This window comes from Hermetia illucens, chromosome 1 (assembly GCF_905115235.1).
Source record: "Hermetia illucens chromosome 1, iHerIll2.2.curated.20191125, whole genome shotgun sequence".
Classification (NCBI taxonomy): Eukaryota; Metazoa; Arthropoda; class Insecta; order Diptera; family Stratiomyidae; genus Hermetia; species Hermetia illucens.
This window is the reverse complement of record NC_051849.1, coordinates 214077816-214205630: the sequence shown is the minus strand read 5'-3', so window position 1 is coordinate 214205630 and position 127815 is coordinate 214077816. Positions and strand designations below refer to the sequence as shown.

At 43.8% G+C, this 127815-nt stretch overlaps 3 protein-coding genes and 1 long non-coding RNA gene across 5 annotated transcripts; all 4 read right to left on the bottom strand.

The window, feature by feature from the left end:
- Positions 1 to 610: 610 nt before the first annotated feature.
- On the bottom strand, positions 611 to 1123 carry LOC119646967. The gene is made up of 2 exons (XM_038047668.1): positions 870 to 1123; positions 611 to 813 (listed from the first exon to the last, which is right to left on the bottom strand). The coding sequence occupies exons 1-2, from the start codon at positions 1066 to 1068 to the stop codon at positions 644 to 646; spliced, it is 369 nt and encodes a 122-aa protein (XP_037903596.1). The 5' UTR covers positions 1069 to 1123; the 3' UTR covers positions 611 to 643.
- A 304-nt stretch (positions 1124 to 1427) lies between these two features.
- On the bottom strand, positions 1428 to 2100 carry LOC119659808 (proteasome maturation protein). The gene is made up of 3 exons (XM_038068084.1): positions 1997 to 2100; positions 1664 to 1929; positions 1428 to 1597 (listed from the first exon to the last, which is right to left on the bottom strand). The coding sequence occupies exons 1-3, from the start codon at positions 1997 to 1999 to the stop codon at positions 1465 to 1467; spliced, it is 402 nt and encodes a 133-aa protein (XP_037924012.1). The 5' UTR covers positions 2000 to 2100; the 3' UTR covers positions 1428 to 1464.
- A 21557-nt stretch (positions 2101 to 23657) lies between these two features.
- LOC119646222 (homeotic protein caudal) lies at positions 23658 to 91231 on the bottom strand. Of its 2 annotated transcripts, XM_038046609.1 has the most exons (3): positions 89720 to 91231; positions 52285 to 52347; positions 23658 to 24781 (listed from the first exon to the last, which is right to left on the bottom strand). In XM_038046609.1, the coding sequence occupies exons 1-3, from the start codon at positions 90183 to 90185 to the stop codon at positions 24309 to 24311; spliced, it is 1002 nt and encodes a 333-aa protein (XP_037902537.1). In that variant the 5' UTR covers positions 90186 to 91231; the 3' UTR covers positions 23658 to 24308. The 2 variants fall into 2 exon arrangements, with proteins under 2 accessions (XP_037902537.1, XP_037902538.1); XM_038046610.1 differs by lacking the exon at positions 52285 to 52347 and having other exon boundaries at positions 89720 to 91228.
- A 6702-nt stretch (positions 91232 to 97933) lies between these two features.
- Positions 97934 to 105259, bottom strand: LOC119646786. The gene is made up of 4 exons (XR_005248775.1): positions 104847 to 105259; positions 104649 to 104776; positions 104354 to 104498; positions 97934 to 98020 (listed from the first exon to the last, which is right to left on the bottom strand). It is a non-coding gene; the product is annotated as an uncharacterized LOC119646786 (long non-coding RNA).
- Between the last annotated feature and the right edge of the window lie 22556 nt (positions 105260 to 127815).

Below are 127815 nucleotides of genomic sequence, written 5' to 3'. Positions count from 1 at the left end.
CTACAATTAACTACACCTTCTGTGATGGAAAAGCCACCCCTGGTAATTATCCTTAAATCTAACTCCAGATGGCGAAACCAAATTTACGATCCTTGTAGGGAAGGCAACTCTACCTGCTCGCATTTGTTTCATGCTATTCTCCTATCAGGTCGCCGGTAGGTTGGAATCGTTTGCCTATAATCTAAACACATACAGCCCTTGATAGGAGCTACCCATATTAGTAGCCTACATACTACCCAACCAATTCTAATGTTTCCATTGTTAGGAAGTTTTCTTGGGTATTGTTCGGTAACTTCCACTTCCGCATACGCCTTTTCTAGGAAACAGTTAAAATCTTAGATTTCCAGAATCGCCACTAGACCAGAGCCTCCTCCCCTAATAGATTTGACCACCTTACGGAACGTACCCTTGCCGGTTGTTCTTTGATTCAATTCAGTGAGGACGGTTTAATGTGCAGATTCCCTTCTTTGTTTCCTCGCCTTTTCCTTTGTTATTCCGAAGAGTACACCCACCCTTGCCCTGAAACTTACAATGCATCATACAATAAATCACAAGGCTACAGAATGGGGGCACAAAACCCAATCTTGCACAAGACATCCATCCATCTATCCTCTCCAAAAGTAATCATTTACATATGTGCAAATTAATAACAACAAACATAAAAGCTGCTTCCACTTACTTGACACGTTGTAGGCTCATTTGCTTTCAGGTACTTCTGCACTTCTTCACAAACGCATTCAACATGCGGCATTTTAAAGGCTAATTGAAGACACTCCTGTATCACTGTTGCAAAGCACGGGACAGTGGAAATGCCTGAAGAAGATAGCGTTATCAATATTTACACTTATTCAAAAAAATGTAACTCTTACCATGCGCAGTGCAAAAATTACTTATGATATCCTCTTCATAGTTAGTAACGGCACCAGAGCATTTCGTCATATTTATGCCTTCGAAAATATCTAAATTTATACTGTCAGATATGCAAACAGTCTTAAATAGAAACTGCTTCAATCGTTGATCATTTTGCTGTTGTGGAATGAAATTTATATAGACATTTAGGAATTGCATTTGCTCCACGTTGGTCCAAACTTCAAACCCCAATGAGAATGAATTTTTGTTCGTGTGCGACTTAATTGTTGTACCAGCATCTAAAGGTTTAAATTTTTTTCTCTAATTCTCGGCTTTGTTACGTTCCACTTTTTGAATGATCTGAAACGTGCTAGAATTGTAATGTTGCTCAGGGAAACTGAGTGTCTATGAACGAATCACACAATACTGCCCAAGAGGAACAAGACCTTGACTACACATATTTTAACATTTTCTGCGGTCTCCAGCCCGGCCTCACGTTATCTGAATGTGGGAACCCGTGGCAAAGCTTTTCCGATTTGACTAGCCAGGCGTCCCTTTATATAAATAAAACAACTGCATACAAACTATCACCCAAATTTATTAAATTTATGAATTCTAATAAATTCCCAAACTGCGTTCAACGACTGCGTGCGGTTGCCTCATCACCTCATGCATATCCTCAGTGGCCAGGAAATCAGAGAACTCCACCAGTTCATCTCTACCAAGGAGAACATCTCTCTGGAAATTACTTTAGAAAGAAAAAAATAAAACTAAATAAACTGAACCTTTCCAACAGGAACATGTGGGCCCTTACCTGGACGGCAAAAATGGCAAACGACCCACTTTGTTCGCCGCCCGCAATTCCATTGCAAGTTTCAGCGGTGCATGCAATCCTTCACGATTTCTTAACATTTGAAAGTGCAGGTTTTGTTGATGCTTCTCATAGTTGCCTTCGGATTGCTTCAATGGGTGGACCGCCGCAATTTGAACTGCACAACTTGCATCTGATGGACCGGCGGCAGAGCCCTTCTGGATTGAGAAATTCTCCTTAGTTGCCGGTCTTACTTTGATTGAGGTATCCTATAAATAAATTGTGGAAAAAGGTTAAAGTCACTACAATTGCCGAGCACTATTTCCAACTATTTACCATCTTCTTTTAACTGCAAGCGAAAAACCCAACAATAACCAACGAAACTGTCAACTTTCCTACAATGACTTGTCACAAACTGTTTATAACCTGAATGAAGTTTGTAACAGAGAAGGCGAGAGCATTGCCAGATTAGAAAATAATTCAAAAAATCGTTACTATAATATTATAGCAAAAATGTAACGTTTTTGTTGGAAGTATACAGTCGATTAAATGCGAGCAATATTTGAATACCACGGATATTTTATACTAAAATGTGTGCTAAAGAAACATTAATATATATAGGTAAAATTCGCCATGAACATATATTCTTACAACGAAATATATTTCGAAACAACAGTTCTACATCAGCAATTTAAACAAAAAGAGTAATGAAGACAATATGGAGTATGTGTTCAAAAACTTGGTAGAAATTAAGTAACATCATAAAAGAAGTGAATGATTCACCAACAAAATGTCGGGACGTAGTAGATCTACTTAAAAATGATATTCGCAAAAACTTTATACTAACACACCTAAAAAATTGAAACTTACATTGGCACAAAGCAGTACGACTAATAAAAGTCTATTTAAAACTGGGTACAAATATATGAATGGGATACAATATTTTCGCAGATCATTAAAAAAATTGAATACATAAAAAATAAATTAAGCTCAGGGTATATGGTTTCCAAATAAAATGATGGATGTAAGCAAAAAACAGGGAGTGTATATTCATGTTTCTTACCGATTTGTTTGTGGGAAATATCGAACACTAATATCGCTTCTATTTTCTTTTGTTTCCGAGATATCACAATCTCGGCAGATGCCGGATTTTACCTAATACTAGCACTAAGTGTCAAGCATTTAAGCTCGGACGCTGGCGCTGGTGGTGGTGGCCGGTGATAGGTTAATGGGAGAATCCCTCGAGTACTCCCCGCAACATCAAACACGTATGCAGAATGGTGTACTTCTGCATGGTTTGAACCAGACTGTGAAAGTCCCAGGACATCAAGGGAAGCCGTGAGGGATTTAGGTACAATACCTGTAGCTGACAATATTATGGGAACTCAAGACGCCAAATTTCTTTGATTTCCCGAGCCAATGGCTCATAGTTCACCTTCTTCTTCACGTATTTCCGTTCAATGTTGCATTATGGGGGATAGCAACATCAATAATATACGCGGAGCGACCCGTCTTGTCAACTAACAGTACGTCAGGCTGGTTGTGTGGAGTAGAGCGATCAGTCAGAACTTGCCGGCCCCAATACATAGTGTAAGCAGAACTATCAAGTACTGTTTGCGGCTCATATCGGTAAACCGGACATGTTCCCGTGATCAGCCCAAGCTTGTATGCAAGGTTTTGATGGATAACCTTACATACAGCATTATGTCTGGTGATGTATTGCACCGGTGCAATAACAGTACAGCCAGAAATGAGATGGTCCAACGTCTCTAACGCCGAACCACACATTCTGCACTGGTCGTTCTCCACCCGGTCTTTCATGATGAGCTTTTTATAAGCTCGGGTGGCGACCACGCCGTCCTGAATGGCACACATGAACCCCTCCGTCTCAGCAAAGAAATCCCCAGCACACAGACATCTGTTCGACAAATGCAAATCGACAAATGGCTGCCAAAGACAATTCACGTGTTTACTGTGCATTGCCTTCGACTTTCATTCATCGATCCGCTCTAGGTCACCCCACTCAGAGGATTGAAAGATCGATCCTTTAAGTTAAGTGGAATCAGTCCACAGTCTGCCTTACAAACAGCTGCATGCAAGGGACTCTACTCTACTCTACTCTTTGCTGTAAAAATAAGCACGCAGCGAGTCGACTTGGCGATGATGTTGTGCCGCCGCATCAACCATGCCTCTACCTCCGATGTCACGAGGCAGGTTCATCCGCTCCACGGCAGACTTTGGATGATGCATTCGGAATTTGGACATAGTTGTCCGTATCCGCCGCTGGACGTTTTCCAGATCGGTCTTCATCCACAACAATATTCCGAATGCATAAGCCAGCGAAGGGATAGCGAATACATTCAACGCGCTTATTTTATTCTTCCCCGAGAGATGCGATTTCAGCACCAGCTTTACACGTCGCAGGAATTCGGACAGCAGAGCATCCTTCAGATCACCAACTCGAGCATGGGTTCCTTGCAGAATTCCTAGGTACTTGTAGAAGTCTATCTCGGTCATAGCTTCGATGTGGAGGTCACCAATGCTATGTCCGGCATGCGGCTCGTGATGACCTTTGCGGATAGCTTGGATTCGACACTTGTCTAATCCAAACTCCATCCGAATATCACGGCTGAACATGTCTACTATTCGCAACAGACTTCTAAGATGGTTGTCAATACCAGCATACAACTTGATGTCATCTAAGTACATCAAGTGTGTCAGTTCGCACTTAGCACGTAGGCCATATTTTATTGCAACATCATGCCCTCTAGCATCATTCAGTAGCCATGAAAGGGGGTTCAGTGACATACAAAACCAAAGGGGACTCAACGAATCTCCCTGGAAAATGCCCCTCCGTATACGGAGGGGCGCCAAAAACTTTATTAGTTTCGGATCAATGCGATACAGATGTAAGATATCGATTAGCCAGATATGCGGGACGCTGTCGAAAGCCTTGGCATAATCGATATAGCAACTAAAGAGGTTTCTTCAGCCTTTTATTGCTTGTCCTACAACTACCGACTCGATAATGAGTTGCTTTTTGTAACCTCTTGAACCGAATCAGCAGCCCTTCTGCTCCTTCAACGGAATGCTGTTTGTCTCAACGTGCGCATTGACCTTTCCGCTAATAATGGACGTTATGAATTTGTAAAGGATTAATATAATAATAATAATCGTTGCCGCAACAATCCATATTGGATCAGGACCTTGAAGTGTGTTAGAGCACTTCATTCAAAACCGTAACGGTACACTACAGTAGACTGTAGGAGACAATGTGGTCAGCATTGCGCTCGCCCGAAATTATTACCCTGATTTGAATCAGGTACTCATTCACAGCTGAGTCAACTGGTATACGACACAGTAGATCTACTATAGGCAGTACCCTTACAAAAATGACCCCACTTGCAAATGTGCTTGCAGAAGCTTATCTGTACACATCAGAGACGCTAAACAAGGAAAAGGCATAATCTTCGTCAAATCGTATTGGTAAGAGAGAGATCGGTGAGGTTTTGCTATTGTGGTACTACGGCGTGCTCACCCATATAGCAAAAAGTTGTTTCACGTATTCACTTATACATAAGCAAAAACTTGCCAATCTCACCAATAAATTGGCAAGTCCGGGCGGTATGTAAAACACAGCTGATCGTGTTTTCGGTACATCTCGCTCATGCTCAAGGGCAAAACAATTTGAAATCGTGTGTACTCGCACTGATTTCCCCCCTTGAGGGGCAAGGGGGAGTGAGGTAGCTGGCTAGTATCTAACTGTGGTATACGACGTCAAATCACGATACAAATCCCACTGCCAGTGAGATTTGAACCGCGACCTTCCGTACGACAGCCTTGTGCTCTAACCACTCAGCTATCCAGACACTTGTAAAGGGTTGGTAAGCAAGTAATCGGTCTTGTGTCTGCGTTCACACTAACGAAAAAGAAACAACAAACTTTTATTATTTCAAATAATTAATCAATGGAAACACCGCATAATTTCATTCAGACATTCTCTGATATTTCGGGAATCACTTGTTCCCTTGATCAGTGCTAACAAGTTCGCGCATCAGTGGGTTTATTAGCTATATTTATACTAGTCTAAATCTATAATACTATTCTAATTATGGCTAAATTAGTTTTTAAAGACTTATATCTAAATCCTGAAAAAGAAGAATTTCTTCTAATTTAGCCATAATTAGAATAGTATTATAGATTTAGACTAGTATAAATATAGCTTTCTGGCATTCATGAACTTTACCCTCCAATGTCCCAAGTCCATGCCCGGGTTCTGTTCACCGAGAATGCGGATGATGTCTTCTGCTGTCTTTTGAGGGCCCAGTAACCAACATCCGATATATTCTATCCTGCGCAGCTGTGTTCGCAATAATGAACTTGGGCCGACCAGTAGTGCCCCAAAAAAGGTGATTTGTCGGATTTTTTAAGAAAAATGTTATATGAAAGTATAAAAATATAAAAAATGGAATTTTTTAAATTTATTGTCTACCTTTGAGCCTCATGAGTAGAATCCATTAAAGATAGGTTTCTTTTATCGCAGAAATCGTTAACTTAGCTATCACAGAATACAGTGCAAAAATTAATGTTCCTTTAGACCTTATGAGCGTAGAACCGATCAATTATTGGGTGTAGGCTTAGGCCTGAACGTCCAGAAAATGGTTGCTCTATGTCCTTGCATAATCTTACATAATTTGTAATTAAGAATGAAAAATGTCTTCATACACGAAAGGAGACTTTTCAAGCAATTTTTTTTCAAACGCGTTTTTCCCAAAATAGATTTTAACATTTGCAGGAATTCTAACTCAAAGAGTAATGAACCGATCATTATGAAATTTGGAGGCATGATTCCTTATAAAATTATGGTGAATGTGGGGTCATATTTTTAAGGATGCTTTGTTGCATAATTTTTGCGATTTTGAGTGAAGGTCCGCCAATTTGATATTCATAGCAACTATCAGGCGTCCTGGCTTACTCCATTGCAGCAGGATCTGCCACTTATGATTTCTCTACAATAGATATTCCCCCTTTAGTGAAATTTTGTCATAATAAAAAGTATTTTTTTTTCCATTACTCAACAGCGTCGGGTATCATCAGGATAGCCTAATATCTGATCTTGGTAAATTCAAATGGGATGAACTGCTTTAACAATATATAATGAAGCCAAATAGTAGAATAAGGTATATTTTCCATTGAGTGCTCCATTCAAGCAAAGTTTGCAAGTATGCACCCTAAGATGCATCTAAATAGGATGAGTTTTCGACGGCAAAAACTCTGTTCAAGCTCCTTGCTCCTGCTATAAGCATTCCCTCGCGGGGCTGGATCAGTTCTTAGCTGCGGCTCATTATTGTTCTCTCCCTTTCTTGTTTTCTTCGCAGTTCTTCATGCCTTAGCTGTTGATGAATCATTTTCAGCTCAATTACAACTTGATTCCAAGCCTTTGTTGACTCCAACATAAACTCCACTATATGTTCAGGTGTTAAGCGCCTGTCTGCGATCGCCTCCAGCCTAGTTCGGTGCGCTGTAAACATTGGTCACTCAAATACAATCTGCTCCGCATTCTCAGTCACGTTACCACATCTTGGGCAGCATGATGATGATAACCTCCACGTCCTCTTAAAAACTGTGTTAGTTCGTAGCTTAATTCCCCGTGGTTCCTTTCAATCCATCTTCGAATGTGTAGAATGATACGGTAGGTCCAGCGGCCAGTTTGTGCCTCGTTTCATCCCTTTTGCCATTCTGCGATGGATTCCCGCCATGCTAGTTGCCAACCCAATGGTTTATCTGGCTTCAGAATAAGTGTCAGCTTTTGCAACTTCCATTGCTCGGGGAATTCTCCTGCTTTAAGGCATGCCGTAAGAACTTGGGCAAACATAACTGGTGCTGTCTTGGCTGCAACTTTCATGGTGATATTCGGGATTCCATCTGGTCCTGGGGACTTATTTTCAGCGAATTCCTCTTCTACCACTATAGGAATTTCGTTGGTTTTACATGGACTTTAGGCAGATTTGTGTAGTTGACATCCTCTGGGAAGAGAGTGTCCACTGTGTTTTGTAGTAACTTAGGACAGGTAATCTTTTTATGTCAAGTTTAAGGGCAGATCCCCATACACGCAAAACGGGGGTGTACATTTTTTGTTCACCAAATATAGTCATGTGGGGTATCAAGTGAAAGGTCTCGATTAGTACTTTTCGAAGCCGGTTCTAGTTTTGACATTAGCTGGAAAGGTGGGGAGTCCGGGGGGTCGAAAATGATCTTTCTTAGAAACTACCCAACCGAAAAATCTGAAAAAAAAGGAGGCTGCCACTATATGGTGGGGACTTCGAAATATGTTCCATACCGATATCTGTTCCAATAAAGTTGATTATACAGGGTGCGGCAGCATAACTTCCTTTCTTAAAATGCGCGCCACTCAGTTAGTTGATGTCATAGCGGAGCGCTAGTGGTCTCGTTCAAGAGGGGATATTGTAAAGTTTTGTCCCGATACGGTTCAGTCGCCATCATGCGTTGGAACAGTGAGGAGCGTGTCTTTGCCGTTGAGGTTTACTTTTCAAGCGGATGTTCGGTTATTGCAACACAGCGTGCATTTCGGAATCGCTTTAATTTAGCCCCGTTGGCTCCCGTCCCAGACCGCAAATCAATTGTTGCATGGGTCACTACATTCAGACAAACTGCCAAACCCAAACCCAAAGTCACAGTGTGATGTGCAATTTCCTCAGCCGGAATTATTGGTCCCTGGTTTTTTGAGGAAAATGAGGTTACAGTGACAGTGAATTCGGACCGATATGTAAACATGCTACAGAATTTTTTTCCCACGGCTAGAAAATTTGGATTTGGGGGACACTTGGTTCCAACAAAACGGTGCAACAGCACACACTTCAAGAGCATCGATGGCTGTTTTGAGGGAACACTTTCCAGAGCGCCTTATCTCAATTAGAGGCGATTTGGAATGGCCGGCACGCTCTCCCGATCTGTCCCCTTGTGATTTTTTTCTATGGGGTTTTTTTAAATCCCGTGTTTATGTGAACCGTCCAAGAATCCTACAAGATTTGAAGACCAACATCCAAGAAGAAATTGCCAACATAACACCTGCTATGCTAACAAGAGTCATGACAAACGCCAGAAATCGGTTTACGCAATGTATGGAGAATGGGGGACGTCACCTAACAGATTTGTTCTTCAAAACAATGTAAATAAAAACTTTACACATGTACCTACATTATAAAAAATAAATAAATATTTTCCGATGCATACAATAGTTTTTATTGAGTTTTGAAAAAAGGAAGTTATGCTGCCGCACCCTGTATAATGAAGCCAAGCAAAGTTTACACGAATGCACCATAAGATGCATCTAAATAGGATGAGTTTTCGACGGCAAAAACTCTGGATTTGTAAGGATCTGTTCAAGCTCCTTGTAGAAAGGAAATTTCATTCCATCACGGATTTCCCTATAAAGAACGTGCTCAAATAACATCCGAACCAATGAAGGTTGAGAACTAAGCAAAAAGGACATTCTTTCTTCCGCGAAAAATTTGTGCCACCACCAATCCTACTTTCATGTGCCGCTGTCAGTCAAAGGGAGGCGAATTTCCATTTTCGCGTTTGTTCCCATAACAGCCCGTTTTTTGCTGCCTTCCGAAATCTTTCAAATTTAAAGAGTCGTTTCACTTTTCACATGGACATGTTAAAATTCTTACAATGGCTTCAACTGGTTCTCTGAATTAACTTGTAGACGTTTCGGTATCACTTTGTGTACCCAAGCTAAACTCAGTTGCTAGAATCTTGGTTTTCGGGACAGGAACGAAGGGAAGACATGTCTAAATTCGAAATATCACCTCTAGTTCCATCCGAAACGGTTAAGGAGTTAATAACACAATTGACCAATTAGGCGGTTCGCTTGAGGAACATAAGGCGGATCACAGGTAGACACTCATAGATATATGCACGTATAATGTGATGTGCCACAATTGTTCGGCAATTAAGACCTCGGATTCTATTTCTATTGTACAAAAGATACAGCAGGCCGGGTTCCAGCTCCGAGTTCCAAACATGGATCCAGAAACTCGACGGGGCTAAAAAACAGCGGGCCTAGTTGATTGAAATGCTCTGGTCGGACGATAACAAACCATTCGAAGATTTTATGATGGCCGTAATAAATATCTACCATCTTCGGCCAGTTATGTACATCTTGCGGCAATAAAACAATAAATTGTAAAAAAAACTGGAAGATACGATGTGAAGCCAAGATCTTAGGCTATTTTGACAGAAATATATACGATGGGAATGTGCTCAGGTATGGAGAATTAAAATAATTATAAATTCGGTTCTTGTTTAGAACCAACCAATTAATGGCACCGGCATTAGATGGGATTATGTGAAAGATGAAGTATTTTTTTAATGGCCGCATGGTGAGGGACTCTGGGAGACGGCTTCCATCATTAATAACTACAAACATCAAAAGAATGGACGAATTTGATCAGTCCTACTAGAAGATCAAATTCCGATACCCAGCATACTTCCCATGGTTCAGTGATGATCCAATTAGATGAAGGACGGTGCATTTTTTACAATTTGGGAATTCAGCTGTTCTAATTATATCTGACCAATAATAAATAGGGATTAGTAATTTTTTCTTATGTACAGTTCAACGGTTATTCAGAAAAACTAGGGAGGAAAACAATTGGCTCAAGAAATAGCAAAAGCTGATTTTCATCCTTGTTAAGGAAAGGTCGCACCGCGTCCTTAAAGAAATATTGTGTCCATTTTGCTGGTTATAGTTTACCTATTAATCCTGTGTGGGGTTGTCAAATCTCCCATCAGGCGCGTCCCTTGCTCGGCGAATGTGTCATGGGCATGCACATGCACGCATCCGGAGATGTGCGTGTATGGGCATGCTTATGCGCAGGCCGGGTAGGTGGGAAGTAAACGCCCACCCGTGGATAAAAATTGGCTATGGGAAGGATACCCAGAAATAAAACCAAACATGGAGGAGCAGAAGAAGAATGAAGTTACGGTGCAGGGCTTCGGAAACCCATTGCCGGCGGTTTTTGGGAGTGAGCAAGCGGGCTCCCGGCCGTCGATATCCAACGACCGCAGTGCCTCAGTAGTGGGAACCTTGGCTACTCTGGCATCTAATGTTACAAGCATACGGGAGGAACTTGAACTGGCTCCAGTGATGGATCCGTCCAGAAGGAGCTCGATTTTTCGCAGATCCCCTCCCACACGGGCACAAGCCCCCGCGATCGCTACCCCCAGTGGGAAGCGTATAGCGGGAGTCTTCGATGAGGAAGAATCACTGACGCCGATTCACCCGAACGATGTTTTGGGCAATGATCAGTCTGGAGCTGCCTTTACTGCCCTTGGTAAAAAGATCATGGAGCTGTGTGAGTTTATAAAGGAGCGCAGGAACATTCACCAAAATATAAGGGCCATGATAAAAGGCATCCGTTTGACGTACGGCAAGGCCCAGGATGAACGAGTGGGGCAGTCGCCGATTGGAAAAGTGAACCAGGCAACTGAAGTAACGCCGGTTCAAAACACAAAAGGGGAGAAACCGGGGAAGAGGCTGCGCGAGAAGCTGAATGACTCAACAGGCCAGCAAACCCCGAAAAGAAAAAAGGACTCAACTCCCAAAAAGGCGGAGTTCATGAAAAGTACGTCTGAAGCTACCAGGGAAAATACTGCAGTGGCTATCTCGAGAAAAGGGATCGAACCTTCAAAGGCGGATGCGGAAGCTTGGAGGAAGGTAGAACCGCGGAAAAGAAATTATCGGAGGAAGATTAGACCGGAGGTGATTTTCATTTCCAAACGAGGCGAAGGGTCATACGCCGACATTCTCAGGAAAGTGAAGGCAGACCCCGAACTCACCAATTTGGGAGACAACGTCAGCCGTATTAGATGGTCGCAGAAGGGAGATCTTATGTTGGAACTTAAGAAATCCAAGGATGTGACCGCGGACAAATTCTTAAGCCAAATCGGGAAGACTTTAGGGCAGGAAGCCGACATAAGAGCTAGCAGGCCGGAGATCACTATAATCTGCAAAGATATAGATGAAATCACGACGAAGGAGGAGGTTCGCGAAACGTTGGAGAAACAGTTCGATCTTGCCGGACTACAAGAGTCAGCGGTGAAAACGCTAAGGAAAGCCTATGGGGGAACACAAACCGCCATCATCAGCCTACCAGTGGAGAACGCACTCAAACTGTTAGCAGCAGGGAGAGTGAGAATAGGCTGGGTTATGTGTCGCCTTAGGGAACAGGTGGCGTTAAAACGGTTCTTTAGATGCCTTGGCTTTGGTCACATTGCGAAGTCATGCACTAACCCAAATGACAGGTCAAAGCAATGCAGGAGATGCGGAGTGGAAGGCCACATCAGCAAGGACTGCGGAGCTGACCCAAATTGTCTACTGTGCAAAGGAATGCAGGGTGTGGACCATCGGTACATTGCGGGCAGCAGCAGGTGCCCGGAATACAGAAGAGCCCTTGGCACAAATCGCAGATGAGGTTGATACAAATCAACCTCAACCACTGCGAGGCGGCGCAGGATCTACTCGCGCAAACCATCCGCGAGAAAAACATCGATGTGGCCATACTAAGTGAACCATACCGAAACCGCGGTGGTAGCGTTTGGGTCAAAGACCAAACGGGCCAAGCAGTGCTATGGACTTGTGGAGAACAAGCCTTCCAGGAAATAATGGAGCACCCGGAGGAGGCCTTCATCAGAGCGAAGGTGAAGGGCATCCACATCTACAGCGGTTATGTTCCACCCAGCGCTACACTCGTCGAGTATGAGCGGATGCTTGTTGCTCTTGTTTTGGATGCAAGAGGACGTTGGCCGATCATAATAGGAGGCGATTTCAATGCGTGGGCTCTTGAATGGGGCAGCCGGATAAATAATGTCAGGGGACGTGTTCTCCTCGAAGCATTCGCGGAGCTGGACGTGGTACTGGCGAATGTTGGGTCTTCGTACACTTTCCGGGGAAGGGGCCTGGGGTCTATAGTGGACCTGACATACGTGAGTGCCACTTTAGCCAGTAGAATCGCTTGGCATGTCAGTGAGGACTATACTCACAGCGACCACCAGGCAATCTGCATAGAGATCAAGGGCGGATCGAGCTCGAAAAAGAGTTTTCGCAGAATGCCGGGTGGTATGCTTGGCTGGACAGTGAAAGCTTTCGAGGGGGACACGTTTTCCGCGATGCTCAAATCCGACATATCCCTGAATGGTACGGCTGGAGAGAAAGCCACCCAGATCACTCGATGGGTGACGGAAGCATGCGATGCTACTATGCCCAGAAGGCGATTGCTCCCCAGTAGGCAACCCAACTATTGGTGGAACAACGAAATCGCAAGTTTGCGAGCCGCATGTTTTCGGGCAAGGAGACTTTGTCAGAGGCTCAGGGGAAAACCCGGTGGTGACGGTCGAGAGGAGGCACACAAGCAATTGCGTAGCCGCCTAAAGGAAGCCATTCGGAGGAGCAAAAAGAATTGCTTCAAACAGCTGTGCGGTCATGCCGACATAAACCCTTGGGGCGAGGCTTACAGAGTGGTGATGAAAGGGCTGCAGAAATCACCCCAGGTGACCTGTCCGCGCCTCCTGAAACAGATTGTTACCACTCTGTTCCCTCACCACGAAAATAAGGGAAGGCAAATTTTTGTCCAGCTAAATAACGGCATAATACCGTCTGTAACTGTGGAGGAGCTCCGGGAAATATGTGGTAGGTTCGGTGACAACAAGGCCCCAGGTTTGGATGGCATCCCCAACCGAGCTTTGAAACTGGCAGTGAAGACTAGGCCCGACCTTTTCGCCAACACCTTCAAGGCGTGCCTAAAAGAAGGAATATTCCCTGCCCAGTGGAAAAAGCAAAAGTTGGTGTTGCTTCCGAAGCCTGGCAAGCCACCTGGAAACCCAGCGTCGTATCGTCCTATCTGTCTGTTGGATACAATGGGGAAGATGATGGAGAGAGTCATCTACAACAGACTCCTGCCCATCTTCGAAGCCAGCAATGGTTTGTCGGAACGCCAGTTTGGTTTCCAACGCGCCCACTCTATGGTGGACGCAATTGGCATGGTGGTAAACCTGGGAAAAGGTGCACTGATTTCTGGCGGCTGCTGTGTCGTGGTGGCGTTGGATGTCAAAAACGCATTCAACTCGGCCAACTGGAATAGAATTAAACGGGCGTTGGCTGACATAGGTGTCCCCGGATACTTAGCGAATTTGGTGGAAAACTACCTTTCAGAGAGGACTCTCTGGTACGGGACGGATGAGGGCCCCAAAGAATACATTGTCACAGCCGGGGTACCACAGGGATCGGTACTTGGTCCCCTGTTGTGGGATATCATGTATAATGGGGTGCTTGCTCTTCCCGTCCCAGAGGGGACTACGATTGTCGGCTTTGCTGATGACCTAGCTGTGGTTGTTGCAGCAAAACACCCAGAAGATGTGGAGGTTTACGCAACAGAAACAGTGAGAGCGGTAAAGTCCTGGCTAGAAAAGGCCGGACTGACCTTGGCGGACGCGAAAACGGAAGCGGTCTTAATAACGAAACGCAGGAAAAATAACACTGTAAAAGTGTGGAGGTCGGTGGACATACGGTCGTATCAAAGCCGGCTATCAAATACCTGGGGGTAATAATTGACACCAAATTGAGTTTTAGGGAACACCTAGAGTATGCATGCCAAAAGGCAGCTAGTGCCACCACGGTACTTGCATTGGTGGGCCGAAACATTGCCGGAGGTTGGTGCTAGCCGGAGTGGTGCGCTCCATCCTGCTCTACTCGTCGCCTGTGTAGGCAGAGGCGCTTGCAAGCTCTCAGAGACGGAAGCAGGTGAATTCGGTTTACCGGCGGATGGTTTTGAGGGTTTGCAGTGCTTTTAGAACCACATCAGATGAGGCAGTATTGGTGGTGGCTGGCATGATCCCGGTTGACATTCTGGCCAAAGAAGTGAGTGTCGTGTACAATGTCCTGCACAAGACATATGGAGGGGCATGCACAGCGTAGAAATGCGGCAAGGTCAGAGTCGCTTGATCTCTGGCAACGCAGATGGGACAAGTCTGCGAAAGGTCGGTGGACGCACAGGCTCATTCCCAACGTTAGGGTGTGGCTTGAGCGAAAACATGGGGAGACCAACTACCACATTACCCAGTTCCCCACGGGACACGGTGGTTGCTACAAGCAGTATCTGCACCGCTTTGGGTTGGATGATTTTCCGAACTGTCCCAGATGCGATGGCATACCGGAGGATCCAGAGCATGTGATGTTTCACTACCCACGATTTGCGATAGAGAGAAGGAGCTTAAACCAGGTGCTGGGCAGGAGTGGGACCCCGGAGAGCTTAGTTACTGAGATGCTGGTGTCCGAGGAGAAGTGGCTTGCGGTTGGTTCCGCAATCATCCAAATGCAGGAGGAGTTGCTGAAGGAACAAAGAAGGAGGAAAGCTGCAAATAGGAGAAGGATGAGTGCCTAAGAGCAAACCTACCCCGCGAAGTAATACCTCAATGGTGGTCCCGCGGGGCTGGGGCTGGAGAGACCGGGAGTGGTTTTTAGTGGGTGTGAATCCCACACGCGCCCGCTGTAGTTCCGCCGTTCGGGCGGCGGAGCTGCGGCGGACGTGTCTTTCTTTTCCACCTCCGTGTACCCACAAAAAAAAGTTTACCTATTAATCATAGTATCTCAAGCAAGCCTCAGGAACTTTAGTACATTCTCTACTTCCAGATCTGTCAACTTTGCATCTGGTATTAAGTGTTCTCCCAGATGCCTCGTCCTACTTTGCGCAAGTTCCAGGACGTGTATAGAGGTTTCATCATCCTCCACACAAAACCTGCAGGCAGTGTCCGTAGATATCCCTAGCTTCCCTAGGTGATAGTTTAATCGACAGTGACCAGTGAGAATTCTCACTTTGATTCGGAGGTTCTTTTTGGTGAGGTAGGTAGGTAGGTAGCCACCGATACAGTGGCCGCTCCGAGGAGCCCAATTAGCGCTTTGGTGCGCCGTTTTGATGCCACAAACTCCTAAGACCGTGACTGTTGTTATGGGAGCAGGGAGGCGGAGTCCAGCCGACTCGGATCTTCAGAGCCAGCCCGTAGCATTCACGAAGGAAAGCAGCTCTCCGACCCTGCAGCTAGAAATCTCTCTGAAGTCCCCAAAGAATGGTTTACCCAGTGTCCGCAGCCTGACTCTAGCCAGAGCTGGGCAATCGCAGAGAAAGTGTATGAGGGTTTCCCTTCCTTCTCCGCAGCTTCGGCAATGCAAGTTGTAGGGTATGCCGAGCCTAGCGGCATGGTCCCCTATGGGCAAACTCGGCCCCCGACAGCCGCCAGCAGAACACCGACTGTATTCCCCGAGGGACTCCCAAGAGCAGAGCCTTGCCTGGGCAATCCGTCAGCCCGCTCATTCCCCTCTATGTTCCTATGCCCGGGAACCCAGAGGAGAGTGACCTTGAGCGTGCCGCCCAGACGGTTCAGCGTGTTTCTGCACTGCCCCGCCAGCCGGGAAGATGTCGTCGTTTAGTACAAGGCCTTGATGGCCGCTTGGCTGTCGGTCAGAATGGCTATGTTACGCTTGGGGCTCGAATCACACTCCAGCCATCGACAATCTTCCAATATCACCAGTACTTCCGCCTGGAATACACTGATGAAACCTGGGAGACCATACGACTTGGATACACCGTGTGTATTCGAGAAAACCCCTGCGCCGACTCCATAGGCCATCTTTGATCCGTCCGTAAAGAATACTCTGTCATAGTCTTGCAACACGCCGCCGGTCTTCCACATTGCCCTGGTTGGAAGGTTCACAGCAAAGTTTCTCGTGAAGTTCAGTTTGCGTGTGACATAGTCCGTGGGGTATGCCCAGATTTTCCGAGGTATTTCATCTAGGATGTTGCTGTGGCCGTAGGACTTCGCTGTCCAGCATTCGGACTCACGTAGTCTGACGGCACTGCACATTGAGAGCATCTGCTGGGGAGGACTGCAGAGCCCCAGTAGCACCTGCACACGCGGTTCTTTGAATCCTGTTAAGCTTCGTTCTATTGTATTTTTTCTTCAAAGCCTGCCACCATACAATAGAGTCGTACGTTAGGATCGGACGCACTACAGCGGTGTACATCCAGAGAACCATCCTCGGCCGGAGACCCCATTTCTTTGCAAAGGTTCTCTTGCAGGCACAGAAGGCTATACAGGCCTTCTTAACCCTCAGTCCTATGTTCAACCTCCAATTTAGCTTAGGATCCAGGATTACACCCAGATACTTTACATTACATTACATTCATTTAGCCGTGGTAGATGGAATTCAGGTATCCTTGTCTTGGTGGTGAATAGGATCAGTTGCGTTTTGGTTGGGTTTATGCAGCCCACAGACATACCTTTCACAATGCTCCTTCCATGATGTCACTCATAATGGACAGAAACATCCCTGATACTAATATTACCAAGCAGTCGGCATACGCCACCACCTTCATCCCACTGCTGTCCAATGTACGTAAAATTTTGTCCATTACTATTAACCAGAGCACCGGTGAGAAGGCGCCACCCTGAGCGCACACACAGCTCTGGTCAAGTGGTTGCCTCCCAGATCCGACTGGATTATCCTGGTACTCAGCATGGATCTAATCCAATGCGTGAGATACCCCTCCAATCCAATACCGGTCAAGGCTTCCTTAATGGCATTGGTACTGATGTTGTTAAAAGCTCCCTCTATATCCAAGAAGGTAGCAAGGGTATACTGCTTGTACTGCAGCGACCGCTCAACTGTGCCAATTACCTCGTGGAGGGCGGTTTCTGTGGATTTTCCTTTGAGGTAGGCATGCTGGGACTTAGAGAAAGGTGTTCTCTCCATAATTGTCCTTGAGTGAATGAGGATGGACAATTCCGTAGCATACACAATGACGAAATCTATGAGCGATACCATGACCGTCCGGTTGTGAATAAAATCCGGCTCAATAGGTTACGGTGGGCGGGTCACTTAATCCGTATGGATGAGGATGATCCCACCCGGAAAGTCTATAAGGGCAATATCTATGGTAAAAAAAGAAGACGAGGCAGACCCTGCCTAAGATGGAGCGATGGCGTAGGCCATGACGCCAGACAGCTTTTAGGGATATCGAATTGGTGGACCTCGGCGCAAAACCGGGATGTCTGTAGTTCCTTATTAAGGCGCGGATATCGGTTGTTGTGCCGTTGATGATGATGAGTGAATGTCCAGGACGCGTTCTAGAGTCTTCAGCACGAAAGAGGTCAGGCTGATTAGTCGAAAGTCCTTCGCGGACGCATGACCGTACCTGCCCGCTTTCGATATGAAAACCACTCATGCGCGCCTCCAGGACTGCGGTACGTATCAATCCAGCATGGCCTGGAACCCAAAGTATCCGGACCTTGTTGGACGAGCCGAGCGTATTCAGTCTTGTAAGGCATTCACATACCAGTTTAGAGTTTACCTGGTTGGACCTAAGTGCCTTGATCGGCGCTTGGCTATCGGTGAGAATAGCAATGTTCTGCCCCCTGCAGTTCCTTTGGAGATTATAGGAGGCACATCTGTCTATGGCATATATTTTCGACAGGAATATGCTAGTGTACCTACCCATTGGCTCCAAGAACATTTTCCCTCAGCAAAGGGGTGAAAAACAGGCTAATGGAACTGGAGGAGCTCCTGGACAGAATTTCATATTATAGGCGGACATGGAGTGAAGGCGAAGCAGAACAAGAGACAACAACACGTCGCGCCATCAAAAAACCCTCTGCCTAAAATTAAGGCGGACACGAAGGACGGAGTACCAAAAGACGAAGGAGGATTACTCCGCCAGCTCTGCTTATTAAGCCGACGGAAGGCAAGACTTTTGCGGAAGTTCTCAGTGAAATCCGTTACTAGATTAAACCCGAAGATAACAGAGCAGAAGTGTCTTCTATTCGTAAAACAATGCTTGGTGGATTCCTAGTCAAATTAGGCTCGAAGACAATAAATAAAGTTACGTTCTGTGAAACAGTCAACGGGCTGGGAGAAAAAGCTTTGGTTTCCAGCCTGGAACCCATGTGTTCTCTGGAAATCCTAAACCTTGACTGCCACACAGAAAAGAACGAGGTAGAAGAGGCCATCAAACGCGGATGACCGGAGGTAACCTATGCCCGGATTGGTATCACCTCTGTGCGAACTCTCGAGGCCAAAAACTCGCTGTGGTGGAAGTTGCGGAGCAATACGCGAGGAAGCTTCTAAACAGCGGGAAAATAAGGATTAGTTGGGTAGTGTGGAGTGTGTGTGGCCGCCCCAACCAAATGTTACAGATATTTGGATTATGGGCACACATCTGCAACCTGGCAGACCTGGCAGAAAGGCAACGTGTCGTAAATGCGGTGAGGCAGACCATAAAGCGAACACTTGCAATGAAAAGGAAAGCTTCGTCCTATGCAGGGACCGTGGCGCAACTGATGAGAACGCTGCGCACACTGTGGGCTCGGGGCGGTGTCCAGTCTTCAGAGCAGAATTGGAAAAAGCTAGGACGCGACCGGAGTGCAATGGCTCACGAGTTGCTAGCGCAGTTCGCTGCGGAGGCCAAAGCTGGTTTAATACTCATCAGTGAGCAGTACCAAAACAAGGACCTAGTTTCATGGCACCTTGACATATCAGGTACCGCTGCCATCTGGGTTCGGGACGACATCCTCCTTAGGGTTGCAGTTTGTCCTGCTCTACGGCGCAGACGTCTGGGCTGACGCTCTTGGCAAGGAGGAATATCATAAACTTCTCGTGCAAGTGCAGAGTTTTGCGGGTGGCGTCTGCGTACCCCACTGTCTCTGAACCGGCGTGATGGTGATCGGGGGATTGATCCCCGTTGCCCTTCTTGCTGAGGAGCGTCAAGCCATATACAAGCGCAAGGGAGGTGGTTGTTTGTGAAGAACGGCAACGCACTCTAGACGAATGGCAACTCTCTTGGCAAAATGAAACTAGAGGCAGATGGGCGGCGCGGCTCATTGCAACTTAGGTGCGTGGTTGAACCGGAAGCATGGTGAGACTGACTATTTCCTTATCTAATTTTTAAGTGGACATGGAGGTTTTCATTGTTAGCTGCACAAGATTGGAAAGGCGCGTTCTCCGGATTGTGTGTTTTGCAATGGAGTTGTGACGACGCCTATCACACTTTTTTTTCTTGTGGAAGGTGGGATGGGGTTCATCAGCAGCTCTATTTAAACACAGGGGATCTCTCTCCAGACAACATTGTCGAAGAGATGCTGAGGAGTGCTGGCAGGTGGAACCGTGTTGCCCATTACGTTCAGATTCTTCTCGTTGGTAAGAAGATAGAGCTCTTCCGGTGGAGGACCCGGATGGTAGAGGGTTCCTTGAACTGCCAGTTCCCTTCCTCCTCTCCCCTCCCGTTGGTGAAAGGAATTCCCTGATTTGATGGCTCCGCAAGGCGGGAGAGTTCGGGGACTAGCCCGAAGTAATGTCACAAATGGTTCCAGGCTAGCTTTCTGACGATGGGGAGGTGTTTAGTTGGTAGTCCGACAACGTACCGAACCGGAAATCCAGTACTGTGTGCGTAAATCCACGGTCTTGATCCTCCTGCCCTGATCCAATATTGATTGTTGCGCAAACGATTATTATTATTAACCTAATTTCTTTTACGTCGAAAGAGTATACTTCGAGAAAATCAGAATTGAAAATATCATCCAGCCAGGTGATGTTGCATTGTAAAATCAGGGCATATAGGTTGATGGTTTTACTACTTATGTTCACGAGAACATCGTCAGAACAAATATGGTTGTATTTCTCCTATAGGAGGATGCGCCACAAGTTTAACGAAGAAAGCAAAGAAACGCGCCTTCAAATTGCCTCTTAACATCTTGTTCGCCATTGAGTGACACGTGGACATAAGTAACTTTTCTTGTAGCGATTCGCAACAGAAGGCAAAGAAACGAATATGCTCCATGAGAAACGCCAAAGCCGAGAGTTAAAGAGAAACTCCATCCGAAGAAGACTATGATTTACGTTTGGTGGGGCTTATAGGGTATAGTGCATTGGAAGATGATTGAAAAATCAGTAAGGTTAACAAGGAGCTCTACATTGCCCAGCCAGAGCACAGATGGGCGGGTCCTGGTCGGGGGTGACTTCAATGCCAGGGCACTTGAATGGGGTATGTTTCATTCAGACGACGAATGAATTCTCGAAAAGGCGGTGAGAACAGGACTCATAGTTTTAAACATCGGATTCACCCCAACGCTCAGGCTGCGAAGGAAGCTTCCCCGACGTAACTTTCATGTCAAAATCACTGCAGCGGACGGACGGACTAGCGGACTAGTGGCGAGTTCATGAAGACTTCTCGACAAGCGACCATCAATACATTGCCTTCAGAGTGGCTGACACAACCTCTCGGTGTGCGTTACCCCAGTGCTCTTTCTGTGCATGGAACGTCATGAAGGTGAACACCGGGAGATTTATCAAAACTCTTGAAGCAGATGGCGCTGCGCTGGAGAGTAATCCTGCGGGTGGTGGCGCTGCAGCTGACACTGTCGCAATTTCAATTATGATAACGACGGCTTCTATGCCAAGGAGAACATCGAGATTTGGCAAGCTTTCTATGTATTGGCGAACGCCGGAAATTGCAGAATTCCGGAATGAGTGTCACAAATTCCGCCGATACAACGTCTAAACGACCGGGAAGAGACATGTAGCACAATGGCAAGGCACAGGTCAGCTAAATGGAGACTCCGAAACGCAATAAACAAGAGCCAAGCTCCCTACTGGCAGGATTTGCTCAACGAGGTGAATGGGGACCCGTGGGGAATCGGTTAAAAACTGGTAATTCGAAAAATCGACGCACTATGGAAAAACTTGTTCACTTAAGGCCAAGCAGATGAACTGCATTATACGGGCACTATTCTCTGGGCATCCGGTACGGGAGGATGACAGCAACGCGAAGGGCACCGAGGACTATCCACTCTTCTCTATAAAAAAATTGGAAGAGACAGTCCTCTTTATGAAAAGCAAAAAGGCGTCAGGACCCGATAGTATCCCGGTAGGTATATGATCCAATAATAGCCAAGCTTACTGATCGGCGCATTCAATGCTTGCCCAAAAAAAGTAATTTCCATTCTCGTTGGAAGGTGGCGAGGATTGCGTTGATCAGTAAAGAGAAAGGCATCCCTAAATTGTTTGCCGTGCTCATATCGGCCACTTTGCATGCCTGACACTGCCGAAAAAGTGCTCAAAAAGCTTATTAGAAGTTGCGCCTTGTTGGTTGAGCAGATGATGTCTCGGCGCTTGTTACTGGACGCATTGTCGAATAGGCGCAAAGCAGACTTGTCATATTGATGTGACGAGTAAGCGGATGGATAACTACTCATGGTTTCACCCTTGCGCTGGAAAAAAACAACAGTCATCCTGAATTCCCATCTTGCGTCCCATATCAGTAGGCGATAATCAAGTCAAAACCAATGGTTAAGTACTTTGGACTGACTCCTGATTCAAAGCTGAGTTTTTCGAGCAAATCAAAGCAACAATGGACAAGGCTGCAGCTGGGGTTTCGGTCTTAAATCAGCAAAGTTAAAATGTCAAACATTGATGAGTTCAACGTAGTCTGTTCTGGTCTACGGCAAGGGAGTATATCATATGCGCCTTGCGCAAGTACAGAAACGAGGAACTTTGCGGGTGGTGCCTGCGCACTGTCTCGGAACCGACCGTGATGGTGATCGTGGGAGTGATCTCGCTGCCCTTCTTGTTAAGAAAGGTAAAGTCGTATGCAAGTGCAAAGAAGAAGAGCCAAGGAAGGTGGTTGCTCGTGAAGACAGGCAACGTACACTAGATGAGTAGTTATCTTGATAAAATAAGACTAGAGGCATATGGACTACGCGGCACATTGGCAACTTAGGTGCCTGGCTGAATTGGAAGCATGGTGACTTTGACTAGTTCCTTACCAAGCTCCTAAGTGGGCGTCGAAGTTTTCGGGCTTACCTGCACGCGATTGGAAAAGAGCGAACTCCTGATTGTGTTTTCCAATTGAGTTATGGACGACGCCTATCACACCAAAAAGGAAAGGAAAAAAATTCTTGTGAAAGGTGAAAGGAAATCGCCCTCTCCGGATAGCTTAGTGGTTAGAGCACAAGGCTGTCGTACGGAAAGTCACGGTTCAAATCTCGCTGGCGGCAGTGGGATTTGTATTGTGATTTGACGTCGGATACCAATCGACTCAGTTGTGAATGAGTACCTGAGTCAAATCAGGGTAATAATCTCGGGCGAGCGTAATGCTGACCACATTGCCTCCTATAGTGTTCTGTAGTGTACCGTTACGGTCTTGAATGAAGTGCTCTAACACACTTCAAGGCCCTGATCCAATATGGACGATTATTATTATTATTATTATTAATCGCTCTCTGAGGAGACATTGAGGAGATGCTGAGGAGCGCTTACAGATAGAGCCATGTTGCGCATTACTTTCAGGTTCTTCTCGTTGCAAAGAAGATAGATTTCGACGGGTTCCTGAAAGTTCCCTTCCTCCTCTCCCCTCCCATTGATGAAAGAAATTCCCTGATTTGAAGGCTTCGCAAGGCAGATTTTGCGCTAGGAGATTTCCATTTTTTTGCTCCTTGTTGAACCAAATTTTCACAGCGAAGAGGACCTCAAAAACTGGCGCAACGTCAACAGAATGATCCATGGTTTGACGTTGCTGGAAGGATAAAAGTTGGATCCCGCCGATAAAGTATAGTTATTGGGTAAAGCTTAGGTTTGAGCGGTCTTGAGATTGAGGGTCGCATGTTAACAGTGTAGAATAGGCAAAGGTGGAGGATTGGCTGCAAAAGGCGACTCGGGTATAGCGCCAGTGTTAAAAACAACTTTCGTCAGGATGCTAGATGGGGGGAAGGACCAAGTGAGGATATTGCAGTGATTGAAGTACACTTTTATCTGATGAGGACTTTCTCGTAAATGGTGCCCAGTTGCTCTCTTGTCGATTTGGAACGAAGCAAGGATTCTCGGATTCTGGAAAAAAATGTGTTTATTTTCTAAAGAAAACATATAAACCATGTTTTAGTTATTTAAGTTTTATTCACGGAATCTTCAAAAAAATACAATTTTTGTGTAAATTCACAGCAGCTTTGCAATAAATAAGAAATAATCAACCCTAAACATGAAATAACAGACGATTTGATACTTTGTGACAATTTTATTATCTAAAAGGAGGTGAATATTCTCGTTAAGTGAATAAAATTATGAAAATACCGATATTTATTTTAACGAAAGTATTTACAGATACACTTATCAATCCTACGCATTACATATAATTCCATTACCTTTGCTTTTGCTCTTATGTAAGGATTTAACCTGTAAGACTTGATAACTTGCTAAGTATGTTACAAAAATTCGTAAGCGAAACTAATCAATTTAAAGATAGAATAACACTATTATAGTTAATAAGTACTCGTTCGTGCTACATCTAGAATCTTCTGCATTGCACAAAATATTGATAATATTTTTTAAATTCTTTCTTGGGACGGTTGCATTTTAATTATACACGCGGCATTAAGTTAGTCGTTCATCCGAATGCGCGAATTCGGTCACGAATTCGCGATCAATTTGGAAATCGTACAATGTGAAAAGGATTCGAAACTAATTTTTAGCTTCCTCATCCTGAAAGTGATTGCTATAATTAACATTTAAATTACTATTATGCGGTCACATTGTGAGAGCACCGATTGATGCTGTACTTTGTTGATGGCTCTGATGTAGATTATGTGACGGTGGTGGGGGTGGTGGTACACTCAAATGACTGTGATGCAGAACGGACGGATGCAATCCCATATGTGACATACCCATGGCCATAGAACTCATTTGGTGCAGGGAGTGGGGTAGGTGCAGACCTGGTTCCAGTTTTGGTTTGGAATCCATTATGCTGCCTATTCCGGATGAGGAGTGCTGAGGAATTCCTACGGTGAGTGGGTCATCTCGTTTTTTATTCTGTTTGCGCTCTTTAGCTCGTCTATTTTGAAACCATATTTTGACCTGACGCTCGGAAAGTTGCAGGGCCTGGGCCAATTCGGTTTTACGACGGATCGTTATGTAGCGGGATGTGTGGTATTCCTTTTCTAGTTCCAAGCGCTGGAAGTCTGTGTAAACTACTCGATATTTGTCTTTTGTTCTCGTTTTACCTGAAAGGAAAGGAAAATATTGGTTAGACTTTTGTAATTTTTTCATAGTTTTATAAGTAGAATTCATTACATACAAAACCGGAAGCCGCAAAAATTAATTCAATACTTTTATGGCCTAGGAAAGGACAAGAGAAGGCACCAGTCAACAACTGTGAAGGACAAGAAAATCAGCTTAGACGAGTTGAAATAAGGAGTTCCACCTGTGCCCGAATATGTTTTCCTAGTTCATTAGATACTTCAGCACCATCAAGAAATTAGTTTGAAATTATGTGAGGATATATTATGATATGAATTCAATTATACAAAAAATGGCCGAAAGATACTTTTGAAGTAATTCCAGAAAGGCTGAACTATGTAGTGTGATCACCAAGATTATTGAGTAATAAAACCATACGGAAATGCAACCCATCCAAATAATTAAATAGCCTAAAACGTTCCTTGTCTCCAAACAATCGTGAAAGTGAAACCTTTATATCAGAAGATCCACAGATTGCTCTGGAAAGTTAAAGCAATGTGGAGCAGAACTCCACTCACTCATCATCAGACCGGAGCTCATAATGTTCCACGTCAGCGAAGTAGGCCCCGTCGCAGTACGGAAATGTTATCAATAAGCGAAACTATTGTGGCGCGGCAGGATTCGCGGCATTCAAAATTTATTTCAAATGTTGCGAATGCGAGAGGACAGATGACGCCACCGGCGCTCTCCACTCAGTTTAGACCTCGCCACAGGAATGGAGAGCAGAGTGTCATGAGTGGACGGCAGAATGTCATATAAAAAAAAAAATAGTCATTGACTTCTACCTTCTACTGATGAACTACCTCAAAAAGCAATCGACATCCCCACTCCGCTTACTATTTGAATTTTAAAAAGTTTTTATGAAATGTGTTGATTTATGAATAGAATTTGGTTTACTTTTTTCAATACTAGGCGTAACGACTGTGCCCAATTCCAGCCCCAACAATCTGCTTAGCTGTCGGTCATCCAAACCAGGCTCTAAATTGTGTGGCACAAAATAGTTACTCCTTAACTCCTCCTCTTCATGAACACCTTCAAATACGGATTGATTCGTGGTGGTTTCTCTATTCGAATTGTATCCCAATTAATTTTCTCAAAGAATGGATGTACAGGGTGCGGCAGCATAACTTCCTTTTTTAAAATGCGCACCACTCAGTTAGTTGATGGCATAGCGGAGCGCTAGTGGTCTCGTTCAAGAGGGGATACTGTAAAGTTTTGTCCCGACACGGTTCAGTCGCCATCATGCGTTGGAATAGTGAGGAGCGTGCCTTTCCCGTTGAGGTTTACTTTTCAAGCGGATGTTCGGTTATTGCAACACAGCGTGCATTTCGGAATCGCTTTAATTTAGCCCCGTTGGCTCCCGTCCCAGACCGCAAATCAATTGTTACATGGGTCACTACATTCAGACAAACAGGGTGGTGTGCAATTTCCTCAGCTAGAATTATTGATCCCTGGTTTTTTGAAGAAAATGAGGTTACAGTGACAGTGAATTGGGATCGGTATGTAAACATGCTACAGAATTTTTTTTTCCCACGGCTAGAAAATTTGGATTTGGGGGACACTTGGTTCCAACAAGACGGTGCAACAGCACACACTTCAAGAGCATCAATGACTGTTTTGAGGGAACACTTTCCAGAGCGCCTTATCTCAATTAGAGGCGATTTGGAATGGCCGGCACGCTCTTCCGATCTGTCTCCTTGTGATTTTTTTCTATGGGGTTTTTGGAATCCCGTGTTTATGTGAACCGTCCAAGAACCCTACAAGATTTGAAGACCAACATCCAAGAAGAAATTGCCAACATAACACCTGCTATGCTAACAGGAGTCATGACAAACGCCAGAAATCGGTTTACGCAATGTATGGAGAATGGGGGAGGTCACCTAACAGATTTGATCTCGAAAACAATGTAAATAAAAACTTTAGACATGTACCTACATTATAAAAAATAAATAAATATTTTCCGATGTATAAAGATCTGGTGGATTTGGTATGCGGAAAACGCATATCCTTTGCAAGGGATAATGTACACTGGTAAAACAGATGGAAAAAATTAGGGTGAAAGAGTATTGAAAGAATTGGCGGCTCCGTACCGAGGTAGTGCTAGGAACATCTGCATGGATTACTTCCTTACTACTCTACCCATTGCTCAACATTTGCTATCGTGGAATATTACCATTGTTGGCACCGTTAAAAAAATAAACCTTACATCCCTAGTGTTATGGGAGCAAATAAGACACGGGAGCAGTATTCGAGACAGTTTTTGGATTTCACGAAAAGGTTACCATGGTTTTTATGTTCCTAAAACAAGCTGCCATTCTGTTATCTACAATGCATTCAAATGCATCAGTGGGTGATGGTACAATGGACCAAAGGTCCGGAAGTACACAAATCAGCGACGATCATCGAAATGGCCAATTGCAATGTTTTTCAACATGCTAGAAATTTCTTCACTTGCTTTTTCACCATTGTCCATGAAGACAAAGTAGAGGAGATGCTGGAGGTCCTGAATAAGATACATCGGAGCCGTAGATTTACAATGGAGGTAGCGGTTAATGAAGAACTCCCATTTCTTGATTTAAGGACCATCAGAGAAGAGAAGGGAATCTCTTTTGACATATACCCCTCAGTACTGAAACATTTGTGAAAGAAAAGGAGTATATAATCGAAACTGGAGCGAAGAGCGGCTTCCAACATTCGATTATTGAAAGACTCATGTGGAAAAAGACGAAACGGCAAGAAATAAGGACAATGACATCCTTTGTTAATAAATTGGAAGGGAAAAGAAGAATAGGGGTCACATATTCTGCGGCTTCGTCGAAACTGGTAGAAACGATGAAAGGGGTAAACATCGACATGGTGCCATCGAGTAGGTTTCACCAGCTCAAAAACAGGCTGAGATCCCCCAAAGACCGCAAAGTAAAACATGAATCCAGTGGATTCTATAAAGTGACCTGTCCAAATTGTGAGAAGTGCTAAATAAGACAAACTAAAAGAAAAGTTTCGGTATGCTAGGGAGAGCACGAGAGAGAAGCAGAAACGGCAGGGAGAAAGAATGCGGGAACAGGAGGAAGTTGGACGCACAAGAGAGTTTGGCGATCTTAAGGGAACTAGAAGAGAACAGATTGAAACACGACATGGCAATTGAAGCTTCTGGAAGGCAACATTAGTGTCTCCACCATCTCTAATTAAGTAATGTGGGAGAAACACCTTAAAAGTTTGATCAATTGAGAATTGGCTGGCCACATTACCAAACTTTGGATCATTGAGGCGCAGTGTGCAGAGTTTGAGATCAGTGTTTCACCAGTCCTTCAGTGATTTCACGAGAAAGTCTTCAAGAGTATCAACAGGGAGTGTGTCTGAAATGTTCTACCTAAGAGAGGGAATGCAAGGCAATCCAGAGAAACTAAAAGCTATTATCAGACCGACGAATGTGGTGGTACAAAATGTTAGGTGCTGCATCGAGGTAAAGTATCAGAACAATTTGAAGTCTAAAGCGCAGTCTGCCAGGATTGCATTCTATCATCGGTACTTTTTCCTCTCATTCTCAAGGGCATTTTTCATGTTGCCTTGCCTGACTGACGTGATCTTTCCTCAAACACGCTACGCTGATGACACCTGCTTACATTCTCACCAAGTCAAGGACCTTACTCATATGGATCTGGATTCGAAGTGAAGCCCATAGTGTTTTACGTAGGCACCTGTCGTGAGACTTAATCCTACGGTCCTCTTCAGACACGGATTGATTTTGTGACCACAATCAGAGCCCCGCTGAGACAAGCAACAACGGTACCAGTCTATACCAAGTGCATGGCTTAGCATTCATACTGGTGGATGCAAGACCTACCTAAATCTGTACCGAACTAAGGAGTACGGCACCCGTGTTGAAATGCAACACCACGTCGAGGCCCGAAGGTCTCTTCTCGCTTGAGCACAACCACAACCACCATGAAACTCCCACTAGGGGGGCCAAGATCTGGATTCGAAGGAAGAGCTGAAAAGTCGCCTGAATGGTCGCACTCTCCCTATTTGTATTAATAGACAGAACACCGAAGGCGTCGATCAAACCCACGGCCATGTTCGAGCTTGCCTCTGCGCCTCACGCGAATTGGGAATAAATTCAATGACCCATGCAATGGTTATCATTGATTTACTGCATTCCCATAGCGTTTTGCAATATTTTGCACTGTCGAATTAGTCGCGAATGTGTCCGAAAAATTAAAACACCGTGAACGCACACAATGAGGAAAGAAATATCCTTAGACAAGCGTCAACTGATCGTTTTCCACGCTGAAAAAGGTATGTCCTATTCGAATATCGCGAGGTTACTTACTGTCAATAGAAATGCGGTCGCAAAAGTTGTGCAGCGTTTAAATAAAGAGAAAAGAAAGTGAGAGGACTCGAAAATAAAGAGCGAAGTGGCAGTCCTAAAATCGTAACTGAGCGAGAAGCGCACCGTATCATTCAAAAAGTGACACTGCAGTATCGAAACGATAAGACGTGTGATCAGAAGTGAAAGGTATAATGGCCGAGTTGCGCGACAAAGGCTATTTATCAGTGAAGGAAACCATAAAATACTATTGGAATTTCTTCGGGAGTATAGTTTTAAGCCGGATAGCCCCAGAACATCATTGGCGCATACCAAAGAGGCAAATTTTCCCTCGTCAGCAAGCGACGGGAAAACTGTTGGAATATGGACATCAGTTGCACTATCTTTTCATCGACTTTAAAGCCGCCTATTATAGCATTTTTTTTTTTTTTGGGGGTAGGGTAGGTTGGAATGCATTTACGCACACAGTGTTGGACTCCCGATTCGGTACGTCGTCGGACTACCAACTAAACACCTCCCCATCGTCAGAGAGCTAGCCTGGAACCGTTTGTCACATTACTTCGAGCCAGCCCCCGAACTCTCCCGCCTTGCGGAGCCTTCAAATCAGGGAATTCCTTTCACCAACGGGAGGGGAGAGGAGGAAGGGAACTGTCAGTTCAAGGAACCCCCTGCCATCCGGGTCCTCCACCGGTCGAGTTCTATCTTCTTAGCAACAAGAAGGGCCCGAACGTAATGGGCAACACGGTTCCAGCTGTCAGCAGTCCTCAGCATCTCTTCCACAATGTTGTTTGGAGAGAGATCCCCTGTGTTTAAATAGAGCTGCTGACGAACCCCATCCCACCTTCCACAAGAAAAAAAAGTGTGGTGAGCATCGTCCACAACTCCATTGCAAAACACACAATGCGGAGAACGCGCCTTTCCAATCTTGTGCAGGTAAGACTGAAAATTTCCATGCCCACTTAAAAATTGGGTAAGGAAATAGTCAGTCTCACCATGCTTCCGATTCAGCCACGCACCTAAGTTGCCGATGAGCCGCGCAGTCCATCTGCCTCTAGTTTCATTTTGCCAAGAGAGCTGCCACTCGTCTAGAGTGCATTGCGCTTCTTCACAAGCAACAATCTCCCTTGCGCTTGTATATGGCCTAACGTTCCCTAGCAAGAAGGGCAACGGGAATAACTCCCGCGATCACCATCACGGCCGGTTCAGAGACTGTGCGGTACGCAGACGCCACCCGTAAAGCTCCCCGTCTCTGTACTTGCGTGAGGCGCCTACGATATACCTCCTTGTTAAGAGCGCCAGCCCATACCTCTGCACCGTAGAGCAGGGCAGACTGCGTTGAGCTCATCAGGAGACGTCGCCTACTAGACGTAGGACCCCAATGTTTGCCATTAGCCTACTTAACGCCGAAACTCCAGCCGCAGCCTTGTTTGCTGCTGCTTGGATTTGCTCAGAAAACCTCATCTTTGAGTCAAGAGTCAACCCGAGGTACTTTACCGCTGATTTTGACTCGATTATCGACTCGCCGAACGATATGGGACGCAGGATCGGAATTATCTTCTTAGTCAGGATGACTACTTCGGTTTTTTCCAGTGCAAGGTTGAAACCATGAGTAGTCATCCATCCGCTTACCCGTCGCATCAATATGCCGAGTCTGCTTTGCGCCTGTTCGACCGTGCGTCCAGCAACAAGCGCTGCGACATCATCTGCGTAGCCGACCAGGCGCGACTCTTCTGGCATGTCGAGTTTAAGCAGACTGTCATAGGTAGCGTTCCAGAGATCCGGCCCTAGGACGGATCCCTGTGCTACCCCCGACGTGACCTCCACCCACCTTTGACCCTTTAGTGTTTCATAGAGCAGGGAGCGGTTCCTCAGATAGTCCCTCAAAATCCGTAAGAGATAGTTCGGCACGTTGAAGGTATTGTCTAGTGTGCCTAGAATGTCTTTCCACCTTACGGAATTAAAGGCGTTTCTGACGTCAAGCGTTACGAGGAGCACCACCCGTCGAGTTCGGCGGCTATGTGCCTCTGCTCGTTGAACGGCGTCCACGACCTGCATTACAGCATCAATTGTCGATCCCCCTGCCCTAAAACCAAACTGCCGCGGAGATAAATCTCCGGCAGCGCGTATTGCTTCAGCGAGTCCATTAGAAATAGAGCTTTTCGAGCAATTTCCCAGCAGTATCAAGCATACATAGTGGGCGGTATAAAGACGGCAGTTCGGGATCGCCTTTCCCTTTAGGGATCAGCGCAAGCCTCGCAACTTTCCAACGAGCAGGGAAAATGCCCTCTTTCAGGCAAGCGTTGAATGCGCCGAGCAGTAGGTCTGGCCGGTGTTGGAATACCAGTTTGTACACCTCTGCTCGCCCTTAAGTGAACAGGGTTTCCGCAGAGCCCCAATTTTACGGGTTACAAGTTTGTAACCGAGTCCCCACGGATCCCCATTCACCTCGTCGATCAGATCTTGACAGCAGCGAGCTTTAATAATAATAATAATAATCGCTGGCGCAACAATCCATGTTGGATCAGGGCCTTGAAGTGTGTTAGAGCACTTCATTCAAGACCGTAACGGTACACTAGGAGGCAATGTGGTCAGCATTGCGCTCGCCCGAGATTATTACCCTGATTTGACTCAGGTACTCATTCACAGCTGAGTCGACTGGTATCCGACGTCAAATCACGATACAAATTCCACTGCCACCAGTGAGATTTGAACCGCGACCTTCCGTACGATAGCCTTGCGCTCTAACCGCTCAACTATCCGGACACACAGGCAGCGAGCTTTGCTCTTGTTTATTGCGCTGCGGAGTCTCCTTTTGGCTGATTTGTACTCCATCATTATGGTACATGCCTCCTCCCGGTCGCCTAGACGTTGTGTTAAGCGGCGGAGCCTGTGACACTCCTTCCGGAGCTCTGCGATTTCCACTGTCCACCAATACATGGAAGGTTTGCCGCGCCTCGATGTTTTCCTGGGCATGGAGGCTCCGCAGACCGTCGTTATCAGGTTCATAACTGAATTTACGACAGTGTCAGCAACGGCGCCACCGCCCCCAGGAGTACCCTTCAGCGTGGCCCCACCTGTTCCCAGAGTTTCGACAAACTTCCCGGTGTTCACTTTCGCGACGTTCCATACACAGAAAGATCGTTGGGGTGGCGCACACCGAGAGTTTGTGTCCACCACTTCGAAAGCAATGTATTGGTGGTCACTTGCCGAAAAGTCTTCCAGAACTCGCCACCCGTCCACCAGCGACACCAGTGATTCCGATGCGAAGGTTACGTCTGGAACCCTATTATAGCATAGCCAGGATAAAACTGTACACGGCCATGAGAGAAATTTGGTATCGCGACGAAATTGATAAGACTGACTAGGCGTATCCTAACCAATGTGCGAGGCCAGATAAAAGCAGCAGGATCACTCTGGAAACCATTCGACATCAACAACGGGGTACGACAAGGGGATGCCCTATCATGCGTCCTCTTTAACCTGGCCCTGGAGAAAGTGATTCGTGATGCTGAGGTAAATCCAAGGGGTACGATCCTTTTTAAGTCCATCCAACTACTGGCCTATGCTTACGATAACGACATCATGGGAAGAACGACCCGAGACGCAAAAACTGATACCGATATTGCGGAAACCACTTGTTAACACTGATGAAGGGAACAAGTGGTTCCCGAAATATCGATATTTGCAATATATAAATCAACACTAGCGAATAGGAAAAACGAGTTTTTATTATTTTGAATTTACTCGGTAGTTTGCGATTTCATAGTCAGGATAGCTGGCGAGTGGATCATCTTAGAACTAACACATCGTTCAATAAGTCTCGGGACTAACTATGAAAACAACATTTTATCGGCAAAATTCTTTATAATTCATCAAGATAATCTCCTTCAAGGGTTATACAATCATTCCACCGCTTCTCTAATTTTTCAATGCCATGTTTGTAGAACAATTTGTCTTTTGACTCAAAATGAGCCTCAGTAGCAGCGATCACCTCCTCATTTGAGCCAAATCTTTTTCCCTGGAGCAACTTTTTGAGATCCGCAAAAAGCCAGTAGTCGCTGGGGGCCAGATCCGGCGAATGCGGAGGATGAGGAAGCAGTTGGAAGCCTAATTCGTTGAATTTGGTCAACGTTTTGATTGACTTGATGAAAGATGACTTTCTTCTTCTTCATGTGTGGACGTTTTTTCGCTATTTCGGCCTTCAAACGATCCAATAACACCATGTAGTAGTCGCTATTGATGGTTTTTCCTTTTTCGAGGTAGTCAATGAAAATTATACCATTCGCATCCCAGAATACGGACGCCATCACTTTGCCGGCCGACTGTTGTCTTTTTGGACGCTTCGGACGGCTTTTACCGGTCGTACGCCATTCAGCTGACTGCCGACTTGACTCCGGAGTGAAATGGTGAATCCATGTTTCGTCCACTGTCACATATCGACGCAAAAAAATCCTGTTTATTGCGAGTAAACAGTGCCAAACAGCTCTCCGAATCATTGATACGTTGTTGCTTTTGTTCCATTGTGAGCAAACGCGGCAGCCATTTGGAAAAACCCTTTTTCATAGCCAATTTTTGGTGCAAAATAGTAAATGCACTACTAGTTGATATGTTCACCATCTTAGCTATCTCGCGCACTGTCATTTTGCGGTCATCCATCACGATTTTCAATACTTGCTTGGTGTTTTCGGGAATTACTCCCTCATTTGGCCGACCCGAACGTTCCGCATCATTTGTATCAGCACGACCGCGTTTCACGTCGAAAACCACCGACAAATGATTGTTTTCGACGGAGTAGAGTCCGGATAACGTTTTTCAAGCCATTGCTGAGCTTGAACAGTGTTTTTCCCCATTAGAAAACAATGTTTTATCAACACACGAAACTCGTTTTGGTCCATTTTTTCACGATTGCAAAGGTAGCGTCAGTTTAACCACCATAGCTTTCTTGGTTATGTTTCGAATTACATCAAATTTTGACACATCATATCTGAAGGTTGGTACTTCTGAACCTTGGTATATAAATGGCATTATTAGCGCCATTTCTACGCTAGTCCCGGGACTTATTGAACGATGTGTTATGTGGCTTGGAATAGTGAAGTAGGAGCACAAACTGCTCAGAAAATCGTGAAGGGAATCGAAGAACATTATCAGAAACCGACAGCGACGGCGTGTGCCTGTATTTCTCTATGACTCATATAAGGGTTTACATGGTAACCATATTAAAAAAAATTATGCTCCCTGGAACGAATTAACTAACGCTGCCTAGGGAAACCTTTTCACATGGGATAAACATTTTTGCGAAGGTAAAAAATCGATGGGCATCAAAACCACCGCACAATCGATTGCCCCCCAAACAGGGATATAAACCACACAATCGAAAGCAATAACATAACTCATTAGGAACAATCATATGAAGAGGACAACATCCAGAATGATTGATGGATCTAGTTGTTAATCAACATTAAGTATTTGCAAATCCTCCACACAAATTCTTAATCGAGCGATAGCTTTAAAGTTGTTTTTTGTCGGCATTTAAGCCCTCGATAAACTGAATGTAATGCATGTAATTGATTGTGCGCATAACTGCAAGCAAACAAACATATTTCAGGCAAATATATGTACATATGTGAGGACGAAATTTCTTCTCCACCTACAACATTTGCCTCATATATATCGAAAACGTTCTAATGCGCTACAGTATCTGGAGTGGGTTAATCAGTAGATTGGGATTATTCTGTAGAAATAGCAGGAATCGAGATAACACGTTACTAATTCAATTGTTGTTACCGATCATGCAATACCATGCTTTTCTCATGTCTGGCACATTTTCACACACATACCCAAAGCTCCTGATTTAGGCCTTACAAGCAGTCCAAATCGAAAAAAAAAAACCCATCGCTGATAAAGGCCCCAGAAAAAATACCTCAAAAGCTATTCACAACGATGAATTGTGGTTATTAAAGTCTGCAGCGTGCGATCTAGCACCGAAACTCTTTCCTATCAACCACCGATGTATTCGTCACTCGATGGAAAGTTGAATTTTTGTTATCACTATCCGCTCACGATATTGGATTAGTTATCACCCGAATGGGATTAACAATTATATGTAGCGGTGCTTTGAACTTGTGGCTGCTGCCATAGTCGTTGTCGAATTTTGAGGGCCCCAAGGATGTTTGAACAGTCCACGCTCAGCTAGATTAGGTCGACTGCACCGCGTACACATTGGCCTGGCCCTGGCCTAGCCTAGCCTAGCTTGGCCACTTGAATCCATCTGCCCCCAATTCAATAACGTTCTGAGTCTCCCACCTGGATCACACTAGGTAGTCTAGCTGCCGCCATTACCTGCGGCTGTGGCCTTCCCAAGAATTTCTGGATACCATGACTGTATCTTTTTCTGCATTTGTGCGTCTGAACTGGAACCTAGGCCGCACAAAGAAAGCAAACGCAAATAAGGAGAGAGATTCACCCCTATAGATGCGTATACATCTCGTTTGACGCATGTATCTATATCTCCCCCCTCCCCCTCTGTGCCCGGGCTTCACTTCAGCAAAATATGAAGTACGAGTATCTTAGCTATGCAGCACTTTATTAGCCCGCTTTTGAACAATAGATAAGTCTAATTGTTTAATTTTATTTGTTGAATGACACCGAAGGTATCGTCAAGTAAAAAAATTATCTGGTTTATCACAAAACATTCAAAGGCGTGTGTACACTGTAAACTGTTTACACAGTGTTAAAATATTGTAAAACACATCTAATCGTGTTTGAACTTCTCTTTTTGGGGGATTTACAGCAAACAGATATTCTGTCGGCACTCATTTCCACTTTTGTGACAATCTTCACAAGGACAATGACGTCTGCTAAAGGTTGTTTTCCCGGAGTCGACCCAGGTGACCCAGGAGTTGCACTTTTGCCTCCAGCTCGCCCGGAGTCATACCTTCCCCTTTTTCGATCTCCCCCAATTTGTGGAAATAATTAGTGACACAAAATTTTGAAATTCCCTATCGGCCCACTCATATCTCTATCCCTCTGTCGTGGTTTGAAATTTGAGTGATTTATGCTGGAGTTTGATTCGGACCAACGATTAGATACATTTGGATGGATAGGTGGCCCATAGGCAACCTGTTGCAGTTCATACAGATACAGATTGAGATTGAGACTAGGAAATTTTCTAAAGCGGCTACGCATAGCCGCGATAACATCTAAAAGTGTAAACAACTCGAACGAGTTTCCGAGATAAGGCGCAGAACACACGATTTTTGCTTAAATACACATTTTTATCAACTGTTACATTCTCAATTATACACGTAGGTGTACAACTCCATGTCTAAATACCAGAAAACTAACTCCAGCAATAATTCTTCCTAATGGAAAATTGCGTATTTGAGAATCTTTATTTCTGATTAGATAGATGCTTTAACGAGATCTAATCTGACGGTTCACCGCCATAAAAGCCAAAAAACATAGGCTTGAGTCCGCCATGAGCGCGTCAATTTCAACAACATCTCATTTGGGATGCTTGTACGTAGGTGAGGCCTTATCAGTTGTCTTCTGCAAGTTGGAAAATAATGCAGAAGTAATTGTTACGATTTCAATGGTATAAAATCAACTTTTTGTTTCAAAACGACGAATCAAATTTTATCTTCTGCCTTATTTGAGTTGGGTGACGTTAGTTCAAGAGAATTTTGGCAATGAGCACATTTTGACGACTGGTCTTATCAAGGTGATTTTCGGGCTGATTGCCTTCCTATTGCGATTATCATCTATTTATTCGATAATTGGACGAATTCAACGGATAGACTATAAGTACCACTTTATATTGATCATAGTTCGTTCTCGTTTTGAGACTGCGGAGACAGGAACTGGGAATTAAGATATGAGCTACTGTGTATTTCCCACACCAAAAATCTGGGAAATACTAATCCAGCTATTTTTTGGGTTTCTACTGCTTTTTTAGGTCATCTTCACTTGACCAAACCCATCTGAACATGAACAGAAAATAGCAGTCGTGTTCCAGAAGACTAATGAGCCTTTTTGAATAGATTCGTAACCATGGATGAAATATGTATCTTTTACTCCCAGGAGTCGAAGAGAAGGACAGTAGTTGTTCGAAACGTCACAAAACCCAACTGTCCGGCCAGAAACGTATTGACTAGAATTTTTCAATTGTTCGAGAAATAACATGAATGTGATTATTTGGGAAAAACCAATAGGGGCGAACCATTTGGATGATTTGAATACCAAATCAACAGAAAAGGGCAGCATACTATAAAGGAGGTGTTCTTTCCATCGAAACAGTGTACTTAGGATAGACTCCGCCACGAATTGGTGGACCTCTCCTTGTAGATATGATTTTAGATGTTTTTGAATTCCTTCAACATAAAAAGTTGTTTTTTAGCCTTTATTAGTGCAGCATCACCAAGCAATCGCCCAGTTCGCTCCGAGTTCTCGGAGCGGACAGACACCAGAAGCTAAATCTTATTGAGAACTTCCAAACAACTTCACAAGGAAGTATCTGTTCTGGACATTGGTGCCGATAATAATTGGACACGTCCAACAAAGTGCTTTTATAAACAAGTCGCTTGACGCTTCAGGTATAAATGGTTTTGTGTTTCCCTTTGTGAGGAGCATGCCCCAGTTCTCTATTCGCTGATATCATTGACCGGAGATATTTGAATTGCTCAGTGCTGTCAGCTGCAGTAACCTGCCCAGAACTGAGCGAATTAAATATCTCGAGTCAATGTTATCAGCCAATGGAGAACTGCGTAATGAAATTATTTCACACATTAATGCGACCTGGATGAAGTAGCATTTCACATCTGGTGTTCTTTGTGATCAACGTATCAGCGAACGTCACTTGTGAACGGAACAAACACTGAAGAAAAAGAAGAAGATGTGAAGAGCGACGAGTGCATGACAGCTCCCTGTCACATAGTTAAAAATTCCATTGCCCTCTAGTTTTTAGAAAGCGATTTAAGTAAATCATTTTATGGAAAGTCCTGTATTGATAACAGTCAACCTCATACGCCTCAAACTCTGAGTTTAATATTATTAGCAAATGCGAAAAATTTTACAACAGATACAAAAAAAGACTGGGGAGAAGTAGATTTTTCATGAATAGAATTTTAATATTTCATTCGAATGTCAATTATTCTCGTTAATTATGACGTCAACATCTTATTTGTATGGCTTAGGATGCTGTAAATTCGCAAGGTTTTAACTGTCAAAGTTATACACTAATAGTCAGATTTCCATAAGATGCGGCATTTGTATGCACGAGACAGCCCTCTATGTCGGTGCAAAATTTAGTACTCCTAGGATGAACTTAAAGGGGGTTTTTCAATCAATTTTTAAAAGTGTGTAACATACTATTAATAAGTTTATTTGAGCAGATATCGGAATAGAACATATTTTCAGGCCTAGATTTCATCTAAGCGCATCATCTTGATTTTTTTTGGATTTTTGGCTGAGTAGTTTCCGAAAATGACTCTTGTATCACTTTACATTTTGACTCCTTACTCGCACACTTTGCATTTCACGACTAAATTTATATCATTGCGGAAAGTACTAATCGACACTTTTCATTTGATACCCTACACGACTATATCCGGTGAAAAAAAAATTTTGAATTCCCCCTTTGGAGCGCCCCTTTAAACTACATCTAAGTTTATACCACTCGCTGTATCCGTGAGATTTCATAGTTCCCATCTGTCCACTAAATTTCGTTCGGATCGGTTTAGCCGTTTTGGAGAAAAGTGCGTGTGACAGACAGACAGACAGACAATGAATCGATTTTAATAAGGTTTTGTTTTACACAAAACCTTAAAAAGAACATTTAAAGTAAAAAAATTTCTTTAAATTTCAGAACTGCTGCGTGCAATAGCAAGTATGGGCTTGGGACAGGATGTCCGCCAAGAGATGCAAAATGATACTCCCGGAGGAGTTATCATCTGAAGAGGAAAGAAACTCTTCAGAAGTGCAAGTAGTAAATGCGACCCTCCTCGAAAAGATAGAAGAGTTAAAGCAGGAGAAGGTCGCCATGGCCCAGCAACTAGACTGCCAGCAGAGCATAATAAAGCAGCTGGAGGAGCGCTTGGCATCACTTGAAGGGAGAATGCCGTTTGCAACGTGGGAGGAACAGCAACAGGAACATCAATGGGAATATCAACGGAAACAACAACATTAACAACAGCATCGTGAACAACAAAAGGAACAATAACAGGAGCAACAACAAAAGGAACAACAACAGGAGCAACAACAAGACCAACATCACCAAGATGGCAGAGTGATGTACCTCGAAATGGTCATCGAAAAGAGGAAGGCGACGAATTCAACTTCGTCCAGCGGAGAAAGAAGAAAACTAAAGATAAGGTTAGTGTTAGTAGAGTAAATACCCCTCCGGCAAACCCTCAGGCACCCGCTCTCCAACTTCCCGCCCAAAAAGGCTAAAATTCCGCCTATCACGGAGTACCAGATCAATCTACCTCAATTCTTGAGGATTCTCAAAGACAAAGGGTTGAAAGCAACCCTAAAGAATACGAGAACCCTCATTTTCACACAAAGCGTTGAAGAATATGCGGCGATCTCCAACCTCATCAAAGAAAAGGGGCTGTTCATGGCTACCTTCGAGCCCTTTCAAGAGCTCAATGAAGCAATTAAGGTGAAGTATATACTCTACAAAAAAAATTTCGCTTGAGAAAGTCAAGCCTATCCAAGAAGTGCAGTGCTACAACTGCCAGAACTTTAGGCACATCACCCTCAATTGCTCCATCGTGCACAGGTGCGTGAGGTGCACTAAAACTCATGTGCGAGAGGAATGCCCAAGTCTCACAATAGACACACAAACTTGCAGCAATTGCGGCCGGAAATCTCGCCAAATACCGCGGATGCCCGGCATACAAGGACATCGTTGCCAGAAGTGAAGCTGGCAGGGGAAAAAAGCATACTGAGGCCATGAGAGCCAAACAAGTGGTGACTCAGATGTCACAAAGCTTGGCTCAACCGGGCGTGTCTTACGCTAAAGCAGCCAGGAATACTCTTTCTAGAGCTACAACCCCCCAAACTTCGCAAAACGTATCTCTTACCCAAACAACTACGAATACTATTCCTAGAACTGTAGCCCCTCAAGTTCCTCAAGACAACAAGTTGGCCTACCGCTCTTTTAATCAGAGAAGTCTATGGATTTGAGGGTGCTGCCAGCAAAAACCTGCAAACCTGTTCGGCTGCAGCGGCTTTAGTTAAAACCAACGACAGTAGACGCATCTTAATAGCTGCAGTCTACATCAAATGTAAATCACCCTCTGACCAACTGGGTCAAGACTTACAAATCTTGAGCGATCTCCAGTCAAAATCTAGGCATCTAGTGTTTGGTGGCGACTTCAAGTCGAGGCACACTTTCTGGGGAGATTTGGCAAATAACCGAAATGGGGTTACCCTCGAAAAATGGATCCACAATCAAAGCCCATTAAACCAGCTTGAGATGATCTTGCCCGATACACCCACAAGACCTAGCAAGGCAATCCATACTTGACTATTTTCTAATGCCCGCAGAAGTTACACTCACACTGCAGATGTTAACGTGCAGAACCTTACCAGGAATGTCCGATCACTTTGCAGTGGAGCTTAAAGTTTTATTAACCTCTACGAAAAAAAAACCTGTTTCCCTACTTCCATGTTTAGAGAGGGCATAACTTCCACCCCCCTTCCCACTCGCAGGAATTATGTGACTTGCTTGCTGATCACTTTCAAAGTACTTTCTCTCCACCTTTTATTACGTTGGCTGATATGATTCCGGCATCGCTTATTGGTGATATATTTTTCAACCCATGATGAGATCCGCAAAGCTACTCAGGAGCTCGACATCAACAAAGGTCTCGGCCCCGATCTAATCCACCCAATTGACTACTCCTATGCATTTGATCTTTAACAAATCGCTCTCAATGGCCATTTTTCCATCCATATGGAAGTCCTCTCATCTCAAGCCGATCTTTAAGAGTGGTGTCAGACAGTCGGTTGAAAATTACCGAGGTGTTGCTATCTTGTCAGCTATCCCTAAACTATTCGAAAAAGTGATCTACAATAAACTCACTCCTGTCATCGACCCTCTTCTCAACAAACAACAGCATGGATTTCCAAAAGGTAGGTCGACCTCCACTAATCTCATATACGGTTGAGGTGAACGTTTCCTGCGGGTTTCGGAATCCATCTCGCCACTTTGTTACAATCCCGAGGTGCCGGGTGAACCGCAGTTTTAGAGAGGTAGTGCACCCTAAACTAGGGGAAACACCTGAGTTAGTCCTGCTAACTCAGGAGATGCACAAGGGAAACTACGGGACTTTTGGCGGCTGTCTACAGTTTGGTAGGTGGACAGTTCAAAGAGGAGAAAGAACGCAAGACCCCTATGGAGCACAGGGCTCGCGGGTGGCAAAAAGCTGGCAGTCCATTAACGCGAGCCTGTGCCTGAATTTGGGGTAAATACCTGAACAAAAATATGGATGAAGGGAACAAAATACCAAAAGTACTCAAGGTGCGAAATTGCCTGAAGGTATACGAATTCGTCCGGCCGAAACATAATGTTCATCGCTATATTATGGTGGTTGTTGCGAAAAAGCCATAGGTGAGTTAGGTTAAACAAACCAATATCCACCGAATTAAGGACAGCTACAAACTCCTGTGACGGAGAAAGCGCAATGATTGGACCCCAAATTAGCTCCACAAATCCCAGGAAATGAGAGGAAATGTTTGGACAACCGTGAAGCCAATGGAGCAGGTAAAAAGAAGGACGTCCGTCCGGATGCAATTGTTATCGAAAGCGGAGGTGACCTTTCTAACGCTGAGATTCTGCTGAAGATCAAGGGAGATCCGACGCTAAGCCGTCTGGGAGAAAATGTCCCACGGATCAGAAGAACGCAGAAGGGACTACTCCTGGAACGTTGGAAGACACAGGACGAAAGACGTTGAGCTACCAGAACTTGCTTGGTAGATCTTTTAGCGAGGAAGTTACAGTAAGCCTAAAGTTTGTCAGTGTTTGTCTTACGCCTAGTGAGAGGATTCCGGATTTTCGACGCAGGCTTGATGCTTTAGAGGAAGCTATCTTAGGCACAGATCGGCGGATCCTGGTCGGGGGTAACTTCATTGCCAGGACACTTGAATGGGGAGTGCCTCATACAGACTCCAGAGGGAAACGAATTCTGGAAATGGCGGTGAGAACAAGACTGGAAGTTTTAAACACTGGATCCACCAAAACGTTCTGTCGCTGGTGGACGAGTTGCAAGTTCTAGAAGATTTCTCGGCAAGCGACCATCATTGCCTTCGAAGTGGTGACGCTCTTTCTGTGCATGGAACGTTGCGAAAATGAACACAGGAAGGTTTGTCGAAACTCTTGGAACAGGTGTGGCCGCGCATCGAGGCATCGAGACGTGGCAAACCCTCCATGTATTGGTGGACGGAGGAAATTGCAAAGCTTCGGAAGGAGTGTCACAGGCTCTGCCGCTTAACAGAACGTCTAAGGGACCGGAAGAAGGCATATACCGTAATGACGGAGTACAAATCAGCCAAACGGAGACCCCGCGGCGCAATAAATAAGAGCAAAGCTCGCTGTTGGCAGGATCTGGTCGACGAGGTGAATGGGGACCCTTGGGGATTCGGTAACAAACTGATAACCCGAAAAATCGGGGCTCTGCGGAAACCCTGTTCACTTAAGGCCCAGCAGATGGACCGCAGTCAATCTGATGCAGACTTTCTTCAATTCAAACTGCAATCTTTGGAACGTTGGTGTAACCATAATTATCTCTACCTGAATGCTAATAAATGCAACACGATAAGCTTCTCTCGCAAGAACTTAACTGCGACTCACCCCTACTCTGTCTGAAACTGAACAGAGTCGATCATGTCATCGACCTTGGTATAGTTCTGGACTGAAAATTGCGCTTTAATCTTCAATATGTCAGAATCCTGACCACGGCAAATAAACAAATTGGTTTCATCAAATGACGAGCGAAGGAGTTCAAAAACATTTGGGTCACTAAGTCCTTCTATATGACGTTTGTACACCCACTGCTTGAATACGCCTGCATTGTTTGGAATCCAGCTTACGAGCTTCACATTGACAGGATCGAATCTATCCAGAAATAATTCTTGCTTTTTGCATTGAGAGCCCGTTATGACTCACATGATTTTCAGATTCTCCCCCTGAATCCCATAAATTTAATGACTCTTTCATCCAGGAGAACACTAATTTCAGCTTGTTTCACGTGGTGCAGTTAATGTTGGCGCTCTTTCTACTAAGATTATCTTCAACGCACTTTTTCGGTTGGGTAGTTTCTGAGAATGGTTCCGTTAAAGAAATCATCACCTGATTCATTTGATACCCAACATGACTATATTCGGTGAAAAAACCCCTTTTGCATGTATGGAGACCTCCCCCCCCCCCCCCTAAAATCTCAACCTAGAAGAATATCTGTCACTGCATGTCTGGGCGTTCACAGTTCCCACCTTCTCTCCAAATTTTATGTCAAGCGTGTGACAGACAGACTGACAGACAGACATTGAACCGATTTTAATAAGGTTTTGTTTTGCAAACAAAACCATAAAAAGGATGAAAAAGAGCCAAAAACGTATACTTTTTTTGTATGAGTTCAAACTCAGTCATAAAGCAGCGGAGGCGACCAGGAACATTAACAGCGCATCTTAAGCTGATACAGTAAGCGAACGAACCACACGGCGGTGGTTCGAAAAATTTCGGTCAGGCGACGCAAACCTTCAAAGTGAGCCACGTGGATATCCAGGACCATCGATTGACAACGACTAGCTGCGTTTGCTTGTCGAATCCGATACACGTCAGTCTGTGAGAGACATTGCAGAGAAACTGGGCGTACACTATTCGACAGTTTCCCAGCACTTGCAACAATTTGGAAAGGTGAAAAAACTCGACAAATGGGTTTCGCATGCCCTTACGGAGCAAAACATGGCGCTTGGAATGGAAATTTGCAGTTCTTTACTCTCCCGCAACAGAAGCGATCCCTTTTTGCACAGAATGGTGATATGTGATGAAAGTCCTGGGGGTTTAACGTGAGTACCTGCCGTGTAGGCATAATCCCACGGTCCTCTTCGGACACGGATTGATTTTGGGACCACAATCAGAGCCCCGCCCTGCAAGCACAGCGGTCCTGGTTTATACTGAGTGCAGGCTCAGCATTCATACCAGTGGATGCGAGGCCTATCTAACACCTCTACAGCAACTAAGGGGTACGGCGCCCGAGTTGTACAGCGCAACTCCACGCTTAAGCTCCGAGGAGCTCTGCCCGCGATGTAGGCATAACCACAACCACCATGAAACCCCCACTAGGGCGCCAACCGCAAATAACCGGGCCAAGAACACATCCTCCAGGAATTCTCCTGGAGCATATGCTCTCAGAGGGCCGTTCCGGTTCCCATGGTACCAGAGAACCTCCGGTGAGGCTTCGTGGCCGAAGCCACTTCAGATGAGTCCCTTGCAGACTCGGGTCTGATCGCCCTCCTCGAGTACGTGGGAGTGACATGTGATGAAAAGTGAATATTATAAGACAATCGTTGCCGAACAGCACAATGGCTAGATGCTGATGATTTTTTGGCACCTGGAGAAACGATAAATGCGCAGAAATATTGTGCCCAACTCGAGGAAATGCACCAAAAATGGAGTATTCAACAGCCGGGATAAATCAACACCGGACCTTTCGCCAACCGACTACCATTTTTTTAAGCATTTGGATCATTTTTTGGCGGAAAAAACAATTTAGGAATGAAGAGGCCATTAAAATTGCCTTCGACGAGTTTATCAACATCCGAAAATTGGACTTCTACGAAACTGGCATACATGCTCTTGTATCTCGTTGGGAGAAGTGTTTTGAATCGAGTGGCACCTATTTTGATGAATTAAATAAATTTCTGTAAGCTTTGCAGTCGTTTCAAATTTTAGTACCAAATCGGCCATTTCATGTGCAACAACCTAATATATCAAATTAGAGAAAGATTGGAACTGCATATCGAATAAGTGTACTCCGAACATGTTGCGCTTACAAAACAATATCAAATAAGGCAGCTTACGTGATAGCAGGAATGATCCCTATTGAGATTCTGGCGAAAGAAAGACGACCATTTTTTTTTTAGATTTGAGCGTGATGATTCGCCATATTGCTCAAATATTGCAGAAGGTGCAGAACACGTTTTTTAAGGTTTTGTGTAAAACAAAACCTTATTAAAACCGATTCAATATAGTTGTTTAGGGTGTCAAATGAAAGGTCTCGATCGGTACTTTCCGAAACTGGTATTAGTTTTGGCATAAATTGCAAAGTGCGTGAGTAAGGAGTCAAAATGTACGCACTTGAAATGAGACAGGACTCATTTTCGGAAACTACCCAACATAAAAATCCGAAAAAAAATCAGGGTGGTGCGCGTAGATGAAATCTAGGCCACAAAATATGTTCCATCCCGGTATCTGCTCAAATAAACTTACTAATAGTATATTATCAACTTTTAGAAATTGACTATAAAACTCCCCTTATGCTCATCCTAGGTTTGCACCGGCATAGAGGACAGTCTCGTGCATACACATGCCAAGTTCCATGAAAATCCAACTATTAGTGTCAAAGTTATAGAAGTTCAAACTTATCAATTTCGTGCTAATTAACAGCATGCTAAGCCATACAAATAAGATGATGACGTCATAATTAACGAGAATAATTGAAATTCGAGTGAAATATTAAAATTCCATTCAAGAAGAATCTAATTCTCCCAAGCCCTTTTTTATATTTGATGTTGGTTAAATTGTTGGCATTTGCTAATAATATTAAACTCAGAGTGTGAAGCGTATGAGGTTGACTATTTCAATACAGTGCTTCCCATCAAATGATTTATTTAAATTACTTTCTAAAAAAATAGAGGCCAATAGAATTTTTAACTATGTGACACGGAACTGTCAGGCTCATCGCTTGTCACATCTTCTTCTTTTTCTTCAGCCTTCAGTTCACAAGCGGGTTCGGCTCGTCGTGATCGGTTTCGTCATTTTATTTTATCAAATGCCTGATCAGGATGTAATCGCGAGACCTTCAAATCCGCATCCAGTGTATCATGCGACCATTGTTTTGGCCGGTTTTTTGGTTGCTTACCATTGACTTCGATGTTCTGACCAATACTGGTTGTTGAATTCTCGTTAGCGTGAATTACGTGACCACACCATCGAAAACGCCTCTCTTGCAGTTTTTCCACGATCGGTGCAAACCCATATCGATCGCGGATATTCTCATTTCAGACGTAATCAAAACGTGTCACGCCACCTGTGCAATGCAACATCTTTGTCCCCATTACCGCAAGACGCCGTTCATTGTCCTTTACAGTCAACACTCAAACTATAGAGAGCGACAGACGGACGACATTACAGTAGATTTTAGATTTGGGACGTGCGCTGATACGTCGATCACAAAGAACACCAGTTGCGGAATGTCACTTCAGCCAGGTGGCGTTAATGCTTGAAACATTTCATTACGCAGTTCTCCATTGGCTGGTAGGATTGACTCGAGATATTTAAATCGCTCAGTTCTTTCAATGGCAGTAATCTGCCCCTCCAGATATTTAAATCGCTGAGTTCTGGCAATGGTGGTAACCTGCCCAGAACTGAGCGATTTAAATATCTCGGGTCAATGCTATAAGCCAATGGAGAACTACGTTATGCTCCTCACATAGGGAAACACAAAACCTTTTATACCTGAAGCGTCAGGCTTCCGGTTTCCCGACTTGTATTAAGATTCTACAGGATCATTTGTGGGCCAGGGGATTTATGAGTTAATGCTTCAGACGTTTTCTTTCAACATGACAATGAACAATGAACGCACAGAAAAATCGACCACCAAATGTGCGCAGCAAAAACCTGCCCTCTCCACTATCCAGACCTAATCCCGCCGTACACCTGTTACGTCGATATAATTTTTCTGGCCATTTTCGAAGTTTGGATATTTCAATTTGAAATTTCAAATATGAATCTTCAGGCTTAGGGAAATTAATCCTTGTGACTGCCGCGTTACATGGCTGGCGGAATTGGTTTCTGGAAAGAAGAAGAAGAGGGAAATTGGTTGTCCTGCCACGAAAAGGGATTTTGATTCGAACAGAAGAACACCTGGTAAAGGTGAAGTCACAGAGCCAACATGACTGCCAAGGATATTCACTACTCAAACAAATATTACGATGAACACTATGAATACAGTTGCGGGGTCGCCAAACATATGAGTCCATAGGGTTGATGGTCAGTGGTGTGTATGAGAAGTACATCCTAACAAGATTCGGAAATAATGTTCTGGGACTCATGGCATTTACGGCGTTCCGGGTAAGCGCTTTAAACCGCAATATAAATGAAATACTGTTAATTTAAGATTTTGTGTGAAACAAATTCAACAAAATTCAATGTCTGTCTGTCACACCCGATTTACTCGGAAACGGCTGAACCGATTGTTACGAAATTTGGTGAATACATATGGAAATGCATGAAGATACGTTAGATCTATCTATCTATCTATGTGTATCTTAGAGTTTAGAAAAATATTGCGGGATATTTTGTATTCTTAGCTATGTACGAATGGAAAATCGTGTATAGAGAGCTGCTCACATAAGATGAACACAAAACCTTTTACCTGAAGCGGCGAGCTTCCGGTATTCAGAGTTATTTTAATTTTAGATTTTTACTTGCAACTTTTTCCTTGCATTCCATAGCTGCGTAGATACAACATTGAAAAACTCGTGTAATGAACAATAACTCGTATGTATAAGTTTGTTGCTTCCATGGAATAAATGAATTGAATTGTTTTGTTCTAGCCTTCTCTCGGAGTAGCGTTGGTCCTCCCATTTGTTAGGGTTTCCCCCATTAAGGTTGAACCAACAGGGGGTAAACGTTTCGGTTGGGGTGGGGCCGCCGCAGGGTAAAATCATCTGCAGCCCCCCTCAAGAGGAAAGGAAAACGAGGGCCATTCGTCGCGTAAATATCAAAGTCGACTCAGAGCCGATCCTTCCCCGTCCATCCCGCGTGCGTTAAGTTTTTGCGATTTAGTCCCCTCCCCTAATTAAGGCCGGTTGGAAGTTTAGCTCCTTTGAGATTGGAATCTTCGGTGGTATCACACTGCCTCGAGATTTCACGTCTCTATTAGAGTAGTTTACCCCGGGTGGATTTAGTTTTGTTGACGCCTGAGTCAAGGCACGTGTCCTGACAGTGAGATAACATATGAGAACCAAGAACTCCGGCCAACATCCCGCTGAACAGCTAGTATTCGGGTTAGCTCCAGCACATGCCGTCCGCATCTATATATTATCTCGCGAAGTCGGTATTCACGACTGACAAACCTGTTAGGGGAGTTTGATTCGTCGACAGCTTTGGTGGCCATGTTGTGTGCCAAGGTGATGCAACGCTAAACTTTCATCGCAATAGAGTTGACGCCCAACGTGGGGCTACAACTGTTGCGTGCGTAACACATCTCTAAACAATTTTAAAATGGTCGATCATATGGGAGTCAGGGACATTAACCCAATCATGGCCGAATGTACAGAACGCAAGGAACTCAATACTATAGGAAATTTGTGGAAATCACAAAATGTATCACGTTGGAGTCTTACGTAATTATTAGTTTTTTTTCCTTGTTCTACTGAAGAAATTTATTTAAATTACTTTCCGACTTTTCTTCCTTTCTAATTTATAGTTTGAATAATAGAAATCATCATCAACGGCGCAACAAGCAGTACCCGGTCGAATAATAGTAATCGTTGGCGAACAATCCATATTGGATCAGGGCCTTGAAGTGTGTTAGAGCACTTCATTCAAGATCGTGGCCGTACACTATAGTATACTGTACGAGTAGGAGTAGGGAGTACCCGGTCTAGGCCTCCTCTAATAAGGAGCTCCAGACATCCCGGTTTTTGCGCGGAGGTCCACCAATTTTATATCCCTAAAAGCTGTCTGACGTCCTAGCCTAGGTCATCGTTTCCATCTCAAGCAGGGGTCTGCTTTGTCTTTGTCTTATAAATAAATAGTTCAAGAAAATATCAAAACGTTTTTGAGTTCTTAGTCGCATTTTCCATTTACACCGGAACCATGATCATTTTTTTGAGTCCCTGTATTTTTATATAATCTTATATATAAAAATACAATTGCTGTTCGTTAGTCTCGCTAAAACTCGAGAACGACTGAACGGATTTATCTGATCTTGGTTTTGAAATGTCCGTGGAGGTCTAGGGAAGGTTTAAAAGGTGAGAAAAATTCGAATAATTGCCGGAAAAAACCCTAAAAACAGCACTTTTCTTCTTCCCATATAACGTTTTTTTTCTAAATAAAATTTAGAGTCAATTTGAACTTTATTGATATTCAATAAAGTTCAATCACTCACTATGTTCATCGGACCTCATATTACAACCAAGTGACAATCTTTTATTTCTAAAAAGACAAAAGACATCAATGTTTCACAGCTCAGAACATGTTGTATTGGAAAATAGAATTTCTGTTTTTAGTATTTTTGTTTCTCACCGTTTAAACCTTCTCTGAATTTCCATAAATATTTCAAGGACCAAACTAGACTACCTAGACCTAGACTAGATATTAAGCTTTGTTACAAATTGAATTTCTGAATGTAATGATAATATTTGACATTAGATTTGACAACCAACTAATATGTCAATCCATCCTCTCGCACTTTAGAACACGGAAGAAGTATACGATATTGTGTTACGATATCTATGAGTGCGCGAGAACTTTCTTTACTTTGGCGATCCTTTTTGATAGTGACATTCCAGTAAATGTGCTCTTTTTTTTGGATATTTTTTATATATTCAATATGTACTAAAATGTATGTATCCGAACTAATTAATAGACAAATTTTTAAACATATACAGATACAAGGACACATTTATCACTTATTGGGGACACTCTTACCAGTACCTGATGAAGATTATCAATTTTTACAAATTTATTTTAGGGGCAATTCAGATGCGGAAGTTGATAATCGTTGTGCTCATAATCCAACAGTGAAGAGAACCATTGTCCATGAATTACAAATGTTTCTGCATCAGAATAACAATTTAGTAAACATGTTCAAAATAGCATTGGATCGGATTGCCATCTGATAGCCATAATATTATCGTTCGAGCTGACAAATCGATTGAGGCAGTTTCGAAGCCTGCCGGGTCAGCTAGTTATTAAATAAATTCAATTCTGTATAAAGGATTTCCATATTAATATCCTGGTGAAATATAAATAGTAATAGAAACCATAAATAGTAAAAAAAACTAAGAAGATTTCCATTTCTGACCATATCCTTACACAGTCAAGGACCACACAGTCAAGGACCACACATAACAAGGACCTTCCAAATATAACATATTCACGCCTATTAGTCAAATGTTCTAATTTCAAAAATTACCAAATAAATATTCATTGCGTTATCTCGACATTTGTTCCAACCCCCCTGCCAGATGCTGTGCGTATCAATTCCTACCACTCCATTCCCCGTAGCTCATCTCCAGAGAACTCAAGGAGCATTTATCATTTTTAATCACAATATTGGTTTGCATGCGGTTTCCGCTGCCACTACTTAATTTCCTTTCACCACATAGTGAACCGTGTTGAAGTCGCATCACAGCATGATAGCTGTCCTTTCACGCCTAAATGCGAATGTTACGCAACAATAGGTCGAAGAGGCGATTGCGGCGGCAAGTAGCCCAGGATTCCACCACCAAGCAGATAACTCTATTAGAAAGCGGACTATAGCCTATTGTCTCGGGAGCCATTTGTCATTGGCCTCATTTTTGGCACATTTTCAGTTGTTGGAATCCCTCTTTGACTGTAAATGTGACGACATATTTCGCACACTTGGACTTGTTGTGTGTCGTCGCAGTACCAGCCACTCTCCATCTCTTCCTATGTTCAAGCCCTAAATCAAGGCTCGTAATTTTGGTTATCGCACCCCGGGGACAATTTCCAGCAACGATTTGCCTTCATCTCCTCCGGTTTTTTTTTTTTTGCTCTGGTACAGTGAAAATCGTCAATTGTGAATGGAGACAGTATGCCGCAAATGTGGGTAAATTCCTACAGTTTATGGATGGCAGTTTGGCTGCTTAAGGAGAGTGGAAAAAAGTTTTAACACCACTAATTTTCTTACCTGTGTGTCTTTCAAGTGTACCGACGACGCAGTTTAAAGTGAATACGGACTGTCATAAACTTAATTGTTGCAGTTTATTACTTGGCCGTTTCTTTTCCACTAAGCAGAATTAACAGATATTCGATTCAGGCAAATTTTTGATGTTTCGAAACAAATAATTCGGGTTATTTCTCTGGCATTGAGACGCTCTTTGATGGGCCCGTATCGTACCGTATCGTAACTACCCAGTTTCAGGTAGATATGTCGATATAAACGTGAATGTAGAGCGACCCGAACGGATTTACATACCTACTCTGACATCAAAATCATTTCTCATTTTTTTCCCCCTCATAAAAGTTTAATTTGATTGCCAGGTTACATGTATTTCCTGCAAAACTACGTACCTACGTAATCAAGGCGTCTCTGTCCGCCATTTTGTAACATGGCGTCCGGAAAAGGAACGCGAAGGTAATTATAATGCATTCTCGTATCGGAATTACTTCTCTAAGGTACAAGCCTTGTACGTGGTACCGTGATACCATCGCTCGGCCGACCACAAATGGGAAAATGGAGCTAATTCTCTGTCACGATACCATCAAGATCGCGTGATGTAAACTTCCACGGCAAACGGGCAAAGTAAAAGAAAGATTCTATCTGCGAGGATAATTTACTATGCTCAGGCAATGTCATAAATGACCGAACCGCGCCAGCCCACAAGGAAGTCGTGGCTCTGAAATTATTCACGAAGCGAACCAAAACAAAAATGCAAACGCCATGCTTGGAATCCAATCAAAATGAAACGAAAGGAAATAAGAAAGCGACTCTAATAACATTTCAAAATGGCGGCCAAAGCATGCTATGTACACGAAGACCAAGCCTAATGAAATAGTTCTCATGCGTTCGAGCGGTAATTATATGCAAACAGGGCGGCACGATTCCGACCCCCGTCCCGGAATAGGCTTCCCTCTATCGTTCCTACTTCCTACGTGAAAACCTAAAGTAATTATAGTATGCCTACCGCTTGCGTCCAGCTCTGCGAAACCTTTCAATGATGACTCGGAACAACAGGCCTGTGTTTGACCTAAACAATAAAAGATAACGTTCAAAAGTTTATAAATTACGAAATATGTGGCAAAGGCACTTATAAATATTCAATAGCAACGTCTCCGACTTTATAAATAATAGTATGCAAGCGAGCTCCATATAAGACCTGAAAAACTGGTGTGACCAAAAGGCGGAGGGCGACCAGGCTGCTCCAACCGCTCTCCACTCCGGGACAATCCTTTTATCAGCAGAGTCAACATCAGACCAACGAGATTTAAGGCCGTTGTATGCTTAGCGACTGCAAAATTTATTGACTTCTAATTACTTTATTGCTGAAAGAGTGCGCACAGGTCGGCCGACACAGTACCGCACCGCGTCCGCGTAAATATTGTACAATATATAACGTGCGAGGCTCATAGGTTTACGGCTCGTTTGTCACATAAAAGAACCGTCATAAATGGAGCAATATAAATACTCAGTCAAATATTATTGTAGATCTATTTGAAAGCAAAAAATGCCGATTATTAAAGATACATTCGTATTTGATCTTGCTTATCAAGCCGATCGACATCTATCAATATCAAAAAGGTTTCCTCTTTGTGGAGTTCCAGCGTTTCTACGTCGTAAATTGATAATAATTGTATTATCAATGCAAACATATAAAATCCCTACTTCGATGAGTGTTGGGAAGTACGTGCCAAGGCAGTCAATTGCCAAACATAATAAAAATTTTGTCAATGCATCAAAAGTAGAATTTCTCTTTTGATTGTGATTTATAGACACCGACCGACGTGGATAAACACCAATCCCATTCCCATTAATTTGTTTAAAATTTCATTTTTCAATTTGGACGAGAAACTGGGACTCCCCCAATATACCAAGGCTATTTAATGCAGAAAGTTTTGGTAGCTTAACTACCCTCGAATAAGTTCTTCTTCTGCATCTAAATATCTTTATAGATGAAATTAACTACAAACTAGAAAGGCTATGGTTTGAATTAGGAGGTACTTTGTTAGCCGAAGTCTTAAAATAAAAGATTGCCTTGGAAGATACTTTTCCTATTCATTGGCTAAAAGTATCTAATTTATACAAATACGTATTTCGGGAAACCAACTGTCCCCTTCTTCAGTGTTTTATCTTCTGAAAAATTCCACTTCACCATTTGGGTTTTTAAGGTCCCGGTTGCCAGAGTTATAATAGAGCAGGGACACCATTTGTCGTTATCTTGAAGGAGGCGAATGACGTTAGGAGACTAGATTCCTAGGAGGGTCTCCACATCTTAAAAGTTCCGAAAAAAGGCTAATCAGGGATATGGACCACAATTTTTCCTTCTTGGTGGAACTTTTAGGAAGGACTTGGAGAAGAATATAAGCCTAATTAAGATATTATAATCTTATTATTATTCTGTTAAGGGAAAGTCGCACCGCGTCCTTGAAGAACTATTGTGCCCCTTTTACTGGTTATAGTGTACCTGTTGATCATAGTATCTCAAGCAGGCTTGTAACTGTTAGGAACTTTAGAATGTTCCCCACTTCCAGAAGTTTCAGCTTTGCATCTGGTATTAAGTGTTCTCCCAGATGTATCGACCTACTTTGCACAAGTGCCGGACACTGTCCCAGGACGTGCATAGAGGTCGTCCTCCTCCCCACAGAATCTGCAGGCAGTGTCCGTAGATATCCCTAGCTTCCCTAGGTGATAGTTCAGCCGACAATTACCAGTGAGAATTCCCACTATGATTCGGAGGTTTTTTTTGGTGAGGTTTAAGCAATCCTTGTACGCATGGGTTCGTATCCCCCAATAAGCACCCTGGACTGCTCCATCCCTGATAGGCCAGCCCAATATAGTTCCCTCAAACCGTTTCTCTTCGTTTCTTAGATTCATAGCCATGAAACCGTTTCCCATTCCACAGAAGGATTCTGGCCCATGTAAAGGCATCACTGCTCCCTTCTTGGCTAGTTCATCCGCTGCCTCATTGCCTTCCAACCCAGCATGGCCTGGAACCCAAAGTATCCAGACCTTGTTGGACGAGCCGAGTGTATTCAGTCTCTCAAGGCATTCCCATACCAGTTTAGAGTTCACCTGGTTGGACCTAAGTGCCGTGATCGCTGCTTGGCTATCGGTGAGAATAGCTATGTTCTGCCCCCTGTAGTTCCTTTGCAGATTAAAGGAGGCACATTTGTCTATGGCGTAAATTTCGGCCTGGAATATGCTAGTGTACCTGCCCATTGGCTCAAAGTACATTTTCCTTGGACCAATGACACCGGCACCCGCTCCCTCTGCTATGAGGGATCCGTCAGTGTACCAAGTAATCAGTTGCTGGTTTAAGCCGTATGTCAAGATATTATAATGACAGGAACAGCAAATGTTGAAGGAAATTTTTCAGAAGATAAAACACTGAAGAAGGGAACAATTGGTCCCCGAAATACGTATTTGTATAAATTAGATACTTTTAGCCAATAAACAGGAAAAATATCTTCCAAGGCAATCTTTTATAGAAACACTAATAAATAAATAAACCAAAAGCATTATTGGCTTTCTATGTGCGAAGTGATTTGCCATGAACTAATTGACCAAACAGTTACAAAAGAATTGAACAAAACGAGAGCATATGCAGCAAATAGAACAAAATCTGAAAATCTCTGATATTAAACCACCCACAAAAGTCAAAATAAAAAGTTCAATGTTTATATTCTACACTAGTGGAGGTTAGTCAACTAGCGCAAAGAAGACATATGTTGGAGAGGGCCTTATGAGGCCAAGATAGCGTCCCAGAAAGGCAGCATCGAGAGATTCAATTTTCTTTTCAAGATATTTGGGAGCAAATACTGAGGAGGTGGCATAGTCAAGGATTGATCTAACAATCCCTTTGAATAGCTGAAGACCTCTATGGTGTAGTCCCCAGAAGGGTCTTCCTCCCTAGACGACTTTATAATCTCGTTCAATCTCTCAACATGTGTCACTAGCTGCTCCTCTTTGGCAGCCCACCCGGCCGCCATGCCCTTAGCTTTTCTTTGAGCAGGTTCGCCCGATCGTTATACTCCTATGATCATTGGAATTGAACATTCGAGTATTTCGATAACTCCAGATGTCATAAAGTCCAAATTACTTGACATGACAATATGACAACGCGTGATCTGGAGCTGCATTTGCCGCGCGAAATAAATTTTACTTTGGCAACACTAGGCTAAGGAACTATGGCGGTCCCTCAACGTCAAACAAGAAGCCAGTAACAGCAATGACAGATTCATCTACGAAAACAATAACATGCTATAAATGTGAAGAAGATGATCGTTATCGAGATCAATGCCCATTATTGAAGAAAAATAATAGCAAATGCGTTTTTAATGTCGTTTTCCTGAATGGAAAGTTTAACAAACCAGAATGGTACGTGGATTCCGGCGCAAGCGCGTATATAACGGCGAACGAATCTTGGACTAGAAACATGAACTTCACATCGTGTTTACCTGAAATTGTGGTAGCAAACGAATCAAAAGTGCCAGTTGTTTGTTCCGGAGACGTGGTGCTCAGAGGTGGCCGTGAGGAGGACCCGAGTCTGCAGGGGGACTCATCTGAAGTGGCAATAGGTCACGGAACCTTACCAGAGGTATATCTGGTATCATAAGAACCGGGATAGCCCTTGAATTCACATACTTCAAGTGAACTCCTGTTGTATGTGCGTTCAGTTCCGTTGTTTGCGGTTGGCCCCCTAGTAGGAGCTTCATGAGGGTTGTGGTTGCGTTCAAGGAAACAAAGACCTTCGGGTCTCAGCGTGGTGTTGCGTTTCAATACGGGTGCCGTACTCCTTAGTTCTGTAGAGATTTAGGTAAGTCTTGCATCCACCAGTATGAATGCTGAGCCATGCACTCGGGATAGACTGGTACCGTCGTAGCTTGCTGTAGCGGAGCTCTGATTATGGTCACAAAATCAATCAGTGTCCGAAGAGTACCGGGGGATGAAGTCCACGAGACAGGTGCCCACGTAAAACACGGTGACGTAACTGTTCCGGAGACGTTGACATTGTTATTATTATTATTGCACACAAGGAGTTGCATGTTGACTGCGGGAAATAGCAAACTATGGCACAGAAGGCCGGCGCACATCGATACCCAGGACATAAATAAAATGAGAAATATGGTGGATGGTTTGTCATACGAAAACAATTGCGCCATAACCAAGTTCTAATGTGCAGCTTGTTGCGAGGATAAGCAGGAAAGATTACCCTTTTCCCATGTGGATTAAAGAAGCCCAGGGACGCACAGAATCCATACAGACCTTTGTGGACCGATGAAAAATAGTTCATTGAAAGGTGCACGATATTTTATACTATTCGTCGATGATTTCATGGTACATGTCCCTAGGTAACTTCGTTTAAAGAGGGATAAGAAATCTATGGAGCCGATATTAGTTGACTATGGTGAAGATGTTAAGGGTTACAAGTTATACAAACTTGCCAAGAAGACATTTGTTACTAGCAGAAATGTTATCTTTATTGAAGAAGAATTAGGTACAAAAAAAAAGCCAGGAGTCAGCTATTTGAATTCCTAACGAAGAGACACCTGGAATTGGCATACAGGAGGAGGTGAATGCTGATTCAGTGGGGGAACCATCGCAGAATGTTTTAGACTCCGAAGACTACCATTCACATTCTTCTGTGTATGAGGATGGGAATGAAGCATTAACTGAAACTCCATCTACAGATGCCTTAGTACAAAAAGCCCAGATGACAACAACCCCAGAGCAGGAGCCAGAATTGCCTAGCAAGCGTTCTAGAAAACAATCTGATTAATATGGTTCTTGTGTGTGTGTGTCTTTCCCGTACTGTTCCGACATTCGAAAAGATCGTGTTCTCGGAGATTTACGTTAGAAAATAGATTTCAAAAATAGTCAGTATGAGCCTTGTTTGTTTATAAAAACAAAGGGCGAAATTAATATTATTGTGGCCTTACATGTTTTAATTTTTTTCTAATAATTCTGTTGAAACTGATAATTTGAAACGTGTTTTGGGTGCAGAATTCAAATTGAAAGATTTGGAGTCAGAATCGGCCCGTTCGCCTCCCTCCGAATACCGATCCATAAGATGAGATGCTCGGGCGATCTTTATTTCTCTTCTTTCCAATATTGGAAAAATCTGCGAACGTATCCTACTAAGTAACCTCAATAGGCACTACTCCCCTATCATTCCACTTAATCATTTCGACTTCAAAAATCACAGATCCACCAAGTAGACAATCCTGTACTTGCAAGGCAACATCCTCAATCACCTGGAAAATAGGCATTGCACCGTAGCCTGCGCCTTAGACCTTGAAAAGGCATTTGATTCAGTCTGAAAAGAGGTCTTGCTCTACAAACTAATTCAGACCAATTGCCCCCGTTCCTTCTTCAGAATCCTTGGAGACTTCATCTCCTAAAGAACTTGCCACGTGTGCTTCGATTGACTTTGCTCCACAGACATCCCGGTAAACTCAGAATTCCTGAGGGACAGGAATCTATTCTAGGCCCCAAATTTTTTAACATCTTTCTCCACGATATTCCCCTCCTTCTCGTAAACTTCGGCTCCTTATCCGCATTTTCTCCCTAACGACAATGGTCCTCCGGATCCGGAGGGATCCTCTTCGCTGACGACACCATCTTATATGCGAGCGGGCCCAAGCCCTCACTAGCCTCTCTTTCTCTCTCAAACTCCTAACCAATAGGGTCATTGCGTATTTCAATCGGTGGGCCCTCACCGTTAATTCTCTTAAGACCGAGGTTATTTGCTCTAGAAACCCCAGCAGGAAGTGCGACTGGCGCACAGTGCCAGAAAGTAAAAACATTCATTTACACATTGCAAACCACACCCTCAAGCGATAACCAAACATTAAATACCTGGGAATCTCCCTCAACAACGAACTTAAATCCAACCCCCGTGTGAGCTCTGCTATTGCCAAGACTAAGGCCTCAGCTACCTTAAAAAACTTCCTCTCATCTAGGGCCCCATCCCCTGCCACCAAAATCTTTTTATACAAAACTCTTATTCGACCAATCCTAACCTATGACCACCTCTTCGAAAGGACGATACCCAGGAAATGTACGGCCAAATACAGAAAATCGAACCTAAAAAATGATCTCCTGTACGACCTCTCCGGGGTTTTACGTGTCAGGGCCGGCCCTCCTTTTGGACAGTAATTTTCCTCTCAACCATCACACCTCCCCTCCAGCCAGATATCTTTGATTGATCTATTGCAGATACAAAGTTCAGAGTGGAATTCGTCGACCCTAAATTATTTCTTTGTTTGTAAACCAAATGACCATGCCCAGGAAGTGAATTTGATACAATGTTGTTTTTTCCTGCGACTATCTGTGGAAACTTGGCCAATGTAATACAATTGTCTGAGTTGTATTCATGAAGCTCGCTCCGATTTTTATTTGAAAATATATACACTAAAAGTATTCCTTGGTCGTCGTAAAAAATGACCAAAAGGAATGGAGCCAACAACCTAAAAATCTCGAATTTTTCGTTATAAAAACCCAAACTACGCAGGGGAGATGAACTGATTTATCGACTACGACCCTTTGCTATCGTCAACGCATACAGTATCGGTGGTATCGAGGCCTCACCTTCTCCAACTTCAGCAAATATCCCAAAGATAGAGACCGGAATTTTTGTAAAGTGAAATTGAGGAAACACTTTTTTATTTTGGCTTTACTGTATGGTTGTATTCTGATACGCCTAGGGGTATCGTAAATATGGTGCAAGATTAAAGTAAATTAATTGAAATAATAAAACTTGTTGTTTCTTTTTCGTTGGTGTGGGTATTTATTCTTGCAAATACCGATATTTCGGGAACCACTTGTTCCCTTCATCCGTGCAACAAAAAAACTTGTTTGCACTGATGAAGGGAACAAGTGGTTCCCGAAATATCGGTATTTGCAAGAATAAATACCCACACCAACGAAAAAGAAACAACAAGTTTTATTATTTCAATTAATTAATCGTTGGAAACACCGCATAATTTCACTCTGATAAAGTAAATTGTCCCCTCATATCCTAGTAACTGGTATCTGACAGGACACTAATTGCGCGGTTTCAGTCCTGCAGAATTGATCCTGGCAACCTACGAAATCTCTCCAGGGCTACCGTCTGTTTCCACTCATTTGAAAATCATGAAAATCTAAGATCTCTTCCAAGGAGTGGAATAATTGAAGGGTTGTTTCCATGTTCCTACCTGGTGCCAAGATAACGACTACTAACACGGTTTCTACTCTGCATCTTCCTGTACCACATTTACATCCTACGGACCATTGTGAGCCCTACCCTCATCAATTTGGAGAAGTGTTTGTACAACATTTACAGAGTGTATCTGGAGTGCTCAACGCAGGAGGGGCATTCCGGACGATATAATGACGGAAAAATATGACAGTTGCTGCATGGAAGTAACATCACGGAAAAATTTTCAATTTAAAGTACAGTCCAACAGGAGTGTTTTGTGGTAACAGTTCAATGAACATCTTCTTGTGCTTCCACCCAGTCATGCATCTTAGGAAAATGACTTCGAATTTGGAAAAGGAAGCAAGCAAAGTTGGATTTAAGTCTGGTGGGTCATCCCACTCTTTCTATTTCTATTAATAATAATCGTTGGCGCAACAATCCATATTGGATCAGGGCCTTGAAGTGTGTTAGAGCACTTCATTCAAGACCGTAACAGTACACTAGGAGGCAATGTGGTCAGCATTGCGCTCGCCCGAGATTATTACCCTGATTTGACTCAGGTACTCATTCACAGCTGAGTCGACCACCAGCGAGATTTGAACCGCGACCTTCCGTATGACAGCCTAGTGCTCTAACCACTAAGCTATTTCTATTGATAAATGGAATATCGAGAGCTTCGTTTGTATATCTGGGTCGAATTTGACCTCAATCAAAACCCTACAAAGCGAATCCGCCCTCGATGTTGTCCAAAATCCAAATTGCATTTTTTAAAGTTTAAAACTGCTTGCCCTGTGAATGAGGGCTATACTGTGAATCGTTAATACCGCATCAGATAGGGACTGGCCTCACGGCTTCAATGCCGAAAATAGTTTATGATCGGTTTCTGCAATGGCCGCATGCTCCTGGACAACAGTATCGAAGATCCTAGAGCTTGAGTGAGAGTGCTCCCTTTGTACCCTGGAAAAAGTGGTGTTTGCTGTTAACAAATATACGTAGTTCAGAAAAAGTAGTCGGTGTTCACGACCGGCAATCCTGTTAGGGGAGTTTTTTTTGGTTGACAGGTTGACAGTGCTAAAATGATGCAACGCTGGACTCTCATTGTAACAGCTCGCATCGAATTATGGCACTTTGGAAGATAAACACCGATAAACCCAAGGTTCCCGTGGGTTTTGAGATATTTTAGTCTGATAACATAACTAATGAAAAACTACGTCGGCTTGCGGGCCAAGTATCAGTGGATGTGTAGCTGAGAAAACGAAAGTGGCAGTGCATAGATCACACATTAAGGAATAATACAATCCTAAAACTTTTAAGAAAGCAGTTCTAAATAACAAGAAAGAGAAAGTGGCAAAGAAAGTGCACTTACTCGACAAAAACCGCTTTAGCGCGCTATAAACCCTAGTTTGGCTTTGTGTTTAGACTGAACTGCCGAACATACAGGGTGCATTATGCAAGTAATGCGAATTATTTTATTATTACGCAACAATACTTCGCAGCGCGATCAGTCGGAGATTGTGGAGGGAGTTCTGCTCTTTCAATTTTGCCTTGTCTCAGTTTGCTCTGAGCAGTAGGAGTGATCTGTTTTTCGATTGTGTCACTGCGTAATGGAGCGCTCACGGGAACAGAGGTACGCGATCAAATTTTGTGTGCGGCTTGGGAAGAATGCAACGGAAACTTATCAAATGCTTCAACAGGATTTGCTTTGGATGCATTTCGAGATCCCAATGCGAAAGGTGGGACAAGACCTCCAAGGATGACTGGGAGGAGGTCACTGACGAGCCTCGTTCTGGGCGCCAAAACAACAGTCCGAACTGATGAAAACGTCGGTTAAGTGTCCAGGTAATCGCTAACACCTTGAACTTCCTGACCTTTGCGGTATCTGGGATATTGACGGAGGATTTGCAAATGCGAAAGATTTGTGCAAAGCTTGTGCCGAAGGTGTTGACGGAGGAGCAAAAAGAAGTTCGAGTTTTTCGTAGTAAAGAATTATTACGATTGGTTATAAATGATCAAGAGTTTTTTTTTTAACTCCACTCTAACCGGGGACGAATCCTGGATGTTCAAGTAAGATCCAGAATCCAAATGGCAGAGCTTCGGGTGACACACACAATCTTCTCCCAAACCCAAACAAATCGGGAAACCGGAAGCTGGACGCTTCAGGTACGAAAGGTTTTGTGTATTTCTTAGTACGTAGCACGTAATATATCCATATATTATGTGAGAGTATCCACTTTCGGGTGATATTGACATTCATAGTCTTCAATTTTCAAAGAAGCAACAAATTTGAGGTATTGTGACTTTGTTAGTAATAGTGGGATTTCCACCAAACTTGGTAAGATCATGCTCTATATTATAGCCTATATCACTGCATGGTACTAGGATGAACTTAAGGGGGGTTTCTAACCAATTATAAAAAATTATAGTAATATACTATTATTAACTTTATTTAAACAGATATCGGCATGGAAGGTATTTCGGAGCCCAGGCACCATATAGTGACAGCCTCCTGACTTTTTTCAGATTTTTCAGATCGGTAGTTTCTGAGAATGGCCCCCTTAAAGAAATGATCACTTTCAACCACCCGCGCTCCCCACCCTTCCAACGAATGTCAAAACTAAGATGGAATTTGAAAAGTACTAATCGAGACCTTTAATTTGATACCCCACATGACTATATTTGATGAAAAAAAATTTTACATCCCCCTTTTGCAGGTATGGGGACCCCCCTTAAATTCGACGTAAAAGGATGTAATTCACTGTATGCGTGAGCGTTCACAGCTCCCACCTTTCTACCAAATTTGGTGTCAATCACTATAACCGTCTCCGAGAAAAAGGCGTGTGACGGACAGACAGACAGACAGACAAATCAACCTCAACCACTGCGAGGCAGCGCAAGACCTTCTCTCGCAGACCATCTATGAGAAGGGAATTGAAGCTGCCATAATCAGCGAGCCTTATCGCAACAATAAGAGCGGTGCCTGGACTGCAGATAAAACTGGCAAGGCGGCAATATGGGCGTGTGGAAATCAGGCCATTCAAGAAGTGATGGAGTTTCCAGAAGTTGAATTCGTCGGGGCAAAAATAGTTGGTATCTATATATATAGTTGCTATGCTCCACCAAGCGCGACGATAACAGAATTCGAAGGAATGCTCGGTATGCTAGTCTCGGATGCAAGAAGTCGAAACCCCAAGATCATAGCTGGTGATTTCAACGCGTGGGCCGTGGATTGGGGCAGTCGCACTACGAACACCAGGGGCCGTATCCTGCTCGAGGCTTTCGCGGAACTAGATTTGGTGCTAGCTAACACTGGAAACGTTTCCACTTTTCGTGGGACAGGGTCGGGCTCAATAGTCGATCTGACATATGTGAGTACCACATTGGCGAGGAGGATGACATGGTTTGTCAGTGAGCATTATACTCACAGCGACCACCAGGCGATTTTCCTCCAGATCGGATATGGGCCATGCGTCGATGCGTGTTCCCGTGAGGCTGGAAACCGGGGCTGGGCCGTGAAGGGGCTTGAGGAGGATGCATTCATAGAGATGCTATTGGGAGGCCAAAGTCCCGGTGGTGCGGCTACGGAAAAGGTAGAGCAAATGATGGGACGCATAACAAGAGCATGCGACGCTGCTATGCCGAGGCGACGAGTTCTCGCAAAAAGGCGCTCAAACTATTGGTGGAATGAAGAGATCGCGGTGTTACGGGCTGCATGTTTTCGTGCTAAAAGGATCTGCCAACGATCTAGAGCAAGACCAGACTTCGACGAGAAACGGCTAGCATATGTGAACCTTCGAGGTAGGCTTAAGCAGGCTATACGGACCAGCAAGCGAGAATGCTTCAAGGAACTTTGCACAGAGGCAGACCAAAGCCCCTGGGGAACAGCGTACAGGATAGTTATGAAGAAGATGAGAGGGCGAACACCACAATTGACCTGCCCGCATCTTCTGCTCGATATATTGACGGCGCTCTTCCCCCCGGATAAAGGGGAGCGCAAACAACACCAGCGAGCACTGGACGTCTACACCATACCTGCGGTAACTGAGGAGGAACTTACGCAAATTTGTCGGAGAATTGGTGATAACAAAGCACCCGGTCTGGATGCTGTTCCCAATAGAGCCCTTAAACTCGCTGTTAAGACCAGACCCGACTGGTTTATCAGCGTGTTTGAAACATGCATGATAGAAGGAGTTTTCCCCGACCGGTGGAAGAGGCAAAAACTAGTTTTGCTCCCGAAGCCGAATAAACACCCAGGACACCCATCATCATACCGACCGATTTGTCTCATCGACACGGCAGGAAAGATGCTCGAAAGGGTCATCTACAACAGACTGCTCCCTATCATCGAATATAAGGATGGACTATCGGAGCGACAATTTGGATTTCGTCAAGCCCACTCAACGATCGACGCCATAGACGTTGTTTTGAAGCTCGCTCGAGACGCGAGGTCGTCTAAAAAATGCTGTGCCGTAGTGACATTGGACATCAAAAATGCGTTCAATTCCGCAAGCTGAAAGTGGATAAAAAGCTCACTGACTAAAACGGGTGTCCCTAGTTACTTGACTAAGCTCCTCAACAGTTACCTTTCGGAGAGGACACTGTGGTACGACACGGATGAGGGATCCAAGCAGTACACCGTCACCGCTGGAGTACCACAGGGCTCAGTGTTGGGTCCTCTTCTGTGGAACGTCATGTACAATCGGGTCCTTGTTCTTCCCGTGCCAAAGGAGGCCACGATAATCGGTTTCGCAGATGACCTAGCTGTGGTCGTCGTCGCGAAAGAACCTGAAGACGTTGAAATGTATGCTAACGAAACCATTAGCGCCATAAAAGCGTGGCTGGAGATGGTTCAGCTTGACCTTGCGGAACAAAAGACGGAGGCGGTCTTGATTACCAATCGTAGGAAGAGGAATACGGTTAATATTCGCGTTGGTGGTCACGTCATCACTTCGAAGCCGGTTATCAAATACCTAGGGGTGATGATTGACGCTAAAATCAATTTCAAGGGATATCTGGACTATGCCTGTGAGAAAGCGGAAAATACCAGCGTATCATTAGCGCGGATGATGCCTAACATTGGAGGCCCAACATACAGTCGCAGATTACTTGTGGCCGGAGTGGTTCGCTCCACACTATTATACGCGGCACCAGTTTGGGAGGAAGCATTAGCGTGTGAGAGTAATCGTAGGAGAGTGAATATGACTTACCGCTTAGTGGCGCTAAGGGTGTGCAGCGCCTTCAGAACAATATCAGGCGAGGCAACGTGTGTTATTGCGGGAATGATCCCGATAGACATTCTGGCAAGTGAGACACGCTGCCTGTACGAGACAAGGAAAATGAATCCTCTTGAAAAGGATGCAGAATGCCGAAAGGCGGCAAGGCGAGAGTCGCTGGAGAAGTGGCAGAAACGGTGGGATGACTCGCAGAGGGGTCGCTGGACCCACACTTTTATTCCCCGTATTGAAGAGTGGATACAGCGACGACACGGTGAGATTAACTACCATCTAACGCAATTCCTGTCAGGACATGGCAGTTACAGGAAGTACCTGCACCAATTCAGGCTGGATGATTCTCCCTTGTGTCCTAAATGTGGTTGCACACCTGAGGACCCGGAGCATGTTATGTTCCACTGTCCACGATTTCTCTCAGACAGGAGAAGTCTGGAAGACTCCTTGAAAACCACCCTAAGCCCGTAGAACATCGTCGGGGAAATGTTGAAATCGGAGGGAAACTGGTGCGCGGCGAACATCGCAATCAAACGAATACAAGAGGAACTTGGAAGAGCGGAGCGCGCAAGGAGGACGCGAAGAACGGAAGGCGTGGTCGCGTAAAGCGCAGTCCACCCCGCGAAGTAATGCTTTGCGGCGGTCCCGCGGGGAAGGAAAAAGGAGAAAGTGGGGGTGGTTTCAGTGGGTGAGAATCCTACACGCTGCTGTAACCTGGCGCGGCAGTGTCTTTCTAAGATTTCCACCTCCATCCATAAAAAAAAACCCCAAGATCATACCTGGTGATTTCAACGCGTGGGCCGTGGATTGGGGCAGTCGCACTACGAACACCAGGGGCCGTATCCTGCTCGAGGCTTTCGACAAACTGTCAACGCAACCTTTTACCTGGAGGTGCTTAAGATACTGAAACGACACGCCTGACAAAGACGTTTTCAACCTCCTCATGACAATGCTCCCAGTCACACGACCTTGGTCGTTACCAACTTCTTGACCCAGAACAAGACCTCCGCGGTGCTCTAGCCTACTTACAGCCCTGAGTTGGCTCCATTTGTTCCTTCGACTGAAAAACGGGATGAAGGGAAAGCACTGGGAGTCGGTGAAGAACATTCAAGTTACAAGGTTCCTGAGAAGCATTCCAGTCGAGGAGTTTCAGGGTGTTTTCTAGGTGCGGCAGAATCATTTCTGCAGGAGAAGACTATTTTGAAGAATTTTAACCGTGGTAACCAATCGGATGAATCAATCTATTTGTCTGTACTACCAATTAACTAAGTATCTCAACAATACAAAGACTTTTGTTGCTTTCTACCGTATACATATGCCCCTAACATAACTGGAGACAATCTCACAATCTATTAAATATTCAATTCAAATAACTTTGATAAGATTTTTCATTCACAACAAAACTCTAAAAAGCTAACAAAGTTCATCAAGATATTAACAATTCTGGAAAAATCAACACCTTTTGTTCGCAACCAGTTTGAATGATTAAGATCGTCTCCCGGTTTAGCCCTGAGACAGCTGCACTCATATCTTTAAATTAATGAACCGTACAAGGCTTTATGATACAATGAAAGCATTTTAAGATTAGATTGATTTTGAAAAGATAGAAAATTCAATAGTCATAATTTGATCCTCAAATTGAACCGAAATCAGATCTTCCAAGTAACAAAAGATAGTCTGGTTGTGATGTAGTAAAATCAATGTCTCCCTGTAAATCACTTTCACTTTACGGTACACTACTAATTTTCCATTTCCCCCGATTGCTTTCATCCCCACTCTCCCCTATTTGCCTTTTTTGTTTCCTCAACCTCACGTTCAGGTAAATATTCGGGGCTGAAAGGAGGATTACGCTTGTCATTGATAGTGGTTGCGCACTAATTCAGTGTTTTACAAGCGATAAACATTTTAAATACAGAAATGACATTTTCTTTTCATTTTCCCCAAATTACTCGATTTTTTTCTCCATTCTTCAAATCGTTACAACTACAGCGTCTACAATGTGTAATTCCGCGCTTTATAGGCAGCTATAAATCATCCAGAGCAGCGCAGAGCACATAGCGCGAGTACTGGAATCAGGCTTGTCATATTATTAAATATAATATATAATCGAGCTGAAGAAAATAAACATTATTGATTTTTACTGGAGGTATATAAACATTATTTTGTTATTAAATCAAAATTTACAATCGTCAGCCACTATGCAACACAATCGCAGGCCAAATGCTAATAACAATTATAGATCACTCGTCTTAATCCATTTATGAACTGGTCGCATTATATATAGTCCCGGTCATTACGGTCATTATTTTTATTGATTATATTGATGGTCATTAAGGCAGATTATGTAGGCGTAAAAACATCTTAAATTCAGATTAAAATAAAATAAATAAACCAAAGCGTGATTGCTCTAATTCACGGATTACTTTATGGCGATTGTTAGTCAAATAGGTTTGAGTGCTCTGAGATGATAGTTGTAAAGCACTGAGCCAGGAACAATTGTTTACTTGGTCCGCGCTGATTTTCAAATTATGCTTGAACTTTAGATACGAATGACTTGCTCTATCTGAGTTAAGTAAGTAAATCTCATTTTCGAATCTAAATTGGGCTCATGAGAAATTTTATGTGTTCATTTCTTGTTTTTCTTCTTTGGGTAATTAAAAGAAAATTGATAAGATCCATACATGAAGCAAGAATTTTAGACATTTTTTGTAGTTTAGTCTTTCCTTGCAGGATGACATAAAATCAATAAATATTTTCTTTTCTGAATTCTCGCGACATTTTTTTCGCTTTCGGTAATATGTGAGGTCATATACACCTCATTTCATCGCTCATGTGACTTTCAGGTTTTTTTTTGGGTATCTTTCACACCACACGATATACTAGCAATCTACGACAATTTGAAGATACCAAATCCATGACCATGATAAGATACGTACAAAGAAAGGATGATTCAAAAGGGATCTGAAGAGAAAATCGTTGGTGCCAAACTGATCAGGGAGCTAAGAAAGGAATAGAGAACTCCATAACAATGATACGAGGTTAGACAATTAAGTAATGAGACTGATTTTATTGCTTGTATTAGGCCTACAAATAACTTCTGTCGGTTTTCACAATAGATGTCGTAGCTTGTTTTTTATTCCATTGATCCACATTTCCAAACATTCATCGGAAAGCTACTGTCAATAGGCACAAACGTCAGTATAAATTATTCAATTGAAGTGTAAACAACAATACTTTTTTCATCAAAGAAAATGGCCAATTTTGTACCAAATAATGTGTTTTTGCGGGGAATTCTACTTCATTATTTCAATATGAAAAAAAAAGCAACCGAAAGTCATCGCATTTTGGTGGAAGTTTATGGTGAACATGCTCTATCTGAACGAACGTGTCAGAGGTGGTTTGGACGGTTTAAAAGTGGCAATTTTGACTTGGAAGACGAAGAGCGCGCCGGACGGCCAACCATTTTTGAAGATGAAGAATTAAAGGCATTGCTCGATCAAGATCCATCCCAAACGCAATAAGAACTTGGAAAAACACTTGGAGTCACTCAGCAAGCCATTTTCCACCGTTTAAAAGCAATGGGAATGATCCGAAAGGTCGGAAATTGGGTTCCGTATGAACTGAAGCCAAGAGACGTCGAACGCCGTTTTTTCACGTGCGAACAACTGCTTCAACGACAAGAAAGGAAGGGTTTTCTGCATCGAATAGTTACTGACGATGAAAATTGGATCCATTACGATAATCCCAAGCGTCGGGCAACGTGGGGATACCCCGGCCATACCGCATCATCGACGACCAAAGCGAATATTCATGGTGAGAAGATCATGCTGTGTATATGGTGGGACCAGCTGGGTGTGGTATACTATGAGCTGCTACAACCGAACGAAACGGTCACGGGCAAACTCTACCGACGTCAAATGATGCGTTTGAGCCGCGAACTCAAGAAAAAACGGCCGCAATACCAGCAAAGGCATGATAAAGTTATTTTGCAACATGACAATGCTCGTCCAAATGTTGCACAGCCCGTTAAAACATATCTAGAAACGTTGAAATGGGAACTCCTACCCCACCCTCCGTACTCTCCAGACATTGCTCCTTCTGATTACTATTTGTTCCAGTCGATGCAGCATGGCCCGGCTGACCAGAACTTCTCCAATTACGACGAACTCAAAAAATGGCTCGATGAGTGGATAGCGGCCAAACAGGCCAATTTTTGGCGAGATGGTATCTATGAGTTGCCTGAAAGATGGAAGAAAGTTGTGGCTAGCGATGGGCAATACTTTGAACAATGAATGTATAACCAATTTTTCACAAAGCTACAAATTTAAACAAAAAACCGACAGAACTTATTTGTAGGCTTTATAGTAAACCTGCAACCTTTAAATTCCCATCTCCTTGAGTAAACGTGTGTTGTGCACTTGTGTATTGTAGTGCAGTTACGGCTATCAAATTGCGCGGTCAGAAGCTTCGCTTTCGTGTTATTGGTTTGAGTGACCGAGAGATCCACCATGGAAAATTCGTCTGGAACATCGGCGGGACTCATTAAGGCAAGACATTGCTAGACTGATTCAGATCAGCACTGGCAATACCAGCAGACGATTGAGAAATAAAGTGCAGAGGGTTTACCGGAACTATGCCATCCCCAGCGAAATACCCGTAGTTGAAATTCTGGACTCACTAAGCAGAAACTTTCTGTCATATGCAGTCGGTTACGACGGTATGGCGAAAGTCATTCCAGACGTATCCAGAATGGAACATATGCGAGGAACCAGCGGAGTTTTTTCGGATCTCTCAGCGAATCCCAACAGAGCGTCCAGATAGTACAGTTTTCGGTGACGGAAGCGAAAGAGTATTGGGGTGGACTTTGGGGGTTACCCGCCCAGCATGTTGAGTGGATCACCGGCGAAGGCACCCGCCATGCCAATACATCTGGCATGAATTTTGCGGATGTTACGAGCCATAAACAGCTCGAAGAACTGGAAGGGCCCAGGTCTGGATCGGGTGCAGAATTTCTGGTATAAGAAATTTACCAACATACACAGTCGGTTGGCATGCAGTACAATGAGGTCATGAGTCGGCCGGAGGAATTTCCACCTTTCCTCACTGCGGGGATTACCTACCTTATCCCTAAGAAGGACACGGTGCAGGACTCGGCAGACACAAGACCGATTACTTGCTTACCAACCCTCTACAAATTCATAACGTCCATTGTTAGTGGAAAGGTCAATGCGGACCTCGAAACCAACAACATTCTGTCCGAGGAGCAGATGTGCTGCCGAGTTGGGTCAAGGGGTTGCAAAGAGCAACTCATTATCGACTCGGTAGTTGTAGGACAAGCAATTAGAGGTCAAAGAAACCTCTTTAGTCGCTATATCGATTATGTCAAGGCTTTCGATAGCGTTCGGCATACCTGGCTAATCGATGTCCTACATTTGTACCGCATTGATCCGAAACTAATAAAGTTTTTGGCGACAGTCGTGGAAGGGTGGCATACCACCTTATCAGTGCGTACATCTGAGGGTACTAATACCTCAGAGCCCATCCGTATACGAAGGAGCATCTCCACGGGGATTCGTTGAGTCCCCTTTGGTTTTGTATGGCACTGAACATGGTTATTGAATGATGCTAGAGGACATGGTATTACAATAAAGTATGGCCTATGTGCTAAGTGCGAACTGACAGACTTGATGTACTTAGATGGCATCAAGCTGTATGTTGGTACTGACGACCATCTTAGAAGTCTGTTGCGAATAATATACATGTTTAGCCGTGATATTCGAATGGAGTTTGGATTAGACAAGTGTCGAATCCTAGCCATCCACAAAGGTTATCACGACCCGCATGCCGGACATAGCAGTTACTTCCACATCGAAACTATGACCGAGACAGACTTCTACAAGTACCTAGGAATTCTGCAAGGAACCCATGCTTGAGTTGGTGATCTGAAGGATGCTCTGCTGTCCGAATTCCTGCGACGTGTAAAGCTGGTACTGAAATTGCATCTCTCGGGAAGAATAAAGTAAGCGCATTGAATGTATTTGCTATCATTTCACTGGCTTATGCATTCGGAATATTGCCGTGGGGGAAGACCGATCTGTAAAACGTCCCGCGGTGAATACGGACTACTGCGTCCAAATACCGAATGCATCGTCCAAAGTCTGCTGTAGAGCGGATGAACCTGCCTCGTGAGATCGGAGGTAGAGGCATGATTCACGTGGCGGCACAACATCATCGCCAAGTCAACTCGCTGCGTGCTTATTTTTACAGCAAAGAGCAGGCGAGTCCCTTGCATGCAGCTGTCTGTAAGGCAGACTATGGACTGATTCCACTTAACTTAAAGGATCGATCTTTCAATCCTCTGAGTGGGGTGAAGTCGGACCAAGAGCGGATCGATGAATGGACGTCGAAGGCAATAGAATAAAATCGGTGGTCAAAGGGACTCATTTTCAGTCAATTACGGACATCCAAGCGGTCATGACAGTCGAAGCGTTCCAGAAATATTACGAAGAGTGGAAAACGCTCTGGAATCGCTGTATAGCTGCCCAAAGGGACTACTTTGAAGGAGATGGCAGAGTTGTAGAATAATTTTTAAATATACGGTTTCTATGGAATCAGTCTCATTACTTAATTGTCTAACCTCGTATGAAGATAATACAATAAATCCTTCTCCTGAAACAAAGCTTAATCGGTAAATTTCAGAGACAGAAAATATATCTTTTATCATAAAATTCAACTAGAGATTTTCCTGAACTAAAAGATGTAAGTCCCAGATTTAATAGACAAACAGAAAGTGCTTTCTCGCCCCGAAGCCTTCGGATCGGGGGATAAACCTAAAGTTGGAGTTCTGCGAAGGGCACTCTCTTTGCATTACGCGTGCTATACGAAGCCCTGTTGGAAATGATGTCAGTAGAGATGGAGCAGTTTATCAGGACGATAGAGAATTTGACGGCAGTACATATATCGTGGAATGTTTAAAGGTGCTCAAAAGGGCGGAGATAAATAGGATAGTCCAACACGGGGCAAGCTATTTTTAAAGAACGGGGATTGGGTGAAACCAAGTTGAACTTTTTCTAGGGCTAGCACAGATGCAGGAAGAGGATCGGATTGTGGAGCAACTACTCCACAATCATCATCATCAACGGCACAACAACCAGTATCCGGTCTAGGTCTGTCTAACAAGGAGGACTTCTTAGCACTGATGAAGGGAACAAATGGCTCCCGAAATATCCATATTTTCAAGACCAATAAATTAACACTAGCAAACAGGAAAAACAAGTTTTTATTACTTCAAATTCATATAGTTGTGTCAATTTTCTTTCAGATTTTTCAGTTGGGTAGATACTGAGAACGAGACCTGTGTAAAGGGGCACGCAGGTCACACACAAATTTCGTATTATTATTCTGTTAAGGGAAAGTCGCACCGCGTCCTTAAAGAACTAGTGTGCCCCCTTTTACTGGTTATAGTATACCTATTGATCAGAGTATCTCAAGCAGGCCTATAACCGTCAGGAACTTTAGTATGTTCCCTACTTCCAGATCTTTCAAATTTCGTAACAATCGATTTAGCAGTCTCCAAGTAAATCGGGTGTGACAGAAAACAGACGGACAGACAGACACTGAACCGACTTGATTAAGATTTGTTTCACAAAAAAAAACTAAAGCACACGGGATGAACGGGGTAGAACTAACCCTGGGTCGATTCTGGCACCTACGCACCGAGTGGCCCCTGTCTTCCTTTCTTCTTCATGGGAGGAAGATGACACGGTGGCCCTGCGGCTGGCGACCCCAATCTATTCTAAATGTTCGCCCCCTGCCGTTTTAACCATCATAGGGTGGAACCCTACGTTTTTTGAGGAATCTGATCGGAATCATAAGCCCAAGTTCCTCCCAGACTAGGGATGAAGTGATGCAACGGCCATCCTGCTTTGAGCGTCAATCGTGGAATTACAAGAGGATATCTATTTGGTAGACAATGTGAGACTGACACTCTTCATAAGAGAGTTGACGTCCAACGTGGGGCCACAGTCTGGCTTTCATCATAACAAAGGCCTTAGAAAAATCCACATAGACAGCGTACAGGACTAACGAGGTTCTGGAATAAGGAAGGAGTAAGGAGAGGTATTGTAGCAGATGCAAGGCAAAATGCCGTCAGTCGGAAGAAGAGATATACAAGGAATAAAAATAATCGTAAAGATTGAGGTGAATCAGCAGAGGAACCTGCAATCTTGATAAAAGTGAACAAGGGCTGAACAAGGTTGACAAAAATCACAATTTTGTTGTTTGTGAAATTTTTTAAAAAAATTTTTAAACATTCAAATAAATAATCTTTTTTTTATTTGTTTATATTTATAGCAATTTTGCGAAATATTCACAGTCACTTAGAAGAATTTTTTTCCACTTCACAGAACTGTGGGAAATGTTTGTTTGGTCCATCATTTTTATAAAATAAGATCGTCTCAAATCACCTTTGGAGGAGGACGGTCGCCAAACAGATAATGAATTGGCCGATAAATGAGCCGAGATCATGTAGCAGTGCGAAACCATTTTCATTAGAAAAAATTTATTAAAAAATTGGGAATACAGGTGCCGCACGAGCTCGACGAGGAAAACAAGGAAAGGTCCTTTCAAATTACCTCTTAATATCATGCCCACCACCGAGCAACATGTGGGCACAAGCAATATTTCTTGCACTGAATTGTGGTGCTCAGAGGTGGCGGGGAAAAAAGTGGCCGACGAGAGCATCCATAGTGGTGGCACCGGAAGACGCTGTGATGTCGACCGTGATGCAGTAGGCGAATGCTCCAAAGGACTAATTACGGATTTCGATGTTCTCTGCTCCCTGTCGAAACAAAAGCTAGGAGAGGAGCTAATAGACTTTTTTATTCATAAATAAGGCATAGCGCATCCACCACAATTACTCTTGCTTCGCCGAAATGAGCTTTAGTTTTCTCTAGGGCACCTCTAAAATTTTAAATCGAACGAAATCGATGTGATTTCCAGAAAATTTCTATTTTTTCCATGCTCTTTATGGATTTTAATGGGGAACCAGCATGGATGAGACCGTGTGAGGAGAACTGGGGGAGGAATAGATGTAACAAAAAAGCAAGTTAGATAAAATGATGTAAAGGAGTCCAGGATTTGGTTGCATGTTAAGTGAGTGGGGATGAGATTCAAGATGACATTTGCGAAAGTTAAATTCAGAACCATCAAAAATAGCCTTGTAGAATTTGAGCCTACAGACTAGCAAAACCTGGCATTTTATACGAGCGATTTGTGCATTTAATCTCAGAGCAGGATCATGAGCAGCATTAGCAATGTAAAGGGATGCATTGGGGAAAACGCTGGACAGGCAGATTTGGAAGGTTCTGTTGAGGTTGACCCGAAAAGCGACTGAAACATTTTCGAAAATTCATAAAAGAAGAGAAGGAAAACTACAGTAAGGATTTCTGAAAATCTGTCCAAGATTCTCTGGTAAGAGTGAGAGAGGCTCAAACAGGTGAAATATACACAGACAATAACAAATGGACTTGCACTGAGCGGATAAAAACGTAGCGTAATATAGTCGTGTGGAAGGATACCAGGAAAAAATAGGTTCAGAGGAGACTTAATATCGATCGGGATGCCTTCACCAGTTTTCTTCCTCAAACTAACAAATAATAAAGGACAGAGTAGGTTTCCAAATAGGCCAGAATTCATCCAACTGGGTTTCAGAAATGTAAATAGTGCTGGAAAGCCAGGACAGATAAAAGGACAGGAAAAGTTTACAAGCTCCATGCATTTGAGACATATTGAGTGTACACCGGCCGAATTGCGGATACTAAGGCGAGATTATTAATACCAACTATCGCTAGGACATAAGATGGAGAGCGAAGCGAGGCGCCTCACTGCAAATATTACAATGTCAGAAGATGGTCAGCGAAACTTGGCGCTAATGTCAAAAAAATTACAGATGCACCACAATACTTGTGTGGAAGGCTTTTCCGTAGTATTCCTCGTAATCAAATCGATTCTGATTCCTTAGACAGACGATAATGCGATAATGCTTATACAGGAAGACTAAATTTAAAAAAGTAAAAAGGGGTCTGCATCGGTTTTCAGCGGATGATAAGGTTACTAAAGTTACTGAATGCAGTCGGTCACCATTGAGCCGCACTATTATGAATAGTTAACACCGTTCAGAGAATTCAAAATATACAAACAGAATACAGTTTGCTTACTCAAGACCATTAGTATTCCTGCTTTTCACTGACTTTGCTATTTCTCTAAATTTCTTTAAACACCGTGAAATAAAATATAAAATAATACTTGAGTGTAATTGAGTGTAAGCATAGATTAAGAACGTGAGAAAACCCCGGCCCCGGGTCAAAGATGATGAAGACCGCTCTGAAACCGAAAAATCAGTCCAATTTCGCTAAAATATCTATTCCAGGCCTTTCGAAAAAACCACGTGACAGATGGAATCCCCCTTCCTCTCCCCTCCTCTCCCTCTCAATAGGCATACCCACGTTTAATATTACAAAATAACAAAACGTATCAATTATAAGAATGAGACTCATTTATTATAATTGAATTGAATTGAATATGAATAGCAACTGAATATGAAAGTAATTTCACACAGAATGAACAGAATATATTCTTCGCTTTCACATACTTCATGGATGAATTTCTTCACTAAAACTAACAAAAAAAAAATTTCTTTGACGTCAAAGTCACCAACAAAAATTCTCTATTTGCAATGAAATTATATCAAACATCCACCTCATGTTTGATGATGAGGCATTTTCGTTTAAAAAAAAAGACAATTTACATAATTACATAAACCATTTGAAACAACAAGAAAATAAAGAGTTCAAATGGGGCAATCCAGTTCGTCTAGTTATTATTTTACATTGTGTGCTCTAATTTTTTGTATAAATTAATAAAGTGTGCATCTTTGTTAGGTGACAGATGATAAATCACTGTAAGTGGTGATATTAGGACTAGAAATGGTGGTCACGAACAATTTATAGTATTAATGGATCATAAAAAAGTTTATTTTATCAATTCCAATAAATTATAGTTGATATTTCCTGTGATGCTCATGGGAAATGAATGTTGCATTTATCTTGTGAAAACGGATGTAAATATATCAAAATATATTTATTCAGGCCCCAAGGGGATTCGAAGGACGAAAAATTCAAAATGATGCTAAATAATTGGTTTGAGTTAGGTAGGTTAGATAGGTCTACATCCTTTATAGAAGGAATACAAGGAACATTCAATAAGTCCTCTGAAAAGCCAAAAAGCGGTGCTTCTCATTTGGAAAAAGCGTTATTTCTCACAAGGCTGCTGTTATGGTCCAAGTCTCAAACTTTTTTCTATTTGGAGAAATTAAACAAATAAGTTCCCTGCGATAAAAAAAAACACTTCTACTTGAAAAACACCGAAAATGGACTTCACATCAAATCCCCTCCTATGTCTGCGACTGTTTACCATTGTATAAATAGCTAAATAACAAGACCAAGTAAGTAGTCATTCACCCTGACCACTGACTGAAACCGGTTTGACTACCAAGCGTAGTTTTTCAACCAAAATACACGCAGCATGATAACGCCCAGAGTATTCTACTGTCAGAATAACGATAGTTGGCAATATTTAAGGTGAAATGTATGAATGTCGAGTGCGTCTAGTGCATGTGATTTCGCCCCCCAGTCTAAAAAGCTGGTTTTGAAAGCACCAGTCATTATTTGTCAGATTTGCTTAGGAGGGGAGAATATCCAACAGATAGGTCTTCTGATGGGGATGTTTATTAAGTTGCGTTCCAATAAAATTTAGACTTGCTCCATTCTGTAGGATTATCTAAGTGGATGAGAGTAGTTTCATGTTAACCGACAATTTTCAGCAAGAGGACAACCGTCACAACCATTTGGACTAGGAAGATTAACGCTTTCTTCCTACTACACTACCATCTCCGAGTGCGATCCAAACATCACAATATTACCTCATTATCACCTAGTGAAAATATTTCTCTTGTTATAGTAATGTTTTGTAATGTCCGTGTCGGTGTGATATCACATCACAAAACATTACTTATCAGAACAAAAATATTATCGCCATTTCTCTACTGAGTGTAGATGCGGTGATTTTGCGATATTATACGAAATTGTAATGTTAAGTAATGTTGTGGTGTTAGGTAATGTTTCGATGTTTCGAATTTAAAGGGGGGTCCCCATACATGCAAAAGGGGGATGTAAATGTTTAGTGAAAAAACATAGTCATGTGGGGTATCAAATGAAAGGTCTCAATTAGTACTTTCCAAAGCTGGTCTTAGTTTTGACATTTATTGGAAAGGCGGGGAGTTCCATTTATTTAACGAGGTCATTCTCAGAAACTGCTCAACTGAAAAATCTGAACAAAATCGAGAGAATGTCCATACCGACTTCTCTTCAAATAAAATTAATAATTTGTATATTACTATAATTTTTAGTAATTGGCTGCGAAACCCCCCTTAAGTTCATCCTAGCACCACGAAATATTGCAGCAATATAGGCTATAATATGGAACTTGATCCTGCCTGCCAACGTCTCAACAATATAGAGAAATGAATAACAGATTTGGCACGGCTAAATGATGAACACCGACAGAAGTTCCTATCTTTCGCATTATCCAGACGGGATCTCTTCTAGAACGAATGCTTAGAACAACTCAGTAAACCTTGTGGGCCTTGTCTGCATCGTGAGTTTGAAAACCTTATTACATAGGTCTACTTTTCGGACACGAAACTCTGTTTTCCCATGTCCTACCACAAATTTCCAGTAGTTCTTCTCTGATTACTGCAGATACTACTATTGCCAAGTCGCTAATGGCAGTCACGATCAGTCTTTTGCTAAAGCAGTAACCCTTGGATGATTTTTAGCAGGTTAGTGCACGTTATCCACAGGAATGAGTGGCCTATGACTGCCCTCGTGACAGTATTCTATGGGATCTACCACAATATTGTGTCACCTTAAGCAGCAGAGTGCCGTCAATCATATTGAAAATCTCCAGAACAAAAAATGGTATCGAAAAGTGCATTAAATTTTGCCTACTGAATGAAGTTTCGAGTGCAGATGATGCAAAAGGGCTTCGGAGAGCATGCCTTGCCGGAAAAGAATGAAGTGGTAAAAAACACTCCAAATAAGCTCGTGAATATGTTGAAGACGAAGCGCGTTCCGAACACCAACCGAGGACTTTATGCTTGTTAATAGTCGAATGGCAGAATATTTTTTCATTCGGTCACTGGTCACCTGAACAGTCAAAACTGATAGTCTAACTGCATCCTATTCACATTACGGCCGCCGGTCAACTGCCGACCTTTCAGGTGTGCGTGGATGATGGGCTTTAGAAGCGTTGATGATACTGTTGGTATTTCGAAAGGATCTGTTCATACCATTTTGAAAGATGTTTTGAACCTAAAACGTGTAAAGTTTTGGCTAATGCCAAAAAAAAAATTCAATTTCTTTGGAAAAAACACTCGTTCTTCGTGAACCACCATATTCGCCTGATTTTGCACCATATGACTTCTGGCTAAAAAATCGATGTGCCCCACATTTTGAGGAGTTGCACAATGCCACAACCCAATCTTCGCACATCGAAGGAATAAGGTCCATACAGGCACCTGGCCCAACACCTACATTTGAAGAGGTCAAAGATACACGAAAAAGCAAACTGGGAATGGCAGCACAGCTTTATAAGGTCGAATATTATTAGGTCTGAAGAAACTATGTATGCCAGAAGATTGGCACAAAAGTACCATAAAAAATGGTGACAAACTCGACTGTAAGAACTATAGAGGAATATCATTGTTGTGTGCATGTTATAAAGTGCTGTCAAAAATTATTAAAAGAAGGTTCGAATTTTTACAAAAAAAAATGGTTTGACGAATACCAGGGAGGGTTTCAGGATTGAAGTTCGTGATAAATCAACGATTGATCAGATATTCTCAGTAAAGCTAATACTGGAAAAGTGCTGGAATTATTACAATTATTATTCTGTTAAGGGAAAGTCGCACCGGGTCCTTGAAGAACTATTGTGCCCCTTTTACTGGTTATAGTGTACCTATTGATCATAGTATCTCAAGCAAGCCTATAACCGTCAGGAACTTTAGTATGTTCCCTACTTCGAGATCTTTCAACTTTGCATCTGGTATTAAGTGTTCTCCCAGATGCCTCGACCTACTTTGCAAAGCGCCGGACACTGTCCCAGAACGTGTATAGAAGTTTCGTCACACTCCTCACAAAACAAAGGCAGTGTTCGTAGATATCCCTAGCATCCCTAGGTGATAGGTCAACCGACAGTGACCAGTGAGAATACCCACTATGATTCGGAGGTTTTTTTTTTGTGAGGTTTAAGCAATCCTTTGTGCGTTTGGGTTCGTATCCCCCAATAAGCACCCTAGACTGCTCTATCCCTGGTAGGCCCGCCTAGTATAGTTCCCTCAACCGTTCCTCTTTATTTCTTAGAGTCATAGCCATGAAACCGTTTTCGATTCCACAGAAGGGTTCTGACTCGTGTAAAGGCGTCCCTGCTCCCTTCTTGGCTAGTTCGTCCGCTGCCTCGTTGCCTTCCAACTCAGCATGGCCTGGAACCCAAAGTATCCAGACCTTGTTGGACAAGCCGATTGCATTCAGTCTCTCAAGATATTCCCATACCAGTTTAGAGTTCACCTGGTTGGACCTAAGTGCCTTGATCGCTGCTTGGCTGTCGGTGAGAATAGCAATGTTCTGCCCCCTGTAGTTCCTTGACCTGACTTCAAACAGACATACGACAATATCAATCGATCGGTGCTGTACAAAATATTTCCGGAGTTTGAAGTTCCAGGGATACCGATCAGACTCAATAGAATGAGAATGAGTCAGTCTAACACTCAAGTAAAGGTACAAGACCAACTAAAAAGATGTTTTAGAACAGAGCAAGGTTCCAACATATTCAACAGTTCTCTGGAATAATGCCAGTGGATCTAAATTGTACGCTACTGTATGAACCATGTCTATCCGGATAATATAAATATCTCGACACAAAAAATAAACAAAGAGAAGAGAAGTGGCGTGAACCAGAAGCCAGAGTCAATCAGATACAGCGCGACAACAAGCCATTACAACTTCAAACAAGTCGACAGTTCTGTGTTCTTAGGTACAACTCTCACGGAGGACAACAACAAAATAGTTCGTCTATAAACAGACAGATGACGGATGAACACTTTAGAAAATATTAGACGTTGATGGCTTTACGGTTTCTTACCAGTGCGGAGGCAAATCGTTAGACGCTGCCTCACCTCTGCCCCAAAAAAGAGAGAGTAAGTTGCTCCCCATTTGTTCCGGTCCGGCATCAAATTGATGCGGACTTAGGACCCCCCAATTTTCAAAAACAAGAAAAACAATTTACCATTTACTTCAACCAGTCCTATGATACGACAGCGTGTCGTCGTCTATGAATCAGGGCGGAGACCAAAAAATCAACACAATGCTTTCGAATTTTCGAGTCCTCAGGTGAATCCTAGGTCCAGTGAATGTGGACGGACAATATTAAGTTGTATAGACCGTATAGAACGTATAGATGTCAGAGCAATCCCTCAGTGGACGACGCAAGTTACACACTGCTGGCTTTCTAAAATTGGAGGACGCGGTCACTCAACCAAGAAGAGTAAAGACGGAAACTTCGTAAAGGGGGATTTGGCGCCATAGAGCCTAAATACTAACACTAAACTATAGTTCCTTGGATTTGTTACTGGTCGATAGCAATTACTTGGGGTCTGGCAAAATAAGACTTGGAAATGCATACCAACTATACATACATATGTAAGCAGTTCATTTTAGTTGATACAAAGCTGCTTCACATGAATTGTAGAGAAAAGAAGTCGGAAAACCGGAAGCTGGACGCTTCAGGTACGAAAGGTCTTGTATAATTCTTATATAAAGACATTTAAGTGTGCATTTGTCCCATTAGTACGTACCACGTATTATATACATCCATTATGTGGGATTATCCACTTTCACGTGATATTGACATTCATAGTCGCAGAAGTGACAACTTTGACCTATTGTAACTTTGTTAGTAATAGCGCGATTTTCACCTGACTCGGTAGGATCATGCCCTATGTTATAGCCTACATCACCGCAAAATTGTGCCGTGGTTCTAAGATGAACTTAAGGGGGATTTTGCAGTCAATTACGAAAAATTATAGTATTATACTATTATCAACTTTATTTGAACCAATATCGGGCAGCCTCCTTTTTTTCAGATTTTTCGGTTGGGTAGTTTCTAAGAATGGGTGCGTTAAAAAAATGATCATTTTCGACCCCCCGCACTCCCCACCTTTCCAGCAAATGTCAAAACTAGAACCGGCTTCGAAAAGTACTAATTGAGACCTTTCATTTGATACCCCCCACATGACTATATTTGGTGAACAAAAAATGTACACCCCCTTTTGCATGTGTGGAGATCTCCCCTTAAACTTGACGTAAAAGGATGTTACTCACTGTATGCCGTGAGCGTTGACAGTTCTCACTTTTCCACTAAATTTGGTCGCAATCACTATAACAGTCTCCGAGAAAAATGCGTGTGACCGACAGACAGACAGATAGCCTACAGGTCGGTAATGTCATCACTGAAAGGCAAACGTTCCCCACCGATTACCTGTCCCAAATTACTACAAGAGATAGTGGACACTCTCTTCTCAGAGGATATGAACTACACAAACCTGCCTAAAGTCCATGTAAACCCTGACGAAATTCCTATATTACTAGAAGAGGAAATTCTAGATGCAGCAAGGAAATTCGCTGAAAATAAGTCCCCAGGGCCAGATGGAATTCCGAACATCACCCTGAAAGTGGCAGCCAGAACAGCACCAGGTATGTTTGCCCAAGCTTTTACGGCATGCCTTAAAGAAGAAGAATTTCCCGAGCAATGGAAATTGACACTTATTCCGAAGCCAGGTAGACCATTGGGTGACCCCTACTCATATCGACCAATATGTCTGGGGTCTGTCTTAGGTCCCTTAGTGTGGTTATTTATGTACGATGGAGTGTTCAAGCTACGCTTTCCTCACGGCGCGACATCCATTGGTTTTGTGAACGATATCGGGGTAACAGTAGTTTCAAAACGCTTAGACGAGATTGAAATGAAGCGATATGGGAGATAAATTCCTGTTTGAAAAAGTCGGGCTTATCACTTGCTGCACATAAAACGAAACTAGTGCTAATCAGCAAAAGAAGGAAGGACACAACCGTGAAAATTAAAGTTGGTGAACAAACAATGAACTCCCAAGAGTCGCTTAAATACTTGGGAGTAATGATTGACAAAAGGCTCAACTTTAAAAAACACATTGAGTGCGCTGCAAGTAAAGCGTCTTCCATCCCTGTAACGATCTCCAGGATACTACCGAACATTGGTGGATCAAGACACAGTCGATGTCGTCTTTTTTCAAGGATAGTTAGTTCCGTGCTACTCTACGCAACTCCAGTTTGGGCAACTGTTCTGGAAAACAAATCAAACTGCGGAAAACTTGGAATGGCGTACCTACTAAGTGCACTCCGGGTATGCAATGCTTATCGAACAACATCAGGAGAAGCAGCTTATGTACTGGAAGGGACAATCCCCATAGACATCTTGGCGAATGAAGGTCGGCGTATCTACGACAAAATGTATGCAATCGGGGAGTCTATTGTACTTCGACGGAAACTAGTACGGCGGGAATTCATCACAGAATGACAGAAGAGATGGAACGAGGCACAAACTGGCCGCTGGACCTACCGTATCATTCCACACATTCGAAGATGGATTGAAAGGAACCACGATGAACTAAGCTACGAGCTAACACAGTTTTTAAGAGGACATGGAGGTTATCGTCATCATGCTGCCCAAGATGTGGTAACGTGGCTGAGAATGCGGAGCAGATTGTATTTGAGTGACCAAGGTTTACAGCGCACCGAACTAGGCTGGAGGCAATCGCAGACCGGCGCTTAACACCTGAAAATATAGTGGAGTTTATGTTGGAGTCAACAAAGGCTTGGAATCAAGCTGTAATTGAGCTGAAAATGATTCATCAACAGCTAAGGCATGAAGAACTGCGAAGAAAGCAAGAAAGGGTGAGAACAATAATGAGCTGCAGCTAAGAACTGATCCAGCCCCGCGATGCAATGCTTATAGCAGTCCCGTGGGGTTTTAGTGAGTGCGAGTCTCACATAACAGGAGCCAGCAGTAGGTTTTAAACCTGTTCACCTCCCAACGATGAAAAAAAAGATAGACAGACAGTAAACCGATTTTAATAAGATTTTGTTTTACACCTTAAATAGTCAAACCAAGGGTAAATAGGGCCCCTTCGTTAAAGTTCGTAAGAACCACCCATTTTTCTTCTCGTCAGCACTATATGACTCACATCACAAAAACTGCTAAAAAAGATAACTATTAAAAGGAAAGGTTCCGATTAAACTATAGAATTTATCTATATCTATATCTATTTCAAAATCACATTGACTATGGTCTCCATTTGCTGAAGGCACAGTTGCAGGGGCCATAAAATTGTCCTTTTCTGACGCTTTATTTTCCCTCTGTTGTTAGGACCTATTAGTCCAAAAGATGACCCTGGATTGATCAGCATTTTAGTTAACCTTCTGAAACCGAGAAACTTGCCCGTTATAAAGCTAATTTCTTGTAGTGTGGGATGAGGTAAAATGGTTTATAGATGAGGTTTTCACGCTTTATTACTCCCGGAGAATATTGTAATGTATATTCAGCGTTCCTGTAGACGTTGCTCACTATGCAGTCTCAGTTTGCTCCTCGATATGATGTCACACCGTGCATGCTGGATGACCATCTTTTGGTGTATCTTGTTGAAGGTAATGCCATCTGGGAAGGCCCGTGTCTTTTTGTGAATGTGCTTAAAGCGTTGACCGTTGCCATTTGATATATCGTGGAGATGTGTCTCCTCGTTCCCAACCTTCAAGTAGGTCTTTGACAGCACCAGATTTGTTTAGTGATCTAACAATTCAGAATCCAAGAGCGTAGCCATTCATTCTTTTGAATGGTCGTTTCCGTGATATAGATCCTGCCTGGGGTTGTGCATCCTTTCTCTGTAGATATTGTTTGGTTTTTTGGTGGATGATAGGTTGTAAGTTCATCGCTTTGAACCCCCAACCTAGAAAACCAGGTCAATTGCTTTAAAGCCCCCAAACGAAGGGATGTAATCAGGTGGGATGCAGTATGGTGGAACTATCCCAACCAAGCTGGACGTTCACTTCTACTCCTTTCTCAATTTTTCCGATCACTTGTTTTACTGAAGATTGTACTAAGTACGTTGTCTTAGAATTTCTGCCTTTACCTGGGCTTGGGTCCCGCATGCTGTTCACATAACATAACAGAGTTGTCTGGTTCAGCTGAAGGACTGATGTTGGCAATGCGCTGGTGTATTACATACCTTAGCATTTTAATAAGGCGACTACTAGGAAATTTTATTCCAGCTAAAGAGGAATCTGCAAGACCAACACAAAAATTAAAGCTGTCAAACTGGCCTAGCAAGAAGCGATAGTCCTACGAACTCTTGTATAGTTGTGGCTAAATCTGGTACCTGCACAGAGGGTGCTTTCTACAGACCAAAATGCTATTCAATATTGAAACGATGCACACAGGACGCCGAAAATTCAGAAAGAAAGACAGGAAGACATTTGAGCTGACATTAAAGACAAGACAAGGACTCATTCGCGGACGCATTGTTAAATTTTAGGTAGCTCCTGCAGTATACTCGATACAAAACCCCTAGCGGCAGTATGACCTAGGCGAAAATAATAATGAACGCATGAAGTGTGCCGTATATTTGTAGCTAATTCAAGCCTGACATGTGGAGGGAAAGGAGGAGGACCATTTCTCTCAAATTCTCAGAGCGTCGAAATAAAGACACCCAACGAAATAGCTACAGCAGAAGGGATAATAAAGTGGCCCACATAATTTTCACCGTGAAGCCGGATTTTCCCTTTACGACCCCACCGGATACGACTCTTAAACAATTTTCGCTACTTTGAGCATTCTACTTTGAAAATGAATTTTTTAACTATCCATGTCTGAGGAAGGGAAAAGGGAGAACATAACTTGTCAATAGGTCTTACCTCTCTTCAATTCAGATCTAGATTCTTTCCTCCAAGTATTTTGGAAAGGCCCAAATGATTAGAGAATACGAGTCCTAATGAAAGGATGAATGATTGCCAGTTTGCCTCTCATTCAGGTTAGATTGCATCTCAAAAGTAGGGTATTTGAAATTTGCGACCTTATTGTTGTCATTTTCCTAATGTTGTAAACGCGCGGAAGTTTTAGTCAGCAGGATGAAGCCTTATACACCACGATGCTTATCCTGCCGAGACAAAGAGGGAAATCTGATTCCAGACAGAATGGGCATATTGGAGCGATGAGTTGAGTACTTTGATGAACTACTGAACAACCAGAACATCGGCGAGTTCGAGGTCCCGCCAACTGAAGACGACGGACAAACACTGCCACCACCAAGTATAGGAGAAACAGTCCGTGCAATTCATCGGCTAAAAAATCATAAGTCGCCAGGAGCCGATGGAATTACAGCCGAATTAATTAAATATGGAGGCGACCAGTTACACCAAGTGGTTCATCAACATGTGCTCAAGATATGGAACAGCGAATCAATGCCTGACGATTGGCAACGAGACATTATCTGTCTCATACATAAAAAGGAAGATATCACACAATGCAGCAATTATAGAGGTATCACGTTGCTGAGTACCATCTATAAGATATTCTCCGCTATCTTGCTAGGCCGGATAGCCCCATACGCCCAGAACATCATTGGCCCATACCAAAGAGGCTTCACTCCAAGCAAATCAGCAACAGATCAGATTTTCTCTTTGCTGCAAGCGGTGGAAAAACTGTTGGAATGTGGACATCAGTTGCACCATCTTTTCATCGACTTTCAAGCCGCCTATGATAGCATAGCCACGGTAAAACTGTACACGGCCATGAGAGAATTCAGTATCCCAACGAAATTGATAAGACTGACTAGGCTAACCCTGACCAATGTGGGAGGCCAGATAAAAGCAGCAGGATCACTCTCAAGACCATTCGACATCAACAACGGTCTAAGACATCCCCATGTCTGTCCCTATCCTGCGTCCTGGAGAAAGTGATCCGTGATACTGAAGTAAATGCGAGAGGCACCATCCTCTTCAAGTCCACCCAAATACTGGCCTACGCTGACGGTATCGACATCATAAGAAGAACAACCCGAAATATACATTCCACCTTCATCCAGACAGAGCAGGCGGAGATCCTTGGGCTGCACATCAATGAAGGCAAGACAAAATATATGGTGGCAACGTCAGCATCGCAGTCCGTTCTTCTCTATAGTGCGGAGGTATGGGCTGATGCCCTTGACAAGGAGGTGCATCGTAAACGCCTCGCTCAAGTGCAGAGGCGGGGAGCTTTGCGAGTGGCGTCTGCTAATCACACCGTCTCCGAACCGGCTGTGATGGTGATTGCGGGAGTGATCCTCGTTGCCCTCCTTGCCAAGGAGCGCAAAGCTATCTATCGCCGTAGGGGCGAAAACTTAAGAGAAGTGGTTGCCCGTGAAGAACGTCAACGCACCCTTAGCGAGTGGCAACTTTCTTGGCAAAATGAGCCAAGGAGCAAGTGGACTGCGCGGCTCATCGACAAATTAGACCCATGGTTGAACAGAAAACACGGTGGATTGATTACTTCCTTACCCAACTTCTAAGTGGGCATGGAGGTTTTCAGTCTTACCTGCACAGGATTGGGAAGGCGCGATCTCCTGATTGTGTGCTCTGCAATATAGTGGCGGATGACGCTGAACACACCTTTTTCTCTTACGAGAGGTGGAACCGCCTCCGCCAGCAGCTTTATGCAGACGCAGGGGAGCTCTCTCCAGACAACATTGTCAGAGAGATGCTGAAGAGCGCTGGCAGCTGGAATCGTATTGCGCGTTATGTTCGGGCTCTTCTTACTATGAAGAAGATTGAACTCGACCGACGGAGGAATCGGACGGTAAGGGTTTCCCTGAACTAACAACAACTCCCTTCCTCCCCTACCCTCCCGTTGGTGAAAGGAATTCCCTGATTTGAAGGCTCCCAAAGCCGAGAGAGCGGGAGGGCTAGCCCGAAGTAATGTGTCAAACGATTCCAGGCTAGTTCTCTGATGACAGGGAGGTGTTTAATTGGTAGTCCGCCAGCGTGCTGTTGCGGGAGTCCAACACTCTGTGCGTAAACGCATTCACCTACCCTACTCCCAAAAAAAAAAAACGTCAGGATCGAAAACCAACCAACGAACAACATCAAACCGCACTGGTCAAACAGGAAGAAGAATTGGGATAGGAGAATACAACTTTGAGACCGTTGACAATTTCTCCTATCTAGGGTCGAAAATCACAACCGATAACACGATGATGATGAAATCCACGCACGGTTGTTGGCAGCCAACAGAGCCTATTTCAGCTTACAAAAACTGTTCCGCTTGAAACGTCTCACCACAGGGTCAAAGTTCTTACCGTACAAGACAATGATCTTGCAAGTCCTTGGGTTCTTAGCAAGAAAAATTGCGAACTCTTGGCCGCGTTCGAGACAAGAATCCTCCAAAGAATTTTTGGCCCCCTATATGAGGATGGACGATTCCGTAGCCTACATAACGACGGGGGCGATACCACGACCGTCAGGTTGGGGATAAAATCCGGCTCAATAAGTTACGGTGGGCGGGTCACTTAATCCGGATGATCCAGCCCGGAAAGTCTATAAGGGCAATATCTATGGTAGAAAAAGAAGACGAGGCAGACCAGACCCTGCCTGAGATGGAACGATGACGTAGGTCAGGACGCCAGACAGCTTTTAGGTATATCGAATTGGTGGACCTCGGCGCAAAACCGGGATGTCTGGAGTTCGTTATTAAGGCAGACCTAGACTGAATACCGGTTGTTGCGTCGTTGATGATGATGAAGGGTAAATAGGGCCCTTTCGTTAAAGTTCGTAAAAACCACCCTCTTTTCTTCTCGTCGGCCCTATATGACTCACTTCACAAAAACTGCTAAATGGATGCCCCCTTTCAAATATAGTTTTAATATTTATCGCCCTTTGCTCCTCCAAACTTTAACCTGCTCGGATTCAACCGCCCTACGTGATTTTTTGTAACTCTTTGAATGCGAGGTCTTGCAAAGTACATTCCTCAGGCGAATCCTTGGTCCAGTGTATGTGGGCGGACAATTGCAAGTATGGACGTCAGGACAATAATGAGTATGGACTTCAGAACAATTCCTCAGTGGACGACGCAAGTTGCACACTGCTGGTTTTCTAAAATTGGGGGATGTAGTCACTCAACCAAGAAGAATGGAGACGAAAACTTTGGAAAGGTAAGGTCTGGCGCGATAGAGCATAAAGACTAATAATAAACTATGGTTCCTTGGATTTTTTACTGGTCAACACCAATTACTTGGGTTCTGCCAAAATAAAACCTGGAAATGCATACCAACTATACAAATATAGTTTTAGTATTTACCCCCCTTTGCTCCTCCAAAGTTTAACATGCTCGGATTCAACTGCCCTACATGTTTTTTTAACTCTATCAATGTGAGATCTTGCGAAATACATGCTGGGTATGCGGTTAAAAAAAATGTAACCAAAAAAGAAGCCTTTTCGATTGGTTGTATATTTGAAGATTGACTAGTAGAATCCCTTCTCCCCCTCTCTTCTTAACAATGATAGATAAACATGGAATCAATATCTTGTTTAAAAGGTGGGCAAAGGTTGTAGCGTCAAACGGTCCATACGTTAAAGTAAACTAACTTCAATCTGTCACTGTAAATTAATTTCCTCATTGCAGAAAATCCGCTTTTCTTAGATATACCCCTAGTATCACATCATATCTAGGAAAAGTGAGTGACATTTTGACAAAATGCCACTCAATTTTACTTGCTCCGCTTTTCGACTCAATTTACCAACCAAAAAAAAAAAAATAAGTAACCCAAGTCCACTGATATGCATCCACGTTGATAATGATACCAATAATTCCACGAAAACCCAACGATAATGGACAGGCAATAGGGGAGATAACTTCTTTTTTTTCCAAGAACATTTAGACTCGATGGAAATATGCACTCAATTGCCTGCGTACATGGTATCAAGCATAACAATTTCAGGCCGAATTGAAAGTCAGACTAGCAAATGTCCTTGCTCCAGAAAGTATCTTGGAATTGTTCTTGCATTCGAAGAAGATTCAAGTTCTCCGGCTTATTTGCATATTAAGATGGATTGTCACCATGACTGCTCCCTTTCTTTGTAGCGCCGCGCTAGGCTAGTCTGAGGCTATCTAACGATTCCTCGACTTGGACTGCACTCAAAATGCATGAGTGCCTCGCTGTAAACAAACCAAAAAAAGATCATCGAAAAATTCTACATGGTCTACTCGCTTAGTTGTGTTTGCGTTTCATTTGCAGCAAAAATTCTAAAATGGCCTAAATATCACCCAAAAAAAACGCGCTGAGGATCTCAATAAAATGTCAACTGATACGACGAGCCGAGTTCAAGCCTTAGTTGCAAAGACCCTTAATGCACCGGGATTCGGTCAGATTGTCTGTGATAATTGAGATGTGACTGGAGATGATTTATTTTCGCTTTTATGGCGCGATCTCTTCTTTTTTGGAGACAGTAAATATGGAATGAATCCATCAAGTAAATAAACGAGCGGAGAGCATCTCAGAGCAGACACCTATGGCGGGAATAAATGCCAAACAGGCTGATTTATGTCTCTATCTGCTCCAGGCAATTGAATTTCAAAGAAGAGATTTGATTTACGGCAACGGGACATCTTAATTCCGTTCCATAGCATGAGGGTTAGCTACCTGCGTTTTGGGCTTTTCAAAATTTCCCAGACCTGAGAGTGGGGAACCCCCGATAGTGGAGTAATTAACCTGTTTCGAATTTACCTGTCCAAGCTTAATTAAGGAAGTGTTTTTCGGAACGTACCTGGATTCGGCTGTGCAGGATACGAAGGCTTTTTCATCCAGTCATAAAACGGACTTTTATCTGGTGTCGGGCGACTGTTGCTTGCATTGTTCGGTGCATGAGGTGACGATGCACCATTGGGCACGCCAGGACTCGACATCTCGCTCCCGGACACGGTGATCGGGGGTGACGGTAATCCTTCTGTGAGATTTTCAGAATTGCCCCCCCCGGACGTGATGTTTGACGGTATTCCTTGTGGCGTGAGACCAGCTTGCTGGCCCGGGTAGTTTTCATGTGTTTGCCATTCCGGCGGCGTTTGATGGAATATTTGGGGGCTGTAGTACACATGTTGATGGTCCACATCACTGAACAGGTGGGCATTGGGTGGCGGCGGATAGTTCGGGGAGAACCACGATTGCGACGGCTGATACGGCAAGTTCGCGGAATGTTTCTGCGTATATTGCAAGTGATTGTAATACGACACCATTTTTCCCAATCAATCAAGTTCCCGGATTATTTGTTTTCAGTAAATTGATAAATTCGCATGAAGGGTGCGAGGCACTCGGTATAGTCTCAACACTGAACACTACAACAACACATCACGATGTCACCAGGACCAGACGCTTAACGAATTCAGTTAGGCAGCAATGACAGTAAAAAACAAGCAAACCCAGAGAAGAACGGACCCATACTGACATCATGGCGCTGTTGTTATCCGATTGTTGACATACGTGGAGGGGGCCGTGTTGCGCGACACTCCACTGCCAACACAACACAACCACACGCAAGTCCACCTCATAATTCACTTGAGCCGAGCACCCACCGCGATTGGCCGTCGAGCACGCCCACTCCATCTCCGCCAGTGAACGACTCACCAACACATCGCCACACCAGCAATAATGGATGCCTGTTGCTCGGGCCCCGCCCACCGAGCAGTGCATTGGCTCCGTTTATGGTTCAATAATTCTTTGCCATGCATGGACTCAGGAGGCAGGGCCGGCATTGAGTTATCCCCGGTCGCAAGATTTACGACATGACAGTAATGGATATGTGAACATGTGGTCGGTGCCCAATGAGATTCGCCGCTCGCGGGCTTCACCTTGCAATTGTTCTTGCACGCCTGGAGCAGGTAATGATGACGGGAATGTTTGGCCGGGACTTATGGCGGCCCTGCGAGCGCATCGAACGCAGTGAATAGATACTGGCCGCGGTGCGGCATGCCTTGGGAAGCGGCAATCGACAAATAAAAAGTCAAATAAATTATTTATCCTGGCCTTTATTGCCCTCGAATGACGATTATCAATTAGGCCAGTAAGACTGCTTTCGGTACATCAGGCGCTGCCTTTGGCCAGGCTTTGTTTAATCACGCATTTAATGGAATCACTACGAGTGAAAAGATATTAGATGGAACTGGCTGAGGCTTGCAGGTGAAACACTCCCTGAACATCAGGCAATAAGCACCGTCATCGATGGAATCTTTCATGTAGAAAACTGGCTACGCCTTGGACGATTCCTTGTTTATTTGATAAATTAATTCGCGGCCAAAGATAGGTTAATTCAAATCTAATAAAGACTCCGTTGAAGGGAGGAGCTCTCAATTTAATATTGAAATTGCAAACAAAAGGAAGATTGGATACCAAAATGAAACTCCGCAACGACGGCGGATAATTGAATTTTCCACATTTTCCCGGCCTTCAGCTTGTAAAGGGGAAAATATTCCCATTTAATCCGAGGTCAGGATATACAAATCTATCTTTACCTTTCATTTAGATGTGGATTGCCACAATTAAAGTTAATAGTTTGCCTCAGATTGAGCGGAGAAGGCTTACCACGCACGTTGCCTTACAGTTATGTAATGGAACCCTATCGGAATCGGAGATGACTAGCCCGAGAGAATGAAAATATAATCGAATAATTATCTTCAAGTAAATTACGTAGAAATGGAGACAGTATCGTATCACTTGCGTCACATCTGTATCGATGGAATACCAGTTTGGGAGTTATTGAATTTCTAGGTAAAAACGCAATTTCGGTCTAAATATTCAATGATCGCTGGTAACTTACCGGATTTTGATCGTATGCAAATGCAATGTGCTCCCGCAAAGGCGGGCTAGAACCCGGTTAAAGGAGGTGGGGAAAGAGATAATATAGTCCGAATGGCCACAAAAAGTCCCTGAGAAAAAGAGGGGATTCTCCCCGGACCTGGAGAGCTCGGAATTTATTTAATAAATAGCTTACCTTACGCTTAAAACTAAAGAAGCAGACTAGAGTCAAAGGACCCAAGCTGTAGGGCGTTGTAGGAAAAGTAGACTGACATTTGTACAGAACGGACGTTTCTACAAATTAATATTTATTTATTTAATTTAACGGACAACAAACAGAATAAACTCCAATTATTTATTGTCCTCAGAAGGAGGAGAAAGCAATAATCTTATCCTACGCTTAAAACCACACACAGAAGTTAAAAGGACCAAACTGTTCTGAGTTGTAATTTCGGCAAAGCCTAGGAATCGGGGAATGAAAATAGACTTCGAGCTCTATGAAGGGCACGTTGAAAATGTCTGCGCTACGTGTGTCATAAGACGCAGGGCGGTAGGTGATGTCATCAGCGGAGCAGTCCGTCAAACCTGAGGAAAGTTTAAAAAATGTGCACAGCTCCAGATAGGATCTACGGTGTTGTAGGAAGGAAAGGTTCAGAAAGCGGAGGCGAAAGGGGTAATCCACACGAGGGAAGCTTTTCTTAAAGAAAAGGGAACGGGTGGGGGGATAAGGAATGTCCGTTAAGAGAGTAGGAGAAAGAAGTGAGTGTTGATTTTTGGGAGTAGCACATAGAGTGACACTTTCTGACGTTTAGCGCTAAACCATTAGTCGAGCACTAACGAACCAGAGCGTCTAAATTTAATTGAAGGGATTTGGATGATTCTTCGTTCTTTCGAAGAACTGTTCCACCAAGTTGAGTACGAATTCTCGAAGAGGTTGTACCTTGGCGCGCCGATACACTTCGGCGTTTCTTCCAACCTTCTTGATTTTCCAATTATAGGAAAGACACTGCCTTAAAATCCGGCGTTCGAATGTCTCACATTTGGACATGGTTCGGGTGGAGTAAGTGATCCACGTGGGCGCTCCATAGCAGATAATGGGTCTGATCAGGGTCTTGTAGAGAGTCAGTTTGGCCTTGGTGCTGAGTCCTACCTTCTTTCGAAGAAGAAAGTAGATCCTACTGAGTGCACCTTACCGATAGCGAGCTCAAAATGTGGCTTGAACTTAAGGAGTTCGTGAAGTTTAACTCCTAAGTACTTAATAGTCTGGGAATTGCTCGCTATAGTGTTTCTGATCTTCATTTTTAGACGTTCAGCTTTTCTGTGGATTCCTCTAGAACCTAGGTATCTAGCTTTCCTCCGAAACGTGCAGAATTGCGTTTTGGCCTCATTAATTTTGACGCCCCATGTCAGGTAATATTTGCCGAGGTCTTTCAAGTACTTCTCGACCGCTCTAGCTGCCCTGTTGGGGTGGAGGCTTGAAGCGAAGATGAGAGTATCATCGGCATATTGAATAAGTTCGGTGCCGGTATCGGGAGTTGGGACGTCAGCCGTGAAGATATTGTAAAAGGTGGGTCCAGAAATGGATCCTTGCGGTACTCCCGATGTTACCGACAAGAGATCGGAGAATTCATTCCCCACGCTGACGTAGAAATACCTATTTTCGAAGAAGCTTAGTGCAATTCTAATGATCGGAATTGGAAACTCAAGATCTATTAGTTTGTAGATCAGTCCGTTAACCCATACGGAGTCCAAGGCCTTTTCTAAGTCTAATGCACATGCTACGTTCGGTTTATTATTGACGTTAAGTCTTGCTATGACAGTGTCGTGAAGGTAGCTAAGTGCATGTTGAGTTCCGTGCTTGCTGCGGATCCCGAACTGATGGTTGGGTATAATCTCTTTGAGATTGCAATATTGGACTAGTCCCGATTGTCCATGCTCTCTCAAAGAGTTTGCCTAGATTGGACAATAATGATACGGGTCTAAAATTTTAAGGCTCACAAGAGCCGCCTTTTTTCCGGATCGCAATTATTTTAATTACTTTCCAGGTGGTGGGAAAGTAGCCATTATTTATGCAGTTATTAAATACTTCCAGCAAAAATTTCATGGAGACTCAGGGAAGTTGCCTAATTACGAAATTAGGAATTTCGTCAGGACCGGCTGATTTTTTACTGTTTAGGTTTGAGGTCAAGGCGGTGAGTTGTGATTTGCGAATCCGTTGGTTTTACCGAGGAGTTCGTTTGGCAGAATGTCACTAGCTTATTGCGATCTGTAGCGAGTTTTTTCAAGTTCAGCATTGGTGCTAAATCTGACTTGTGGTGGACGAAAGATCTGATGGTTACCTTAACTCGCTTCTGCAGTCGTGAAGTTGAGGCCATTGCATTGAGTTCAACTGCAAAATGGTCGGACATGCCTGGCAAAGTTTTACAGGAAGTTACCTGAAAACTTTGCTTGGTTTCATCAGACAGCAGGAAAAAGTCAATGATAGATTGACTAGCGGGTCTTGCCGGCGAATCCGGCGAGACCACCTCAAGGTTGGCTGGCGTGAAAGGGTCGTAGATCCAGTTGTACAGGGTTTTCCCATTTAAATTTTCTGCCTTATCGCCCCAGGATTTGTGCCGTAAGTTAAAGTCGCCACCGAAGATAAGATATTTTGATTTTAACTGGAGATCGCCCAAGACTTAAGTCATGGCGCAGTTGCTCACTTCAGGAATTGCATTTGATATAAACGGAAACTACCAAAATCCGCTTATTATCGTTAGTTTTCACTATTGCCGCTGCAGCGGAACAGACTAGTAACTCATCGATGACGACTTCCTCAAAATGGTAGTCTTTTTCGACTAGAAGGGCAGCGCCCGTGTTGCTGTTATGCCGAATAGTGCTATATCCGGTGTCTATGGTTTAGATGAGTCTCCGATGGGTGGAAGCGAGACTTTCGACCAAGTTCCTGAAGGCCAGTTTGTTGCCTTGTGGAGCTTGAGGTTCTGCAGCTCTAGGAAGAGTTTTCCTAGCTACTTGGGCGTACGATACGCCTGGCCGGGACAAGCTTTGTGACATCTGTGTCACCGTTTGCTCGGTTTTTGCGGTTTCCGCATTCTTTTTTGCCCTGCCAGCTTCCCTTCTGGCAACCATATCTTTGTATGCCGGGCATCCACGGTAGTTAGCAGGATGTCTGGTCTGGCCGCAATTGCAGCAATGCGGCGTCTCCGCCGATGGTGTGGGAGTTCCCCGCGGACATGTTTTTTGCGCACTTCACGCACCTGTGCACAATACATAGAACAGTTGGTGGCGATGTGCCCGAAATTCTGGTAGTTGTGGCACTGTACTTCTTGGATTGGCTTGACTTTCTCAAGCGAAATCTTTTGGTGAAGATATATTTAACTTTATATACTTCACTGAGCTCTTAGGAGGGCTCGAAAGGAGCGTCGGATTTTGGAGACCACGAATGATCAGGGATTTACTTCTCAAGGTTGGTGGGGTGCTGGTGGTGGCGTGCAAACCTTTCGCTCTTATAAGAGCGAAAATCGCGGCGTGATCTTCAACCGTTTCGGCGTACATGAGGGTCCTGTCAGCCCTCGTGTTTTTCAGGGTTGCTTTCAACCCTTTTCCTTGATTAGTTTTAAAAACTGCGGTACATTCAGTTTGTACCCAGTTATCGGGGGAATTTTAAGTTTCTTGGGGGTGACTACTTGGGGAGAGGATTGTGGGGTTATTGGTGGGGCACTTACAAAAGTGGCACTAACCTTAGTTCTATTGGATGCCTTTTTCTTCCGTACCACGAAGTTGAAGGGGTCTCCTTCCTCCTCCTCGATGATGACTTCCGGGCACATGCCATCATCTTCTTCGTTCTGCTGCTGTTGTCGCTGTTGCTTCCTTTGTTCCTGCTGTTGTTGCCGCTGTTGTATAAGTAGCTGCTGCTGTTGCTCCCGCTGTTGATGGACCGGCTGCTTCCCGGCCATGTTGACTGTTTGCAGATCAGCCATCTGCTGCTGCAGTTGTTCGATGAGTGCCAACTGGCACTCCAATTGCTGGGCCATGTCGGCCTTCTCCTACTCCAGCTCCGCAATTCGCATGAGCAGGATCGAGTTGCCCTCCATCATAGTTGTAAGGCCCGTGGTTCCCTCCTCCTCTGACGAAATTTCGTCCGGCAGAATTAACTTTGTCCTCTTGGCGGACATTAAGTCCAGCCATCAAAAGGGACGCGACAGGATCGCTTGGAAAGGTAAGAGGCAAGTCATAAAGCAAGTGGTATGGGAACGCTTAGAGACGATAGTTTGGATAGAAGTATCTTGTGATTTACGGTGTCGAAGGCTTTAGCGAAGTCAGTGTAGATGGTATGTACTTCTTGCCGTGAATTTACGCATTTGGCGACAAAGTTGGTAAAGTCAAGCAGGTTGGAGGCAGTAGACATACACTTAATGAAGCCGTGTTGCTCTTTCACTATATGGTGGCCAAAGTGGTCGAACAACCAATCGCTGACATATCTTTCCAGGATTTTGGAACAGGAGGAGAGCAGTGAAATGGGACGGTAATTCTCGGCAAGCGTACGATCGCCACTTTTGTGTATGGGGATGATGAGAGCCTCTTTCCACAAGCCGGGAAAATGATTCACTTGGAGGCTTTTGTTAAAAATAAGGGATAAAAGAAGAAAAATGGATTTACCAGTAAACCAGTACCAGAATAAAAAGAGGTTTGGAAGACCATCGTAGCCAGGTCCAACATTGTCATCAAGTTTGCCAATGAGGTACTTGGCAAGGGTAAGGGTAAAAAGGGCAATGGTAGGCGACGCGGGGCAAGCTACGTCGACTATCGGGAGGTATTCGGAGGACGGAGGGGGAACATACACTGAAGAAAATTACCGGTAGAGTAAATCACAAGATAGTAGGGGGAAGTTAGCTGAGAAGCCAGGGTAGATTAAAGTCGCCACAGAGAATGAAAGGAAGTGAGGGAAACAAAACGATTAGGACCTCTGATAATCTGTCGAAGAAATCCTCGTACAGAGAAGGCAGGCTGAGGCAGGGAAAATATACACACAATATGATAAAGGGGCATAGGTTTGGCGGAATGATTCGTATGGTGACAGAACCGTAGGTGGATGAGGAGGAAGAAAATATGATTTCGGTACAGAGAGGGTACTTAACAGCTTTTAAGGCCCCACCGATAGTTGTCTTGCCAAGGGCAGCGCAGCCTCTGTCACAACGAAAGACAGAGTAACCTTCGAGGAGCTCAAAATCTAAAATCCTGTCATCCAACCAGATTTCAGAAATGCAGATGTCATGATGTTGGAATTCTAAGGCAGACAGTTTGAAATTCGCCAGCTTGGTTCTTAGACCCCTTACATTTTGATAAAATATCTAGTTGTGTCCGGATAGCTGAGTGGTTAGAGCGCAAGGGTGTCGTACGGAAGGTCGCGGTTCAAATCTCACTGGTGGTAGTGGAATTTGTATCGTGATTTGACGTCGGATACCAGTCGACTCAGCTGTGAATGAGTACCTGAGTCAAATCAAGGTAATAATCTCGGGCGAGCGCAATGCTGACCACATTGCCTCCTAGTGTACCGTTACGGTTTTGAATGAAGTGCTCTAACACACTTCAAGGCCCTGATCCAACATGGATTGTTGCGCCAACGATTATTATTATTATATAGTTGTCGGAATGATTTAAGTTCGGCGAAGCAGGTGGGCGAGCCGAAAATTTTCACGAAGCTTAGTCCTCGGTTTGACGAAGACCGCCTGTGGCCAAAGGAAGCTTGGACGATAGCATCGAAGTCGTGGGGATATGTCACTTTGAAGGAAGCTATCCCTCGGTTAGGAGGGCCATCCTTTGTCGGCTTCACACACGAAAGAGGTGACAAATTTGAGTTGACTTTGCTTCTGATCTAGGCCAGAATTTCGGCGGACGTGGTGAAGTACGCTAGCCTTGACACGAACAGCTGTTTCGGCGGCAAGGCGACGTTCAATTGGAGGCCTCTTGGGCGATATGAGGTTGGAAAGGCCTGCGGTTCAGCGGTGGCGGGCGTCGATGATGCACTGGAGGAAGCATGTGGTGATGCTAATGCAACATTATTAATATAAAGAATTTTACAATTTCAATTAAATTAAATTTTATTAATAATATAAAAAGACAGTAAGAACTTTACTTAATATAATATTATTTAAAACTTATTTCAAGTTACATTTGTTATTTAAGTTTCTTTTCCCCCAAAAATTTTGTCAAAAAAATCTTTTTTTGACTTGTCAGCTGTTTGACGGGAATGAGTGGCGAGACGCTGACGGGTGGCGGGCTAGACCAAAAAGAAAAACAAAAATTAAGAAAAAATGACAACTGATGAAAAGCATAACATAAGTAGTACTGAAAATTTAAAAAATGGTCCGGCCAAGGCCACAAGTAGCATCTGGAATAAATAAAAGGGGAAAAAGGGTGCCCCCCATTTATGTTTATGAATTAAGTGGTAAAGATTTAGCCACTCTACTTAATGGGAGCGGGGGGCGGTCGAATTTTATTTTCAAAAAATCGGGGGACGAGAGAGTCCAAATCAAATGTAAACATATATTGGATTACAAGAAAGCAATGAAGGTCCTCGAACGAGTGATGACTCCTCACTTCACCTGCACAGCAAAGGAAGAAAAGGTGCAAACCTTCCTTCTGATAGGCTTGGATGCGAAAGAAGAGCCCAATGAGGTGCTTAAAAAGCTCCGAGGGACGGGAACTGAGATCAAATTCCTCTCAGTGTCGCGTTTTAGTACGATTAGGTCCGTTTTGGAAAAACGAAGCTCGTAGAGTCGAGAAAGCGATCTGATCGGCATCAGGTCTCTTAATTACCAGACAATTCGTTTTGAGCAGCTGCTGAGGGGCGAAATAGTCCGATGCCGAAGATGCCAGCGCTATGGTTACTCGGCAGTGAACTGCTAAATGACCTTGCAATGTGTAAAGTACGGGAAAGGGCATGCTGCAGCTGAATGTTCGTAGACTGAAGCAGAGGGCAAGGAAAAAACCTTCTGTGTCAACTGCGGAAGCAGAGAGCACCCGGGTTCGTACCGTGGATGTGCTGCATACCGCAATCTTAAAGTCACAAGGCAGCAGGCACCGAGATCGACCCAAAGGACGAAGGTGTCAGCGGCGTTGGACCCATTATCCCGGGTATCCCGTTTGCAGAAGTAGTCCGACAAGGCGGAACTAAGAAACCCCAACAAGATACAAGTGGCGGGATGAACACCATCCTCAATAAAATACTAACCATGTGTGTGCATGCAGCATACCCTACACGTAAACAACACAAAAATAAACAGTTAACAGAATGCTTACACAAACAGTATGCCCGCCACTAGGTCTGTAGTCACAACGCTAACGCTGGATGGTGTACGGATCATCACGATTAATGTGAATTCTATCGTAGGAATCCACCGAAGAGCTGGGCTCCTTGATTTTACAGCCAGGCAACAGCCTGACATTGTCAGTCCGGGGCATTCGATAACATTCAAGAATTTTGAATTCGTGAGGAACGATAGACGAAATTGTGATGGGGGAGGTGGTACCGGAATACTTGTCGGTCGCCATTATCGGTTCAGACACAATAATAGGTCAGAATTCTCTTGTTTTATGTTTTCACTGCTTAGAGGAGGGAATTTATACATCCTATTAGTCTGTGCAGTGGGAAACAACCGAGCCAAGTTCAGGGAGGAATTCATTCTCTGTATACCGTACTCGAACTGAATGGGTTGGATAATTATTATATTATAGCGGGCGACTTGAATGCTAAGCATACCTCGTGGCTAAACGCCACAAACAATCCCAGAGAAGTATTCCTCAAATCTTGGATAGAGCAATACCAGATAGAATGTAAATCCAAATTATACGGGTCAGAGAGTCCAACCTGGCCCAAGGGAAATTTCTATCTGGAATTGTGCATTGCTCATGCGCGCCTGATCTTTAATTTTAGGAATCTTCAACGGAAACTACAGATTCTTCCTTATGATAGCGACCATAACACTATTCTTATTGAGGTTCTGTTTGATGGACGAAGAGTTCGCCTTCTGCTATTCCCGAAGAAGTCACGAGAAAGTGTGTTGAGAATCAAAGTCAGACACAAGACCTCATAACCGAGTCCACACGCATCCCCATTCCTACGCTGGCTAGCTCCTGTCAGCTGCCAGCTTTGCTTTCTATTTATCGAGCAGAGGAGTCTCCCTTTAGTTGATCTATACCCTGCACGCCATGCTCAACGGCGAAGATTATGACAATATCGACAATGCTAGCCGCCCACCAATACGTAGAAGGCTTGACACCGTTGAGTGTCCTCCGCAGGCTGTCGTCACTAGGTTCATAACTGAGTTTACGACAGTGCCAGCGGATTCGATCTTTAAAACATCGATCCACATTCTCGCCGCCATCATATGGTAGGGCATTAACCTGGCATTGAAGTTAAATTTACAACTCGCAAAATTATTTTGTGTTTAAGGTAGGTAGGTAGGTATCACTAGCCGCTCCGAGGAGCCCATTTAGCGCTGTGGTGCGCCGTTTTGAGGCCACAAGTTCCTAACAATGTGACTGCTGCTATGAGAGCAAGGAGTCAGAGTTCAGAGGGCTCGGATCTTCAGAGCCAGCCTGTAGCTTTCACGAAGAAAAGCAGCTAGAAATCTCTTTGAGGTCCCCAAAGAGTAAACCATTCAGTATCCATAGCGTGACTCTAGCTAGAGCTGGGCAATCCCAGAGAAAGTGCATGAGGGTTTCCCCTCTTCTCAGCAATGCCAATTGTAGGGTATGCCAAGCCTGGCGGCATGGTCCCCAATGGAACAGTGCAGAGAACTAGCTACGCCTTGGACGATTCCTTGTTTATTTGATAAATTAATTCGCGGCCAAAGATAGGTCAATTCAAATATGATAAAGACTTGGTCCGTTGAAAGGAGGAGCTCTCAATTTAATATTGAAATTGCAAACAAAAGGAAGATTGAATACTAAAATTAAACTCCGCAACGGCAATGAACAAGAGATCATTTGAATTTTCCACATTTTCCCGGCCTTCAGTTTGTAAAGGGGGAAAATATTCCCATTTAATCCGAGGTCAGGATATACAAATCTGTCTTTGCCTTTCATTTATCTGTGGATTGCCACAATTAAAGTTAATAGTTTGCCTCAGATTGAGCGGAAAAGACTTACCACACACTTTTCCTTGCAGTTATGTAATGGAACCGTATCGGAATTGAAGATAATCGGCCGGAAAATAATGATCGTCAAGTAAATTACGTATAGATGCGAATATATAATCGTAGGGACAGTATCGTATCATTTGCGTCACTTCGGTATCGCTGGAATGCTATGTTTGTCTGGCAGTTATTGAATTTTTAGGTAAAAAAAACACGCAAAAGAAGGGAAAATGTTGTCTAAATGGCTACAAAACACAAAAATTGTTCCTGATATTTGGGGTGTATGTACTGAAAACCGAACTTTTACAACAGACGGCGCAACTATCACATGCGTTGCAATACTGCAATGACATATTAAGTCATTTTGAAGCATCATCAATTACCTGTCAATGCCACAAAGACAATTTGCTTACGTCATATTTCTTTTAGACAATGGAAAACTTCTTGGCCGCGTTCGAGAGAAGAATCCTCCGAAGAATTTTCGGCCCCGTACATGAGGATGGACGATTCCGTAGCCTACATAATGACGAAATCTATGAGCGATACCATGACCGTCCGGTTGTGAATAAAATCCGGCTCAATAGTTTACGGTGGGCGGGTCACTTAATCCGTATGGATGAGGATGATCCAGCCAGGGAAGTCTATAAGGGCAATATCTATGGTAGAAAAAGAAGACGAGGCAGACTCTGCCTAAGATGGAGCGATGGCGTAGACCAGGACGCCAGACAGCTTTTATGGATATCGAATTGGTGGACCTCGGCGCAAAACCGGGATGTCTGGAGTTCCCTATTAAGGCAGGCCTAGACCGGATACCGGTTGTTGCGCCGTTGATGATGATGAATGGAAAACTTAGAAAACTGGGGGAAAAAACAGCATTTGCGGGAAGGATACTTTTATGTCAAAAAAAAACTTTTACCGAAAGTCATCGTTTGCTGGTAGATGTTTATGGCGATCATGCGCTATCCAGAACATAGTGTTTTGAATGGTTTGATTGTTTCGAAAGTGATTTTGACACTAAGGGCAAATAGCCCCCCGGTCAAGAGAAACAATTTGAAGACGAAGAATTAAAGACCTTCCTCAGTCAAAACTCGTTCCGAACGCAAGATGATCTCACTCCTCTCTAGGCGTGACACAGGCAACCATTCCAGGCATCTGAAAGCATTGGAGTTCATCTACAAGGTAGGAAATTGGGCCCCACATGAACTGAACCCAAAAGATGTTGAAAGGCAATTAAGCATGTCTGAAAAGCATATCGAACGCTACAAACGAAAGTCGCTGTTGCATCGAATTATTACAGGTGACGAAAAATAGATACAATATGATAACCCGAAACGCAAGGGATCGTATTTGAAGCCCGACCAACCAGGCACATCGATGGCAACGCCGAATATACGCGTCTCTAAGAAAATTTTCTGTATTTGGTGGGATCAGAAGGGACTGATTTCCCGAGTTGCTGAAATCAGGTGGAACCATTATGGGACAACTGTATCGACAACAACCGATTCGTTTGAAGCGAGCGTTAATAGAAAAATGGCAGGAATATGCAACCAGGCACGAGTCTGTAATTTTTGTTTATGCCTCTGCTCGGGCACAAGTTGTTATACTGGTTAAAAATTACCTGGAGGATAGTGACTAAGAAGTTTTACCTCATCCGCCCATTCAACAGACTTGGTGTCAACCGGCTACCATTATTTTCTTCGATGTAAAACGCGCCCATTGGACCACGCTTTACTTCTGCGCAAGGTATCAAAAATTCGTTTGATTGTTTCTTGGCCTCAAAGGACCAGCCAATGCCACCAAAGCAGGTGAGGAAAAGTGATCGCATGCGATGGACAATATCTTTAATAAAATGTGAATTCATTAATTAATTAAAATAAAGCCTTATTTTCATCCAAAAAAGGTCGATTTTCAGTGCATACACGCGATAGATTTTTTATTTTTGTGTATTTCATCCACTTCTTAAAACCAAGCGTAAAATCCAGGTTCGTCGAAAAGTGAGACAAAGCGGGAACTCACCCCAGGCCGGGAATGGAAAAACTTTAATAAAATTAGAAAAATTATACGATTTCATGGGAGTTCACGTGAATTTCACCACGTGCCAGGTTGTCCTTCCTAAGCCACTGGTAGGATCTTTTCTCAACCTAACCCTCGAAAACTTCGTCCAGAGCGGGTAATGTGTTAATGGTACCGTAGAGAAAAAATCCGGTCGCGGAGTGAAAATCATGTGGAAAAACTGAACCCGGGGTCGAAAATTGTGCGAGCCCTCCTATTGCCTTTTTTTTCGTTAAAATATCTTATGATTTTTTTTTAAGAGCTGGAAATCTTCTAAAGATTAACTTCGGGTGTTTGGAATATGGGGGATTCTAAGCTCAAATCCACATGATGTTGGAGCGAATCAAATGGAGAGCAACTTAGTCCCAGGTTTTTTGGTCCACGGACCCCTCTTTTGGGGCAAAGCACCGAAGCATTCAAAAACAAGGACTAATGGTTTCATCCAGGGCAGAGGCAACTCATTAGATGCTGCCATACCTCTGTCCTGGGAGCAGCTTGACCGAAAGTAGCAACAGGTGGGAAACGCTCCTTTATATAATTGCAAACACACGACAAGGGTGCGACTTATATCCAAATTAAACCGTCTATAGTTTGAGCCTGAGCTAGGCTAAAGCTATATTATTGTTTGGAATATGGGGGATCCACATCCGCATGATGTTGGATCGGGCCAAATGGGGCTTCACCATCCCTAAGAGTGTCGGATTTTTACCCATTAAAGCCGCCTCAGTGATCCACCCCAGCACTTTAGTTAGCACTTTAGTTGGCAGCCAGTTCCTCAGCAGCTTATATCTTTAGGCGTCATTTATTTTAGCAAGTCGTTTGGCTCCACTCTTGCCAGTCGTCTCATTATAGTGTCATCAGTCAATTGTCATGTGATCGTAGTCGTTGGCTATGTTTAATTGCTTGGTCTTTGATGACTTCATAGCCAACTGTACTTTCAGGTTATTACGAAGAGAGTACGGCGTTGTATCACCTTGGCACCAACATGGTCACCAAGGCTTTCAACCAAGTAAACTCTCCTAACAGGTTTGCCCGTCGTTAAGGAACCGGAATGCCAACAGCAAGATGAGGGCCTAGATTCTTGGTTCTTAAATATTGCTACCCTGTCAGGACACAGAGACACAGATGGGGAAGATCTAGCCCTGAGCGGATTCAGGCATCTACGCGACTAGTGACCTCCGTCTTCCTTTCCTCTTCAAGGGGGGCCAGATGACAAAGTGGCCTTGCGGAGGCTCACCTCAACCTAAACGTTTCCCCCTTGCCGTTTCCAACATTATGGAGGGAACCCTATATAAATGGGATAACTGACGTCGTCCTGGGGAGGCTAGAGCAAAATCAATTATGTAATTTATTTTATAAAAGTTACTTACAGAGGACAAATTTGGTATATATGGTGGTATTTAGGTGTGGCTTGTTCATACCTATTTGATGTTCTGGTAATATCCAAGAAGATGGTTGTGTAGGAGACTTGGGCCTTAGCCTTTGAAAAGTGCCTGGTTTTACCGCGCGATGATGATGGGACCGATACCGAGGTTGCAGTTAGTAATTTGGCGCTGGTAACTTTCGCTAAAAGAGTTTCGAAAGAGTTTACTTGAAACGATGGGGTACTGAGGGCCGACTTTGAGCAGGGTAGCTGATCTTGGAAGCGGGATGTCGAAGCGCCACCTCGAATATGTAGCTCTGCAAAACCGTCCGCCTCCGAAGCTGATATCGTACCTGTTTATCTTTGGATCACTCATCTCAGTCTTTTCCTGCACATGGTGAAAGCTCATGATCTGGTTTCTCACTTTACCAACTTCAAGGAATAAAAAAAATCCGGGTATCTGGTGAAAAAAACTTCGTTCCTGTCGTAATGGAAAAAAGACAAATTTTATTTCTTAATGCCTAATAGTGAGTTTTTTATTCCTTATATACCGTTATTTCAAGGACCGCAGTATCCGACATCTGGCGGACCGGAGTCGGCAAAATTCACGTTTCTATCGACTGCGCGCTTGGTGAACTTTCCACGTCTCTCTGACGCCTGCCTACACAAAGTCGGAAGCTGTTCCGGCTAGTAAACGCCGACGATGCTTTTGCGTACTGAGACGAGTGCCACCAACGAGACCAAACACCGGCCAAAATTCGAAAATATTATTTATTTTAGAGAATTTACCGATTGGACAGCGATCGGTGCCAGGACACAAAGAATTTTTTTTTCTCCATTAGTACAATTCCCCGCGCTAATCACGAAAGATGATACGAAGAATTTCCGCGTCTTCAATGAAAAATATGCTCGCGAAAACAACTAGTGAAAATGAGCATTTGACCGTTGTTGTCTCTAAATAAAAACTCCACGTCTGCTTGCCTCGAATCGTGCCGACACACTCGCCCCCGTTTCTTCCTCTTTTTTTGCCCTGCCAAGAACAAAATTCCCCAGCCATGTAGCGCGGCAAAGCAAAGCATCGCAGCCACAACGATAAATTTCCCTTTCGTGGTCAAGGCTTGACGAGTCAAATTTTAAATTTCAAATTTGAATATCCAAACCTTGAAATCGACAAGGAAAATTATATTGACGTAACATGTAGATCCTCATTACGAATAAACCAGGAAGCGACTACTATGCCTCTAGGCACTTTATTTTGGAACGTTTGTATTACTTTCAGGTTTGATTCTTTGGCACAGCCCCAAACTGAATGCTGTACTTCCGCATGGGCCTTAGGATCTGCTTATAAATTAGCAGCTTTTTGTCAATGGTCAGCTGGGAATTCCTCCACAATAGCCAGTACCTCTGTCTGTATCTGACATTTAGCTCGTCCTTCTTTTTTAGGATGTGGCTTTTCCAGCTGAGCTTAGCATCGAGTTTCTTGGCTCATTCTACAATGTTGTCAATAGTTGTTTGTAACTTTTTTTAGCTTCTTCGGTAATTTCATCCATGGTAAGGATAGCAGCGTCGTCCGCAAATGTCGCTATTTTGGCTTCTTCATAACAAGGTATATCATTGGTATACAGGAGAAACAGTGTTGGACCCTGCCCTGTGATGCACCAGCTTTATTTTCTTTTTCAGTTCATAGTAGTTCCTTCCTATTTCACTCTGAATAGGGGCTCTGATGCATACGATTTTAAAATATCGAAAAAAATCTTCTGGGAGGTCCCCATGCACCACTACGAAGGTCCGAGCTGTATTCAATGCTTCCCAAAAAACATCGACTGACAAGCCACTTAACGACATTCTACTGGTGTATCCTACAGTTCAAAAGGATATTATTGAAAGTTTGCTAAGATGGAGAACTCAACGCATTGGTCTCAATGGAGACATAGAGAAGATGTATAGGATGATGCAAGTGAGCAGCAAGGACATTGATTTTCAACGAATAGTTTACCGGTTATCTTCTTCGGATGTAATAAAACATTTTCGAATAAAAACTGTGGTATTTGGAGATGCCAGTGGAAGCTATTTGGCTACAAGAACTTTAGATGAGTTAGTACGAAATGAGAAGGGTAGATTTCTCATCAACGGCGCAACAACCGGTATCCGGTCTAGGCCTGCCTTAATAAGGAACTCCAGACATCCTGGTTTTGCGCCAAGGTCCACCAATTCGATATCCCTAAAAGCTGTCTGGCGTCCTGGCCTACGCCATCGCTCCATCGTAGGCAGGGTCTGCCTCGTCTTTTTTTTCTACCATAGATATTGCCCTTATAGACTTTCCGGGTGGGATCATCCTCATCCATACGGATTAAGTGACCCGCCCACCGTAACCTATTGAGCCGGATTTTATCCACAACCGGACGGTCATGGTATCGCTCATAGATTTCGTCATTGTGTAGGCTACGGAATCGTCCATCCTCATGTAGGGGGCCAAAAATTCTTCGGAGGATTCTTCTCTCGAACGCGGCCAAGAGTTCGCAATTTTTCTTCCTAAGAACCCAAGTTTCCGAGAAATACATGAGGACTGGCAAGATCATAGTCTTGTACAGTAAGAGCTTCGACCCTATGGTGAGACGTTTCGAGCGGAACAGTCTTTGTAAGCTAAAATAGGCTCTGTTGGCTGACAACAACCGTGCGCGGATTTCATCATCGTAGCTTTTATCGGTTGTGATTTTCGACCCTAGATAGGAGAAATTGTCAACGGTCTCAAAGTTGTATTTTCCTATCCTTATTCTTCTTCGTGTTCGACCAGTGCGGTTTGATGTTGTTGGTTGATTGCTGACTTTGCCACCATATATTTTGTCTTGCCTTCATTGATGTGCAGCCCAAGATCTCGCGCTAATCGCCGCCTGCTCGATCTGGATGAAGGCAGTTTGTACGTCTCGGGTGGTTCTTCCCATGATGTCGATATCGTCAGCATAGGCCAGTAGTTAGGTGGACTTGAAGAGGATCGTACCTCTTGCATTTACCTCAGCATCACGGATCACTTTCTCGAGGGCCAGGTTAAAGAGGACGCATGATAGGGCATCCCCTTGTCGTAGACCGTTGTTGATGTCAAATGGTGGACGTAGAAAATGATTACTACGTCGATGATAGTAGCAGTTGCGAAGTTATTGATCCTTTAGGATGGCTACAGCCAGCAAAAGCAATTGGAGAAATATTCTTTCAAAGATGGTGGCTCACTAAGCTGGGTTAGGATGATGACCTACCCAAAGAAATGACTAGGGCTTCCAGACTTGTAGCAAATACGAGTACCACAATGGATTGGGAGCACGAGAAAATTAATCATTCGCTGAGGCCCCGGAACGAGCCATGGGGGTTGCGATATATGTACGTATACGAAAGTAGCACCAGTACAATATTGATCCTGCAATTGGAGTTGAATGCATTTTTAATGTTGGTGAAATTGATGTCGAAATTCTAGGAAGCGATGACCAAACTGAACATCAATGTGGTTCGATATTGGACGGACTCAACAGTTGTATTGGATTGGCTTAGTGATCCATGCATCACGGTGGAAAACATATATTGCAAACCGAATGAGTGAGATTCAAGCGCATACTCATGTGACACAGTGGAGTCATGTCAGATCAGCAAATAATCCGGCTGATATTGCTTCTAGGGCAATGCTTCCCTCTTAACTTATATGCAACAAGAAATGGTGGCATGAAGCTGAATTTTTATCGAGTCCGGTTATAAGTTATGAATCTGGTGGGGATGGAGATGACAGTGCCACAAAGATGGATGAAAAAATTCCAGCATCGGTCGTATTGTTGACATCTTAAGTAGGTTTTCGAGTTTTTCAAAATTAATCCAAGTCGTTGCTTACTACAAGGGTTTTGGAAGAAAAAATAATCAAAAGTTTTTAACCACGGCTGAGATAAAGGAAGCGAGGAAGGAACGCAGAGTATTGATTTCTCAGAAGAAATCCAACTACTATCCGAAGCAAAACCAGACTTTATCTGGTTTTCCTTCTCAAATTATTATGCCTCCTATCGTTCATTGATGCTGAGGGGATCCTCAGGGTGGGCGGGCGACTCGGTAATTCCAGTTTGGAAATGAAAGTGAAGCATCAAATGATACTATCATCGGAATGTTGTCTTCCTAAACTCATCGTAGCACTTTTCCAGTCAAAAACACTACACGGTGAAAACGAGATGATAGACGCCACATTTCGACAGAAATTTTGGATTCTTCGCGCTCAAAATTTAATAAAATCATGCATTCATAAGTGCACGAAATGTTCCCGGTGTGCAGCCCAAGCCCAGGCTCAGCAGGCAAGAGTGACTTTAACGCGTCCATTTGCAGCAGCAGGTCTAGATTTTTCTGGACCAATAAACATAAAGTGGTCTAAAGGAAGAGGCGCGAAAATGACTAACGGATATATATCTCTTCTTTTTCTTCAGCCTTTGTCCCGTTTACAAGCGGGGTCGGCTCGTCGGGATCGGTTCCGCCATTTCGCTCGATCAAATGCCTGATCTGGATGCAATTTCGAGACTTTTAAGTTCCCATACAGCGTATCAAGCCACCGTTGTTTCGGTCGCCCTTTTGGTCGTTTACCATCGGCTTCGATGTTCAAACCAGTCTTGAAAAGCGAATTCTCGTTAGCGCGGATTACGTGACCACACAATCGAACACGACTCTCTCGCGGTTTTTCCACGATCGGTGCAACTCCATGTCAATCGGAGATATCCTCATTTCAGATGTGATCAAAACGTGTCACGCCACTGGTCCAACGCAAAATATTCGTCTCCAAAACGCCGGTCATTGCCTTTTATAGTCGGTCAACATTTAGAACCATAGAGAGCGACAGGACGGACAACATTCCGATAAATTTTAGATTTGAGACGTTTGTCGATACGTCGATCACAAAAAACACCAGTTCTGAAACGCCGCTTCATCCAGGTTGCGTTAATGCGTGAAGCAATTTCATAACGCAGTTCTCCATTGGCTGATAGCGTTGACCCGGCGTATTTAAATTGCTCAGATCACTGCCGCTGACAGTGATTGTGCCTGTTTCATAGGGATCATAAGACACCATTATTTTACCATTGTCACTGATGGCAAAGTCGTTCTCTATGAGACAATCGCACCTTAACATCGGCCGTTGATTGCCGTCTTGCGAATTGAGCCATCGATGAAACAGCGTGGGGAACGCACTGACTCGCCGCGCATTAAATGATGGCGATTCCGTGAGAAGAAAGAAGAAAGGATTTCACTTACGCGATTACCAACCATTACCAATGTGGAAGAATCGTGGAATCAAATGAAAGACACGATCCATAAAGCGGCCTATGCAACCCTCAGGGTCATCAAGCCAAGTAAGCGGTACATCAACTGAGATACTTGACTTTGGAATGACGATCTTGAAATGAACGTCCGTGAAAAGAAATGCCTCTATCAAAAGTTTCTCGACGATAAAGCACTCGCCAATTGGCAAATTTATAAGAGTGCCAACCGGAAAGCAAAGAAAGCGGTCGCTGTCACCCGAGCGAACCATTTCAATCTTTACGATAAACTGGACACTCGGGATGGCGAGAGAGATCTGTATCGACTTGCTAATAGCCGTGATGAACGCACACAGGATATCGAACACTTCTGTTGTGTTAATGACAAGAACGGTACTTTGCTTACCAACCGTCGAGCCGCAACGGATAGATGGCGAGAATACTTTAGATTTCAACTGAAGAATTTGCTCATCCTCGACTTCCACAATCATTGCCGACATTTGGACCAGTTCCACCAGTCAGCGCAACTGAAGTCGAGAAGGCAATAAAACAAATGAAGTCGGGGAAAGCAACAGGATCTGACGACATCGCATCTGAGCTCTGGAAAGCGAAGAGCTGGGGCCCAACACTGTGGCTCAGTGAATTCTTTAACCGGGTTATTCAGGAAGGAAGAACACCATGACTGGCAAGAAAGTACCACTGTTCCAATATGGAAAAAGAAAGGTAGTCCAGCAGAATGTTCAAATTACCGTCCGATCCGCTTACTTCCCCATACCATGAAGATTTTTGAACGCATTCTTGACAACCGTATTCGCGAAATCGTTGAAATAACCGTGAATCAAGCTGGATTTGTCAAGAACTGCGGAACTACTAACGCAATACACGCTGCGCGGTTACTCATGGAGAAACACCGTGAGAAACATTGCCCTCTTTACATTGCCTTTCTGGATTTAGAGAAAGCGTTTGACCGTGTACCACACGAACTCATCTGGTATGCTTTACGAAAACACTTAGTGTCAGAAGAACTTGCGCGCTGGGTTCAATTGCTCTACCACGATCCGGAAAGTAAATTTCGAAGTATGGCGGATGTATCAAAATCGCTTCATTTCTCTGTTGGTGTTCATCAAGGAAGTGCCCTCTCACCACTCCTCTTTGTTCCTGTTATGGACACTGTCACACGGGACATCTAACGTCCAGTGTCCTATGCATTGCTTTATGCAGATGACGTTTTCGTAGCGTCTATGAGTAAAAATGATCTCGAGCAACTTGTTCAGAAATGGAATGATCGCCTCATGCAACACGGTCTCAGATTGAATTTAAACAAAACTGAATTTTTGACGACCGATCCCCATGAAACAGGCATAATTACTGTCAGCGGCCGGGACCTGCTCAGAACTGAACGATTTAAATACACCGGGTCAACGCTATCAGCCAATGGAGAACTGCATTATGAAATTGCTTCACGCATTAACGCAACCTGGATAAAGTGGCGTTCCACAACTGGTGTTTTTGTGATCGACGTATCAATGGACGTCTCAAGTCTAAAATATACCGCAATGTCGTCCGTCCTGTCGCTCTCTATGGTTCTGAGTATTAGCCGACTATAAAAGACAATGAAAGGCGTCTTGCGTGAATGGAGACGAAGATGTCGCGTTGGACTAGTTGCGTGGCACATTTTGATCACATCGGAAATGCGACGGATATCCGCGATTGATATAGTTGCACCGATCGTGGAAAAGCGCGAGAGAGTAGTGTTCGATTGTATGGTCACGTAATTCACGCTAACGAGAATTCACTTGCCAAGATTGGTCTGAACATCGAAGTCGATGGTAAATGACCAAAAGGCAGGCCGAAACAACGGTGGCTTCATATGCTGGATGGGAATTTAAAAGCCTCGCGATTGCATTCAGATGAGGCATATTGTAGGATCAAATGGCGAAATCGATCACGACGAGCCGACCCCGCTTGTGAACGCGCCAAAGGCTGAAGAAAAAGAAAATATGCTGCTTTCGGCTAGGGAATCTGTTTGATGCTTTCAGGGTTTTTATATCGGTTTTTCATCCGTCTACTTTGCCTTTGATTAATTTGGAGACTTAGAAGTCGTCAAATATTTGCTACAGCTCATGGTGATACGCCATTGGTCGTCCTCTCGTTTAGTTCCTATTATTCTCCTCTCTCAATGCTATTGACCAGTTTTTCGAAAGTTGACTCTGGTATGCGCAAACAATAGTTTTTCGAGCCTCTTTTCGATTATTTGCTTTATATCATGTACATAACAACGATATCCCTCTATAGCCTCTATAGCTCTTAGCCGATTTTGTTATGCTTTTTATAAACAGGACAAATTTCACTTTGGAGCAATCTTCCGACAGGGACTCGTCAGGCAGTGTACACAGACTAGACAAGGTAATATCATCCGAACACCATGTCCGCCATATTTTAATTGGGTGACGTCAGTTGGGTCGTGATTATCCAGTAGTCCTTTTCGGTTTGAAAATCGTTGAGAATATTTTATTGAGAAGTGTTAAAATTTGTGGTTTTAATTTTTCAATCAATCGTGTTTAAGACAAATTTTTGTGAAAAATTAAAGATGGTGAAGTTCGCGATAAATGGTTGTGATAGTTATCAAGGCAAAAAAGGAAGCACCTTGAGAATCTTTCGTTTTCCGAAAAATGAGACAATTTGCGAAGAGTGGAGAAAACTTTGAGAAAAGCGTAGAAAGATTGACTTTGAAAACGCCATTAAGTTGATGATGGGCTTAGCACTCCTCATATAAATTAATAAGTAAATCCAAATTTAATTTCCGATAATTGTTTTAAAGCCAAGAAGAGAACTATCAAAGCGAAGTAGAAAGTATTCCGCCTGTTCAGTTGACTGGAAAAAACCGAGGTTTAAACAGAGTAAGTTAAATGTTCAAAACAGGGTTGATCATGATTGTAGCAAAGAATTGAAAGTATTGAAACTACAACTGGAAAAAAAGGTAACTAAAAGCTCACAATAAAAAACGCTTACATGGATTGATCTGGAGACTACAATCAGAGTTCCGCCAAAATTGGCATAGCCAAGGGTTATGGTGAGTGCATGAGAGGCCTGTCTAATACCTTTGCCGTAATTGGGGGGTATGAGGCCCGAGGAGCATTCCACACTAGATCCCACAAAGAGCTCTGCCCATGATATGGGTGCAACCACAACCACCTTTAAACGCAAATAATCAGGCCAGGAGTACATCCACAAAGAATTGTCCTGGAGCATATGCGCCAGATAGCCATCCCGGGTCTGATGGTATCAAATAACCTGTGGTAAACTTCGTGACAAGAGCTACTGTAGATGAGCCCCATTGGAGACCTGGATCTGATCGCCCTCAATGAGCACTTAGGAAGTTCAAGGGCAAGTGTATCATCTGATTTGTTTACTTCTTCCAGTACACGAAGAACATCCGCAGTTTAGGCAAATATACTTAGGCAGAACAACGCCTGCCGAGTTCAGCTGCTTTGATATATAACATGCGTCCTTTTGGATCAGCCTTCATCCATTTAACGCGACCTAATAGAAGATCGCAACCAGAAAATGTAATGGACAGTTATCAAGATTGTGTCAGTTAAAGCTAGACCCTTACTGGCGAATCAATATTTTTCGCTAATCCCACAGACACACATTTTCCTTCAGTCAGGCCAAGTAAGATCTTTCTAGACTCCTACCTTTATCTTTAAAAGAAAAACATCATCATACCCAATTGATCAAACTAGAAGCTAATTGCCCTGATCCATGTCTATCAACTAGGAAGAGTTGTACTTCGCATTGAACAAAATAGGCAATCACGAGGGGATCGAGTCTCTGGCGGTACGGTGTGGGGGAAACCCCGTCACACGCGGACTGCTGCATACGCTTCTAACTGTTTTCCATAACCCAATAGACTAAGTTTATGTCGAAAAACATAAAGATTGGTCAAATCAACCTGCAGCATGCCAAAGCTCCTTCCTACCTGTTGGCAGCGAGAATGCAGGATGTAGGATTTCCCCTACATCTTTCTGATGCAAGAACCGTGGGTTCGATTGGATCAGTAAAGGGGGCTAGGATCTTCTACGACGAAATATCCATAAGACCGAGAGCTTGCGTCCTGATGTCAAGACGGTTAGAGGTAACTATGCTGAGACAGTATTGTTGCCAGGACTTAGCTACGGTCATCATACAATACCAGATAAATGTCGAGAGGAAAAACATCATAGTTGCCTCCGCTTATTTACCCTATGATTCTTTGTATCCTCCACCGATGCAAAAGCTTAGGGATCTGGTGGCGTATGCAGAATCAAGTGGTCTCGAGCTCTTAATAGGTTGCGATGCGAATGTCCCAAGTATGATATCAAAATCATACTTGGAGATTTCAACAGTCAAGTAGGAACGGAGCCAGTATTCAGGCGATACGTTGGCTCCCAAAGCTTACATAAGGATACCAATGATAACGGATTGTGTATTATCCAGTTAGCAGCATCACACGAAATGGTTGTTGGAAGTACCTGGTTTGCGCGGAAAGCGGTTCACAAACATACGTGGGCCTCTCCAGACAGGACCACTTTCAACCAAATTGACCACGTGTTGATTGAACGCCGCCACCTCTCAGCCTTGATAAATGTCAGAACATATAGGGGGGGGGGGGGGGGGGGGGGCATGCAATACAGACTCGGATCACTATCTCGTTGGCATACTGCTCCGAGATCGAATTACAACACCACCCAGAATTCCCTCTGACAATCAGGTGAGAGTTAACGCTGAAGCAATCCACAATACAGCCCTCCGCGACACCTATAAGAGGGAAATGGATGGCGCAATAACCGCAGTCAACAGAGGTCCTGGAGATGAAGCATCAACAAATGATCGTCACAACTACCTGAAGAACGTTATCATTGATACGGCCACAAAGATACTGGGCCCCAGCCGCAAAAAAAGTCAGAACGGCTGGTTTGACGATGAATGTAAGCTAGCAACGGAACGGAAGAATGCCGCATACCGAGTAATGTTGCAGTCTCAAAGAACGCGGGCACATGCAGAGACTTATCACGAACTCCGTCGAGCGGAGAAGCGACTTCACAGACGGAAAAAGGAAGCCTGGAAGAACCAACAAGTCTGTGAATTCGAAAAGTACAGGGAGCAACCGCACCAGGCGCGCAAGTTTTACCAACAAGTCAGCAGTATGAAGCCTTATACACCACGGTGCTCATCCTGCCGAGACAAAGAGGGAAATCTGATTTCCGACAGAATGGACATATTGGAGCGATGGGTTGAGTACTTTGATGAACTACTGAACAACCAGAATATCGGCGAGTTGGAGGTCCCGCCAACTGAAGACGGATAAATACTGCCACCACCAAGTTTAGGAGAAACAGTCCGTGCAATTCATCGGCTAAAAAATCATAAATCGCCATGAGCCGATGGAATTACAGCCGAATTGGTTAAATATGGAGGCGACCAGTTACACCAAGTGGTTCATCAACTTGTGCTCAAGGTATGGGACAGCGAATCAATACTTGACGATTGGCAACGAGGCATTATCTGTCTCATACATAAAAAGGGAAATGTCACATAGTGCAGCAATTATAGAGGTATCACGTTGCTGAGTACCGTCTATAAGATATTCTCCGCTATGTTGCTAGGTCGAATAGCCCCATACGCTCAGAACATCATTGGCCCATACCAAAGAGGCTTCACTCCAGGCAAATCAGCAACAGATCAGATTTTCTCTTTGCGGCAAGCGATGGAAAAACTGTTGGAATATGGACAACAGTTGCACCATCTGTTCATCGACTTTAAAGCCGCCTATGATAACATAGCCAGGGTAAAACTATACACGGCCATGAGAGAATTCGGTATCTCGACGAAATTAATAAGACTGACTAGGCTGACCCTGACCAATGTGCGAGACCAGATAAAAGCAGCAGGATCACTCTCAACACCATTCGACATCAACAACGGTCTACGACAAGGGGATACCCTATCATGCGTCCTCTTTAACCTGGTCCTTGAAAAAGTGATCCGTGATGCTGAGGTAAATGCAGGAGGTACGATGCTCTTTAAGTCCACCCAACTACTGGCCTATGCTGACGATATCGACATCAGAGTGAAATTATGCGGTGTTTCCAACGATTAATTAATTGAAGTAATAAAAACTTGTTGTTTCTTTTTCGTTGGTGTGGGTATTTATTCTTGCGAATTCCGATATTTCGGGAACAAGTTCTTGTTAGCACTGATGAAGGGAACAAGTGGTTCCCGAAATATCGGTATTTGCAAGAATAAATACCCACACCAACGAAAAAGAAACAACAAGTTTTTATTACTTCAATTCGATATCGACATGATGGGAAGAACCACCCGAGGTGTGCAAACTGCCTTCATCCAGATCGAGCAGGCGGCAATAGGCGCGAAATCTTGAGCTGCACATCAATGAAGGCAAGACAAAATATATGGTGGTAACGTCAGCACCGAGAACGAACCAGCCAACAACATCAAACCGCACTGGTCAAACAGGAAGAATAAAAATAGGAGAATACAACTTTGAGACCGTTGACAATTTCTCCTATCTAGGGTCGAAAATCACAACCGATAACAGCTACGATGATGAAATCCGCGCACGGTTGTTGTCAGTCAACAGAGCCTATTTCAGCTTACAAAGACTGTTCCGCTCGAAACGTCTCACCATAGGGTCAAAGCTCTTACTGTACAAGACTATGATCTTGCCAGTCCTCATGTATTTCTCGGAGACTTGATTTCTTAGCAAGAAAAATTGCGAACTCTTGGCCGCGTTCGAGAGAAGAATCCTCCGAAGAATTTTTGGCCCCCTACATGAGGATGGACGATTCTGTAGCCTAAATAACGACGAAATTTATGAACGATACCATGACCGTTCGGTACCGTTCGGACCGGTGGATAAAATCCGGCTCAATAGGTTATGGTGGGCGGGTCACTTAATCCGTATGGATGAGGATGATTCAGCCCGGAAAGTCTATGAGGGCAATATCTATGGTAGAAAAAGAAGACGAGGCAGACCCTGCCGGAGATGGAGCGATGGCGTAGGCTAGGACGCCAGACAGCTTTTAGGGATATCGAATTGTTGGACATCGGCGCAAAACCGGGATGTCTAGAGTTCCTTATTAAGGCAGGCCTAGACCGGATACCGGTTGTTGCGCCGTTGATGATGATGAGGATAATACAAAGTACGTTGCCTCAAACCCTCCTCCTTTACCTGGGCTTGGGGCCACCATACTATGTTAATAGCAATGCGGAGTTTATAAGAGAAAGGACAATGTCCAATATTAATAGGCATGTGCATCTTCTGGTTATTCCAAACAGAATAAAATAGAATGGAACCTGATTATGTTTAGACGTTTTGTAGCATTGCAGGCTTCCTCTCCTTGTTGGACTTCTCTCTCTGGTTGAAGTTCCACTGAGTTTAGGCTGACCAATCACAAGGAGGTAAAAGCCCACAAGGAATTCTTCTACTATAAGCAGATGCTATTCATAAATAAATGTGCAATAGACTTTCTAGCGAAATTTGGAGCATCCTTGATACTTTATACCAAGATCATCCTGTGAAATGATCAAAAAATAGGTTGCACAGTTTAGAAAGTAAATATACCAGAGAAGGTTCCTTGGATTCTAAATACAAAGAACATGATTATTAATTTGGTTTCCAATTCACTTCGTAACATTCATAATTGAGTGCAATTTAGAGCACTCATCTCATCATTCAGGAAATTAAATAAGAGCTTCCTTTAGTCGTCCTTAAAAACACGCGTCCATGCGCTATAAAAACAACTAGGTCAATCTTCCTTAAAAAATAGCCTCGTTCAAACATTTGCTACACATCCTTTCTGATTCATCCTCTAATTAAATCGTGAACTTAGTTGTAAAAAGGATGAAACCTGTCCTTTCACTTTTACATAGAACCCAATGCAAGGCGGTCGTTTTGAACTGTTTTGTTTGCCCCGGCAAACATTAAAAGTGACCTTGTCTAATGCTCTTACAACACCCACGGAAGAGTAGGTAAACAATTTCCGTATTTCCTTGAATTGGATTTTAAGGACTAAACATGGGTAATCCAGTTTAGTGTTGGTAGATATCTGTATGCTAGCTACCATGTTTCGCCACGTAATAAAATGTAATGAGTTTCACCTTTAGCCATTGTCTAAGGTCTATTTGGATTTTATGACCTTCTTGTGGCTCAGTGTTACAAAATACCAGCCAGACTAGATCCTGCCTTTATTTGGGATTTGTATTTAGGCGGAAGTTTAAGTGCCTACTCAGTTTCCTTATCGCTTGTAAGTCCTACCTGATCTCACGTTTTGCGAACTTGCAGCAAAGCATGGTAAATGAGGTCCCAGCGGACCCTTCGTCCTGTTGCCATTCGATTTCCTAAATGTCCTTTTCATAGCGTCGTCACCACTACAACAGCTTTCGGTGCACTAATGAAGCATTCTGAGATGCTCAAGGGTACATTGTCTCCTAAATCCATTTATGCATTTATGAACTGTTTTATTGGGAATAAGGGACCCGGTACTGTGCAAAACTAAAGTTATAATGATCACTTTGGAAAGGTGTACGAATACGTTGTAAACGTCCATTGTTCTGTTATTTCATTCCAAAATATTTAGGTTGTTGTAAATCCGATAATTTGGCATTTATGAGATATAATTCATATTAGAATGCGACATTCACTGCAGACTCGTAGATTTCAACTAATAAAACTGCTCCTGAGATTTAGTGACAAAGCCAAATTTTATGGAAAGCAAACAAATGAATGAATACATTGAGTTTGAGCCAGTTTGGGATTTTATTAAGTCAACAAAGTGCAAATAAAGAAATAATTTATTATTCATGAGGGGGTTCAGTTGATAGTGCGCCGTATAAACTGAACGGATCAGAAATATCTATAAATTGCCTTATGTATCTCTGATTTAATTGTTATTATTATACAAAGGCTCGCCATCAGGACCTTTTCTCCTAATTGTCATCAATATTTTTTTATCAAAAACTACAGAGTGACCTTTGAATTTCATTCTTAGCATCTTAAAAAGAATTTACCTCCACCATTTAATTTCTTCTTCATTAAGTAGGTAACTTCCCTAAACAGAGGGAAATCCCCCAATTCTATGAATCTGGAATTTTAGGTACCTGCCTTGATTGATAAGTTGTATTTCCAGAATATTTAACCTGATTTCTTCCTTTCAATCGAAGATTTGGACTTCATAAAATATATGCATGTCTATCAAGGAGGCCTCTGGATCCCTAAAATAATAACCACAAATGAAGCTGATTTTCCCAGAATAGGTCCTAGTCGTTTTGGAGGAAGTTAATGAGATTACAATTTGTTTGGTATAAAAATATTATAAAGATGGGTTGAAATTTTTATTACTATGTATAATTTAATTACAACTCAATTAAAATTAAAATAGGTAATTGTGGTCTATAAATTATTTTTTAACAACTGACTGTCTTCCTAATGACACCATAATTCCATTATTTGGTCCATATTTAGGTAACCATAAAGGGTTAAGAATGAATGGCTGCCTGTTTTGTTCAATGCGAAGTATAACTCGTCCTAGTTGATTGACGTGGACCAAGATGATTAGATTCCTGTTTAATCAATTGGGTATAGCCGAGCCAGAAATGATCCAAAAGTAGTACGATGTTTCGTCTATTTTAGTAGATAAAGGTAAAAATTTAGAAAGATGTTACTTGCCTGACCTGGCTACATGGACATGTGTGGCTTTGGTTTTGGGTGCCGGTATTGAGTTAGTGCAATCCCACGGGTTCCTGAAAACTCTTCTTGACGATGTAAGGCATGAATCCTTCCTCGAGGATTATCTACCTTGTCGTGGTGAAGGAGCTTAGTAAGGAAGATCCTCCAAGAAACGGGTGGTGACATCTTCCACACTCAGTTCCTGACTTCCAGCGTGCAAACTGGAAACATATCAACCTGGCCCTCAAAACCAAATTTCAACCTCTCCTACTCCCATCCAACCGTACAGTTCCTAATGAATCCATCGACCTGACAGTTCGTCAATACACCGAAGCAGTTTGGCAAGTATGCGACGAATTGATCCCTTCCCGTCCCTTAAATTACCGCAACCTAATCACCCTTCCCGACGATATCCTATCCGACATCCAATATAAAAAGACCCTAAGCGGAGATTATTTAGGAATAGTTACTCTCCGCAATCCTCTCACCTCCTCACCGAAATCCGCGAACTGGAAAAGTCCATTCGCGAACGAATCCTCATCCTATATACCCAATATCTCCACAACCGCCTCTCCAACACTGAGCTGAACCCTGGTACATACAGGGAACTCAGAAAGACCTGCCCGCGTTTGGGCAAATCAGTCCAACAAAACGCGATCCTTCCCCAAAACATCCCACCCACAGAAAAAGTGAAAGTCCTCGCTAACCGCTTCCTGCAAGCCCACCACTGCACCCTCCACTTCCGTGAACCAAGTTTCGATAGCGAGGTAAACGGAAAGATCTCCCAACTCCTAATCCACCCTTCCTACCTCATTCCCCAATCCACACAAAATCCCTTCACCCATGCCCTCGCCGACCCAAGTCAGCGAGAGAATATCTTCCCCATCCACTTTGTCAATCCAGACTCCGTCAGGGCGGCCATCGCCGCTTTCAAAAACAAGAAATCGGTTGGGCTTAACAAAACCCCTCCATCGTCTTTAAGAAATGCGCCCGAAGCATTGCCCCCATTATGTCCTCCATCATCAACCACTGCCTTATCAACGCCCACTTCCCAACAGATTGGAAGAGTGCTCGAATTGTTCCTATCCCCAAGAAAAACCAAAACCCACTAAATCCCGATAGCTAGAGGCCTATCTCAATCCTCTCATCCTCCGCCAAGATTTTCGAGCGGATCATCAAAGTCACTATCGACGAGCACTGTGACTCCAATCATTCAATCCCACAATTCCAATTCGCCAACCGCCCCAAACACTCAGTCGAGCATGCACTACTCGTGCTTAAATCGGACGTCCTCCTCGGCCTCAACCGGAACGCTCCGACCATAGCCTGTCTCCTCGACATTAAGAAGGCTTTCGAATCCGTATGGCAATACGGACTCGCATACAAGCTTTCTGAAGTCCTCCAGTTCCATCCGCACCTCTGCAAGCTAATTCTTAGCTTTCTTGATGGGCGGAAATCCCAAGTCCAACTCCGTGAACACCTCTCCTCCTCATATTCTAGCCCGGCTGGCATCCCTCAAGGGTCGTCCTCTCCGCTACCCTCTTTTCCCTGTTTACCGCAGACCTTCCCAAACCAACTCCACACCCAAATCCAATCCGAATCCTTCAATACGCGGATGATCTCATCCTCTACACCTCCACCAGAAATATCCCTGCCGGTGAAACCTGCCTGAATTCCTATTTGGACGAGCTCTACCGGTATTTCACCCGCTGGAAATTGTCCCTAAATCCACAAAAATGCGAAACCATCGCATTCCGTGGTACCGCTAAGATGACGCCGAAAATGAGGAACGACATTTCAACCCTATCCCTGAAGATCCACAACGACACAAGAAAGAAGAAGTCACCTACCTTGGGGTGACAGTCAATTCCCGCCTATCCCACGTCCCACATATCACGAAGTTACTGAACCGTGCAACAGGTGCCTTCAAATCCCTCTACCCAATCCTAAAATACACTAGCCCAAACACCTCAGAAAGTCAAGCTGTTTTGCTACAAACAGCTTATCCGTCCCCTCCTCGTTTTCGGCTTCATCTTCTGGTCCGACGCTTCCTCTCACCAAATCGAACGACTCCGCTGCAAAGAGCGCAGAATCCTCCGCCACTGCACCAATATATACAAAAACGAAGACCGCTCCAAATACATCTCCAACCAGATCCTCTACGACTCCTCCCAAACGCCCCGTATCGACGCCGTCCTAGCCCGTCATGCCCTCAAATTCCTTGAAAAATCCATATCACACTCAAATCCACTTATCTCCCAGGCCATGCAGATCGAGATCGTCGAAGAGAATCTTCTACGAACTCATCTGCTCCCTCAAATCCTCTTATCTCTCCAGTCCCGTAACCTCCTTTTCGACCCCGGCGGTAGAGTAATCTTCTATAACGGTATCTACTTCTCATCCCAGTTTTCAAAACCTACCCATCCTTAGCGCCACTCCTAGCTTCCTTCCCCAAACCCCTCCCGCATGACCCCCATCCCAACCCACATCCTAGTTCCTTCCCCGCCCGCCCGCTTTTATAAAAAAATTTAATGAGTGGAGGTTTTTTTCGACGGTTCTATAGGTAGAATAAAAATGTTTGTTTTCGAAAAAAAATGTTTGTTTTCGGAGGTGACATCTGAATCCAAGCGGTAATCAAAACCCCAAACCAAAGTGTGACTACCGTCCCGAGGGCTGAGTGGTCACAGGGGTTAAGATGTGGCCATAAATAGAGAACTCTCGGTACCGGGTGACCCCCAGTTTCAACTAACCTTGTCTCAGCAAAAAGGGGCTCTACCGGGATCGACCTGCTTTCCCCGATAAAACTGAGGCCATGACAGCCAATTATGAAAAACAAACAAAGACCTGTTAAACAAATACAATTAAACCTCGATCGTGACGATCCAACCCCGGATGAAGGGTCATCCCTAAGCTCATCGATGGTGAACCTGAGCCTAGACTCAGAATCGGGGCCACCTGCTGAGGTTAAAGTCTTGCTCATGGGTAAGCACCTGTCCACGGACAGCAAACAGTCTTCGGGCAAACCGCCTCCGGGCAAAGCACAACCCAAGGGCTGTGCTAAGGTTGAGAGAAAAGATCGTTCGGGGCACCTGCGGCTATAGGGAAACCGAAGCGGCAGCGGTCCTCAGACGATCCTACCTCTTCGACACAAAAGTCAGCAAAGAAGGCTCGGCCAGCAACGGCTAGGCCTTCATTTGCAGCCAAGGCTATCAGAGCCGATGGATGGGTCCTGTATGACGACTTTAATCCATCCGGTTACGATACTGAGCAGTGCGAACAGCTTAGGAGGAATTTTCTCCTAGCTGTAAGGACTGTATCCTCACAAGGCATTAAGCTTTGCTTTGAGTCGGTAGGTGTATACCGTAAAATGTTACGGCTAAACTTTTCCGACGAAGACACGAACGAGTGGCTCAGGCAGTACTGCTCCTCCCTCGACGAGGTGCTGGGGTTCTGGACCAATTTGTTGTGCAGAATAACCTCAACACTTCCACCTGGATGCTGCTAGGCAGCAAAACAGGAGAGAGAGCCGATAGGCCGGGAACTTTTCTCATTATCGGCGTTCCCGAACCCGATGTTGAGAAGGTTCGTGAAAAATCGGGCTGCCGGCTTTACTACGGGCTAGGGACCGTCACGTTGCAAGTGTCGGCTCCTAAAACCATTGAAGAGGACGTGCAGCCTTCGACATCTTTATTTGAAACGTAGATGAGGTGCCACATTTCCCAAATAAAATTGCAGCATTGGAAAGCGACGACTGCACTTATCAATCGTGGGATCAATAGCTGCAAGATATTTATATACCTCATATAAGAACAGTGGGTTGTTGGTGGGGTAGTCGGGAGTCTACTGCTGACCTGTTGTATGGCAATTGGAGTGATCGACCCCGCTCCTGCATAGTAGTCTCAGAACACTTCCAGGCTAATTTCGTTAACGACCTTTGTGATGGCGACACCACATCGGCTAAACTAATCATAAAAGGGGGGAGACAAAGAGATGCTATGGTGCTCTGCATATTTCCCCTAAGACGTAGAAGACGTTTGCAGTGGAACACTCATCAGAGCTATCCAATATGCCAAAAGTAGAGGCATGGGGGTAATAGCAGGATGTGATGTCAACGCTTCCTATATATGCTGGAGAAGTTTCAATATCAATGGAAGAGGATCGAGACTATTAGAGTATCTAGTAGGAACCGATCTACGTCGGAAACATCATCATCATCAACGGCGCAACAACCAGTATCCGGTCTAGGCCTGCCTTAATAAGGAATTCCAGACATCCCGGTTTTGCGCCGAGGTCCACCAATTCGATATCCCTAAAAGCTGTCTGGCGTCCTCACCTACGCCATCGCTCCATCTTAGGCAGGGTCTGCCTCGAGATATTGCCCTTATAGACTTTCCGGGCTGGATCATCCTCATCCATACGGATTAAGCGACCCGCCCACCAACCCATTGAGCTGGATTTTATCCACAACCGGACGGTCATGGTATCGCTCATAGATTTCGTCGTTATGTAGGCTATGGAATCGTCCATCCTCATGTAGGGGGCCAAAAATTCTTCGGCAGATTCTTCCCTCGAACACGGCCAAGAGTTCGCAATTCTTCTTGCTAAGAACCCAAGTCTCCAAGGAATACATGAGGACTGGCAAGATCATAGTTACAGTACAGTAAGAGCTTTGACCCTATGGTAAGATGTTTCGAGCGGAACAGTCTTTGTAAGCTGAAATAGGCTCTGTTGGCTGACAACAACCGTGCGCGGATTTCATCATCGTAGTTGTTATCGGTTGTGATTTTCGACCCTAGATAGGAGAAATTGTCAACGGTCTCAAAGTTGTATTCTCCTATTTTTATTCTTCCTGTTTGACCAGTGCGGTTTGATGTTGTTGGCTGGTTCGTTCTCGGTGCTGACGTTACCACCATATATTTTGTCTTGCCTTCATTGATGTGCAGCTCAAGATTTCGCGCCTATTGCCGCCTGCTCGATCTGGATGAAGGCAGTTTGCACACCTCGGGTGGTTCTTCCCATCATGTCGATATCGAATTGAAGTAATAAAAACTTGTTGTTTCTTTTTCGTTGGTGTGGGTATTTATTCTTGCAAATACCGATATTTCGGGAACCACTTGTTCCCTTCATCAGTGCTAACAAGAACTTGTTCCCGAAATATCGGAATTCGCAAGAATAAATACCCACACCAACGAAAAAGAAACAACAAGTTTTTATTACTTCAATTAATTAATCGTTGGAAACACCGCATAATTTCACTCTGATGTCGATATCGTCAGCATAGGCCAGTAGTTGGGTGGACTTAAAGAGCATCGTACCTCCTGCATTTACCTCAGCATCACGGATCACTTTTTCAAGGACCAGGTTAAAGAGGACGCATGATAGGGTATCCCCTTGTCGTAGACCGTTGTTGATGTCGAATGGTGTTGAGAGTGATCCTGCTGCTTTTATCTGGCCTCGCACATTGGTCAGGGTCAGCCTAGTCAGTCTTATTAATTTCGTCGGGATACCGAATTCTCTCATGGCCGTGTACAGTTTTAACCTGGCTATGCTATCACAGGTGGCTTTAATGTCGATGAATAGACGGTGCAACTGTTGTCCATATTCCAACAGTTTTTCCATCGCTTGCCGCACAGAGAAAATCTGATCTGTTGCTGATTTGCCTGGAGTGAAACCTCTTTGGTATGGGCCAATGATGTTCTGGGCGTATGGGGTTATCCGGCCTAGCAAGATAGCGGAGAATATCTTATAGACGGTACTCACCAACGTGATACCTCTATAATTGCTGCACTGTCTGACATTTCCCTTTTTATGTATGAGACAGATAATGCCTCGTTGCCAATCGTCAAGTATTGGTTCGCTGTCCCATACCTTGAGCACAAGTTGATGAACCACTTGGTGTAACTTGTCGCCTCCATATTTAATTAATTCGGCTTTAATTCCATCGGCTCTTGGCGACTTATGATTTTTAAGCCGATTAATTGCACGGACTGTTTCTCCTATACTTGGTGGTGGCAGTATTTATCCGTCTTCAGTTGGCGGGACCTCCAACTCGCCGATGTTCTGGTTGTTCAGTAGTTCATCAAAGTACTCAACCCATCGCTCCAATATGTCCATTCTGTCGGAAATCAGATTTCCCTCTTTGTCTCGGCAGGATGAGCATCGTGGTGTATAAGGCTTCATCCTGCTGACTTGTTGGTAAAACTTGCGCGCCTGGTGCGGTTGCTCCCTGTACTTTTCGAGTTCACAGACTTGTTGGTTCTCCCAGGCTTCCGTTTTCCGTCTGTGAAGTCGCTTCTCGCTCGACGGAGTTCTTGGTAAGGCTCTGCGCGTGCCCGCGTTCTTTGAGAATGCAACATTACTCGGTATGCGGCATTCTTCCGTTCCGTTGCATCGTCAAACCAGCCGTTCCGACTTTTTTTGCAGCTGGGGCCAAGTATCTTTGTGGCCGTATCAATGAAAGCGTTCTTCAGGTGGTTGTGACGATCATTTGTTGATGCTTCATCTCCAGGACCTCTGTTGACTGCGGTTATTGCGCCATCCATTTCCCTCTTATAGGTGTCGCGGAGGGCTGTATTGTGGATGGCTTCAGCGTTAACTCTCACCTGATTGTCAGAGGGGATTCTGGGTGGTGTTGTAATTCGATCTCGGAGCAGTATGCCAACGAGATAGTGATCCGAGTCTGTATCTCATTTTTCGGAAAACGAAAGAATCTCAAGGTGCTTCCTTTTTTGCCTTGATAACTATCACAACCATTTATCGCGCACTTCACCATTTTCAATTTTTCACAAAAATTAATAGAAAAATTAAAACCACAAATTTTAACACTGGAGGACCAGTTGGTACAATTTGTCCCGATTTTAGGCGCGGGAGACTCACTTTCATCCTTCTCCGTCTGCAGCTTTTCGTTAAGAAAGAGTTCTCAGCGCTCACCACGTGGAGGTGGAGATAGGGTTTGGTAGTAGAGCTGTTGGTGTTGGTTTAGCAGGCATTTCGTCATGTCATTCGTGTCGGAGATTGTCAACCAGTATCTCGTGGGCGGCAAAGTGGAACAAGGGGATGTATCCCCTGCTTTGATTCCTCCTAGGTGGATCGTAGGTTACAAGCCACAGCATGCGAGGAGTAATTTCTTTGGGGACTTTTTGGACGCAGAACATCAAAAGACGCCTACACAAACGTGGATTCTGGGTCACCTCGACCAGCAGACGATACCTACTTAGGACCCGGTTACAATCAGTCTTCTTCTTTTTCTTCAGCCTTTGTCCCGTTCACAAGCGGGGTCGGCTCGTCCGAGGCCTGTGACTTAATCCGATCATCATGTTTGTAACGACATTCTATGCATTTTCTTGGTCGACCTGTCGCGGGGCCTGTCACCAAGAGAGATCAGGTAGGATTTAGCATAGTAGAATAACTCCAACTATACTCTATTTATCTCTTTCCCTGATCTCAGCATTTTATTTTTGTTTTACTGAGGATAGTACAGAGTACGTTGCCTCAAACCCTCCTCCTTTACCTGGGCTTGGGACCAGCATACTATGTTAATAGCATGGCGGAGTTACCCGGTTACAATCAGTCGAAGACAAAAAAGAGTGTACTGAAAAGATTTCCTGCCCAGACTGGAACAAGATTTATGTAGGCCAACCAAAAGGGCTAGAGGTCTTCTATCCTTTCAAAAAGTCCAGAATGATCGACTGGAGGAAGTTATCAAGAACCAACTCTCCGGTCCTGGGGTTCAATATCAATACCTGCCATGTAGGCATAACCTCTTGGTCTATTTCGGACACGGATTGATTTGGAGACCACAATTAGAGCCCCACGGTGACTATCACCGTGGTACTGGTTTATATTGAGTGCAGGCTCAGCATTTATGCCAGTTGATGCAAGGCCTATTTAACAGCTCTGTCGCAACTAAGGGATATGGCTCCCACAAATTCTGCCTGCTATATGGGCACAACCGCCATCACTTTGACATGGAGCCGCAAATAACCGGACCGAGAGTAGATCTTCCAGAAATTCTTCTGGGACATAGCTCTCAGAGGGCCATCCCGGCGCCCATCTGGTACAGATAATCTCTAGTGAGGCTTCGTGGCAAGAGCCACTTCAGATGAGTCCTATGCAGTTTCAGGTCTGATCGACCTACTCGAGTACGTGGTGACGGTACTTCCGAACGGGGTAACCGGAATCAGCGCGGTGAGGAGAAATGCAATGAAACCTTTCTACTAGCCAACTCCCGCCCTACGTGCAATAAAATACATAGGACGCCGCAAGACAACACCAACACAAAACACATGAAATCCTAATCCAAATCTCAAAATGTCTACCTCAAAGATAAATCCATAAACCTCTCTTCACGAAATAATTAGAACGGTCTGGTGATCGATACACTACAAGCAATAAACTGTAGCTGCCTGGAGATAATCCAGTCTGATCTAGAAGGCAGCCACTTAACCAGAGCTCTAGCTAGAACCAAACTTCGGAGACTAGGTAAACAATTCCTTTCAGAAAGATTTCTAGTTGCAAGGT

Excerpts from the sequence above, each read along its gene's own strand:
- LOC119646967 (XM_038047668.1), bottom strand. The coding sequence starts at position 1,068 with ATGCAATTCCTAAATGTCTATATAAATTTCATTCCACAACAGCAAAAT. Across the intron at positions 814-869 it reads TAATTTTTGCACTGCGCATG|GCATTTCCACTGTCCCGTGC; the intron begins GTAAGAGTTACA and ends TATCTTCTTCAG.
- LOC119659808 (XM_038068084.1), bottom strand. Across the intron at positions 1,598-1,663 it reads TTGCCATTTTTGCCGTCCAG|TAATTTCCAGAGAGATGTTC; the intron begins GTAAGGGCCCAC and ends TTCTTTCTAAAG.
- LOC119646222 (XM_038046609.1), bottom strand. The coding sequence starts at position 90,185 with ATGGTGTCGTATTACAATCACTTGCAATATACGCAGAAACATTCCGCG. Across the intron at positions 52,348-89,719 it reads TCCTGCACAGCCGAATCCAG|GTCAAACACAGGCCTGTTGT; the intron begins GTACGTTCCGAA and ends TTTATTGTTTAG. Across the intron at positions 24,782-52,284 it reads CGCAGAGCTGGACGCAAGCG|GTAAAACGAGAACAAAAGAC; the intron begins GTAGGCATACTA and ends CTTTCCTTTCAG.